This window comes from Elephas maximus, chromosome 22 (genome assembly GCF_024166365.1).
Source record: "Elephas maximus indicus isolate mEleMax1 chromosome 22, mEleMax1 primary haplotype, whole genome shotgun sequence".
Lineage (NCBI taxonomy): Eukaryota > Metazoa > Chordata > Mammalia > Proboscidea > Elephantidae > Elephas > Elephas maximus.
This window is the reverse complement of record NC_064840.1, coordinates 26,731,463-26,845,661: the sequence shown is the minus strand read 5'-3', so window position 1 is coordinate 26,845,661 and position 114,199 is coordinate 26,731,463. Positions and strand designations below refer to the sequence as shown.

The following is a 114,199-nucleotide window of genomic DNA, read 5'->3' as shown; positions in this document are numbered from 1 at the left end:
AACTCCCTCAGCTCCTTGCACTACCCCTATGACCCTGTAAAGGGCCAGGAGCCAGGACAGTGCCCAAAACTTTGCCTGCACTCCCCTGTCCTGCCCTCAGTCATTCCGGGAATGGCTTTCTTCAGAGCCAGGTGCACCCCCCACCACCCCGCCTGCTCTTGCCTCCTGGCTCCAAGCCTGCCCCTCGGCACTGCCCATCCATCTGCTGTCACTTCCTGGCAGGGTGAGTGAACCATACATCACCTGGTAGAGGCTGGAGGCAGCCAAGCCAGGCAAAGGGCAGGGGGTGCTGAGGAGCGCTGGGTCTGGGGTTGGGCCTCGGGCACACCCCCACCTCACTCGTTGATGGTGGGACTACAGGCTGTGACCCACCAGAGGACAGGTAGCTGGGCTGGCTAACGAGGGTCCCAAGCCTACCTCAAAAGGGACACTTCTTGTCGGAGCACAGAGGAGGCAGTGGGAAGCCATGGGGTGACCTGGCTGAAGTAGAGGGCTCAGAATGATGGCAGCACAGGTGGAGGAGACCGAGGTATGGAGGGTCCACAACATTTGGCAGAAGGACAGAGATTTTTATCTCCCCACCTGTCACCTTGCTGAGTAATTTGCTGGTGTAGGTCGCTGGGGTGCTGTCTCCTGACCAAGCTGCCTATTAAGGGGGAGTGTGGTTTGGGGTCAGCCAGAGGGAAGGGCACTTGGCCAGGGTGTCTCAGCTGCCGCCACCCCACATCAGCCTTCTGCTGCCCTCAGCCCACCACACGCCCCACAACCTGCTTCACTTTCTAAGGCTGGCTCTTTGGAGAGCTGCAGTTCCCCGTTCATTCGTTCATTCAATAGCTATGCATGAGCACCTGCTCTGTGCACAACAAGGGGTCAGCAGTGAACAAAATCCAACCCTGGGCAGGAAAGTAAAGTCTACAGTATGTTACAGAGAGGTCAGGGCAAGAAGGACACTGAGGTGGGGAGGGGAAGAGGAAGCTTTTGTTTTGGGGGCTTTTAAGCTTGTGGGGTCAGGGAAGGCCCACTGGGAAGGTGACTTCTGAGTAAAGACCTGAAGGAAGTGAAGGAATGATGAACAAACATCTGGGGAGAGCATTCCTGGCAGAGGGCACAGCTGGTGCAAACGCCCTGGGGTAGGTAAGCAAGCAGGGGCCAGGTGAGGCTGCTGGACTGGGTGAGAATGTGAGCGAGGGGAGGGGAGGGCAAAGAGAGGAGGTGGGGGCGTTGCAGGTTCTTCCTAGGAATAAGGTGGGGGCCCCTGAAGGGGTCGGAGGGGGGACCATGGGTGGAGTCAATGGGAGGGACTGGGAGGACCAGTGGGCTGGGCATGTGACAAGAGGCTTTCTGACCATGATCTGTCTTTCCTCCCTCCCTCCCATTCTCCTCTTTTCTTTTTCATTCATTAATAAATCCAGTAAATATTTCTTGTATGCCAGGCACAATTCTAGCCTTATGTGAACTCAATCCAAAGGACACTCCACTCTGCCTCCCCACCAAGGCACCTCCCAGTGTCTGCACCATCTCACCTGGGGCGGGGCCCCAATAGCCCTTCTTCTCTACCCTCACCTGAGTACAGAATGGCATGTGTGTGCATGTGAAGAACTCACTCAAATGTTGGCATCCAGGGCTGGTGAGTGTGTCACACATGCACATGTGGAATGTACAAGGTTGCCCCTCCCCTCCCTGGGCCTCAGTTTCCTCACCTAAGAGCAAAGTGAAAGGACCTAAGAACACTGAGTCCCAGGCCACGAGGGTGGCCAGTGGCTGTGGCTCCACCCATGTAGGCAGGGATGCTGGTGCACGTGGTGAGCCCACAGGCAAGGTGGGGACCTCCATGTGAGCCCCATGAGCACAGGGACACTGGGGAGGACGCAGGTGGGGCTGGTCCTGTGAGAGCCCGCCTATGTGGGAACTCTGAACCTCTGGTATCCCTTCAAAGGCACACTCTCCAAGGCGCAGGGGCCCCCTCCTTCTGACATTATTGGTCCTCAGTTCTGGGAGGATGGCACCTAGGCCCTGGAGGCGGGGGGGTCTCACTCTGCTGTCACAGGGTCCAGGCTTGGAAGGAACAGCAGAGAAGCAGGAGGTCCTCGTGGTGACCTAGCTCTGGCTCCAAGACTCCCTACCCGCTGCCCCCTCACGGTCCCCCAGCTCACCCCAGCCCCCCATGGCTTCTCTAATTACACAGCCATAAAGCACAAATCTCTAACGATCCAATTAGTTACGCCATTACTGCTCTGTCCAAATTAAAGTTACCAATTATACTGCCGTCGATTTTATCATCACTTAGGCTCGACATGACCGGGGCACTGTGGGCCACAGAGGTGGAGGCTCTGTGGGGGGACTCCAGAGGAGGGTGAAGGTGAGGCGTGTCCCTCTGCTCACCATGCCTGCTTTCTCACGCCCTGCCCAGGCTCTGCCCTGACACAGGACTCCAAAAGGTCATTGCCCAGTTCCAGTGGCAGTGTGGGGAAAGGGTCTTACATGGCCAGCCCCTCCCAGGCATCATCTCTAGTCTGAGCCTCTCCATGTCCCTGGTCCAAGCCTGCCTGCTCTATGGGCATCCTCTCAGTGCCAGGCTGATCGGGGCACTGAGCCCTGGGACATGGGCAGTGGGTGCCCATCTGAAAGCCTGGCCTACTTCCCCTGCCCTGACCAGCTGCCAGCCTCCCACCGCCCCCACCCTGGAGGGAGGGCACTACTCTGAGGAGGTTAGCAGAATCCTTCCCCCAGGTAGCATGCAAGTGCCCCCTCTTAGGGGCTCTTGGTGTCTTCTCTCAAGCCTGAGCCCAGGGAATAGGCAGGTGCTCAGTGCTGCCCCCAGGGGGTGAGGTCCTCCCTGTCCCTTGTTGTTAGGTGCCATCGAGTCGGTTCCGACTCAGCGACCCTATGTACAACATAATGAAAGACTGCCCAGTCCTGTGCCATCCTCACAATCATTGTTATGCTTGAGCCAATTTTTGCAGCCACTGTGTCAATCCGTCTCATTGAGGGTCTTCCTCTTTTTCCCTGTCCCTGTACTTAACCCTGTCCCTGGAGGTATACAAACACAGGTTGCTCCCGGGCTACAGGGTGGCAGCAGGCGGAGGCAGCAGTTCACACCCACGGAAGGGTAAATGTGTTGGACTAGATGGCTGAACCAAAAAACCAAACTCACTGCCATCGAGTCAATTCCGACTCATAGCGACCCTACAGGACAGGGTAGAACTGCCCCATAGAGTTTCCAAGGAGCGCCTGGCATATTCGAAGTGCTGACCTCTTGGTTAGCAGCCATAGCATTTAACCACTACACCACCAGGGTTTCCAGATGACTGAAGGCAGATAAATCATTTGGCTGTCCCAAGAAGGAAGTCGCAATGTCGGTCTGAGGACCACCTTGTAGGAGACACAGGGTTTAGTGCCCGCTCACCACCCCTTGGCCTGGAGGCACTTCCGCAAGACGAGAGGGACAGGGGCAGGGGAGGTGGAGAGGGATGCCTGCAGGGAGGTGGTGGGAGGGGGCTCAGCCAGGAGGGACGAAGAGGCAGGCACCAATCTGAAAACTCAGCTCAAGGGGAGGTACTAAAGATGTGTGTGCCTGATGTCATGAGGACCCCTCCCGACATGACCCTAATCATGCTGGCAAGCATTTGTCTCTGAAATCCATGCCTTCCTCAGTCATCCCCACCTGAGGCATAGGGGCCTTATATCCAGATGGGGCACCAAGGCATAGAAGTTAAATGACTTGCCTGAGGGCACACATAAAGGCCAGCTTCTGGGGTTGAATTCTGGAGGGCATGTTCCCTGAGTGGGGGAAGGGGGCAGGGTACACCTGGTGAGGGCTGCAGAGCCCACCTGCAGGGTCTCAGCACCTGGGCAGCCCCTCGTTGGAATGGAGGCTCACACACAAGCCCTTACGTCACACAGAGCCGTGCGGAGCAGAAGGGACAGGCCCCTGGGGCCCTGTAGGATCTCGACCCCACCCACCCCAAAGGTGGTGAGACCCAGCCAGGCAAGGAGAGGTGACTGCATCCCCCAGCCCAAGTGAAGTCTGGCCAGCCAGAGATGGAGCCTCTTCTGGGGGAGAGGCCACTCCAGGCAGGTCCAGAAGCATGTGGTCAGGGGCAATAGACTGAGGACAATTGGGAGCTGCCTTGTACCTTGTCTCCTGCCAGCTGTCACTCAGGAAGTGGGCCTACAGCAAGGGTCAGGTCCTCGACCCATCATCCTCCTTCCCATCTGTGCAGGTCCTGATCCCTGGGGAGCCTCCCAGCCTCCAACCTCACCATGCCCTGGGTACAGGCACCCACTTCCCAGAGGAGTAGATTGAGGGCCAAAGGGGACCAGGAGCAGGGATCTCTGGGATTTCCAGGCTCCCCTCACCCTGCCCCAGAGTTTCCCCCACTAGGTCTCCTTCCTCTGGAAGGGTGGCTCTCAACCCTGGCTGCACCTTGGAATCTCCAGGCCCCACCCCAGACCAGTGGGAGCCGAGTCTCTAGGGGCAGGGCCCTGTGATTGTAAACGTTCACACATCCTGGCCTGTGCGTCTCTCCTGGGCCCAAGTTTTGCAGTCATGGATATCAAACCCTGTCTTGAGGGCTAGAAGCTTTTCTGCTTCTGTGGCAGGCCTCTCCCTGCCTTCCAGCTCCATCTAGAACAGCCCAGGAGGAGCCCTGGGGAGTGGGGAGCGGCGGGGGGGGGGGGGGGGGCAGCTGCAGCCCAGGAGGAAGGGAAAGGAGGCTGGAGAAGGAGGCCCAAAAGGTCCAGCCTCAGCAATGCATCTCAAGCACTGTGCGTGGCAGGAGCAGTGGCACCAGGCACTGTCCCCTTCACCATCTCATCAGATCCCAGCAGCAACCCCCTTCTACAAGGTAAGAAACTGAGGCCAGGAGAGGCGCCACAGTCAGGCACTGAGCTGGGAACTGCAGAGTCAGGCTATGTGCCAGCCACACCAGACTCCAAGTCCAGTGCTCTTTGTCCATCCTCAAGTTGCTGATCCGGTTCCCTGCTCTGTCCTCTCTACCCTGTTACCTGTAGGAGCTGGGTGTCTGAGGACTCCAAGGGGGTGGCCAGAGCAGGGATCAGGACAGACAGGGACCCCTGGGCTCCAGCCCACATCCCCCACCCAGTCCGTCTGTGTTCTCGAGTCTATAAATTCTATTATTCATCAAGTGACTGCGTGAGCTTGCTTGGACAATGAATATTTTATTCACTTCTGACACTGTCTGCAGGGAATTTGGGAACAATATTATTGATCCCTAGCCAAGGAGCAGAGGCCAGAGCAGCTGTCCTACCTGAACACCTTCTCTCCACCCCCTCCTGGCTGCCTTGTACCTTCTCCCCCAAAGGGTGCCCCAGCTCAGGCAGGGCTGGCATGACCTTGTGCTCCGTACTCTCACTCCCTCCACCTTGATTTCCTTCTCCAAGCAATGGGTTTCCTTATTGCCATGCCAGGCTTTCCAGGCCCGGAGGAGCTCTCCCTGGTACTGAACATGGCAGAGAGAGGATGCTGGCTTTGGGAGGCAAGGCCTCCGGCTGGGAGAGGGCTTCTGTTTCAAGAAAGGATGGGTCCAGCCTCTGGACAGGGTGGTCCCCACTTTACCTCCTGTCCTCCTGCCACTTGATGGATCCTCTCAGAGTCGCACGTGTCAGCAGGTCACCTTTCCCAGTGTTTCAACCCCAGAGCCAAGGACTAGGGGCAAGGTCTGGGCAGACCCCCTTGGGCGGGGCCCTCAGGCCATGAGTTTCCCAGTGGGCACCCCGGGGAGTGCAGTGTGACGGCAGCAGCTCCTTCCCCAGATGGGGGAGCGACAGACATAATTCACACCCTGCAATCACGCCATCTGCTCCCCTGTGACGTGCAGAAGAGAGGACAGGGCCACAATGCCAGCGGGCAGACAGCGTTTGTTCATTCATTCCTTCATTCATTCATGTGGCAGGTGTTCATCCAGGCCCTGCTACCTTCCCAAGCCCTGCCCTGTGGCAGGCATCGGGAGTCTGGAGGGCACAGACCTAGACCCTGCCCTCCTGAGCTGAGAATGGTCCTCTCACACCTCAGAGCTTTTGCCAACCCTGGCTCCTCTCTTGGAGCCCCCAGCTCATTATAATTGCCACGGAGATCCGAGCCCTGACCTCCGAGCACTTCACGTGCAGGATCTTATAATGTGTTCCTGTTTAATAGGTGGGTAAACTGAGGCTTACAGAGACTAAGACATCCAAGGTCACACAGCAAGCTCTGGGTTCTTCATACAGAGTTATTCTACCCCATAGCCTCCTCTACCCCATGTCCAGAGACTTTTCAAGTCCTTCCTCCTCTGTAAAAACTGTCCTCCCCCTTCAGGCAGAATGAGCCACTGCCCAGCCCCGTGGCTCTTCCTCTGTGAGCAGCAGGCATGCGTAGTGCCCCCTGTCCTCTGACTCCCGGCCCGGCTTACAGCACCTGGTACCCAGGTGCTGCCCAGTGAACTGTGAAGCTCAGCGGTAGAAGGCAGAGGGGGAGGAGAAGGAGGGGGAGAAGGCAGAGGCCTCCACTCTGCTGGGGTCTAGGCAGCTCCCAGAGGAGGCAGCATTCGAGAGGAGCCTGGAAGGGCAGGGAGAGCTTGGCTCCCCTCCCTTCCATGGGCTCCAACCCCAGTTCTGCCTCCTGTGGTTGTGTGACCCAGCCTCGTCCCTTCTGCTCCGAGCTGGGTGTCCTCCTCTATGAAGGGGGATCCCCACGGCTGTCCCAGGTGCAGGGGAATCAGCAGGTTGCATGCACAGCCCAGGTGGCATGTGGAAATGTGGTGCGGATGGGCAGTCCCGCAGGCCATGGCTTTGCACCAGGGAGGAGGACAGGGACTGGCCTGAGTCCCCGGGGGATCAGGGTGACAGGGACAGACCAAGCAGTGGTGTGCACCATAACCTTGGTACTGTAACTCCCAGGTGGGCCCTGGCCCCAGAGATCCCTCTGGGCCGACAGAACCTGCCCCAGGGAGCACCCTGGTCTCTAGGTGGGCATTGTGTCCCTTGGCCACAGATGGAAGCCAAGGTCCTAGGGGAGCCTGAGGCCCATGTCTGCCCATGTCATGCTTCCCCTCGGATTCACAGGACCAGACCTGTAGGTTCCCCCCTTCATTTTTGCTTCATTTATCTCAGGAGCTGTTGTAGCTCATTCCTTTAAAAACTTCCTGCCTGGATAGCAAGGCCAGAGCCACAGGGGACACGGCAGGAGCTGCCCCTCTGCTGGGCAAGCGCCAACCTGATCCTCTGCAGCCTCCCAGGAAGTCGCTGGGAGCTGGGTTTCCCACCAGCCCCTCAGCAGGCTCCTGCCCTCCTCTTCAGCCCAGGGGTCTGATTTAGAGCCGGGCTGCCCTGGTCACCGAATCCCAGACACACAGTAAACACCAAAGGAATGAGCTGCCACTGCTTGGCTTTCAATCAATACACGGCAGCTGTAATTATTATTAATTCATATTCCCCAGGGGATTTCATGCTAATAAAAAACTTGCAAGAGGTGTGGGGAGGCACTGCCAGGCACCTCTCATACATCCCAACACCTCATCACCTCATCCTCACGGCTGCCAGCTGCCCCGGTTACAGAGGTGGAAATTAAGGCCCTGGAAGGCTAAGGGGCGTGACTAGGAGATGACAGACACAGGAGGCCCTGGTTGGGCCTGCCTCTGAGCCAGTTCCTTCTTCCTCTGCTCCACCACAAACCCCGAGGGAGTGCAAAGCGTTCGGCACCGATGGCAGAATGGCAGGCCGAGGAGCAGACGTTTGACATAGGAACTTTTCTGGGGCCTCTCACACTCCCAGCCCCAGGTCTTCATGGCACCCAGTGGGTGCATAGAGGCCTGGGAGACACAGAGAGAGGGCTGGAGTTCTTCCCAGCTCCCCTGCAGGTCATGGATCTGCTGGGAGCTCCCTCCAGGGCAGTGCCTGGGAAGTGCTGGGAGGTCTAGCCCAGCCTGGCCAGGCTGCCAACTCTCACTGAGCCCCTCTCCCCAGGCTCCGAGATAGGGCTGAGAGTAATCATCCACAAAAGCAGGAACAAGCAGAAAAATGTAATCAGCTCGGGAAGGGCAGGGCAGGGTAGGACGGTGGCAATCAGCTTTCCCCCTGGGGCCTTTGGCTGATTGGACCAAAGGGGGCAGGAAGGTGGTTCCAATAGGGGTTCCAGGGTGGGGCCATAGAATCACCCCTCCCCCGCAAATATACACACCTCTGCACACTTGTCCGTGACCCTACCAGCCCAAGGGTCTGCACACCATTCCTACCCCTCACAGGCTCAACCCTGGGCTTCTGTGCACCCCTCCCTACCAGCTCACAGCCTTGGCACACACAGGTGTCTGCACACACTCCCAGCACACAGCCATCTGCATGCGGACTTGAAAACACATGTCCACACAGCCGATGGCACGCACATTTCTGGTGGGTAACAGATAAAGCACACATGCTGCTCCCGCAAACGACCCCCTGCCCCGTGCGCACTCCTGCTCCCAGGTCTGGGGTGAGCCCTATGCACACACAGGAGGTCTAACCTGCAGCTGTGTGAACTGCAGCTGTGTGAATGGACAGGCCTCCAAACCAGCCCCACAAAGCAGAGAAAGCATTGGTGGCATCTGGATCCCTCACTGCCCCAGGCCCAGAGACAGATGCTGCCTTCTCCTCTGCAGGCTGAGTGATTGGGCTTTGGGGAGGATCCATGGCTGGGGTCCCCCATGCAAGGGGGCAGGGCAGCTGCTCGGCAGACCCAGAAGAGCAGGGTCGCAGTCATAGAGCAGAGGAGCTGGCCCCAGGCCGGTCCCCCTCCAGCTGCCGCCTCTACCTCATGACCTTGGTCAACGCCCTCTCTCTCAGCCTCAGTTTCCCCACCTTGGAGCCATTCCCGGCGCTGTGATTCTCCTCGAGGATCCGGGCGCCTGGGATCGTCCTCACCTCCCCCAACTCTTTGGGCCTCAGGTCTCCGCTCTCAGCTCGTGGCGGGGCAGGCCCGGGGGCCCGAAGGAAGGGCCCCACCCCCAACCTCCCCTACTCTGTCCTGGCGGCTGCAGACTTGGGGGCACGCCATCTGCGGTAGCCGCCCGGGGCAGGGGAGCCGGGTCGGGGGGAGCAGACGCCGGCGGGCTCGGGGCGGCCGCTCAGGGGCCGGCGGCGGGCGGGGCGGGGAGCGGAGGGGGCGGGCGCGGGAGGCGGGAGCGCAGCCGGCGCGCACAGCAGACCGGGCGGCGAGCTCGACCAGGCAGCTCAGGGCCGGAGCGGCGGGCGGGCCGGCAGCCGCGCCGGCGAGCGAACTAGCGGGCTGCGAGTGGCGGAGCGCGCGGGCCACCGAAGTGAGGGCGCGGCGCTGAGCGGGAGGCCCGAGCGGCGCCGCCCCCGCCGCCCTGCGGGGCCCGGCCGGGAGCCCGACTAGGAGGGCAGCCATGAACCCGCAGCCCGGGGCGCGGGGGCGCTAGGCCCCCGGGAGGACACCCCCCGCCTCCGCCGCCGCCGCCCGCCGCCGCCTCGCGCCCCGCCCGCTCCAGCTGCCCCCGGGGCCGCCGGCGGCCCATGAGCCCCGGCCTCAAAGTTTGCGGCGGGCGGGCGGGCGCCGAGCTCCAAGATGCCGTTCCACCCGGTGACGGCGGCGTTGATGTACCGGGGCATCTACACCGTGCCCAACCTGCTGTCGGAGCAGCGCCCCGTGGACATCCCCGAAGACGAGCTGGAGGGTGAGTTCGCCGCCGGGACCCCGCCGCCGCCGGCCCTCCTACCTGTATGCCCAGGTGGAGCTCGGCAGGGGCGCCGGGTCGGGGGGCTGGCCGCAGGTACCGGGTGCAGGTGCACGCTCCCGGTGCAGCTGCGCGCGAGGCAGGACCAGCTCGCACCCTGGGCGCCGCGTTGGGGGTCGCAGTGGCGGAGGGAGTGGCTCAGCCCCTGCCCGCGGGTTATCTTGCCCTGCGAAAACTTGCCCGCCCCGCAGCAGGGTCACGGGGCCGCGCGACCGCGGTGACAGTGCGGCAGCGCGGCGGGCCGGGCCGGGGTTCGAGCTGCGCCCCACGCGCCGAAGCACCCGCATCTCGATCCCCTACGCGGCGCCAGCCCGCGGTTCTGCGCTCGCATTGACATTCTGCTCGTGTCGCTTTAAAAATTCAATCTGCTCAGGCAGCGGGAGAAGCCGAGAAGGCGACTGCCCAGCTCTTGCCCGGGGCCACCCCCAGCCCCTCCTACAGCCGAAGCCCCTTCCCCGCAGCCCTGCGGGGACCCCCAGCCTAGAGCGCTGGGAAGGCGGCCCGGGAGGCGGTGGCGACAACAAGTGGCTGGATTGGGCGGCTGGGTCTCGATAACTAAGCCTGGAAGGGAAAGGCGACAGCCAAGCCTGGGAGGGAAAGGCGGAGGGCTGGGGCCCAGACACCTTCAGCTCCTCCATCTCCAAGACATGAGCGGGAGCCTCAGGTAGTGGGCTAGGAGATCAAAGCGGAGGACAAGGCTAGGGGTTCTTGGCCAGGGGTGTCCTGGGGCGGGGGCAGAAAGACCCCTGGGGCCTGCCTGGCTTGGCCTATGCTGGGTTGGAGGGAAGTGCTGTTTCCCCTCCCCCAAACCTCCTGGCCCCATGTGGAGAGGGGGCTCTGGGCTCATGGGAGCCTTGCCCCTTGGGATCTGGTTGTCTGCCGTTGGGGGAGGGGCCGAGACCGCCTGGGGGTTGGGCCTACCTAGGTACCTTGGCTCCAGGGGGTCCTCTGAGATCCAGGGTGTTCTTCAGGACCACTGTTGGGGGTATAGCTGAGATGTGAGCACAGTCAGGCATGATGATAAGTGTTGGAGGGCAGCATGAAGGGCTGAACACCCCCCCCCATCCTGGAGCTGTGGTGGGGGCAGATCTTGGGGGAGTCAGACTGCGTTGTGGGAAGATCCAGAAGGAGAAGACAGTGTTCCCCCACCCACCACCCACCCACACTGCACCACAGTCCACAAGCCACCTGCTCCTCACCAAGTCCCCCACAAGCCCCTGGATGTGGGGAGAGCCAAAGAAAGGGTCTGTGTTTGCTGTCGGCAGGTAGGTGGATGGGTGCTCATGGCCTGACTGGTTCATCACTGGTCCCCAAAGCCCAAGCCCCTGCCTGGCTGGGTGGAAGCCAGTTGTCCAGGGCCTGGGGAAAGGAGAGGGTGTGATGAAGGCGAGAGGGCAGGGGATGGGGCCCCAGCCATCTCTTCCCTACCTTTGTCACCTCCTGCCCTGGGCCACTCCCAAACCTCCCACCAGTTTCCCCCTCCATAGCCCCTCATCCAGCCCTTCCTCCTGGTCACTTGAGCAAGGGTTAGCATGTCACTGTGCCCCCCACTTCATTCCCTCCCTTTGCTCCAAGCTACCCCCACCATGGCCCTGGTACCCTCACTCTGGACCTCACTGGGTCCCTCTTCTTCTGATCCCTCAGCCCTGGGGTGCAGACCATGTGGAAGAGGGGAAGCTGCAAGGAGGCCAGGGTGCAGGGGTGAGTGGGGCATGGGACAGGTGGCGCAGGGGCAAGGAGGCTGCGGCTCCCTTTGGGCCTCGTGGTGGACATGCTGGCAGGAACCCAGCAGTGTTAGTCACCAGCCACACCAAACACACTCCCTGCTTCCCTCCCGTCCTCTTCTTCCGGCCCGTGGAGAGGAGAGGGGCCCTGGTGCAGGGGGCATCTGAAGGGCAGGCCCTCCTTAGGGCAGGCAGGCAGGGGCTGGGGGGCAGGCAGAGACCTGGACATTCCCCCACAACATCCCCCATCCATCTTCTGGACCCTGGGCTGCTACGGATGAGGGTGAGAAATTCTCCACAACCCAACCCCTTCTTGGCTGCAGATACCCCCAAAACCCTCCTCCCAAGAGACCAAGCCTCTACAGCCCCCAGGTCCCCTGTGGACCTTGATTGCCATGGCTGGGTGGAGAGGGTGGCCAGCCCTGGCACAAGTCCCCTATGAGGACCCTGCCTTCTCTGCCTCCCCGGTGCCCCATTAATGCTCCTGCCCCAGGGCAGTGTGGGTAAGACTCAGGCCCTTTGCTGGGAGGACGTCCATCAGTGGGGGAGCCATGCCACACGTGCCAAGAAGAGGGAGCCCAGCAGCTTGGGATGAAATGCTGCAGACAGCATATGCCGCAGAAATCCAGGGGGCAGTTCACTTGATCGAGTGGGAGGAGGTCTCGGGGGGTGGTGCAGGGTTAGGACAAGAGTGTCCCAGCCAGGCAGTGCTGAGTTCAAGGGTCTGCACCCTGGACTCATGGAGTGACCTTGGACCATTGCTTGCCTCATCGAGCCTCGGTTTCCCCATCTGTAAAAGGAGGCTGATTGCCCCTCTGTGGGGCTGGCTTCAGGGGATGTGGTGGAAGTACTGAGCACGGCGCCTGGCACACAGTGGGGGCTTGGGGCCACGGACATGGCAGCAGGGGGACAAGGAGGACTGAGCCTGGAGTGTGTAGGGACCAAGGAAGGCCCATGAGGCAGGGATGCAGGTGTGTGGGAGGCCGAGAGAGAAGTGCAAGCTGGTGTCAAGGGCCTTGAAGATTGGGGACCTGTGGCCCTGGGGAGCCTCGGGTGGACACGGCTGGGCAGAGCTGGCCCGAAGCCTGCCCGGCCCCCATGAGGGATCGACACAGGCTCTCCTAGACTCCCTCTTCACCACCCCCCTCTATAGCTGTGGAATATGCACACAGCAGAGATCACCAGGGCCTGTAGGAGTATGAGGCTGGCCCCAGCGCTACTAGTGGACTTGAGCACCCAAGGGTGGGAATGGGGTGGCTGCTAGCAAGAGGGGGAAAGAGGCAGACAACCACCAGGGCAGGGTCTTAGGGGTGGCACTTTGCCTGCTCAGTCGGACAGTGGAGCTTGGATTGAGAGTGGACAAATGAGGGCCTTCGGGCCAAGTGAAGCCCCTTTATTGCCCCTATTCCCTGCAAGTACAGCAGCTGCCTCTTTGCAGGCCAGAGGCTCTGGGAGGCCAGGTGTGGGGTGTGGCACCAGTGCCGTGGAGAGCACAGCACTCCAGGGGACAGACGCTGCCCCCTGACCCAGTAACCTGGAGTCCATGGGCACCCCCCCGACTCTGGCTCCCTAACAGAGGCTGCATCCTATGGGGCCTGCCGGGGGCTCATGCCTGACACAGCTCCACAGGTTGGGGAGGGACTTGGGGGGTGTCAAGCCAAATGCAGCCTATGGGGTACAGTGTCGTCCTGGAAGCCCAGCAGCCCTGCCAACCAGGCCTCCCCATGCCAAGAGGGAGCAGGACAGGCTTCCCCAAAGTGGGGACCAGAGCGAGGCTTTTGGGGAAATGCACTCAGGCCTTGGTGGCCATCAGGGATCACGTCCCCATTTCACAGACAAGGTGCCTGAGCCTCATCCGAGGTTACGCGGCAGCTTCGGCAGAGCCCGAATCCCAGCCCGGGCCTCCCGTCCCAGCACCTGCCCCGGTGCCAGCAAGAAGGATGCTAGCTTGCCCAGTCCTCCCTCTTCCTCCAGCTCTGCCGTCTGAGACTGGGCTGATATACAGCGTCCACCTCAGAGCCAGGCCAGCCAAGCACTTACACACCTTGTTTCCTTATTCAGTCCCCCCCAGCAGCCCCATTTTACAGGTCACCCAGCTAGCAGATAGGAGAGCTGGGATTTGAACCTGGCTGTGTGTGACTTAGAACCATCTCCCTCCTTGGCCTCCATGATGAGTGAGAGTCAGCTAGGGGTGGGGCAGCATGAGCATCGTGGAGGTGTGGCTGGATGAACACAAGGATGGAGAGGTGGATTTACCTGGCGGTCTTGGGGGAGCCCTGCTGAGAAACGGCCCGTCAGGGCCTGCCAGCTACCACACTCCCCAGTTTAGCCTACCCTCCGCTGCCTTCCCCTATGGTTAGATTGTTGTTGTTTGGTGCCTTCAAGAGGGTTCCTACTCATAGCGACCTTATATATAACAGAACAAAATTTTGCCTGGTCCTGCTCCATCCTTGCAATCATTACGTTTGCTCTCATTGTTGCAGCCACTGTGTCAGTCCATCTCATTGAGGGTTACCCTCTTTTTCGCTGACCCTCTACTTTACCAATCATGATGTTCTTTTCCAGGGACTGGTCCCTCCTGATAACATGTCCAAAGTACGTGAGACAGAGTCTCGCCATCCTCGCTTCTAAGGAGCACTCTGGCTGTACTTCCTCCAAGACAGATTTGTTTGGTCTCTAGCCATCCATGGTACATTCAGTATTCTTTGGCTTCCCCTTCCCCAATGGTGCATTTCCTCAGGGCCTCCAGGAAGGGGGTCAGGGGCTCCTTTTGAAACAGCTGTGGCCTCTGGAAGCCAAACCCGGCCCCTGTCAGGGTGGGAGAGACAGCCTGGACCCCAGCTTGTGGCAGGGGAGGGGGCCAGCTCCCACTGGAGCTCCTGCCATCGCTCCAAGGCTTGGCCACTCCACCCTGAGATGATGGTTCGCCAACACCCACCCTCAGCTTGATTTCTCTCTCCCGACAGTGGTGGTTTTAGGGATGGAATTCTCACCTTCCATGTAGGAGACCTGGCTTTGATTCTGGCCAACGTACCTCATGCGAACCACCACCTGTCAGGGGAGGCTTGCCTGTTGCTATGATGTTGAACAGGTTTCAGCAGAGCTTCCAGACTAAGATGTACTAGGAAGAAAGGCCTGGCAATCTCCTTCCAAAAATCAGCCAATGAAAACTCTGTGGATCACAATGGTCTGATCTGCAGCCGACTGTGGGAATGGTGCAGAACCAGGCAGTGTTTCGTTCTGTTGTGAATGGGGTCGCCATGAGTCGGGGGCTGACTCTATGGCCACTAACAAGTGGGTGGCCCATGGGGTGGGTGGAGGTAAGGTCCTGGGGGGCTGGACAAGGGGACAAGCAGCCCCCTCAGCCTCCCCTCGTGCTTCTTGCCTGCTTGGGGCTGGAGGGCAGATGTCTGCCCTTCCTGGAATGGTCTGCAAATGAAGAGTAAATGGGCTCTAGGCAAAGGGCTACATGAGCTTCTCAGCTCCATTTCCCATGTGCTTGAATGGGCCAGCTTCCCCAAGTCATTCATTCATTCATTCAGCAAGTGTTTCTGCTTGAATAACGGGCACTGTTGGAGGCAGTGGGGACACAGCTGTGAACAAGACCGACCGGCCTTGCCCTCATGGCACTTAGTTCGTGACCAAGGTGGTCAGTTTGAGGACAGGGAAAGGCAGGGGTCCTGGGAGCCCAGAGGAGGGTTGGGGTCAGCCCAGAGGCAGGGAGGGCCTCAGAGAGGTGGTGCTGCCCAGGTTGAGAACCGGGATGCCAAGTTTGCTGTGGTGGGGGCAGAGTGTTCCAGGCAGCTTTCTCAAAGGCCCATATGTGGGTATAGCCCTGGTGCCCACCAGCAATGAAGGGGCCCTGGGGCTGGAGTTCGGGGCACCCAAGGTGGGGCAACACCGCTGGCCAGAAAGCGGGGGTATGCCTGCTTATGTGGCCGGAGCCTCTATCTCTGCCCAGAGACTCTCAGTGCCTGGAACCCCTCAGCAGCCTCTGTGGATCCTAGGCCTCTATTCACACACCTCTGGTGATGGGAAGCTCACCACCTCCACGGCAACCAGTAAAGCTCCAGGTGGGAGTTGGCCTAAAGTTCATAGTTTTCCCAGCCCAGCTGCTCTCCTGGCCCCATAGCCACAGGCTAAAAGGCCAGATTCTCAGGTCCCACCTGGGATGAACAGGTTTAGGGTCAGAGGGCCTGGGGAACCCAGGCAACTCAGATGTAGTGCTCTGTCTTGACTTCTATGTCAGTCAGTCTGACCTTCAGGCCTTGTATGTGGATGCCAGGTGAGAACATGATGAGGGTTGGGGCCTTGGCCTCACTGTGTGGCCTGGGACACGTGACCACCTTCTCTGAGCTTGAGGAATGACCTCAATGTGCAGGATCCCACAGGCAGTTTCAGGGGTTCATGGGCCCCTAAGGACCCCTAAGGCCAGGCCTGGGCCAACTCCACATTGACTCTGAGCTAGCCACCAACCCTCTCTGGGCCTTAGTTTCCCCATCTGTGGTGTGGGGCATCTTGCCTACCTGTACTTCCATATATACACCCATGAGCTCCCTTCTGCCTGCTGAAGCCCCATCCAGGGGAACAGCCCAGGCAAAGGCCAGGAGGCTGGCCGGTGAATTAGGAGACTCCCAGGGAGATGCGGCAGAGGCGGCGGAAGAGGGTTGCCATCTGGGCAGGGGACCTCCCTGGGGCTCTGATTGGAGGCTGAGGCTGAGCACCTGGCTGGTGCCAGTCTCCTGAGGGAGGGGATGGCGGCCCCTGGGAAAGAAATGCTCTTCAGGACCCTGCCGGGCTGAGTAGTAATTAAGGCTTCACATGCAAAGAAACAGGTGAAGGTAAGAGGGGAAGGCTCCCCAACAGTTTCTGGGTGTCCTTGGTAAAAAGCCCTTGTCCTTTCAACATCGTTAAACCAGCTGCTGTCAAGTTGACTCTGACTCATGGTGACCCCACATGTGTCACAGTAGAACTGTGCTCCACAGAATTTCAAGGCTGATTTTTTGGAAGTAGATCCCCAGGCCTTCCTGCCACGGTGACTCTGAGTGGACTCGAGCCTCCAACCTTTTGGTTAACAGCTGAGTGCATCAACCATTTGCACCATCTAGGGACTCCCCCATACCATTACTGCCCATTTTACTGCGGCTAAGACCAAGGCTGGCCCAAGGTCACGGATTGAGTTACTTTCTTGATCCCAGGCTCCTGCCTACTTCACTCTCCCCACCCCTGAGTCCCCCAGGTCCTCAGTCTCCCCCTCTGTACAATGGGGGCAGAGGGAGACTCCCCACATCTGAGTCTGCCTGGGCCCTGCTGCCCCGCCTCTGTCTTCCCCCAGACCTTGGGCTCCAGGAGGCCGTCTCTGCCAAGCTGTCAGCCCATTAGTCGGAGCCGCTGCTGCCTCATGTGGCCACCATTGAGTGTTGGACAGTGTTAATGAGCTGAGCCTGGGGAGGAATTGCAGCCTGATGCAGAGGATGGGGCAGGGAAGCTTTTCGCAGCTCACAGAGCTCTGGCCTGGCAAGCTCAGCGGCCTTCTGCACCCCCCCGCCCCGGGGTCATCACGAGCATGCCAGAGAGGCTGTGGGTGCCTCCTCACTTTTGTTGCTGGGTTTGCTGTCTCGAGGCTCTGGAATGCAGCACCAAAGGTGGACTCTGGGCAGAGCTCTGCAGGCCCTGGAGTAGATTCTCAGTGCCGTGCTCAGGCTGCCGGTTCTGGATCCAGGGGTTCTGGGAAGGGGTTGTCAGGGCAGGACTGAGATCCCAGGCTGCTCTGCACCCCCCCACAGAGATCCGTGAGGCCTTCAAGGTGTTTGACCGAGACGGCAATGGCTTCATCTCCAAGCAGGAACTGGGCACGGCCATGCGCTCCCTAGGCTACATGCCCAACGAGGTGGAGCTCGAGGTGATCATCCAGCGGCTGGACATGGATGGTGAGCAAGGCCAGCACGCCCGCCCCCAGCCTGAGCGTCGTCATCTGGGCTGGGTGTGGCGTCTGGGGCCTGAACCCACCCTGGGGCTCTCACTGTCCCCCCATTCTGAGCCACCCCAAAGCCCATAGTGTGTTGTGGTCAGGCCTGGGCCCATTTCTCAGACTGGGGAACTGAGGCCAGAGAGCGCTAACCCAGCTCCACCCAGGGGCCAGAGTCTGCCTCTCTCACTCTCTATTCTGAAAAAATTTTTAAAATACATAAAAGTAGAAAGAAGAAAATACATACTCTAATTTCCACCACCCAGCATTAACAATTGCTAATTTAGTTGTATTTGCCCCGGGCATTTTATGAAGGAAAAATTACTAAGAATAATTGTGGTGCTTTATCCTTGCCCCTTCATCTCACATGGAGCCTCCCCCTCCTCCTCTCCAGTCCAGAGCCTGGGTGGTTCTCACCTCCCAAACATCACTTCCTTTGTCGGGGAGAGTCTCAGGCCCCACACCCACCCAGGACAAGCAGCAGGGGGCTGGGAGCCCATGGAGGATTCTGAGTGGAATGAGAGTCTCCCATGTTACTCCACCTCCGGTCCTTTGGGCCCCAGGCTGCCTGCCCAGGCCCAGACATGGCCCAGCCCACTGATTGGCCCTGTGCCTACTCTAGGTGATGGCCAAGTAGACTTTGAGGAGTTTGTGACCCTTCTGGGACCCAAGCTTTCCACCTCGGGGATCCCAGAGAAGTTCCATGGAACCGACTTTGACACTGTCTTCTGGAAGGTACATCCTGGCTGGCTGGACCCAGGGCTGGGTACACTGTGGAGGGCCACACTGAGGCCAGCAAATGGCCCGGCTCACACTGTAAAGGGGGCGACAACTCCAGGCCTGTCCATTGGATGTCTTGCCTCCCAGAGGGCTCCCTAGATGGGAGGTGAGGACTCAGGAATGGGGTGAGTGGGTCCCAGTCCCCCAGGATCTGGGTTTGTGTGGGGTGCTAGGTGAGGACGGTGTTTGTGGTGGTGGTCAGAGCACTGTCTCCCCGCCCAAGTGTGACATGCAGAAGCTGACAGTGGACGAGCTGAAGCGGCTGCTCTACGACACCTTCTGTGAACACCTGTCCATGAAAGATATTGAGAACATCATCATGACGGAGGAGGAGAGCCACCTGGGGACAGCTGAGGAGTGCCCCGTGGACGTGGAGAGTGAGTGACAGACCCCTGGGGCCCCATGGGGGGAGCGAGCCCAGGGGTTTGAAGAGGGGATGGGGGACCTCCTTGCTTGCCCAGAGCCTTGGTGTCCCCATGCACCCCATGAGGTAAGCCCCTCCTGGGTCTGTGTGCAAGCGCAGATGGCTCGAGTCCATTGGTTTGCTGTCTCATCTCTCCCACTCCCCGGCGGCCATAGCCTGTTCCAACCAGCAGATCCGCCAGACATGCGTGCGCAAGAGTCTCATCTGCGCCTTTGCCATCGCCTTCATCATCAGTGTCATGCTCATCGCAGCCAACCAGGTACTGCGCAGCGGCATGAAGTAGACCCCGCCAGGCGCCCGTCCACACCCGCCGCCGCCTGCAGCCCCTTCTCCGTCAGCTGGCTCCCTGGGCCACCGTCGTCGGTGTGTGCTCTCAGGGCCCGGACGCCGGCGACCCTACCATTTCCCCCTGCCACCCTGGGCCTTGCATGGAGCTGTGGCCTGGATGTGGAGGGCCTGGCGGTGTCTCTGAAGACAACTCCCAGCTCCACCTGCACCTCTGCCCTCCCCATGCCCCTACCCGGCCTGTATGTAGCACTAACTCTTCCCCGGTGTACACGCGCTCCTGGGAAGTTAGGGAAGAATTTGTACAGGAGACCCAGGGCTCGGTCACTGCTGTGGCCCCTCAGGTGCTGGGGGGGGGGGCATCCTGTGCTCAGAGATAGCAGTCGCCTGCCTGAGGCCACACAGCCAACCTGACCCTAGTTCCTGAGGTTGCCCAGGGCTGTAGGCAGGGTGGAGGTAGGGGCAGAAAGCCTCCCCTGGAGGAATGCATGAGACCGATGTCTCCCTGGCTCCTGCTCCCCGGCATGGCCTGAGGAGGCTCCTGGCCTTCTGCTGCATCCCTTCCTCTGACCCTCCTAAGCTTAGACCTAAACCCAGCCTCTGCTCCTCTCTGCACCTGCAGGGGCCAGAGAATTAGCCCATTTCACAGATAAGGAGCCTGAAGACTCAGAGGGCCCTGGGATATGGCCTCAGTTCTCCCTTCAGCAGGGATTTTTGGGGAGGGCAGAAGGTCAAAGGAGGATGGGGAATCAGAGGTGGCCCTGCAGCCCCCACCTCCAACCCAAGGGCCATGCCCCCTCCAACCACCTGAGTGCACCGAATCTAAAACTGTAGTACACTTGGGGATGGAGACAGAGTTGGGGAATGGAGGCAGAGCTGAGGAATGGAGGCAGAGTTGGGGGCTGGAGGCTCCAAGAACCTTGAGCCGCCTGTGAGACCTCTGCCGGCCAAAGGGCACCTCCAGGGCAGAAACCTCGGAAGGACCCCTGTGCCACCCCCAGGCCAAGGGCCTGCCCAGCCCAGTGCCATAGAGGCTAGGAAGCTCAGACAGGCCTCTCCCAAGTGCAAGGCCTGCCCTTGCGGGACCCCCACTTCTTTAGCCCTCAAGGTGGAGAGCCGGCTCACGCCCTGCCCCTAGTTGTGCCACCCTGCACATCTGGCACCGCTCAGCACGAGCGATGTGGGGGCTGCCAATCTGCCGGTGCTGGACCAGCAGGCGGAGCCACTTCTCAGAGGGTCCCATCACAGCTAGACTGCTGTATCCTGCCCAGCTAAGCCTCTGCCAGCCCCCAAGGGAGAAGCATTCGTCTCATTCCAGTCCTGCCCACCCCCGTCTAGGGCCAGAGACCGAAGCCAAGGGCAAGGGGAGTGCAGCCAGAGCCACGGTGGTGACGGGCTCTTTATACACATCTGGAAGTTCGTTTTCTCACATGTCCTGGGAGGGAGGGTGGGTGCAGCTGTCTGGCTCCATGCTGGGACCAGGGCTGCACCTGGAAGGGGTTCCTGGGTCTAAGTGAGGCCAAGCAATACTTTCAGAGGCTCTGTGAGGCCTCCCCAGTTCTTGTCTTTGTTGTGACTGATAGGAAAGCTGACCAGGTGGGAGCCAGGTAGGGCCAAGGGACTCAGATCAGCCCCACTGGACGCTGGGCTGCAGGGGCCACCCCCCAGGTGGGGGTGCCCGCAGGGATGGGGGCAGCTCCTGGATTGGTGGCCAGCCCATGGGGTACTGGAAGATGGTGGTTCTGGCGGGTTCAGCCCTAGGGAAAAGAACCAAGGCAGAGAATTAGATTGGGACATAGCCTGGGCTACCTCCTCCCACCTCAGCTGTGGGAAGGGTCAGCACCTGCATGGCTGTTCTAGAAGGCAGAGCCACTCCTTTGAGCCGGCAACCATACGTCTAGGGACTGAGCCCAAGGAAATAGCCAGGTCGTGGGCAGAGATTTAGTGACAAGAATGGCCACCCAAAAATAGAAATGACCTAAGTGTCCACCTGTGGGGGACTGATGAACTATGTTATGCACGTCCACAGCCTGTAAACATTATGGCAAACTTATATGCAATGACGAGGGAAGATGTCATGACGTACTATGTAAGCAGGGAGAAAAAACAGCTTATAAAATAATGTATATAGCATGATACTATTTTTGTTTAAAGATATATAACGTATATAAATGCATAAAAAAAAAAACCTGGAAGACACAGCAAAATGTTAATAGTGGTTCTATCTGAGTGGCGCAATTACGGGTGATTTTTTACTTCTTTATATTTTTCAAAAGTTTTCCAAGCACGTAAGTCACTGAAATCAGAAAAAAAATATTAAGTCTAAAATTTTTTAAAAGCCTCATTTCTCATGCTGCTCTCTTCCCCTGAGGCCCTTGGCCCCAAACCAGCTTCCTCAAAGCCCATCTGAAGCACCTGCCCTTGGTCAGGCGTCCTCTGTGCCCAGCTCGGGGCTGCTCATTCCTGGTGGCTGACCCAGCTCAGGGAGGTGCAGGGCAGGCTCCAGCCCTGTGAACCTGCCCAGCATTCCCATGGTAAGCAGGGTCCTCCTTGGGCCGGCTCTGCCACTGCAGCGCCCCTACTCTCAGACCATGGAGCACATTGAACCTTATGTTCCACTCTCTCTGTCTCCCTTTCTGGACTTGGAGTTCCCGAAGAGATGGGTCGGGGAGGTGGGGGGGCGGTCTGTCTGTACCCTCAGGGCCCAGGGAGGCCACCCAGTGAATGTTTGCTGAATACAAACGGCAATGCTGAGAGCTCTCTCTCATGACCAGGCCCTACTCTGGGTCAGAAACCATGGCTTAGGGGATCCTCAAGAATCTTTACACAAACCCCATTTTATACATGAGGCAACTTTTGGTGCTACAGTCAGGGAATGGAGGAGGGAGGCCTGGAATGCAACTCAGACGTCAACTCCACTTGTTTCCCTCCCCTCTCATTCCCTCTGCTCCCTATTCCCTCCCCGCCACCCCATCCCCCGGGTCCAGTGACCAAGGTCCTGGCAGCTCCTAGCAGGCTTAGGCCCCACTGGCCAACCCTCTGCAGAAAGGAAAGGGTCTCGAGGTGTGGAGAGGCCTCAGGCTTCCAAGGTAGTGGTGGGGGGACTGGGAGTTTGCCTGTCCTCAGGACCTGGCTGCTGTACCAAGTGTGGGCTTCAGGCAGGCTTCAGCCCTCAGTGCAGCCTCTAGGACCTCCTGCTGCCAGAGGACAGGGAAACCCCCTGCTCTGCTGCTGGTTGCCTGCTGGAAAGAGCAGAAAGCAGCTCTCAGCATGATTTATGGTGATGGGGAGATTTCCTAGACTCTGCCAGCCAGCCGCAGAAGGGTGAGAGTGGAGGAGGCTCCGCGGTTATGGGAAGGGAGTGCCCCAGCTGTCAGGCAGACCAGGCTCTTCGCTGGGTTGGGGCTGATAGCAGGGCTCCCCCAGGGAGCCTAGAAATGGGCAAGATTCCCTGACAGCTGGGTTCCCAGCTACTGGGTTCAGGGTTCAGCCACAGACATTCACACATGGCCCAGGCCCCAGACACAGGCAAACCGCCTGATTCCCAGAGCGCACCCTCCAATCCCACATGGTGCAGATGGGGACACTGAGGCATGTGTGCGGCATGACTCTGCACTCGTGGCCTCTCCTGTAGCCTCAGTTTCCCCCATGCAGAATGACAAACAAGAGCGACTCTCTTTTGCCTTTCTCCACCCATGTCCTAATCCTAAGGAAAAAAGAGTCTGGCAGGTGGCCGGGCCAGAACAACAGCACTGGCCCAGAGAGGGGTACACACGGGGAGATTAAGTGGGATACAGTCACAATCTGAAGAGCCAACAATGGGAAGCAGGGACAAGCTCTGGCCTCGCCGGAGGATTAGCCTGTGTGTCTGAGGCTGGCCTCTCCTTCCTGCCGCAGTCTGCTCTTGGCAGGTGCCTCAGGGTCAGTCTGCTGAAGGGGACAGGGCAACGCTGCCAGGCCGGAGCCCTACGGAGCTGCCATCTCCCGGGTTTACAAGGAGCATTGACCCAGCTGATCTCGAGGCTCTGCCCGGCGATGGGGGTTAGAGCCTGAAGGTCTGGGTGGCCCTAGGGTGTGCCAGGTAGCCATTGTGCCCTGTGCTCTGGGAGAGGAAACAGATACCCAGAGAGGGACAGGGGCTCCCTGAGGTCCCCTAGACTGGTCCCCACAAGGGGATCCCAGCACTAACACCTAGGGTGGCAGGCCTCCAGGTCGGGACCCTCCTCCCCTGAGTGCTCACTCATGCAGCCACCACACACTGGGCACACACCCGCCCGCCCAGGCCTGCCCTTCAGGAATGACAACGATGCGTGGTTAAGGGCCACCTCCGTGCAGGACTGGCTGGAGGCTGGAGGAGACTTGGGAAACAGAGCAAGGCAGCCGAGGGGTACAGTGAGGGGCAAGGGTGCAGAGACAGAGCCTAAAGCCCACGGGCTGCAGGGTATGGGCGTGATTTTTCACAAGATTGGCCCGCAGGAAGAGGGCTGCAGAAGACCAAGGTGGCGATGGGAAAAGTGATAATAAATGGTCACCTCCTTTCCAACAACCCCTTTTTTTCTCCAGGCTGGACAGGTCTGTCTGCCCAAAGAGTAATTACTTATGGCTCAGAGCCCTCAAGAAGCAGGTGGACAGGCAACAGGCACAGAGATCAAGTGGTTCCGGGAAAGCAGATCCCTGCAAGGGGCCAGGTTGGGCATCAGAGGGTTCAGACCCCCTAGAGCCTAGGGTGGTCCCCAGTTGTAAGCTCCATTCCAGATACAGCTACTGCCATCGTGGCATTCAGCTGCTGTCGCTGCAGGACTCCAGCTAGACAGGGCCTTTGGCCAGCCTGAACATGGCCCGTGTGACAGATGCGGCCTAGGGTCCAGACCTGGAGCAGGGGTTTTCTCTCAAGTGACAGCTAAGGACAGCAGGTATGTAACAACCTCCTGGAGAGGCTCAGATTTCTCAGCTGCAAAATGGGGTGCTAATCCCCCTAAATGCCCAGGCTGCTGGGCACACCGTAAGTACCAAACAAGCCTGTTATGTGGTCCTCACCTCTCCCTGTGACTCTGGGCCACCCATTTAGCCTGAGCTTTTCGATTTCACCCCCTGGGTCCTCCAAGTCTCATGATCACTGGCGCTCTGCATTCGAGAGCTCTGGGACACACCTGTCTGTGTCAAGGTGGGGACTTCAGGGCATCCTGTCTCTACAGCCCGTGAGGTCCCCAGGCCTGAGTTACTCCCAGGGCAGGGCCTGGGAGGTCCGAGCAGGGAGGTGAGCAGCCGGAGTAATATGATAAGTAAGTGGGAGAGCACAGATGGGACGCAGTGTGGGCCAGATGCAAGGAGCAGCGTGGAGGGCAGTGGAACTGAACTGGGCTTATGATAGCGGGGAAGCCCCCGAAGCCCCCCATCCCAGGGCAGCCTCCAGCCAGCCCAGCCTCTGATGCCTGGGCTGAAGCAGCCTGGGCACAGACAGGGATCCTTAACGAGGGCCAATTCCAAGAGGGTGCCCACATGACCAAAATCACAACCCTTCAGACAGGCCCAGCAGGAAGGCACATCACATCCAACATTTCAATCATGCCTATACTGTTTTTTTTTTTATATACTGTATTTTCATAAGGTGGGAGGGACAAAAACTGGGCACAGGTTTAAAATAAGGGTAAAAAACAGTTATGTTCAACATCCTAGTTTGGTGAGTACTGTCTGGGGTCTTAAAAGCTTTCAAATAGCCATCTAAGATACTACTATTGGTCTCTCTCCGTTTGGAGCAAAACAGAAAGAAGAAAACCAAAGACTCAAAGAAGAAACTAGACTACAGGACAAACAGTCTACATGAACTATGGACTCATCTACCCCGAGACCAGAAGAACTAGATGATGTCCAGCTACCACTACCAACCATTCTAATCAGGGCCACAATAGGTGGACCCTGATAGAATGAGAGAAAAATATAGAAGAGAACCTTAAATACGTTAAAAATAATAATAATACAGACCTACTGAAGTGGTCAAGATTGGTGGACTCCTCAAGACTACTGCCCTAAGATACTCTTCAAACCTTAAACTGACATTAACCTCTGCGGCACTTTGTAGCTAAACTACAGAATGGCTCAAAAAATAATTAACATCACCTATATAAAAAAAAAAAAAAAATTTTTTTATAAATGCTGTGCTCTTAAAAAAAAATCACCTGTATGAGACCAAACGGTCAACAATTACTTTAAAGCAAAGATTAGAATGTTAGGGAAAAGAGAAACTAGATTAATGGAAATGTAACCACTAGAATGGAAATAACGAGAATGTTCACGCATCGTGAAGAATGTAACCGATATCAATGAACAACTTGTGTAGAAATTGCTGCATGGGAACCTAAGCTGCTGTGTAAACCTTACCAGAAACACAATGTTATTAAAATATATATTTATTGTTTTATATTAAAGTTATTTAAAAAATATATTTCTTTTCACTAGGCACAGAGAAGGCAAGAAGCAAACCCTTCCCCTCCTGGCATGGCCCTGAAGGCAGGCCTCACCCACAGATGGTTTGACCAGGCTCCCTAGGCCCACAAGCCACCAGCCCATGAGGCCAAACCACAGCAATCTGGGGAGGACCTTGGACATAATAGGGTCTGATGCCCCGTTTCACGATGGGGAAAGTAAGGTAGCCCAGGGTGGGGCAACTTGTACAAAGTCACCACTCACAGACACATTCTTTTAAACCCCTTGTTCTCTCCTTCAATACCTGGGAGAATTGCCCAGGAGACCTGGCTTTGGCCTTGACTCTGATGTTGTGTGGCCTTCACAAGTCCCTGCCTCCCCTGTGTCTCGATCAGTGAGTGAAGTGTGGGCAGAGGCCCTCCCCTCGAGGAGGAGGGCACAGGATGGCACACAGCACACACTGAGGACCCCTTACCCAGCATGGTCCCCAGCACAAGAGCTGAAGTGGCTCCCGTCTACTTCTGAGCACTGAGGGCTGGGGCTGGCCCACCCTTGCCCACTTCCAGTGGGAAGTGGTCTTGTTGTCACACTCTGTACAATCTCAGCTCTGCCTCTTCCTAGCTGTGTACCCTTGTGCAAGTCATACCCTACTGTGAGCCTCAGTCTCCCCTTCTGCACAGTCAAGGTAACCATGCATACTGGCAGAGCCCCAGGGGGACAGCAGGTAAGGAAGCAAGTATGCAGTGACTGGCACCCAGGGGGGTGTCAGTGACCAAGGGCTCTGGCTCCTCCCTCCTAGAATAGAGCAGTGATGTGGAGTCAAATCTGCTTGGCCACTCCAATGTGGAGATGACCAACTGAGGGATAGGACAAGGCCAGGGAAACAGGCCTAGGGGACCAACAACTCCCAACATGGTCCTGCCCTCAGGGAACTCTGCTGGGGGAGTTATGTCTGGCCCCTGAGCCTGGACAGTTCACAGAGACTCAAGTCAGGGCAGGCTGGCTAGGGTCTTGCTTCCAGAGGGCATAGGAGGAGAATACTCATGGAACCTGTACCTGCTGCTTGGGGCTGAGCTCAGCCGCTTGGCTCTCTTCTCCAACCAGTCCTCCAGATGGACCTCGGGGAGCTCCACAGTATCAAGCGGCCACTCCTTGGCCCGCCTCTCCTCTGTGGTGATAGGGAGACAGAGGCAAGTGAGGGATACACTCATGCCAGCCTGAACCCCTCTCCCACCAAGAAGCAGGAATTAGCAGACCCTGGGGAAGTCCTAGGGATCTCATCGCTCCGTTCCTGGGAAGCAGGCTGAGCCTGCAAAGGCAGAGCCTCTGGCTTGTCCCCATTACGCTGACACCACCTCCCCAGGCCATCTATGGCCGAGGGCCACCCCCTGGCCTCACTCTGCTTCTCCATCCAATGAAGACCACATCGGTGGCTGCCTGAGCTTTTTGGGGATCAAAGCAGGAAGATGGATGTAAAGAATCCGACACTTGGGAGTGTCTAATTCCAGGGGTGCAGGGAAGCAGCACGGGCACAGAACCAGACAGGGCAGGGCCTGAATCTTGACTTGGCTACTTGCCGGGTCTCTGACCCTGAGCAGAGTAATGAGCCTCAGTTTCCCTGGCTTTCCTTCCTATAAAATGTCCTACATAAACGTTTGCTCACTGAATTAAAACCAAGCAACAAGTGGCTTTCATACACACTGGGCATGAGAGTGTGATGTGGCCCAAGTCTCTGTGCAGTCTTGGGATGCGGCCTGGGGTCAGAGGAAAACAGTCACACTCACTTGTGGCCGAGCACTCACTCTGTGCCAGGGCCTGGGCTAAACACACATGTGCGTCACCTTACTTCATCTTTACCAGCACCACACTGGGGAGGTCAGGACACTGCCCCCAAGAGGCTAAGCCTTGTGCCAAGGTCACAGCTGGACAAGGCAGAGCCAGCACTTGTCTTGAGCTGCCAGATGGGGGCATGCCTCTGCTCCCGGCCTCCACAGGCCCCTCAACATCCCTGTCTCCATCAGGCATGTCCCCAGCTCCAGCTGCATGGCCTGTGCCCTCCCCACCAAGGACCAACTGTTCCCTGAGAGCCCACGGCCATGGAGACCTGGAGATGCCACTGCTACCAGGGCTCGCTGGCTGTCCGCATGAGCCCTTGCTTCCACGCTGAGAAAGCTCCTAGAAACCCTGCAGCCACACTGCCACTGGCTCCCCAGGGCAAGGCACTTAGCCCGCAGGCCACCATGGGACAAGGGCAAAGGCCAGGCTGCCCTAGAACACTTGCTAGCTCCCTGAGGCCACCTGGACATAGAGAAGGGTAAAGGGCCGAACGCTGCCTCCTAACACTGAGGGGCTCAGGTCAGGCCTTCTGCCCCTGGCGCTGGTCTTGGTTTCCCCATCTGATCAATGAATGACTGCGAGAGAAGACTGATACGAAGGCCTCTAAGTCAGAGCTTCCTCGTTCTCTAATAGATGGGCATACCAGTTTCTTTCTTCCCTGGCAAGCTGAACTTACTCTTCCCTCAGAATCAGCAGGCTGTGAGAATCTAAAGGGCAAGGAGGGTACTTTCTTCATCTATATCCCCAGGGCACAGTGGGGCATCTGCCCGGTGCAGAGCAGGGTCTCTGTATATGTTGACAGATTGAAGGAGGAAGGGGCAGAGGGGGAGGGTGAGCATATATGAAGAGCGCCAGGCTTGCAGCCGCTGCACAGGGCTCAGGTGGGGCAGAGGCACACCTTCAGGGCTCCTGGGCGCAATACCACGCAGGTATCACGTTAAGCCCCATGGGGGCACAGATGGGAGCTCCTGCCAGCCCTGCTCCTTCTCCACAAATACTCACGCCTAGGGTGGTCTGGAGGCAGTTCCTGACACCCTGCCACACTGGTGCTCAGGGCTCCCCTATCTCCCTGGGCATCCCTTGGCCTCCCCTGCATGGAGGCCACAAAGAGAGGGGATGGTGGGGAGGCACAGGGCAGCTTCCCCAACTCAGGTCCCTCCCCACTTCCCCAACACTCCCAGCATCCCCCCCTGCCCCAGCCCAGGTCCCTCCTGAGACTCACCCTCCACTTGGAGGCTTAGCTTCTGCAGGTCTTGCCCCGACATGTGGGAAAATCTGCACTTGGAGCCAAAGTCACACTGGCCTGCGGAAGGAAGGAGCAGAGTTACCCACTGCTCAGGGAAAACCCCACAGTGGGCTCGTGGGAGTTTTAGGAGCAGGACTTGAGGGACTCCACCCCTGCACAAAAACTTGGAGTTTCTCCAGCCCCGCCCATACACAGCAGCCAGAACAATGTTCCTGATCCACTGCCCTGCTCAAGCCCCTTCCCTGGCTGCCCACTCCTCTGGGGGTCCAATCCAACTGCAGCCTTCCACGAAGGCTTGTCTTTTGTTACCACCTCCCCCAACCCCACCCCTGTTCCTCAATGACCCATGAGTGGGTCCCTGGAAGGGTCATTTTTCCCTCCCTCTAGGCCCCTGCATGTACTGTGACTCCGCATGGCACTCCACCACCTCCTCCCCTTTGCTTGAAGGGCAGGTTTGTTAAGGAAGTACCAAAGTCCAGGGTAGCTTTCTGAATCTCAACGGAGGAGACCAAAACGTGTCTCAAAATAACGGGACTGGGGGTGGCCTATAACAGTGTACCCTAACCAAGATCAAACCAAACCCAGTGCCGTCGAGTCGATTCTGACTCATGGTGACCCTATAGAACTGCCCCATAGAGTTTCCAAGGAGTGCCTGGTGGGTTCGAACAGCCGACCCTTTGGTTAGCAGCCATAGCTCTTAACCACTACGCCACCAGGGTTTCCTCCAGTGTACCCTACCGGTGGCATATTCATATCCAGGTCAAGTCTGTAGGGAATCCACTAATCTGCAAGCCTAGTGCCCGCTCTAGGGGCAGCACTGTCTCCTGAGTGGAGCATGGCCTCCCCTCAATGGTAAGCTCCCTTTAAACCTTGTTAATTATTGTGGCTTTCCTCTTTGTCTTAGCTGCTAGGAAGCTCAGGGTTAAACTCCTAGAGAGCACCCATGACCTCAAGGGCAAACATAAACAAAAAACCAAAACAAACTCGTTGCCGTCAAGTCAGACTCATAGCGACCCTATAGGTCAGAGTAGAACTGCCCCATAGAGTTTCCAAGGAGTATCTGGTGGATTTGAACTGCTGACCTTCTGGTTAGCAGCTGTAGCATTTAACCACTATGCCACCAGGGTTTCCCAAGGGCAGACATAGAGGATAGTAATCGTACTCCTAGATTTGTCGTATTTTTCCAACTCTTTTCACCTGCCTTTGGTTCCTTTACTTGCTTAAGTTTTTATCTGTTTGAACTGTACACATCTTTATTAGCTGAGTATTGATCTGCCAAATCAACACCTAGCATCCTTGGTTCTCATTCTGAACGTCCTCAGTGGCCTCTGGCCTGTGACGATCTCTGGCCCTGACTACTGGGAGGGAGGGCACAGGGAGGCCCAGCTCCCATGCCAGTTTAATCAGCTAAGCTATTACACCCAGCGTCTCTTGGATTTACTTTCAATCTCCGAGTGCTTGCTTGTTCTGGGCAAGTGGATAAAGTCACATTCTAGGCCTGAAGAGCTGAGGACCAGGCCCTGGAAAGGCTCTGAAAAGTCAGCCAAGGAAGCCAAGGTCACAAAGTAAGCTTGGGGTGGTAGCCAGGGGGCCAGCCTGGGTGTTGCTGGTCAATGGAGAGGACCTGAGTGGAGCAGAGCACTGTACCTATCAGCAGAAACTTCCAGCAGGGCCGCTTGTTCTGCTCATCCACCAAGATGGTGGCTGCATCTGCAAGAGAACAGAGGGGCAGATTTCAGACAGGATCCACCAGGAAACATGGGAGGTCAGGGTGGAAGCCACAGGCCTGGACTTTAGCTGGACACAAGCACTTCCTCACACTGACATCTGTTGGGAGGAAAGAGCTCCCATCCATGGAAGAGCACAAGCAGTGGACGACACAGGTGGGGATGCTGAGCAGTGGACCCCGGCTTCGGGAGACCCCAAGCCTACCCACCCCATCCAGAACTAGCCAAAGGCAAGAACTGGGTTTTAGGTCAGAGGCTGTTGATTTTGGCTGTGCAATGGAATCACCTGGGGAGCCTTGTAAAAATCCTGGAGCCACAGAACCTCTCTGTACTGTCTTTGCAACTTCCCATGAATCTATAATTATTTCAAAATAAAAGCTACATCTCTCCACAACCACGACTGAAACCGGCTGCTCTCCATATTCCCTCCAGACACTAGCTGTGGGCACTCAGAGTCACATCACACTGGCCGTGGCGGGCTTTGTGGCAATCATTCTGGATACCCGGATTTTTCCTTTCTTTTCATCATATATGTATTGTTTTAAGTTTTATATGCTTCTTTGTAGGCAAGGTATCAATGAGTCATATCCACAGGTAAGACATTTAACTAAGGACAGTACCCTGATTCAGAGACTCTTAGGTCTGCCCTGGAAGAGGGGAGAAGCCAGGCCTGTGCTGGAACCTTTCTGGTCTACCACCTCTTCTAGAGGCCACTTGGGGTAGAAGAAAAGCCAGGGATTAAGGAACCTGAGCTAAAGTCCCAGCTACACATGACCACGGGCAAGCTGCTTGATGTCTCCAAGTCTCAGTTTCCCCACACGTAAAATGGGAAAAAAAAAACTTCCACTTGGCAGGCTGCTGTGAGAGTGTGATAAGATAATGGACAAGAAGCACTTGGCAGAGTCAGGCAGTGGTTCCCGGCCCTGGCTGCACGTTAGAATCACCCGCAATGCAGGAACAATTCAGTCTCTGGGATTGGGCCCAGCCTCCAGCCTCCGCATCATGCTGCCCAAGTGGGGCGAATGTACAGCCAGGACTGAGAAGCTCTGCGGTAGGTGCTCAACAAATGGAGCGATTATTTCATTTCTCTTCACAAACCTGCTCTGTGGTGCTCACATCTCCATTTTGCAGAGTGGGAAACTGAGGTTTAGAAAGGGAAAATGATTTGCCTGTGGGCATGCAGTTAGGAAGTGGCAGCATCAGGTCTGACCCCCGATGTGAGTCTAAGGCCTGCTCTTTCCCGTGCTGCAGGGTGTACAGCAGACACTGATGGGGCCTCCTCCTTTCCCCAGGACAGCAGTGTATGGGAGGCAGGAGCTCCAGGGTCAGGAGTTACTCACCAGGGTGGCCTGGCAGAGCCATGGGTGGGACGAGCAGGGTGGGAAAGGGGTCCATTTGTTAGCACTGGGCTGATTAGACTCAGCCCACCCAGATGGTGCTGTCCTGCCTGCCCTTCCCGGGCTGATGTGGGGAGTGGACATTGAACATTGCCTAAGACCACCCCAGCCCGGCCGGAGCCAGCGCAGCTGAGCTGGAGGGCGGCTAAACCTGAGCCCTAGACAAGGGCTCTGGCTGGATGGCTGAGTGTGGGAGGAGAGTTCCTGGCTGCTCATTTTCTGACAGGTGGTTCTTATCCCTGGCCATACATTAGAATCACCAGGTGGGTTTTTTGTTTTTTTTTTTTTTAAAGTACATGGAGGCTGGGACCCACTCCTCCTAGGCTCTGCTTTAATCCTGAGGGGAATCAGAATTGTTAAAAGCTACTCAATGACTCTGAAGTGCACCCAGGGCTGAGAATCTCTGGCCCAAGCCCTGCATAAAGCAGCCTGCACTCCTCTGCTTGGTGTTCAAGGCCCCTCGTGATCTGACCCTGTTGGTCCTTCTCGCTTCATCTCCCAAAACTGACGGCTGCCCTGGGGCCCCATGTTTGTTCGTTCATTTAGATGTTCATTTAGCAAACATTTACCAAGTGCATCCTGTGTGCCAGGCACCACGCCAGGCCGAGGGCTTAGTGGACAATAAGTCAGATCAGGTCCTTTTCCTTCCAGTCTGATAGTCACAGTAATCCATGTGGAGATAAACAGGTAAGCATTTGGCAGGTAGCTGAATGGCCTGACCTGGCTCAGGGTCTGCCTGAATGAAGCTCTGAGGTGGTTCACGTCACCTGGCTTGGGGAGTGGGGAGAGCAGCAGGAAGGCAATGCCCGCAGAGGGAAGAGTAACACGCAAACAGTTCATGCAGTGGCCAGTGGGGCTGGAGCTCAGAGGGAGAGGCCAGCAAGGTATGGCGGCCTCAGCTGGACAGGGGCTCTGCCAAGAACACACTGTTGTAACTGGGCATGAGGCCTGTCTTCCCATGCCTGGGACAGTGGGCCCTGTTTTACTCATCTTGGTGCTGTCAGAGCCTATCTGGGAGTGAGGACACATTAGGTGCTCACCAAGTGTTGGCTGAAGGAGTGAGCCTACTACGTAAAGAGTCTTAGGCCCACCCTTTGGTGAACCAGTAGGCATCATTAGCGCTCATTAAACCCTTATGAGCCATACAGTCATTGTGAGATTACTGAGCTTTTGTCACAGCTTCGGGAGGTGGGTCCTGTCACTGTGGCTGTTTTACACATGACAAAATTAGGATCACCCTGTGAGTGAGCAACAGAGCCAGGACTGATGTATGCTGACTCTGGGCCTGGGCTTGCCCTGACTGTGGCGATGGAATGTCAGCCCCTCTGAGGGCTAAGGGACCGGGCCAAGGCCACGAGGCTGGGGGCAGAGGGGCTCAAGTTGAGTCCCAGCCTAGCTAGGGCACCATGGAGCCTCCTCAGAGTCTGTGCATTGCTCAGGGTAAGCTGGGGTCCAGGGAAAGCCTCTTGAGGGTGTGGAAAGAGCTTGGGCCCAGTGCAGGCACTGGCCACTGGGGCCCAGGGCAAGGCAATCCACCACTCTGGACCGCAAAGAAACTTGTATGTGGGGACACTGCGACATCTGCCCAGCTTCCCCACAGAAGCTGTTCTGAGCACTGAATGTGGAACTGATGCGGATGTGGGAGGACCCTGGGAATGTGGGAGCCCTGAGAAGGGGCAGATGGTCACGCTGTTTCATCTTTTCTACAAGTACCAATGGCCCTTCTGGGCTGAGATGGGGACTAGGAACAAACAACAAGGGGACCATTGAGGCCTAGCTCCATGCCAGACTCCAGGCCACAGCTCAAATGGACTTGGGGTACAGGGAGCCTTTCCCTGACACCAGCACCAGAGGCCTCTAGGCACACAGAAGACCTCCCACCACTGAACTCCCCCTTTGTCTCTACTCCCAGCCCCTTACATCCACAGCCAGACCTGGTCCACTGAGCGGCCAGACCACACTCCCTCATCTGAGCCTGAGCCTCAGCATCCTCATCTGAAATGGGGAGGGCCTAGGCGAGCTTTCCAAATGCCATGCCTAGGCCATACCCCAAACCCACCTCTGGAGATGGGGTCTGGGACTGGTGTTTTTTATTTCAAGGTCTGGGATGGGACTCAACTTGACACCTCTCTGCCCCAGCCCATTCTGCATCCAGGGTTGAGAACCACTACCTTAGAATTCTTGAGATAAGCAAAGGACAAATGACAAACCATGGAAGCCTGGCCTGCAGCACGTGCTCACGTCCTTCTGGCGAGTCCTGAGTCTTACCTCAAGGACCTCTCCCTTTTCCCACATCTTGGCTGCTGGGATTCAGTTCCTTCTTTCTGAGTTCAGGGCTCAAGTCTCTGCACCGTCCCAGAATCCTGCTCCTCAGTTTGAGGGTGTGAGCCCCACCCAACTCACTCCAGGGCTCCTGGCTTACCCCTGCCCCACAGCCAACTCCCTCTCCACTTGGTCTGGCTCTGGGCCTCCAGCTTCTGCCAGCTCCGTCGCTCTTCCCCAGGGTGCACGTCTAGTAATAACAGCAGTGCAGCCGCAGCAGCAGTCACAGTCTTACAAGCACCTCCGGGTGCCAGGCCCTGTGCTCGGGTCTTACACCCCTGAGTGCATTCACCCCAATTGCATCTGCTCTGCGAAGACTTTCCCGGAAAAGCCTCCCTCTGGCAGCTCGGTTATTCATCCATCTGTCCAGCCATCATTCAACAACCATTCCTGTACGCCCAGTGCTCACCATGCAGCCGTCAGTCATAGCTTTCAAATATAGCTCTGGTCATGTCAGCCCCTGCATCAAGCCCTTCAAGGGCTGCCTTCTGCCCCCAAGACATCCTGATGCCCTTATTGCTGCCTCCGTGGGTCTGTATGATCTGGTCCCTGCCCCGTCAGCCCTTACCATTCTCACCTACCAAGTGCCAGTCATACCCTCTCCTTTCTGCCCAGAAAACATCAGGTGCCTTCCTCATGGCTGCCTGCTTCTTTGCATGCCCCCTACCCAAAACATTCTGCTCCCAGCACTTGGTGTGGCTAGCTCTTCCCTTCCTTCAGCTGTTCGCTCAAGCATCACTTCCTTGGAGAGGGGCCTTCCTTCTGGCCCCTGTATGCCCATAGCCTGGCCCTGCACCTGGAGAACTGATGATCAAGATTGCTGGGGGACAGGTGTGCACACCCCACCTGCCCATTCAGAACACCCATCTGCCTCAGGGGCAGCAGCTCCCGACCTCCCACTGTTCAGCTTCTCAAAGAGTCCAGGCCAGGATTCTTGCTGACCCATGGTACTTTCTTAGCTGATGGTAAGAAAGGTGAGGGAGCAGGGTCCCATCCACCTGGCTGCTGAGCTGGTGGGCACCCACCTCGGAACATGTCGTACCAAACCTTCTTGGCCTTGAGGTGCTGCAGCCCATTCAGGTGCTTCTTGCGGTTGTGGAGGCTGTCCTGGAAGGAACGGTCGCAGTAGTCGCAGAAGTATCGCTTTCCCATGGCCACCTATGCCAGGTGCTGCCGCTGCCTGGGAAGCCACAAAGTGCTCATCAGACCCTTGGAAAAAACACCATAAACCATAGCTCACTGTCCACTGGCCCTGACTGAGCGCTCACGGTGGGCTGGCCTGGGTCATGGCTTTGCTTACAGGCACTTGCTCATTTAAACCTCACAACAGCCTGTGAGGAGCTACATGGCCCTACAATTACAGCCAACACAGACTCCTTCCAGAGTGATTTTTTTAAACAATATTCATGTCCAGCCTCCATCCCAGGCCAATTAAAGCAGAACCTCAGTGGGTGAGGTCTGAGTACCAGTACTTTTTAAAGCCCCCCAGGTAATTCCAATTCTGATATTAGAATTAGGGTGAGAGCCACTGCCTCGTACCATCTGGCCAATCTCCCCCCTGCACCACCCACCACCCTACTAGCCTCCCCTCTCTGGCAGTCTCTCCATGCCAACCCTGCCAGCCTCCTTGCTGCTCCTCCCAAGGCCAGGCACACTCCCATTGCAGGGCATCTGCACTGCTGTTCCCCCTGCCTGGGATACGCTTTCCCTGTATGTCTGCCATGCTTGCTCCCGCAACTCCTTCAATCTTTGCTCAAATACCACCTTCTCAGTAAGCCATCATGACCACTTTACTTAAAACTCCAGCTCGTTCCCCAGCTTTCCCCACTCCCTTTATCCTGTTTTATTTTTTCTCATAGCACTTATCACCTTTGAAGTTAAAAGGACTTATTATATTTCTTGTCTCTTTTCCCCAACAAGAATATAAATCCATGAGGGCAGGGATTTTTTTGTTTTATTTGTTGCAGAAGCCCCAGCACCCACAATGGTACTTGGCACAGAGTAGACAGTCAGATATTTGTTGAATGCATGAGTTAATCCCCATTTTCCATATGGGACAACTGAAATTCAAAGAGAGGACGTGATCTGCCTGAGGTCACACAGGTGGCAAGTCAGAATGCAAACCCAGGTCCCTAACGTTGTTGCTTCATCATCGTGCTGTCAGGGGTCCTCTTCCACAGCCCATTCAGAGCCTAGAGAGGCTGAAGAGGGTTCAGGCAGGCAATAAGAAACAGCTTCCCAAGTTGATGAGCTAAATGCTCAGATGACAGGTCTCTAGCCAATCATGGTGGGAAATGAGACTGTTGCAGGGTCTTAAGACCCCTTAGCCATGGAGACCCCACCTGGTCCAGGAGCTCTGCACCCCAAGGTAGGTGGCAATTTGATGACTCTCATGGCAAACTCTTGGGTCCCAGTTCAGTGCCACAAGACCAGAGGAGGAGTGGATCCACTCAGGCCCAACAAGGGGGACCTGCAGAGGTGGAGACCCTCACCCTGGAGCTGGAAGCGAGGTGGCCCTTCAGGTCTGTGGTCTGAGCCCTTACTTCACAGAGCAGATACCTGAGGCCCAGGGAAGAAATGACAGTGACTTTCTCAAGGTCACAAGGAAGCAGCTCCGGCTAGCAGTCAAAGTTCCAGACTCCCTGAACCTATTGCCGTCGAGTCAATTCTGACACACAGCAACCCTATAGGACAGTAGAACTGCCTCATAGGGTTTCCAAGGAGTGGCTGGTGGATTCAACCTGTTGACCTTTTGGTTAGCAGCCGACCTCTTAGCCACTACACCATCAGGGCTCCCTCCAGACTCCTAGGACCTGGTAAATAAGGTGAAGCTGTGACTTGATCAACAGGGTGGACTAAGGGGACTGCATCGTGGAAGGAAGAGACAGGGGAAGAACACAGAGAGAAACCAGCCTTCTGGACAGTACAGAAAGCCAAACAATTTGATGCAGAAAGCCATTCCTGCGGCAGACAGGGACAGCTAGCCATTAATTCAAGGGCTGTAATGGGATCAGGAACAGACAGCCATTCAAAATGAAAACGTATAAAACCTCTCTTCTCCCATTACTGCTGAGAAACCATGTACCAGACACATGGACTTGATATATTAAATTTGGCAACTCTAATACACCCCATCTTGCCAATAAGCTTATAGGAATTGGATTGAAATTGTAAAAGATGAACGTTTAACAGCCAAGTGCTTAACCAAGCCATTCACGAACCTTGATGCTTTGGGGAGCTGCTGGCTCTGGAGAGTAATGGGGCAGGAATGGGCAGGGAGGGGTGTCCTTCCAGAAGACCAAGATGGAACAGTGGCTCTGCAGCAGACTTAGCTGGACAAAACCACACAGGACACTGAAAAGATTGCTGTGTGACCTTGGGCAAGTCACTTCTCCTCTGTAGGCCTCTACTTTTGCTGTAGGAAAATGAGACAGTGGATCCGATTGGCTGATTGCTTGAGGAGTGATAAAGAAAAGTTAGTTTATTTGAATGGATTATTAATAAGAGTAATAGCAGCAAAAATAACAATAATAATGCCCAGCATTGAGCAAGTACTCAGTAAATGTTATCTATTACTAAACCAAAACCAAACCAACCCGTTGCCATCAAGTCAATTCCAACTCATAGTGACCCTATAGGACAGAGTAGAACTACCCCACAGGGTTTCCAAGGACTGGCTGGAGGATTCGAATTGCCAACCTTTTGGCTAGCAGCCAAATTCTTAACCACTGTGCCACCATGGCTCCTACCTATTACTAGAGCTAATAACTTATTGAGCACCTACTATGTGCCAGGCTCTAGGCTCAAAGCTTTAAATGTATCATCTCACTTAACCTTCAAGACAACCTGTGAGGTAGGGACTATTACGCTTTTTCAGATGAGGGAACTGAGGCTCTGAGAAGTGAAGTGACTTACCCAAGGCCACACCGTGAAAAAGGAGCTGAGATGGACTTAGAATCCTGGCAGTGTGACTCCAGAGCCCACACTCCTAATCACTTATGAAAGTCTCCTCCCAACAAATCATAATGATGACAGCTTTCCTTTGTTAACCTCGGACTGCACCCCTGGGACCATGCTGGCCACTTTAAACTGCAAGAGATACCTCCATTTTACAAATAAGACAATGGATGCTCAGAGAGGTCACCCTTCTAGAAGGGGCAGAGCAGCCTCGGGTTCAGGTCTGCTAGGAAAGCCTGAGTTCACTCTATCATGCTAATTGTCCCAAATACCAATCCACCAAGAAATCAAGACCATGGGGCCATCCCTCTCTGCCCCCTCCCTGCCCAGCAACACTGACCCAAATGATGGACACACAGCAGCTCTGCCTGCCCATCCTTCCTTTACCCACCCTGGCCACCCTCACCTGTAGTGCCTGGCACATGGGACACACTCAATAGTTGAGGACAGGTCAGTGGGACCCTGTGTTTTAGTCCCAGCTCTGCCAGGACCACAGGGAGCCTCTGGCTCAGGGCCTTGCCCTCTCTGGGCCTCAGTTTCCCTGTGTACAAAGCAGCAAGAGGGTGGCTGGACTAGGTGACCTCTAAGGTGATCAGATGAGAAGATGCCCACGACTGTGCCTTCCACCAAGCACATCCAGCACTCAGGTTAGGGAGAACGCCAGCACCGTGGTCCCTCCAGACCTGAACCCCACAGAGCATGGCCAGGGCAGGGCCCTATACTGATCATCTCCCCCTGCAGGGCAGGTCATACCACCCCCATCTCAGAGCAGGACACTTGGCCTGGGGAGGGACTGAGTACAGGGCCTGCCATCACTTCGTTCTCATGCCCTGGGAGCCGTGTGGAAAAAGTGCTGAGAGCTTGGCTCCAGAGTCAGACGGTCTGGGTTAAATCCAGGTGCCACCATTTTCTACCTCTGTGACCTTGGGCAGTTATTTAACTTCAGGTTCAGTTTCCTCCAATGAAAACTAGGGTAATAACAGTGTCCACATCATGGGGTTGCTGTGAGAGGCACTTAGCACAAGGTCAAGAGGCCCCAGTTAATGCTGCTGCCATCACCATCATTATTACTGGCCTCCAAAAGTCTGTGTCTCCAAAAACACAGGCTTATGACAAGGAGCAGAATGTCAGTATCAAAGTGACCTTTGGGGCCTGGTGATCAGTATTACAGATGAGGAAAATAAGTCCAGAAGAGGGGAAGTAAGCTGCCCAAAGGACACAGCACAAGAGGCAGAGTGGGACTGGACCCTCAGGCCCTCACCGGTGGCCCCAGCTCCCGCTCTGTCATGACAGCTGTGCTAAGCACCTGCCGCCCAGGCCTGCAGACTGGCTGCAGTGGGGCCAGTGTTTCCCGCCTACCTCCCAGGCCTGTCCCCATGGAAGCAGAGGCCTGGTTCTGGGCTAGGACACTGGCCTTCAGTAAGGTGATCTTGGCCAGGCATTACCTAGGCACGTACTTCTAGGACTGTTAACCCAACCCTCCCACTTCAGGGCCTTCGTGCACTTTCCAATCACACAAAACGGTCAGCAGCCTATGGGCTGGATTTCAGCTCTGACTCACCCCCTCTGCCAGGTGTCCTTGTACAAGACACAACCTGCACCATTGCACTTGGCAGCCCTGGGGTAGGGGTCAGGTAAGGGGGAAGCGGGGGACAGCTGGAGTGTCTCTAGACAGCGTCCAGACACCAGCATGGGTTGCTGACTAAGCTGGCCCTCTCTGCCTGTGATTCACCATCCTGAGGCTGGCTCACTCCACAGCATGTGAGTGAGGCCTTGTCCGGAACACAGAACAATCACCCTACTTGCTCGCTGGGAACACAGGTGGTGCCACCCACTACTCCTGGGGACCACGGTTACTGCAGCATCTGCTGGCTCCTTGGAGCTTCGCCAGGTGACAGGGCTGGTTCCTCGTGGCTGAGATGCAGTAGGCAAGGTCAGTGGGGCAACCCTCCTGGGACACACAGGATGGGATTCGAATCCCAGCTCTGCCACCTATAAGCTGGGTGATCTCAGGAAAACGATCATCCCCGAGACTGTCCTTCGCTATAGAACAGGGCTCCCGCCACTGCTGGGGACCTACCAAGGTGGTTTAAGTAAGGTGCCTAGCATACAGTTGGTGCTCCAAGAACGAAGGCTGTTTCCTTTTCTTACTATTATTATCCAGGTGGCTCCCTCCTGACACCCAATTTAAAATCTCAGCGGCAGGCACTCCTGCCCCTTACAACCTGCTGTTTTCCACAGCACAAGGCACCTTCTCACATGCTGACCTAATGCCATGCCCATCTGCTCCCCGCCCCTGCCCCCCAGGTTACATTCCCAGCAGCAAGGCCCCCAGCCAAGGCATCACATAGCCAGAAATTCACACTCAGGTCTGGCTGACCCCAGGCCCAGTTGTCTGCTTGTCCAACTGCTGTTGGACCAGGGCCTGGCACACACTAGTGCCACATAAGTGCTGGCAGAATGAGTGAGCGAGTGACCTGCAGAGTCCGAGGGCCCCTCCCCGGCTCACCGGCAGCACGATGCCTTCTGTTTCTCAGCTGTAATCTGGGGATGAGGAATGGGAATAGAAGAAACGGAAGGACCCAAAGGCAGCTCTCTCACCCCCAGCCCCCACCAGGACTTCTGACTCAGCAGTGCCCCCGGCCTGGCCAGCTAGGCGGCTCACCATTTAGCCCTGTTCTACAGGCTTAAACGAGGCCTGGCTGTCCTGTGGAACCCAACTTCAGTCTTTTGGGCTTAAAGAAAGGATCGCTAACTAGTTGAGACACCGTGGGATGGAAGAGGAAAGAAAAGGGAATGGTGAGATGGGGGGAGATAGGTTCAGATTTGATTCTTGCATGCTAGGCACCTGATTTTCATTTTATTTAATCCTCACAGAGACCCTCTGAGGTAGAGGTGAAGGGGTTCCATTTCGCAGATGAGGAAACAGACTCAGAAATACTCCTAATTTGCTCAAAGCCAAGGCTAGGAGGGGCAAGGATAACACCTCGCCCTGAGTGCAGAGGGCTCCGATGTCCCCTCAGACTGGTGGGGTGGGGGACCAAAGCTGTGAGGAGCAAGTCCCCCAGCCAAGGCATCACACAGCCAGGATTCACACACAGGTCTGGCTGACCCCAGGCCCCATTCTCTCCTCACTCACCAGTCCGCTGGGAGGCTGTCATAGGGCAGACATTCGTGCTTCATCAATATTCTTGGTTCCTCGCATTGCATGTGCCTTGGGTTCTGGGCGCCTTGGCACAGGGCTAAAATAAGCCAGCAGCTCAGCCCTGGCCAGGAGCTGGGATGCGTACTGTAATTATCCTGGACTTGTGCTCACCACATGCTGCCCTCAGGCTCACCTGTCATTTCTTCTAATTATGGCACCACCAGACCCCAGGAAAACAGTAAACTGCAGTCAGAGGATGGCTTTATAGCACCTACCAGGAGCGCAGCAATGTCCTGGCACCACACATGCCTGCCGTCTGGAGATGATGGCATCAGGATAGCCCCATGAGGGTGAGTGCAGACTGCCCTGTTTAGGACTCTGCTTCTACTGATGTGCCACGAGGACCCAAACACCTTCTCTGCCAGTATGTTTGGGTATCCCTCCAACACAGCCTCTCATCCTGACCTTGTTCATAGGTTCACCTTCCACCACCTCTTGGGGTGAGGTGCATCATCTTATTCCTGACAGTCGTGGGCAGTGGGAGCCCCACTCACGGCAATTTCTAACTTAGCAGATCTTGGGGTGGGGGGGCGGGCAAATCTATGGAAGTTCTGATGCAAAGTCCACAGACTACACTCAGAGAAATGCTCCTGAAGGAGATGAGACTGAAGAACAGAGAGGGCAAGAGTTTGCTCAAGTTACATAGACCATTCAAACCAATCTTCTGAAGTTGTTTTTCCTTAAACACAACTACCCTAATCACTCAACCCGTGTCTGAGTCCCATCCCTGGTACTTTCAGGCTGTGTAACCCTCAACGAGATAGACTAACGCAATAGCCACACCAATGGACACAAACATACCAATGACAGTGAAGATGGTACGGGAGCAGGCAATGTTTCATTCTGTTGTACGTAAGGTTGCCATGAGTTGGAGCTGGCTCAACAGCAACTAACAACAACAACCCTTTCAGCAAACTACTCACCCTCTGAGCCTCATCTGTGAAATGGGGGTAATAATACTATTTCATCGGTTACTGTTAAGACTGAATCGTGCATGTGAGGTGCTTAGCACAGTGTCTAGCACACGGACACTGCTCAGTATGCATTTGTGGGTGTGGTAACAGTCTCCGAAATGGCCTCCAATGATCTCCACCTCCTCGTATTCACACCCTTGTACAGACCTCTCCCATGTGTTTTCAAGAGGCCGCAGCAGAGGTGATGGTATGTCATTCCAAGATTAAGTTATAAAAGATACTGCGGCTTCCATTTTAGTCTCTCTCTTTCTCTGGTCACTGAGAAGCTGGCAGCTATATTGTGAGCAGCTGTATGGTGAGGCCCACATGACGAGGAGCCGAGGCTTCTGGCCCACAGCCACATGAGGAAGTCTGGAAGTGGATCCTCCAGTCCCAGTTAAGCCTTCAGATCAGAATGCAGCGCTGGCCAATAGCCTGACTGTGACCTTATAAGAGACCCTGAGCCAGAGCCACCCAGCTAAGCTACTCCCAAATTCCTGACACTCAGAAGCTGTAAGATAATAAATTTTAAGTCCGTAAGTTTTGGGGTAATTTGTTATGCAGCAATAGATAACTAATGCGGTGGAATAAATTAATGAAAAAACGAAATCACCTTACAATCTGTGATGGCCACAGGTACAAAGTATCCCATATTCCAAAGCACTCTTGAGCCAAGTCCAAGGGGGGCCCCTCCTTCCACTTATATGTACACAACCCTAAGGCTCCACAGTTCTCATTCATCCCTTCATCAGGCAAGCATTAGCTGAGCACTCCCTCTCTGCCAGACTGGAGTTCACATCTCACGGCATACAGTTCCTGTTCTCATAAGCAGGGACACTGAGTACACACTGGTGTGACTGAAACAGTATGTCCCCCAATAACAGTACTGGGTAATGAGCTCTGCAGCAGAATGACGCACAACGTGCTGGGGGCACTGACCAGAGGCACCTGCATTGACAGGGAATTCTTCCAAGGAAATGATCAGAGATGACCACACAGTTCTAGGTACCAAGATAGTCACTGCAATGTAGCTTATCCAAAGGTTCAACAGTAAGAACCAAACCACTTACCATTAAGCCGATCCCAACTCACGGCAACCCCTCGTGTGTCAGAGTAGAAGTGTGCGCCATAGAGTTTTCAATGGTTGTGATCTTTCAGAAGTAGATCACAAGGCCTTTCTTCCAAGGCACCTCCGAGTGGACTCAAACTTCCAACCTTTTGGTTAGCAGCCAGGCACATTAACCATTGGCACCCAGGGACTCCCAACAAGAACAGCTGACATTCTCCATTGCTCACTACCTGCCAGGATGCTGCTCAGTGCCCTGTGTGGGTCGTGGTGGGGGTCAGTGACATGATGCACACAGCCTGTGAGCTTAGTTCTACTGTTATCCTCATCTTACCCTGGAGAACACTGAGGGCAGAGAGAGCCCACAGCTGGCAAGGAGCAACAAGGCTCACAACCTACACGAGCCACGTCTGTTGAATGGAGTACCACATAGCCATTAAAAGTCAAGTCCAAGGAAACATTCCTTCTTGCGGGAAAATGTTCATTCTTGTATCACAATATGGACAACATGATATTGCTTTTTAAAGAAGAAAGAACCCCCTCCCCTTTTCTCTGTGAACACACACACGGAAAAAAACTAGAACAGACAAAAAACATTTACTGCGGTTATGTCTAGATAATAGGACTATGGGTGAGATTTTTTCCATTTGTTTTTCTATTTTCTAAGTTTCTACATTTAGCATGCATTGTTCCAAAAACACCTCAAAAAATTCCCTTCAAAAATGTAGAAAATTTGCCCTTCTTCTCCCTTAAAAGTTGCCATGGATGGCTGCTGTGACCTGTTTCACCTGGATGACCAAGTGGCAGTGGTGGCTGAAAGGGACAGAGGAAGACATTTCCCTTAGAACCTGGCTGAAGGCTGACAGGGCGACCGTAGTTCCAACCAAACCTGGTCAGCCTAGCACACCCTAAAACCCAGTGAAGGTCAGCCGCACCCAAATCTGGGCTCCAAGGAGCTGCAGGCTGGAGACACAGTTTCTCATCAGACAGTTACAGGTCCCAGGGGGCCAGAGTTTCCAAACAAGAAAGGTAAAAATAGTCTAAAGGAGGCTCCTGAACCAAATACCCAGACTCAGAACCACCGCTGCCTCCTCCTTCTCCCACCCCCAGTCTGGACTTCAAATATTAGCTGACCCTTGCCATCACTACTGTTACTGCGGCCCGAGTCCAGTCCTCGTATCTGGGCACAGCCTCCTCAGTCCACCCCACCCTGGGCAGTAGCTGATCAACCCTTCTAAAAGAACTGCTGCTGAAAAGCTTCCATGGCTCCCCACTAGGGAACTCGCTAAAAGTGAAGCCTCCCGGGTCAGATCCCCAGCAGTTCTGACTCGCTAGACCTGGAGTAAAGACCAGAAATCTGCGTTTTTAACCACTGATCCCAGTACTACTGTACTTAGCTGTTGTCAAGTCAGCTACCAATTCATGGCGGCCCCACGCACAATGGGACAGAATGCTGCCCAGCCCTGCTCCACCCCACGATCGGCTGCAGACGGGGCCCTAGATCCACAGTGTTTTCTTGGCTGATTTTTCAAAGTAGATCACCAGGACTTTCTTCCTGGTCTGTCTTAGTCTATCAGCTCCGCCGAAACCTGTTCAGCATCACAGTAACATACAAGCTACCAGTGACAAATGGGTGGTGGCTGCACAGAAGGGTCATTGGCCAGGAATGGAACCTGGGTCTCCCGCACAGAGTATGAGAATTCTACCTCTGAACTACCAACGACCTCAGTCCTCGTGTACGGAGCCCTAAGAAGCAAAGGCCTGGAGTATTAAGCATACCCCTGGTCATTCACCTCTTCATTCCCCACATTCTAAAGGCAGCCTCTGCTAGAAACAGCCACTCTGGGTGGACACACTGTTGTTGGTATTGTCAAGTTGTTCATAGTGACCCTGTGTACAACAGAACAAAATGTTACCCACTCCTGTGTCATCCTCACAATCATTGTTATCCTTAAGCCCGTTGTTGTTACAGCCATGTGTCAGTCTATCTCCCGGAAGGTCTTTCTCTTTTTTGCTGACCCTGTACTTAACCAAGCATGATGTCCTTCTCCAGGGACTGGTCCCTCCTGATAACATGTCCAAAGGACCTGAGATGGAGTCTTGTCATCCTCGCTGCTAAGGAGCATTCCAAGACAAATTTGTTCGTTCTTCTGGTAGTCCATGGTATATTCGATATTCTTCACCAACACCATAATTCAAAGGCATCAACTCTTCTTGGGTCTTCCTTATTCACTGTCCAGCTTTCCTGTGCATATGAAGTGAATGAAAATACCATGGCTTGGGTCAGGCTCACCTTAGTCCTCAAAGTGACGTCTTTGCTTTTAACACTTTAAAGAGGTCTTTTGCAGTCGATGTGCCCAATGGAATACATCATTTGATTTCTTGGCTGCTGCTTCCATGGGTTTTGACTGTGGATCCAAGTAGAATGGAATTCCTGACAACTTCAATATTTTCTCCATTCATCATGATGTTGCTTATTGGTCCAGTTGTGAGGTTTATTTTTTTAATGTTGAGGTGTAATCCATACTGAAGGCTATAGTCTTTGATTGTACTCTTCACTTTCAGGAAGCAAGACTGCATCATTTGCATATCGCAGGTTGTTAATGAGTCTTCCTCCAATCCTACATAGCCCAATTTCTCAGATAATTTGCTCAGCATACAGATTGAGTAAGTATGGTGAAAGGATACTACCCAAACACACACTTTTTTTATTTTAAACCCTGCAGTATCCCCTTGTTCTATTTGAATAATTGTACAGGTTCCACATGAACACAACTAAGAGTTCCAGATTCCCATTCTTCACAACCTTATCCAGAACTTGTTATAATCCTCACAGTTGAATGCCTTTACATAGTCAATTATAGAGGTAAACATCTTTCTGGTATTCTCTGCTTTCAGCCAAGATCCATCTGATATCAGCAATGATATCCCAATGATATCTGGATCCTTGCCCCAATCAGAAATCATTGTGATTATGAATAACCTCAGCTTGCTGTGATGGTAATCCCAACTTGCTTAGAATGCTAAGCATAACTCATCTGAGTAGATGGAACTATTTTTTTTACCGTGGAAATATCCTGTAATACTCCTGGAAAGCTTAGAACTGAAAATAGAAGCGGTAGGGTAAATCAAACTCCCTGTATTAATGTTCCTGCCCTAAAACTGGTAATAATCCATATATATTTCTTATTAAAAAAGTATCTGTAATATTTCAAAGAATCTGGCATCTTGAGTATCTGACAGATGAGCATTGTGATTCCAGTTTAAAATACAAAGTCAAAATATATAGTTAGGTAATTGGTAAAATATATCAGTAATTGATAAAGATTTGCAATTTTGAGAGGTCAACAGTGGTTGGAAACGGTGGCTGCAAAACAATCATCTAAAATCAAACCTGTTGCTACTGAGTCAATTCCGATTCATAACAACCCTACAGGACAGAACAGAACTTCTCCATAGCGTTTCCAAGGAGTGGCTGGTGGATTTGAACTGCCAACCTTTCGGTCAGCAGCCAAGCTCTTAACCACTATACCACCAGGGATCTAGGATGCTATAAAAACTACTGAAGGGGTGTCCCCATATTCTAATTCCATATCAGAGGTAGAACCTGTAATTTTTTTTTTTTTGCTCCCCAGACTGAGAACCACTGACTTGAAAGAATTTGACTGTCTGTGAAAAGTATTGAAATGTTTAAAAGAACACGAAATTCATTACGCTTGTAAGTTTAGTTTATTAGATTTTCTAAAACTAAGTATTCTAGGGAAATTCTGCTTGTTAGGTTATCCATCTGAAATGCTAAAAAAGGAAATAAAATATGTTAAATTTATAAATACACAAACCACTGACATAAAAGAATTTGACTGTGAAAAGTATTGAAATGTTTAAAAGAACACGGAATGCATTACGCTTATAAGTTTAGTTTATTAGATCTTCTAAAACTAAGTATTCTAGGGAAATTGTGCTTGTTAGGTTATCCATCTGAAGTGCTAAAAAAGGAAATAAAATATGTTAAATTTATAAATACAGTTAAATGTTTAAGGGAATTTAATTAAGCTGTAAATAGGACTGGCTGTTTAAAGGAATTTAGTTTGTTCAACTTGAGTCAAACATTAATCAAAGAAAAAGTTAAGGTCATTTCTCTCTATTTTGCTAGATTTATTTATAGAATAATAATCTCTAAGTTGAAACAAAAGGCTTAAAGACAGTTGGGTTTTTAAAATTGTTACTCTAAAATGAGAATTAATTTAAAAGGCAAAAAATAAAACATGCCACACCTTAACCTCCAGTGATCTCCCATACTCATCCCACCTAAGAATGATTCCTGTCTCTCTGAAATTCCCATCAGCCATATTTGATGCTGATGACTAGCAAGGCGTAAGTATTCTTTCCCTGCAGCCTCACTGCTTCATGACCCAAAGGACTACCAGGATGCTCTGCAAATAGTAAATAACCACAGTAAGGGTAACTCTTCATGTGTACAGTATTTCACATTTTTTCTTTCCAATCCCCTAACTGAGCATTACTGTTGCTTTTTCAACATGGAAAAAATATGGCCCAGAGAGTAACTTCCTCATCAAGGTCACATAGAGGCAGAAAGCAAATCCAGGCCTGGAGTCCAGCCCTGGGTTTTGAATGCCACCCCTGTCCTGATTACTTCTATCTCTGGTTTAGACCTCCCTCTGAACCCCAGACTCATATCCCATCTGCCTCCTGACATCTCCACTTGGATGCCTAACCTCTGCTCAAACTTACAGAACCAAACAGAACTTAAGATCGTCTACGATCTTGTTAGTGGCACTTCTGTCCATCCAGTTGCTGAGGTCAAACTTAGATGTCATCCTTGATTCCTCTTTTCTCGCACAACCTACACACATTTGTCACCTTGTTCTGCTAGTTATACCTCTCAAAATGCATCCCAAATTTAACTACTACTCTAATTTACACCCTAATCTAAATTACCATCTTTCCTCTACTGAGACACGACAGTATCTTCCCCTCTTCAGTCCACTCTCCAGAGGCACCAGAATGATGGTATTAAAATGCAAATTATATAATTTCACATTCTTGCTTAAAACTCTTCTACACCAGCTTCCGAATGCAATTGGAACAAAATAAAATACTCCTTACTATGGACTACAAGGCCAGATGTGAGGTGACCTGAGCCCACTCTCTACAGTTCACTGGGCTGCTTTCCCGCAAACACTTAAGGACTGCAGCTGCCTCAGGGTCTTTGCACCAGCTTTTCCCTAGGTTTGATAGCTCAAACGTCATCCTCGAGAAGCCTTCCCCATCACCCTGTCTAAAACAGCAGACCTCTCCTCCCTAATCCCATCAACTTCTCTGTTCTTCAAAGTACTACTTATTTGTCCTTCCTGTACCGCCCCATCCGCCCACACATGCACTAGAGCGAGGGCCCCATGAGTGAAGGGACTTATTCACCAGTGGGTCCCCAACGCATGGCCAAGAGGACGCGCTTAAAACACATTTGTTGAATGGATCTACTACTCCAAAGCCCATGCTCTTTTATTCCCAAGAAGGAATGAGTGAGTGGTCACAGGTCTCCCGCCTTCCAGGTCAGGAGACCCGGGAGGGAGGAGAACAAAAAAGCACAGGCCAGACCTAGATCCACGGCCCCTTCCCTTGAGGAATTCAGCCCCCAGGATCCGACTTTCACCACAAGCTCAATTTCTAGGCCTCGGAGACAGGGCGAGAAGACTAGCTAGCAGGGCTCGGACGCCAAAATTCGCTTGCCCCTCTACCAATCCCCCACCCCACGCCGTGAAGTAGTTCGCACCGCCCTGGGTACGCGAACTGAGAAGGACGAGATCCAGACCTCCGACGGGGAGGAAAGGAACTAAGACTCGCGCCCCTCAACGTCCCGCGGAAGAAGGTACCTGGCTCCGCTGGGCCGAGCGGCTCCGGGCTCCTCCTCCTGCGCCCTTGCGTCGCCGCACTGCTTGCTGGGATCCGCAGTCCTTCCTTGGTTAGTAAGTCCGCCTTTCCCAGAAACCTTTGGGAATCAAAACAGCGCCCTCGGGAGGGGGAAGCAGAGGAAGCGCAGGGACTTCTGGGAGTTGTAGTTTGAAATAAACCATCAGCAAAAAGATTGAGGAAAGAAATTCGGTAATAAATCTTAGCAAACTAAATTTCGGCTGCGCTAATTTAGAATTTATGGGACTTTTCTCTCTTGCAGGCTAGTAGTTGTCTCTGGATTACAACGACTAGCACTGAGAGTCAGAGGATTCAGAGGAACTACCAGTCCCATAAAGTGTTGCACGTAGAGGGCCTTTGAAGGCGAGATCGGTCGCGGCGCAGGCGTGGTGGCGCGAGTTCGGCAGTAGGAAACATGGCGGCTCGGACGTTTACTGCGAGGTTGTACTCCCTGTTGTTCCGCAGGACCTCCACTTTCGCCCTCACCATCGCCGTGGGCGCCGTTATCTTCGAGCGCGCCTTCGATCAAGGCGCGGACGCGGTCTACGAGCACATGAACGAGGGGGTGAGGGCCTGGGCCGTCCCTGACCTTGGGACCCACCTAAGGGGTGACAGTGGAGGTGGGGGTGGCGCGGCACTCAGTCAGCCTTTCTTAGGAATGGGGGTGAACCGTGGGCGTCTGCTCTTAAGACTGCTGCCTTCTCGGCCAGGTGTAAATCCTGACACGTAAAACGAGGTCAGTAGGTCCCACTTTGCATGGGTTGTAAGTACTGGAGTCTCCCACCCCACGTACCCACTTGTTCATTTGCAGAAGCAAAAACTAAAGCCTGATGAGAGCAAAGGGCTTACTAGGGTACACCACCAGCAAATTAGGGCTGGAACCCGGGTCCCTACCTCTGAGGATTTCAAGGGCAGATTTGAGCAGGCGATGAACATGGAAAAAGCATCTTAGATACTGTGGCTGGCTCTTTCAGATAGCACTTTCGGATTCCCAAGGCTTCCCACGCAGGCAGCTTTGTATTAATAATGGTTAAGAGTGGTGGCTGTGAAATCAGACCCCTGGGTGGGAATACCTGGCCTTGTCACCTAATATTTGTATTACTTTGAGCAACTTACTTAACATTTCTCAACTTTAGTTTTCTTATCGGTGAAATAGAGATAATACTAACTGCCTCAGGGAATTAAATTGTGAGGATTATATCAATGAGATATTGGCAAGGTGCCACAGTGCCTGGTAGGTGGTACAACTCAAAAATAACATTGGTTACATTCCTAGGGGAAGAGTGGAAACATGATTCAGGTAAATAACTACGCCTTTTGAAGTAATATGTGCTAGGTGCTGTGCATGCTTTATGTCATTAAACCACACAACAGCTGCACAGACAAGTATGGTTGTTCTTTCTCTTCAGTTAGAGAAATTTTGGTTCATACTGGGAAAGGCCTTGCCCAGATAGCCCCATTCAGCCCCACAGCCCAGGCAGGCTCTTTCCACTAGTGCTGTATTGCTGGTGTCCAAGACAATTTTCTTCCTGTATGAAAGTGCTGCTACTCTTTCATCTCCTATAAGGGGATCTGTGGGTCACTCCCACTGGTCTGGAAAAGCATCTAAGTTGATTGTTATCACAGCCCACCCATTTCCCTGTGCTTTCAGGAGTGACAATCCAGTCAGTTCCTATCCCAAGGATCATAGGCCTAAAGAAGTAAAAACTGGCACAATATGAAATATGTGGAAACTATGCACGTAGGGGATTACGTGATACACTTAGGAAGGAGCCCTTGTGGCGCAGTGGTTAAGTGTTCAGCTGCTCACCAAAAGGTTGGTGGTTCTAACCCATTAGCCTGTCTGTGGGAGAAAAGACCTGGCAGTCTGCTCCAGATTACAGCCTAAGAAACCCCATGGGGCAGTTCTACCGCGTTACATAGGGTCACTGTGAATCGGAATGGACTCAACGGCAGCAGAACAGCAACATGCACTTAGAAGGTTCCTGGATGGCGCAAACAGTTTCGTGCTAACCAAAAAGTTGGCAGTTCAGATCCACCCAGCAGCATCACAGAAGAAAGGCCTGGCGATCTGCTTCCATAAAGATTACACCCAAGAAAACCCTGTGAAGCGCAGTTCTACTCTGACACATGGGGTCACCATGAGTTGGAATCAACTCGACAGCAACAGGCTTGGTTGTTGTTTTTCATTATGCAGTTAGGACCTCTTGAATAACACATGGAAGTCCAAGAACTGAGATATTTTCCAGACTGTATTCCTTTATACTACCAGTTGCCGTCAAATCTATTCCAGCTCACGCAATGTTGTGTGCTTTTGGTCAGTTCCTTCAGTTTCCTATAAAAGTAAAATCATCCCTTCCCAACCAAAAAAAAAAAAAAAAAACCTGTTGCCATCGAGTTGATTCCGACTCATAGTGACCCTAAAGGACACAGTAGGACTGCCCCATAGGGTTTCCAAGGAGCACCTGATGGATTTGAACTGTTGACCTTTTGGTTAGCAGCCGTAGCTCTTAACCACTATACCACCAGGGTTTCCCATCCCTTCTCAGTTACTTTATATAGTGATTAAGAGCATGAAAGCATTTTATAAATGTTAGGAGCTGTGTATCAACCCTGGTGTTGCTTCCGTTTTACCTACCACAACTAAATGTTTTGAATTCTAGGCTGTCTGACTCCACAGCCCAGGCAGGCTCGTCCCACTGATGCTGTACTGCTGGTGGCCAGGGCAGTTTGTTCTTCCATATGAGAGCGCTGCCTCTCTTTTACGTTTCTCTCAAGTTTGTTTTAGAGACCAGGGCGATGGGGTTAGTCTTTGAAGGTGAGTGGCAAAGCTAAAGGTCTGTGGCTCTTGTCTTTAAAATGCAGAAGCTGTGGAAACACATCAAGCATAAGTACGAGCAAAAAGAATAGTTCCTCAGAAGCCCTCCGCCAGGCGAGAAGGACCCAGCCTGCCCAGTGGCGTTTGCCCAAAGAAAGGCCTCAGCTTGAAGGTGGTGCTCAAGTTACTCGCCAAGGACCACCTTTACCTGCTGGCAAGAAATGGCTTCACCTAACGGACTCGTAACTTCTGCTGGGGGTGAAGTATGTTTAGTCAGCCAGCGGCAAATAAACGTAAATTGTCCTTGATGTCTGCTTCTGAATCAGATGCTTTGTTAACTCACCTGACCTTCACTTGAGGGTTGAGGCCACTATTTTGGGTTTCTGGTTAGCTCCCCAGAATGCCGGTTTTCAAAACATGAGCCAGAGTTGGAGATGTTACCTTCAGCTTTGGCTTCTGAACCTATAATTCCATCCTTAAATTACACAGAGGAGAGCTAACTGGCTTGGCCATGGGGGAGGTTCTGTAACCTTATTGTTAGGTGCCTTCGAGTTGTTCCGACTCATAGCGACTCTGTGCACAACAGAACGAAACGCTGCCCGGTCCTACGCTGTCCTTAAAATTGTCACTATGCTTGAGCCCATTGTTGCAGCCACTGTGTCAGTCTATCTCGTTGAGGGTCTTCCTTTTTTTCACTCACCCTCTACTTTTCCAAACATGATGTCCTTCTCCAGGGACTGATCCCTCCTGACAACATGTCCAAAGTATGTGAGACGTAGTCTCACCATCCTTGTTTCTGAGGAGCATTCTGGCTGTACTTCTTCCGAGACAGATTCGTTCATTCTTTTGGCAGTCTGTGGTATATTCAGTGTTCTTCGCTAACACCACAATTCAGAGGCGTCAGTTCTTTGGTCTTCCTTATTCATTGTTCAGCTGTCACATATATATGAGGTAATTGAAAACACCATCCTTGGGTCAGGCGCACCTTAGTCTTCAAGGTGACATCTTTACTTCTTGACACTTTAAAGAAGTCTTCTGCAGCCGATTTGCCCAAAGGAATGCATCTTTTGATTTCTTAACTGCTGTTTCCGTGGGTGTTGATTATGGATTCAAGTAAAATGAAATCCTGGACAACCTCAATCTTTTCTCCGTTTATCATGATGTTGCTTATTGGTCCAGTTGTGATGGTTTTTATTTATCTTTTTATGTCGAGGTGTAATCCATACTGAAGGCTATGGTCTTTGGTCTTCAACAGTAAGTGCTTCAAGTCCTTGTCACTTTCAGCAAGGACAGTTGTGTCATCTGCATAATGCAGGTTGTTAATGAGTCTTCCTCCCATCCTGATGCCCCCATTCTTCATATAGTCCAGCTTCTCAGGATTTGCTCAGCATACAGACTAAATAGGTATGGTGAAAGGATACAACCCTGATGCACACCTTTCCTGACTTTAAACCATGTAGTGTCCCCTTGTTCTGTTCGAACAACTGCCTCTTGATCTATGTAAAGATTCCTAATGAGCACAATGAAGTGTTCTGGAATTCCCATTCTCCGCAATGTTATCCATAATTTGTCATGATCCACACAAGTCAAATGCTCTAGTGTAGTCAGTAATGCACAGGTAAACATCCTTCTGGTGTTTTCTGTTTCAGCCAGGATCCATCTGACATCAGCAATGATATCCCTGGTTCCACATCCTCTCCTGAATCCAGCTTGAATTTCTGGCAGTTCTCTGTTGATACACTGCTGCAGCTGCTTTTAAATGATCTTCAGCAAAATTTTGCTGGCGTATGACATTGTTCCATAATTTCTGCAGTTGGATCACCTTTCTTGGGAATAGGCATAAATATGGATCTCATCCAGTCGGCTGGCCAGGTAGTTGTCTTCCAAAGTTCTTGGCACAGATGAGTGAGCACTTCAGCGCTGCATCCGCTTGTTGAAGCATTTCAGTTCGTGTTCTGTCAACTCCTGAAGCCTTGTTTTTTGCCAGTGCCTCAGTGCAGCTTGGACTTCGTCCTTCACTGCTGTCGGTTCCTGATCATATGTTGTTACCTCCTTGGCCTGTGTATCTTGGGCCATGCCCCACCCTGTGTTCTAGTCTGCACTCTGCCTTTAACTTGTTGAGTGTCTTTGGGTAATGTGCACTACTTCTCTGGGCCACAGCCCATCTTAAAGTTAGACTGGAACTCAAACCTTCTAGAACTGTTCTCTGATGAGTTCAGTTTGTCATGGTACTTATTTGGTGGGTTTGAGATCTCACTAAACCTGTTCTAGCTGTGTGGATCAAGAGCGAAGCGCTTGACCTTGCTGAGCTTCAGTTCTCTGATCTGTAAAATGGGGATAGTAGAAGTACTTCCTGTGTGTGGTTTTTGTGAGTATTAAATGAGATGACACATGGAAAGAGGCTTAAGGACCCAGAGATCCAGATTATACCAGAAGCAGGGGCAGATTATTCAATAGACAAGGTAAGCATGGTGCATACCTTGCTTACCAGATCATCTGTGGTGAACAATTTCACATTTTTTCACCACATCAAAGATTCTGCTTCTAGGTAAGACGGGCATCTGTCTCTCTCCCAACCCCACAGCACCTTCCTACAGAATCAAAGCCTCTTTTTAAATTTACAATCCCTGACAGGCAGTGACCTAGTAAGCAAGGTAAGCACGACCTTACTAATCTGCAGTGAAAAATTTCTACAGATGATCTAGTAAGCAAGGTAAGCACTGTGCTTACCTTGCTTATTGGATAATCTGCCCCTGACCATAAGGCTGTTAATAGAAGTAATGTGAAAGAGAAGGGTTTAAAGAACATGGTCTGATCATTCAACACATTTCATTGGCCACTGTGTTTGCAGCACTGTGCTAGGTGCTGGGCACACGGTGATAAATGGAGCATACGCATACGAGGCTTGAACTCCCTTAGGCAGAGGCTGTAAATTGCATCCTGTATGATTACAGACTGGGCCAAAGGCTCTGGGGAAACAGTGCAAGGGGAAGGAGTAAGCAGGAGAGATGGTGGCCAGGGGAGGCCTTGGAGGAAGTAATGTTCAAGCTGAGACCTAAGGGTATAAAGGTGAGCACCAGTGTTGGGGGATGGAGGTAGAGCAGAGGGTGTAGCAGGTTTGAAGGCCCCAAAGTGGGGAAAGCACTTGTATCTGAGGGAGTAAAAGGCCCCTGCAGCTAAGGTCGGTTGAGGGTAGAGAGTAAATGGGTCAGATCTTTCAGACCCTAGTGAACCACAGTGAATAATCTGGATTTTGCCAAAACTATACTGAGAAACTACTGTAACGTTTTCAACGAAGCAACAAGTTGTTTTATAAAAATATCAGTCCTCAGTGTAAAGGACTAATGGACCACAGGAACCACAGCTTTCACTAGCCTGAGCCCAGAAGAACTAGATCATGTCTAACAACCACCACCGACCACTCTGACAGGGATCACAATAGAGGGTCTGGGACAGAGCAGGGAGAAAAATGTAGAACAAAATTCAAATTCCCAAAACAAGACCAAACTTGCTGGTCTGACAGACTGGAGGAACCCCTGAGACTATAGACCCCAGACAGCCTGCCAATTCAGAACTGAAGCTTTTCCCAAAGTCCACCTTTCAGCCAAAGATTAGAGAGGCCTATAAAACAAAAACACACATGAGGAACGTACTTCTTAATTCAAGTATATGAGACCAAATGGACAACACCTGCCCAAAAGCAAAGACAAGAAAGCAGTAAGGGACAGGAAAACTGGATGAATGGACACGGGGAACCCACAGCAGAAAGGGGGAGAATGCTGACACATTGTGGGGATTACAACCAATGTCACAAAATGATGTGTGTATAAATTTTTGAATGAGAAACTAATGTGCACTGTAAACTTTGATCTAAAGCACACACAAAACAAACAGTCTTGCAGCTGTGGGGTGATTAAATTTGAAAGGGAGACAGGAGCGGAAGCATAAACAAGCTAAGGTGATTCCGTTTTCCCAGTTAAAGATGGTGGCTGTTAGAGACCTTGAAAACAGTGCGACCTGGCTGGAAATGGTGAAGGAGGGCCCTGGGAAGTGCTGAGCCTGTGTAAAGCAGTCCTGCTTTGTAGCTGAGAAAACTGCGGGCCTTGGAAGGTAAATGACTCACCTGCCTGCAGTCCGTTCACCTGGAGCCTGGTCTTTGGCATGATCCAGCCAGAGCTAGACAGGGGAAGATTCAGGTCAGGACACCCACACGGTTTTTCTACCTAAAGCATATCTTTATGAAGATGAAGTTGAGGCCCGGATAAATTATGGTCTGTCAAAGGTAGTGGAGGCCTGGTGGTACGGTGGTTAAGAACTGGGCTGCTAACCAAAAGGTTGGCAGTTCTACTCTGTCCTATAGGGTCACTATGAGTCAGAATCGACTCGACAGCAGCGGGTTTGGTTGTGTGGTTTTGGTGGTACACCTGAGTGGCAAGAGCAAGAGTTGAACCAAAGTAGAATGATTCCAGCATCAAGTAGAGGATAGTCCTGGGGGTTGAAGATTGCAACTTACATTACGCTTTCCCCAGTGATTTAAAGGCAATGTTCTGGTAAATAATAATGATAATAAAATAGGCAACAGTCTCTGAGTTGAGTTCTGGCAGAGGCATTCTGTTATGGTGCCTGATGACAAGGTCCGGGCAACAGGATCGGAACATACTATTATTGTGGAACATTCTTATTTGATCGCTTGCCTTGGGTGGGGCACATTCCCAGACTCCGCCCAGCCAGCAAAGATATCCATGAGCCAGTCTTCAGTTAAGATGCACCATAATTTGTCATACGCATTTCTGGGCGGTTGCCTTTTTTTTTAAATAAGAGTTAAACATTGAAATAATAATATCCTTGCTTTACCTATTGTACTATATTGAAAAGTGTACCCCAAAATTCATGTCTACCCAGAACCTCAGAATGTGACCTTGTTTGGAAATAGGACCTGTGTAGACGTAATTAGTTAAGATTAGGTCGTACTGGATTAGGGTGGGCCCTAGAGCCAATGATTGGTACTCTTGGCACCTGGCCAGGTGAAGACGGAGAGATCGGAGTTAGGCTGCCACAAACCAGGAATACCAACATTGCCAGTAACCACCAGACACAAGGAAAGATGCGAGGAAGGATTCTTCTCTAGAGCTTTCAGAAGGAGTGTGGTCCTGCTGACATCGTCATTTTGAACTTCTAGCCTCCAGAACTGTGAAAGAATAAATTTGTTGTTTTCAGCCACTCAGTTTCTGGTAATTTGTTACAGTGCCCTGAGAAACCAATACACCTATCAAATTGGCCAAGGTAAAACGTGATGTCACCTAACCTTATCAAGTACATGAACAAATGTCATTCATATTCTGCTGACGGGAGTGTGTGAAGTGGTACCCTTTTTCCTGAGGATATTTTGTGCATGTGCATGAAGAACCTTAATGTGGCATATATTTGACCCCAAAAAAACCCTCTTCTGGCAAATTTCCCTAAAAAAAAAAAAAAGGAAGGACATGTCCACAGGAGATGTTCATCACGGTGTTGTTTATAATAAGGTGAAAAATGGAAACAAGTGAAGTGTCCAAAATTAAACTTAATAGTTGAGGTGGAATACTATGCAGTCATTTAAAACCATGTTTTAACTGGGAGAAAATACCCAACAGGTATGGCAAAGTGTCAGCCTCACTAATATGAAGCAGTCTTTCAAATCAATAAGAAAAAGATGGATAATTTAATAGAAGCTAGGGAAAATGACATGAATCAGTGATTAAGATAAGAAATATAAATGGCTACAAACCTGAAAAAATGCCCAGTTTCACTAATAAAGACATACGAATTAAAACACAATATGTTTTGCCCATCAAATCACCAAAAATGAAAAAGATGAGCAACACTAGGTTTCGATCAAGGAGCAGGCATGGCCCATGTGTGTAGGAACAATGGTTTTGGCCAGCACTTTGGCAATATCTACTTTAAATATTCGTTCCTTTTGACCCTGAAATTCTACCTCTAGAAAATTATCCCCAGAATCACATGAGTGGGGCGCACGCATGCGTACACATGCACACAAAGAATCATTGGAATATTGTTTGGAACTGGGAGAAAAGAAGGAAAAAAAAGTCCATCCTTAGGGAAGTAGCTAGCTAGATGAGTAGGTTCATACAATAAAAATCTATGTAGACATTAAAAAGACTGAGGTGATTAAGCGTGTTGAGTTGCTTCCAACTCAGGGCGACTTGTGTGCAGAATAGAACTAACTCCATTGGGTTTTCAAGGTGACCTTTCAGAAGTAGATGCCAGCCCTGTCTTCCGAGGTGCCTCTGGGCAGGTTGGAACAGCCAAACTTTTGGTCAGTAGTCGAGAGCTTAACTGTTTGTGCCACCCAGGGAATCCTAGTGATAAAGATAGATTATGTAAAAAAAAAAAAAAAAAAAAATCAACTGCAAAATGATATATTTAGTTGTTAGTTTGATCCATGTAGGTAAGTATATGCACACAGATAGGTACACGCACAAAATAACAAGTATGTGCACTAAACTGTTTGCATGGTTATCTTGGCGGGGGGGGTGGGATTTCAAAGGATGTTCACTTTGTTCAATAAATAATTTTTTTCTTACAACGAGCAAACTTTAATCATGTAATAAAAATATTTTATGAAAAAGGAAGCAGTTAATCCCACTTTGAACTGTGGCGTCTGGGGTCTTAAATGCTAACAAGCAGCCATCTAAGATGCATCAATTGGTCTCAACCCCCTGGATCAAAGGAGAATGAAGAACAACAAGGTCACACGATAACTATGAGCCCGAGACAAGAAGGGCCACATGAACTAGAGACTTACATCATCCTGAGACCAGAAGAACTAGATGGTGCCCGGCCACAGCTGATGACTACCCTGACAGGGAGCACAACAAAGAACTCCTGAGGGAGCAGGAGAACAGTGGGATGCAGACCCCAAATTCTCATAAAAAGCCCAGACTTAATAGTCTGACTGAGACTAGAAGAATTCCAGTGGTCATGGTCCCCAAACCTTCTGTTGGCCCAGGACAGGAACCATTCCAGAAGACAACGCATCAGACATGGAAGGGACTGGACAATGGATTGGAGAGAGATGCTGATGAAGAGTGAGCTACTTGTATCAGGTGGACACTTGAGACTGTCTGGAGGGGAGATGGGAGGGTAGAGAGGGTTAGAAACTGGCGAAACAGTCACGAAAGGAGAGACTGGAAGAAGGGAGCGGGCTGACTCATTAGGGGGAGAGTAAATGGGAGTATGTAGTAAGGTGTATATAAGCTTATATGTGACAGACTGACTTGATTTGTAAACTTTCACTTAAAGCACAATAAAAATTATTTTAAAAAAAGGAAAAAAAAGAGAAAGCAATTAAATAAAAATAGGTCAGAAGAATCCTCACGTGAGAATACAAAGTATACAGCTAAGTGAATAAAGGCCACAAAATTGTGTAGACTGTTTTTTTGTAACCATGTATAAGAAAAAGACCAAAATGCTCACACCAGACTGTTAAGAGTGATTAACTTTGGTATGTCGTTTTCTTTTCTGTTGTATTTTTTCCACCAATCTCCAAGTTTTCTGCACTGAGCATGTATTATTTTCATAATAGGGGAATAAATAAATAAAAACAGGGCTGCCCAGAAGAGAGAGTGAACACAGACTGCTGAGAAATGTGAGCGCCAACCTTGGCTCCAGACCCAGAAGCCAGCTGCCTGGCAGCACAGGGCTCCCCTTCCCAAGGTCTTGATGAGAATTTGCCCTTGGGTGGCATCGCCAAATGAGAGCTGGACTTCCCCCAGCTCCCTCAGTGGGCCTGCCATTCAGGTAGGGGAAGAGAGCATTAGCACCTTCTCAGATTGGCACTGAGAAAGTGATTATTACTAGAAAAGAGCTCTCTGTCTTAAGCTCAGCCTCAGGCATCTCCTGGAGTCTACAGCTGGGACAGTCTTTATAGTTAGAAAGCCTTAAGGACTCCCCCACCTGTTTCTCTAGCACAGGTGTCAGGCAAAGCTTGGATACCTCAAAAAGGAAGTTTTAGAAGGTCCCTGAAATCCTCTTCTGAGAAGTTGACATCTAGTATAGCACTCAGCAAGCAGGTCAGATCTCTTGGCTAAGTGTTTTTGCACCAATGCCCAATTCCCCTAGCTTCTCAATTGTGTTCACAAATATCTCTTCAAACTGGTAGAAACTGTTCTTTCCTTCATTTACCCAGTAAATCTTTATCAGCTGCCTACCTTGCCTGGCACTCTTCCAGACCCTGGACATATAGTGGAGAACAAGAAAGATCCTGCTCTCTTGGAGTTTATATTCCAGTAGGGGAGATCAATAATAAACAAGAAAATAGAATTTGCACTCACGTGAAGAGCTCTGAAGAAAATAAAACTCAATTATGTAGAGGAAGTGACTCAGGTTAGAAGAGCAATGTTAGATGAGATAGTCAGGCAAGACTTCTCCACAGAGACAACATTCAAGCTGAGACTTGAATAATACAGGAAGGCCAGTCAGTTGAGGAAGAAAAGTGAGAGCATCCCAAGAAATGAGAACAGCAAGTGCAAAGGCCCTTGGGTGGACATGAACTTGGAATGTTCATGGAACTGAAGGAAGTGGGGGTATTATCAAGAGCATCAGATACTGTGTTGTCTTGTAGGCCATGCTAAGGAATTTGGATTTCATTCCAAGAAAAAAAGAGAACTCCCTGGAGGGTTCTTGATTAATAAACCAAAAACCCAGTGGTGTCGAATCAATTCTGACTCACAGCGACCCCATAGGACAAAGTAGAACTGCCCCATAGAGTTTCGAAGGAGCTCCTGGCGGATTGGAACTGCCGATCCTTTGGTTAGCAGCTGTAGCACTTAACATTACACCACCTGGGTGTAATAGGTAACATTTATTAACCACTTACCGTGAGCGAGGCCTTGTACAAAGTACTTTGCAATTTTCATGTCATTTAATTTGAACGATAATTCATCACATTATATTATTATTATTATTATTTAATGAGTGAAGTGTAAAGGAGCCCTGGTGGTTCAGCGGTTAAAGTGCTTGGCTGCTAACCGAAAGGTCGATGGTTCAAACCCACCAGTTGCTCCACCTGAGAAAGATGTGGCAGTCTGCTTCTGTAAAGGTTTACAGCCTTGGAAACCCTGTGGGGCAGTTCTACTCTGTCCTATAGGATTGCTATGATTTGGAATCAACTTGATTGTAGTGGGTTTAGTGAAGTGTAAAGAGCACTCATTTTTTTTTTTAAGTTGTGCTTTAAGTGAAAGTTTACAAATCAAGTCAGTCTCTTATACACCTTGCTATATACTCGTAATTGCTCTCCCCCTAATGAGACAGCCTGCACCTTCCCTCCACTCTCTCTTTTCTGGCCATTCTGCCAGCTTCTAACCTCCTCTGCCCTCTCATCTCTTGATCCAAGAAGCTCATTCTTCAGCAGCATTTTTTTTCTATCCTATTGTCCAGTCCAATCCCTGTCTTAAGAGTTGGCTTTTGGAATGGCTCCTGTCTTGGCCTAACAGAAGGTCTGGGGACCGTGACCACTGGGGTCCTTCTAATCTCAGTCAGACCATTAAGTCTGGCCTTTTTACGAGAATTTGGGGTCTGCATCCCACTGTTCTCCTGCTCCCTAAGGGGTTCTCTGTTGTGTTCCCTGTCAGGGCAGTCATCGGTTGTAGCCAGGCACCATCTAGTTCTTCTGGTCTCAGGCTGATGTAGGCTCTGGTTTATGTGGCCCTGTCTGTCTCTTGGGCTTGTAATTACCTTGTGTCCTTGGTGTTCTTCATTCTCCTTTGGTCCAGGTGGGTTGAGACCTATTGATGCATCTTAGATGGCTGCTTGCTAGTGTTTAAGACCCCAAATGCTGAAGAGCACTGATTTTTATAATGAGGCAGTCCTGGGCTAGAATTTCAGCCCCACCATTCACAGTCTGTGTGACCTTGAGCAAGTTACATACCCTCTCTGAGTCAGTTTCCTCATCTGTAATATACCCTGGTGATATTGCACAATGGCAGCTATGATTCTTGGTATTTCTAAAGATGCCGTAACCTGGGAGGAGTGTCAAGGAGAGTAAACTCTGTACAGTAAACAGCCACCCAGCTTAACGAACCTGGCCAGGGGCTGCACTTGGTAGCCTCTGGCAATCCAGGGCCACCTGCCAAAGCTCAAACTTTTCACCTCTGGGTGGAGCCCAAGTTATCCTGGCAACTCAAAGAAAGAAAAAAGACCCAGCCCTCTGGGAACATTCTAGGTTTGAACACCCAGCATACCTTGCGCTGGTTCCAGGTAAACACAAGGATGTCCCTATTGCAGGCTGGGTTCTCAGGAAGCAGACTCAGCAAACTGAGCTGGAGGTTAGTGTGCGGGAGTTTATTAAGGAATGCCTTTGGGGTCAACACCATGCAAGGGAAGAGAAGGAAGCAGGACTGGGCAGAGTTCAAGCTGTGAGGCAGGCTCAACAAAGGAACCAGCTGACCCTCCAGGTGTTCTGAAGACAGGATGACCCTTCAGAGCAGTCCTGAACCAGGTGAAAGGTTCAGCCGTTCATAGTCCTTGTTGATCCTGAGAAGTCCCTGAGTGGTGCAATGGTTATGGCACTTGGCTGCTAACCAAAAGGTTGGAAGTTCGAGTTCACCCAGAGGCACCTCTGAAGAAAGGCCTAGCGATTTACTTCCAAAGAATCAGCCACTGAAAACTCTGTGGAGCACAGAGTAGTCTGACACACATAGGGTCACCATGAGTTGGAATCGACCAGATTGCTAGCAACTGGTCTCAAGTTAAACCCCTCACTGGATGCAGGTTCCTGCTAGGAAGGGGCGTGGCCTGGGCAGGGCAGCTCTCCTCTGCCTAGCCAATCCCTGCCAGCACCACTTCCAGCATCTGGATGGGAATCTGGGTGGCCCATCACAGGTTGACCACACTCCCCTCACCACTTCTACATCTTTCTCAGGCCCACTTATATCTGCATCTCCTCCTTAAGGCTCTGCAAGAACCGATTTGCAAAATGAAAATAACTAGATACACTTCTACCTATTCAACTCACAAAGACTTTCTTTTATCATAATAATACTGAATGTGAACCAAAACATGGTAAATGATCATTGTCAAATTCTGCTGATGGGAAAGCCCGTTTGACCACATCCGTCAAAAAACTTGAGCCAGCAACTCTACGTCTAAGAATTTATCCTAAGGAAATAATCATGGGAGTGGGTAAATACTTAACCATGAGGTTGTTTATTAGTTTAATAGCAAATAATTAGAAACAACCTCAATGTGCGACTGAAGGGAATTGGTTGAATAAATCATGGTACTATAGAATACTACTAAGCTATTAAAAATGATATGGGTGAGAAATGGAAAAATGTCCACAATGTCTTATTAACTAGAAAAAAAAAAGGGGTTATTCCTTTTTCCAAAAAATGCTGGAAGAATAAAAACTAAAATCCTAACAACAATTATTTCTGGGTTTTTCTTTCTTTTTGCTTATTTGTGTGAACTACACTGAGCTTGTTACTGCTTTTGGAATAAAGAAGAAAAAGTGGTGTAAGTTATTAAAAGAAATAGATTCCATCCGTGTGACTCAGCCAGCCCTTCCAATAACAAGGAACAAGGACTGTCCTACAAATGAGTTTGAAGTCGTCCGAGGAAAGGACAGAAATCAATGAATTTAAAATGTCTGTGCAAAGCGCAAAGTTGGAGGGAATACAAATTCCTTGGGCAAGATGGAGGTCACGGCAGCTGGTTGAGCTAACTCAAAGGACGAACACTCTGTCCTGGGGCAGGCAGCCGGTGCGTACAAGATCACACACACAAAAATAGCTGCCTTCTCTGGGCGGTCATCCAGGGCCAGGCCTGTGCTGGGTGCTGTAAATGCACCCTATGTCACTGGCTCCTCATTATGAGGTGACCACTGCTCTCCACCCCAGTTTACGGGTGGAAAATGAGGCTCAGAGAGGTTGAGTGGCTTGCTCAGGATAACACAGCTAGAGAGAGTGGAGCCGAGGTTCAAATGCAGACAAGAGCCTCCTGCACTCATCATCCACTGCTCCACATTGGATAAAAATCATTTCTCTTTTCATTGAGGCCTTGGCCTGATATGCTTGGATTTATATACAGACTGAATGCCAAGAGCAGACTTCAGCCGGCATCAAGGCCAACACAATGATGGAATGCAGGGGAAGTGTTGGCTGGGAGCTGCTCACCTGGCAGTCTGTGTTCACAGAGCCGCTGACCAGCTTCCTGCTGCACCTGGCTTATCCTCACTTTGAAACTCCTGCACAGAGTCTTCCTTGGCTGCTCTGGACCCTTCCTCTTCACTGAAGCCTCAGAATCCTGCCAGATCAACTCCTCTGCTCAAACACTTTCAGTGGCTACCCATTACCTACAAGATCAAGTTCAAATTTCTGAGTCTGACATTTAAGACCCAGGCTACCTCAAACCCCGCTTCTCTTCGCAAGCCCACCAAATACAGTTCCTTGCTGTGCAGCCTTTGCTTTCTCATCTGGTGCCCAGGCATGGGCTATGGAAACAACACATGCCTGCGTTTGAATCCCAGCTCCGCTACTCTCCTGCTGGGTGACCTTGGGCAGGTTGCTTCCCCTCTATGAGCCTCAGTTTCTTTGTCTGGAAAATGGGTTAATGATAATAATACCTCATAGGGTCGCTGGGAAGATACTTGAGCTAATGCTTGTTATCAGCTTAGCATAGGCCTATTCAGGATGGTTTCATTACGTTGCTACAGTGAGTAAGTCAAATGCGCTCCTTGTACAGTCTCCAGGGGCCAGTGCCTAATTAGCATATTCAATCCACCGCATGCAGGCTGAGACGACTTTACAGCTGAGTCAGCTAAGTGCCTTCCCTTGCCCCAGCAGCTTTAAAACCATGTTCCCGACATCCTTTCCATCCCTCTGGCCCAATCATGTTTTTATGTTCCCCTTTGTGTCCCCTGACAATCTCCTTTTCTGCATCTGTAGCACTGTTTTAAACCTCAGCAGCCTTGTGTCTTCTGCGGGCAACTCTTATCTTTTCCCCACACCTTCCACCATGTAACAGAGTTCTCTTCTGTTTCTTCCATCCCTGGTGTCTGAGCCTGCTCCTTTCTCCCTCCTGTATGGGCCTCCAACAGCAAGCAGCACTTTCTGCCCTGGGGCTGCCATTCCAGGTGATGCTGGATCCCCTCAGCTTGCTAAACTTTCGTAATGAAACACCTCCTTCATACCGGGCCCTCCAAGAGACATCCCTTTCCTCTGCTGGCAGACAGGGGAGAATGTGGCAAAGTGGAGATCAGGGAAATCAGTTCCCTGGGATTGCCCAGCTTCCTGATCTCTCATTTTCCCCTGCTTCTCTGTCAGTGGAATGACTTAAATCATAGGTTGTATCAACAGAAGTATGGTGTTTGAAATGAAGGAGATGATAGAGTTTTTTTCCATGCTGAACCAATCACATATGTATTGTGGCTTCTGCTTCACATGCCAAAGGAAGGCAGGAAAGCAAAGGGCTGAAAGCACGGACTTTAGAGCCTGGCAAACCTGAGTTTGGATACTGACTAGGCCACTCCTCAGCCAGGAGCAAGTGACTGAGCCTCTAAACAAGAATTATAATCATACCTACTTTGTTTCAAGGATTCAGTGAGGTCATTTCTACTCTGTGCTGTGCCCTGGCCTGGAGGCGTCAGATCCCCAAAAAGGCTGGGTGGGGCCCCTCTTCTGGGTTCCCAGGGCACCCATCGCACGCACACTTACCGGGCTGGCAGGTGACTGTTTTTTCCTCTGTCTGGCTCCTGTGGCCCCAGTGGGGATCTCACCTGAGCCTCACAATTACTCGTGAGGCAAGAGGGTGGAGGAGAATTGCGATCCCATTTCTCACAAGAAACTGAGGTCTAGAGAGATGAAGTAACTCATCCGTGGTCACAAGGCTTGTTGAAACCAAGGGCCCGGACCCCAGTCTCCTGGCCCTTGATTCAGTTCTCTTTTCACTGTCCCAGGCCACCCTTACGAACAAATGAATGATAAAAAGGACAGACATGTTGAGGCCCTGGTAGGTGTTCGTGAAAGAATGCTAAGTAGATCAGACCTTGAAATGGGAGATACGGTGGGAAAGCCCTTCATGAGAGCCCTGTATATACAATTCTTAAATTTACAGGAATGATTGGTGCTTGCCCCACTGGGGGCCCCTCTTCCGCCTGCCTCTTCTGGAAAAAGCACTTTAAGGAGGAGAAAACCCTAATTACCTGCCTTGGGATGGCAGAGCACTTAAGGGACATGTCAGAATGCTGAGGGCAGGCTCATGCAGCCGGAAAAAGCATACTCAATGTCATAGTTCCATATCTGGAAAACTAGAATTAAGCACCCATCATTTTTATAATTCAGACCACAGAAAGTAAAGCTTGACAAGCCCCTTGGCTGGGAGAGACCTAGAGAGGCCCATTGAATTCTTAAGCAGGATAAAGCTCCCCACCCCCAGGGGATGGGGGTAGGGGGTGCCTCTGAAATTCCAGGGCCTGAGACTGGGGGTTGAAGTAGTTTGAGAAACGCAGCATTAAACGCCCCTTAAGACTCTCTGAGTTGTGTAAGTCTGTGTAAAATTCTCTTGATGATTATTGATTGCTGGAAGAGAATTTTCTGTGTGATGCAAAGTTGGAATTTCATGCTAGTTTTCAGGATCGCCTAGACACACACACCCACACAGACAGAGCTGGAGATGGCAACCTCTAGACAGAATAAATTGTTTAACTTGGCCAAGGCCACAAAATTGCAACAGCAGTCTCTGGCCAGTCAAGGCCCCTCCTTGTTGCCTCAGTGCCCAGAGACCTAGGTCAGCTTCAGTGCCAGCATGCCATAATATGGATGAACCTTGAAAACATCCTGCTGAGCAAAATGAGTCAGTCCAAAAGGGTAAATATTATATGATCTCATGTATATGAAATGAGCAAATAGATAGAAACCAGAGATTATTAGTGGTTACCAGAGTTGGGAGGGAGAGGAGAAGGGGATGGGCTTGCTTAGAGGGCATTGAGTCTATGTTAATAGGGATGGAAAGATTTGGAATCTTTGAAGAATGGTGATACAGCTTGAAGGCTGTACTCAGTGATACCAAATCAGACATGTAGAAATTGCTGAGATGACATGTTTTGTTATGCATATTGTCACCACAATAAAATTTAAAAAATAAAATAAGAAGCACCCCCCCCCCCCAAAAAAAAAGATCTAATGCTAACCGGCCCTTTCCTGGTCTGGGAGCTTCTGCCTGGCCCTGGCCCCAGCCCGATCCCATTCCTCATTGGGTGCTGACCTTCCCCAGGTGGGTCTGCTGAAGCTCCAGCCTCACCAACTCTGTCCAGGCATTTCACAAATCAATGCTGAGTGCCGATACTTTCTCTTCACCTCCGAGCTCCATTGGCCTGTCTTCACTGCCAAGTTCCTTTCAAGAAGGCCCTACTCTCCTACCTCCTTCTCTTATCTCCCACTCCTCTCTCTGCTATCTCCCCACTGCTTCCTGGCAAAGCTGGTTAGAGGATCCAGTGAGCCCCATTGCCAAGTCCAGGGAGTGCCCAGCCTTTGCTTGGTTGACCTCTTGGCTGCCTCCTGATACTGCAACTACTCTGCTTCTGGAATGTCTCTTTGCTCTTGGCCTCTTTCTGGTGGCCTTGCCTGTTTTCTTCCCTACTCTATTTCTTTATTCAATTATTAGAACCTAGCACAACTCTTAATTTCTCCAACATGTCGTATTTAATATCTATCTTGCCCATTGGACTGTGAGCTCCATGAGGGAAGGGTCTGGGTCTTTCTTACACATGCCCAGCACAGTACCTAGCACCTGGTAGCGGTTTGATAAATGTGTGCTGAATGGTTGGATTGTCCTCTCTGTTCTTGACATTCCCTGCCAGGCTGACCCTCCAAGCCCTGATAGCCTCTTGATACTTGGTACTTGATAGCTGCTGCTCTGGACAACTGACTAGGCCATGGCCTAGCCTGCCATGTGACTCTAACTCTGGAGCTCACTCCCTCCCTGCCACCCCCCAACATCCACAGTCACCCCGGACATCTGGACTTTCTCAGCCTCTTCAACCCCTCCCAGGCCTTGCTGCTCCCCAGGTTTTGCTGTCACCGTCTCAGCTGAGAATGTTCTACCCCCAACCCTTTCCCTTTCCCTCCAGAGAGGGATTGGAGACAAAAGTAAAGAATTAGTCAAGGGGCTAAATGGCAGACTGGACCCAGTAAAGGAAAACAAAAAGTGGCGGGGGCGGGGGGACAGAGCATCTGAAATCTGTGAGACGGTATCAAATGGTCTAACATACATGTAACTGGAGTCCCATCAACCTGGCCTGATGAGATGTGACTTCCCATCCTCTTGTTCTGCAGTTATTTTACTCATGTCTTCTTTTTCATTGTAAAAACAGTAACAAGGATATCAGAGATAGCACAAGGGTTGGGGTAGGAGGAAGAGAGCTATGGCAGGTACGAATCTTAGGGGTTAAGACAACGAACTTTAGGAGACAATCTTGGACTGAATCCTTCCTTGGTCCTTTGCTAACTGTATGACCTTAGGCAGGTCATCTAATCTTTCTGCACCTCAATGTTCTCATCAGTACCTACCTTGTGAGGAGACAGGGTTTGGGGCCCTGTACCTCACTCGTGCTGATGCCCATTTGTCCACTTGAGATAATGCAAATAAAGAATCCAGCAAAGTTTGGCCACAGTAAGTGCTCAGTAAGAGCTTTTATTCTTATTATGACATACTGTTGTCTCACCACCACCATCACCCACACTGTCACCATCATTTTCATTTATGTACGTTCCTGTCCAGACTTGATCTGTATGCATTTTTTTTTTAACATTTTCACAATCATGGTGCATCACCTTGTATATCTGGTGTTTATTCTTCAGTATTTAGTTCCCTACGCTGCTACTAAATCTCTATTGATGTCATTTTAAAGGGTTACACAATACTTCCCTGTATTTTTGGTGTGTTTGTTTTTTGTCCATCCCCCCCTTCCACCTCAGCTGCATTATTCAACCCAAGCTCCTTGTGTGGTAGGGACAGGAAGGTTCTCGTCAATCATTTACTCATCAAGGTTACACTTGGCTGTTTAACAGGTAACTCAGTAAGGAGTTGCATCCAGACTCTGTGCTAATTTGCCACAGGCTTTGGGCAAGCCACTTACCCTCCCAGGGCTTCCGGGCTCCTTTCTATAAACAATGACAGGCTCTGTCCCGCCCACCTCACAGAGGCCCAGCAGCACTACATAAACACACCCACTATCATTGCAGTTTGTGAACTAGAAACAGACACTCAAACCTAAGTCCTCTCAGAGGCACAAAGCCTTAAAAGCTTCCTAGGGAATGTCTGTGATAGTCATGATCTCCTGCCAGGGCACAGAGCAGACACTTAAAAAATACCTGCTTAGGAGCAGCAGTGGAGATGGTGGGCTCCAGTGACTAAAGAGGCAGGGCTCAGGGCCCCCCACCCAGCTTCACCTATAGCAGTTCTGCATTTGTCCATCTTAAACCTTGGGCTCTCTTCAGACAATTTCATAGGTGTCAAATGGTAAGCATTCATCCGAGCATATTCACTTTACAGAAGGGAAAACTGAGGCCCCAAGAGGTAAAGAGGCGTGCCTATGAGCACCATTCTGGATGACCCCTGAGCTGTCTTTAGCCACCAACCCCCCCGGAAAGAGTACCTTCAAGGTCTGAAATGACAAGGCATGGGAGACTAAGTTTGACCTGGCACTCCTTTCTGAAAATTAAATTACTTCTGTCTTCTCAAGTGCTTTGAACCATGATGATGATATAAGGCCTGAACACCACCTCAGGTAGCTAGAAGGTACAGGTGACAAGGTGAAAGCTAGAGGGGATTTATGAACAGTAACAGGCAAGACATGTAACTAACACCCAAGAGCTCTCCATCCTGTCCTCCCTGCAGACGAACTGTGAGCAGCTCAGTGGGGGAGAAAAGAAGTGGCCCCTGCCACTGAGGTCAGTCCCTGGCAATGCTTCCTGGAGGAACAGTCTTGCTGCTCCCTGTCGGGATGGCTAATGCTGAGCCTGGTCTCAGTTAATTTAGCAGTGCGACGGGAGGACGCCACCCTGTACCTGCTCTGCATCTCAAATGCACCAAGAGAACCGGTGCAACACAGAGGAATTGCTATTGATTTTCACTTGTGCAGGCTGACCTAACAAAACCAATTCGTCAAATACCTGTCTACCTCTCTGCTTCAGATGCTCATCCTAACCACGTGCAAATAAATTGTACTAGCATTGAGGGTGATTTGTCAGGGTCCAGCTGGGCTTGGGCCCTGGCTTTCACTAATGGACTCCATGCCGGGCTGGGCAAGGATCAACCCAGCAAATCCCCCACTGTTGATCCCCCTCACTGACTGGCAATGTTCTGGAAGGAAGTGGAATGACAATAACTGGCAGCCGCTGCCATGCTAGGAGTTGGTTGGCCATGCCCAGGAGGGAGCTTTGAGAAGCCAAGGCCTTCAACAGGGCTTAGCAGTGACATCCTGACTTGTTTCTTGAGGTCTCTGATCCTTTGATTTTGGGGGGGGTCTATTTTTTTTTTATTTTACAAGTGTACATTTTTTTTTTTTAATACAAGTGTACGTACAGCTGGGAGGCAGAAGGCCTGAGTTCTTCATGGCACTGGCTCTACTGCTGGCAGTGTCCTTGGGCCAGCTGTGAGGTGGAGACGACACCAACTACGGGGGTCTAGGACTCCAGACCCTGGTCAGACTAAGTGCCCGATCCCCGTTCCACCACTCCCCTCTGTGGCCTGGGGCAGCCACCTTCAGCAATTGGTGCCTCACTTTCTTCATCTATACAGTGGGGTCAAAAACAGTGTCTACCTCCTCAGGTGGAGGTCATCAAGACTGACCGAGACAGTGGGAAGGACCACCTCCTCCAGGCCTTCGTTTCACAGTAGAGACTGGAGGTTAAGAGAAGGACTGATGTCCTCAGGGTCATGGAGCAAGGCAGGAGCAATGCCAGGAGGGGTTAAAATGAGAGCAAGCATGTAAGCATAAAAAAAATGCCATGATGACCTCTTGACAGCAACTTCACTGAAGAATGGGACGCAAGGGGAGTGGGTCATGGGTGCATCATGGGTCATTGCTCGAAAGGTTTAAAAACTTTATGCGTAGGCCTCTTTTTTGTTTTTGTTTTTTTAATATACAGGTTTCCTGCAGTCCAGGGAAAAAGCGAAGTGGTGTCTTGCTGCACGAGGTTTGGGGGTCTTGTCTTGGGGCTCCACCCCCACCCCTTTCCCACCAGCACATCTCGGGTAAGGCGCCTACTCGTTGGCCCATGGGTCCTTCACTGTGGGGTAAGGCACTGTGTGTTCGGCAAGAAGGTGCTCACAGCTGGCTGGTTGGCGGGCAGTGAGGTGGCCTTCGCAGGGGCTGCAATGCTGAGGCTGTTGAGGGGTCAAGCTGAACTTGGGGCCCTGGCATGGGACCAATGGTGGGAGGTCCAGGCTCTGGTACTGTAGCCTGGTGGGTCCGGTGCCACTGTTGCCCTGCTGGCAGTGGCTTCAGGATGGAATCATGCCTTTACTTCTCTTACGGTCAGCCATGGCCCTCCGGTTGTGGTTGGCTCTTGCTGCCTTGTTGGCTTCTTTCTTCCTGCGTTCCTGGGTTGTCTCACGATTCTGTCCATGGCCTCGGGGGCTGCCGACCACTGCTGTTGAACTGTCATGCCGGTACCTGAGTGAGAAACAACCAACCCCAGGAAAACCCGTCAGATGGAAGAGCCTCTGATGGGAGGCTCCCAGTGGGCATCAGAGGTCACAGGGAGAGGACACACAGGCTTCAGCCAGGACACCCATGTCCCCACTTCAGGGTAGGAAGAGAAATGGGGCCTGGCAGGGGCAGGGCTGTCAGGGCTCCAGCCAGCTCTGTGCCAGGTGTTTTCTCGTCTCTGGGCCTTGCCTCCACATGGGCTCATCACTAGGCTGTGCAGGGAGGAAAAGCTAATGGGCTGACCACACCCCACACAAGGAGAGGAGGAGGGCTTGGGAACAGGTCACCTCCCTTATCCCACCAGGCCCACCTGCTACAGATGAGACACTTACTTCAGCTCTACACCACAAGGCCTCATTTGGTGGCCTCCAAAGACCTAGCAGACTCACAGACATTACCCAGGACCCTTTCAGACCATCTCAACTGTCAGAATGTGCCCCCAGCTCCATGCTCAGGGGGTTGGGATGAATGAGGAGTCAGGGTTGCTCTGCTCCCTGCTCAGCAACCTTCTGTGGCTCCCTACTGCCTTCAGAATGTGATCCAAATGCCTTCCCTCCTTGGCGAGGCCCTCTGCACCCAGCAGGCAGTGCTGTGGGGGGTCCCAGAGCCAGGGAACCTGGTTTGGCCTTAAGTGGAAGAGTGACCTCAGGCAGGCTTTTGGCCCCTCTGGACCATTTCCTCATGGGAAGGCAAAGGGGCTGCTTAGAGGGATTTCTGGTTACCCTCTCCCAGCTGCGTCCAGTCACACCCGGAGACTTCCCTTCCTGGCCACACCCTGTATTTCAACCTTTCTGTCCAGCTTGGGCTGCTTCCCCATCTCACATGACAAATTCCTCCTTAAAAGCCCCTGCCCCTACTATGCCTCTCTCAGCGATAAGGGATGCATGTCTGTCAGTCTGCCTGTACTCTCTCACATCTCACACCAGTTAGCCGTGGACATGTCACTCTCCACACTGGGTGATAAACCCCTTGCAGCGTCTGTCAAGACATGGTTATAAGTGTAGACTCCAGAGCTGGGTCACCTGGCTCAAATCTCACTCTACCTACCACCTACTAGCTGTGTGACCGTTGGCAGGTTCTAAGCCTCAGTTTCCTCATCTGTAAAATGAGGATAACAACAGTAGCTACATCGTAAGGTTGTTGTGGGATCCAAATTTATACATACAAAGCACTTAGGGTTGGGTTTCCCAGTCATCAGCTGGGACTTCCCCAGCTGGGTCCCCTCCCACCAGAAACAGCCCCTTGAATGCTCACCCCCTCCTGGCGAGGAAGGCTATGCGCCTGGCTTCTGCCTTCTCCCTTAGCACTGCAGGGTCCTGCACGAAGTGGTCAGGCTGGGGAGGGAGAAAAGACAAAAACCAGAATTGTGAGGACCCCAATCCTAAGCAGTGGTGGGGTTGCACCAAACTGGATTCTGTGACTGTTCTTGGTTAGGGGTGGGAGGAAGTGCAGCATGGCAGGGCGATGTCCTGGCTGAGCTGGCTTGCTGTGGTCCAGGCTTTCATTAGAAGCCCCCAACCTTCCCACTGGCTGGGCTTGGTGGGACAGGCATGGTGGGGCGGGTTCGCCATTGGTGGAGTAGGACAAATTGGCGGCATCATGGGGGAGCAAGGGAAGGCCAGGATGGCCACCTGACAGGTCAAGGAGGCCACGTCAGGCCTTGCATGGTAGGAGAGATGACTCTTCCCTGGGAGCAGGTGGCCTCACTCTGGCTCCACCACCCACGAACTGGGGAAGGGCCCATCCTTGAGGACTATGCTTTTTTTTTTTTTTATTGTCACATTCTTTTTTTTTTTTTAATTTTTATTGAGCTTCAAGTGAACGTTTACAAATCAAGTCAGTCTGTCACATATAAGTTTATATACACCTTACTCCATAGTTCCACTTTCTCTCCCTCTAATGAGTCAGCCCTTCCAGTCTCTCCTTTCGTGACAATTTTGCCAGTTTCTAACCCTCTCTACTCTCCCATCCCCCCTACAGACAGGAGATGCCAACACAGTCTCAAGTGTCCACCTGATACAAGTAGCTCACTCTTCATCAGCATCTCTCTCCTACCCATTGTCCAGTCCCTTCCATGTCTGATAAGTTGTCTTCGGGAATGGTTCCTGTCCTGGGCCAACAGAAGGTTTGGGGACCATGACCGCTGGGATTCCTCTATTCTCAGTCAGACCATTAAGTCTGGTCTTTTTATGAGAATTTGGGGTCTGCATCCCACTGATCTCCTGCTCCCTCAGGGATTCTCTGTTGTGCTCCCTGTCAGGGTAGTCATCGGTTGTGGCCGGGCACCATCTAGTTCTTCTGGTCTCAGAATGATGTAAGTCTCTGGTTCATGTGGCCCTTTCTGTCTCTTGGGCTCATAGTTGTCATGTGACCTTGGTGTTCTTCATTCTCCTTTGATCGAGGTGGGTTGAGACCAATTGATGCATCTTAGGTGGCCGCTTGTTAGCATTTAAGACCCAGACGCCACGTTTCAAAGTGGGATGCGGAATGTTTTCATAATAGTATTATTTTGCCAATTGACTTAGAAGTCCCCTTAAGCCACAGTCCCCAAGCCCCTGCCCTTGCTCCGCTGACCTTTGAAGCATTCAATTTATCCCGGAAACTTCTTTGCTTTTGAGGACCATGCTTTTTGCCAAGAGTGAAAGGAGGCTGGACAAGAGCAGGGGGACAACTGTGACCTAAGGGCCATAACCAAGCAGCAGTGACCCACAGTGTTGAAGAAACAAAATGGAATTAACAACATTTGGAAACTGGAAGATTTCACATAAAAATTTGGGCTGTCTTTCTTCCCTGGAAAGAAGGGAAGCTTCTGAACTGGGGGGCCGACATTCTTGCTGAGGAGCTCCTCAGACAAGTCTGTTTCCCTCCCCTCCACCACATCCTGCACTCATTTACATGGTGGGCTTGCCCCGGAAACATATGATTTCTCACCCTGGTAACATAAAGGCCTGGGAGGGCACAGATGGTGGGGTTCTAGCCAGCCACTCTGTTCAAGGGGGGTAGTGCTGCTTTCACCTGTTTTATATATTGAGGTTCTAGTTAAGACAGATTTGATGCATTGAACACTATTGACTGAAGACCAGATGAGTTGTGGAATGGTATCAAGGACATCATACATGAAGAAAGCAAAAGCTCATTAAAAAGACAGGAAAGAAATGAACAAAATGGATGTCAGAAGAGACTCTGAAAGTTGCTCTTCAATGACGAATCGCTAAAGGGAAAGGAAGAAATGATGATGTAAGAGCTGAATAGAAGATTTCAAAGGGTGGCTTGAGAGTAAAGTATTATAATGATACATGCAAAGACCTAGAGTTAGAAAACCAAAAAGGGAAAATATGCTCAGCATTTCTCAAGCTTAAAGAACTGAAGAAAAAATTCAAGCCTTGCATTGCAATACCGAAGGATTCTATGGGTAAAATACTGAATGACACGAAGCATCCAGAGAAGATGAAGGGAATACAGAGTCACTGTACCAAAAAGAACTGGTTGACATCCAGTCATTTCGGAAGGCAGCATATGATCAAGAATCGACGGTTATTACGGAAGAAGTCCACACTGCACTGAAGACACTGATGAAAAACAAGGCTCCAGGAACTGACGGATTACCAAATGAGGTGTTACAACAAAGGGATGCAGGACTGCAAGTGTTCACTCATCTGTGCCAAGAAATTTGGAAGAGAGCTACCTGGCCAACTGACTGGAAGAGATCCATATTCATGCCTATTCCAAAGAAATGTGATCCAACCGAATGCAGAAATTACCAAAAAAATCACTAATATCATACTCAAGTAAAATTTTGCTGAAGAGCATTCAAAAGTGGTTGCAGCAGTACCCCGACAGGGAACTGCCAGAAATTCAAACTGGATTCAGAAGAAGACGTGGAACGAGGGATACTGCTGATGTCAGATGGATCCTGGCTGAAAGCAGAGAATACCAGGAAGATGTTTACCTGTGTTTTACAAACTATGCAAAGGCATTTGACTGTGCGGATCGTAACAACTTATGGGTAACATTGAGAAGAACGGGAATTCCAGGACACTTAATCGTGCTCATGAGGAAACTGCACATAGATCAAGAGGCAGTTGTTTGAACTGTGTGATTTGAAATCAGGAAAGGTGTGGGTCAGAATTGTAACCTTTTACTATATTTATTCAATCTGTATACTCAGCAAATAATCTGAGAAGCTGGACTATATGAAGAACACGACATCAGGATTGCAGGAAGACTCATTAACAATCTGAATTATGCGGATGACACAACCTTGCTTGCTAAAGTGAAGAGGACCTAAAGCACTTACTGATGAAGATCAAAGACTACCGCCTTCAGTGTGGATTACACCTCAACATAAAGGAAACAAAAATCCTCACAACTAGGCAAATAAGCAACATCATGATAAACAGAGAAAAGACTAAATCTGTCAAGGATTTCATTTTACTTGGATTGGTAACCAACACCCACGGAAGCAGCAGTCAAGGAATCAAACAATACATTGCATTGGGCAAATCTGCTGCAAAAGACCTCTTCAAAGGGTTAGAAAGCAAAGATGTCACTTTAAAGACTAAGGTGCGCCTGACCCAAGCCATGGAGTTTTCAGTCGCCTCATATGCATGGGAAAGCTGGACACTGAATAAGGAAGACCAGAGAAGAATTGATGTTTTTGAATTATGGTGTTGGCGAAGAATACTGACTATACCATGGGCTGCCAAAAGAATGAACAAATCTGTTTTGGAAGAAGTATAACCAGAACGCTCCTAAGAAGCAAGGATGGCAAGACTTTGTCCCATATACTTTGGACATGTTATCAGGAGGGATCAGTCCCTGGAGAAGGACATTATGCTTAGTAAAGCTGAAAAAGAGGAAGACCCTCAACAAGAAGGACTGACACAATGGCTGCAACAATGAGCTCCAGCATAACAACCATCATGAGGCTGGCAGAGGACAGGGCAGGGTTTGTACAGAGTCGCTGTGAGTTGGAAGAACTTGTCGGCACCTAACAAAAACAAGAAAGGATTTCCTTTGAAGAAAAAGTTCAGCTGCTAAAAAAGAGAATTTTCAAACCCCTGGCCCAGGTGACCTCCAAGGGCGCTAGGCTCTAACTCCTCTCTGATTTTCATAATTGTCATGCAGGGTGCAGCGGCTGACAGCTGCCCCTTACTTGGACTCCAGGCTACTGGGCCTAATGAACTCGATAGTTCAAAGGCTTGGCCTCTAATTCATCCACTGGGCCCTTGTAGGCAGCAGAGGTGAGATGTAAGCCAGCGGCTCTCCAAGCAGACATCCTGGGCCTGAAAGGACCCCTCCTGCCTCAGGCAGTGATGCTGGGGTGGCCTTGAGGCCAGATGCAGGGAAGAAGGGCCGTAATGCTCCCAATTCACCCTTCAGAACTGCACCCTCCCCCTTATCCACTACCCTTCTTCCTGCCCACCCTGCCACCGGCCAAGGAGGTACCTTGGGGGCGTCCTCTTCAGGCTCTTCCTCCTCGTCCTCCTCCTCCTCATCCTCTTGCCTTTCCCCGGGGACTCTGTTTCTCAACACCTGAGGGGTAGTGAAGGGCCTGAGGGTGGAGAGAGAAAGTGAGGTCAAAGAGTAGGGTTGGATCTGGAGAGAGTGCCTCAAGGTGGCGGGAATCCCGATGGGGGAGAGGAGACAGCTCAGGAGGCAGGCACAAGCCATGACAATGTGAGAGCTCTTCCTGCCAGCTCTCTTCAGGCCCAGGGTTCTTTGAGGGGACCAGGGTCAGATGTAGGAGCCTTATTTTTATCTGAGCTGGGGCTGTGGGGATCACTAGTTCTCCCTTTAGCCAGAAGAGCCTTATTTTTATCTGTATTGGGCGTCTCTGTAAGATTCCACTGGGAAAAGTTTACTGTAATTAAAAACTACTGCGTGAGACCAAATAAATGCTGCCCTGCACAGGTTGGGCTGGGACAACCAGCAAAGGAGGAGGAGGGAGAGGGGGTGGAGGGAGCACTCGAAGAGGAGTCAGGTGGCCCGAGTATGGGCCCTGGTTCTACCACTGTCTTGCTCACGTCATCAGGCCCTTGGTTTCCTTATCTGTACAAGTAAGAGGCTACAGGAAAGCCTCAGAGGCCTGAGAGCCACTGTCCACCTTGAATTCCACCCACCGCCTGGCCTCACCTGCGGCTGATGAGCTCATCATCTGAGTCAACATCGTTGGCGCCCACCTGGTTGCCATCGTATGTGTCATCGTACTCATCCTCATAGTCATCATCATGATAGGGCAGGCCTTCCCCAGGCTGCAGTGGCACCTGCAATGGCGGAAGCATGGAGTGGCTGGGGTGGCCCAGCACCTGGCTAGGTCTCCCTCCCCCAGCACGGGTCACATCCTGGGGACCGCCTACCTCCTCCACCACCACGCTGTACTGCTCGTAGCGCTGCCGCTGCGCTGCCACTGCTTGCTTGTCGTTCAGCAGGCTCCGCGTGTTCTCCTCCTTCCTGATGCCCAAGACACAAACAGGAGAGAGAGGAAGAAAAACCCTCAGGTCTGGAGGCTGTGGGACGCAGAGGATCCAGGGAGCTATGGGCTCAATCCTTCAGCCCTCAGACTGGCCCAAACTAAGACGACTAATGTTATCAAGTGCTGGTGAGGGTGAGGGACTCTCACTTGATGCTAAAACAAAAAAAAAAAACAAACCTGTTGCCATTGAGTCGATTCTAACTCATAGTGACCCTACAGGACAGAGTAGAACTGCCCCATAGGGTGTCCGAGGAGCAGCTGGTGGATTCGAACTGCTGACCTCTTGATTAGTAGCTGAGCTCTTTAACCACTGCAGCACCAGGGCTCCTCACTTGTGCACATGTAAATGGTTCCACCCATGTTGGAGGGCATCCCAAGAGTAGCTATTAAAATAGAAAACATACACACCCTTCAACCAGGCCACTGCCCTTCAGGCAACACTGCCCAGGTGCACAGAAGTCTGATCAGAGGTTTTCTTTCCAGCACTGTTTGTAGCAGTGGAAAATGAAAACCCAGCTAATGTCCATCTCGAGTGGAGTGGCCAGATGAACTATGCTACATCTGTGTTACAGAATATCACGAGGCAGTTCCCAAAAATGACAGCCATCTTCTGGAACTGCCAGGGAATGAGTTTTAAGGCTTATTACTGATGAAAAAAGCAAGTTACAGAAAAATGCCTATGGTGTGATCCCATCTGTATAAAAAACAAAAAGTAAAGCAAACCAGCTCTGTTTCCATGGCACATATGTAGTTGTTGTTAGCTGCTGTCAAGTCACCTCCAACTCACGGTGACCCCACGTACCACAGAATGAAACGTTGCCCGGCCCTGCGCCATCTTCACAGTCTTTGATAGGCTTATGTCCACTGTTGGGGCCACTGTGTATTTTGAGTGTCTTCCAACTTAGGGGCTCATTTCCTAATGCTACCTCCGACAACGTTCTGTTGTGATCCATAGGGTTTTCACTGGCTTATTTTTTGAAGTGCTTTCCAGGCCTTTCTTCCTAGTGTGTCTTAGTCTGGAAGCTCTGCTGAAACCTGTCCACCATGGGTGACCCGGCTGGTATTTGAAACACTGGTGGCATAGCTTCTACCATCACAGCAACATGCAAGCCACCACAGTACAAGAAACTGACAGATGAGTAGTGGGCATATATATATATATATATACACATATGAAAATGTACACAGATGGCTAGTGAGTCCCACACCAAGTGACAATGGTTACTCCACAGCAGAACCTGAGGTTGTTTGAATCTTTTAAAACAAACACAAATTTAAGAGGACTCTGGCCTCTTCCTCTCACCCCCACAGAAGCCTTTTATCTGTTTTATAGTTGGAGCTGCCATGTAAAATTTCACTGGAAGCAAAAGTTAGAAAGTCCAACTCCCACCATGTAACAGGTGAGGAAATTCCTGTGTGGTGGAGGGAAAAGAAGGGCGACGCCTGGGATTACAGGGACGGTGCAGCAGAGCTGTGGTGGGGACTACGGTCTCTTGACTCGTGGCTTTTCAAATCTGTAGAAAAATCTAGTTTGTCAGACACAACCACCGGCCTGTGGAATGTAGCTTCTAGCTCTGCAGAGGAAATCAGTGAGATGCCAGGTGACAAAGGCCAGCTGAGCTGTGAAATCAGGTCCCTGGAATGTATCAACAGCAGGCAGAGGAGAAGAAACACAAAGCCCACATGGTCCTGCACAGATTCCATAAAATCTTCTATTAACTGGCTTTTGGAGTTGGGAGGGGCAGGCGTCCGAGTCTGCTGGGCTGGCTGGGGCCTGCGGGCAGTCAGGACTGCAGCCCCCAGTGCAGCGTGGAAGACTGGCTCCCTTCAACAAGTCTTTATTAAGGGCTACTATGTGCCAGGCAAAGGACTCAGGCCAAGGTAGGGGGAGATTCAGAAAAGAATACGCTATGGGTTGGCCCTCATGGAACTCACAGTCTCATGGGAGTGACACACAGGCAAATGGCAGCCAACTGGAGGCCGGGATGCATGAAATGTACTGAACAGAGGCATGCATGCCTGGAGACATGGAGACACAGAGGAAGAGAAAGGAGCTCTGGGTCAGGGGGCCGGCAGGGGGCCTGGGGAAGGGATAATGGAAGCCTGTCCTTCAAGGCCCAACTCAAACTGGTCCTCAGGGGGACTCCTGCCTTTGAACTCCTAAAGGGCTTGCAAAGTCACAGAATCTCAGTCCCTCCTTTTCCAGCTGAGGACTCAGGAGATCCAGAGAGACAGAGCAACCTTTCCAAGGCCACAAAGCTGCTAACAGCGGAGCCGGGCCAGAGCACATGTCTCCTGACTCAAGGCTTTGCTCTGCCACTTCCTGAGCCACGTGATCATGGGCAAGTCCCTTATCCTCACCAGGTTCCTTCTCCCAGTGTTGACATGAGGATGAAATAAGATGACCTACAGAAGTGGATGTGGTACCTGTCGGGCTCAATAAAACAGATCTGGTTTCTTTCACTGAAGGACTTGCCAGAGTCTTTACTTTAGGAATGTGTTCTGACTCTTCAAGAGGCAGATAAGACTACGTGGACTTTTTCAGCCGTAAGGTATTTTTCTGGAAGGAACACTTGTTATCATCTTCTGGGGCCCAACTTTTCAGTCCAAAGTGGTTAGGGGAAATCCCACCTTATGCAATCTGCCTCCTTCATTTGGCCAAGATATCTTGCAGCTACACATGCTTGGTGTCTACCCCACAGCCACCCTCCATCCAACGTTCCCTCCTAATAGACCCTCATTTTTTCAGCTCTCTCTACTCATTCATCCCTCTTACCAGAGCCCTGGGCCTCAATCCTGTGACCCGGTTATCCCAACGGGATGTGAAGGGAGTCTGGGAACTTCTGGAAATGTTTCCTGGTTCTAAGAGGGCTACAGAAAGAGCTGTTTCAGACTTCTCTCGACACTGTTTCTGGAGGTGATACCCAGAACAGCTGCAGCTACTCTGTGGCCTGAGGCATTGAGACATGGAAAGATGCAGCATCCTTGATGATGTCTCTGTACCCCTAGGTTAACCAAGCCTAGACCTGCACTACCTTGCAACCCCATCATGTGAGGGAACAGATTTCCTTACTACTTAAGCCACTGAGCACACTTTTCAGTTACCTGAAGCTGAAAACATTCCATCTGATTCAACAAACACACATTTTAACTGAGGTATGATTGGCCTGTGCTATTTCATCTCATATGCTTCCTGACAGCGGGGAGCCCCTGTGATCTCCCCAAATTAGGACAGCTGCCCCCACCAGCCATCCCCCATCCCACCTCCCTTGGTTAATGATTCTGTCACATTTGTTCCATGTTCTAAGTCTTTCCCATAGTCTCTCGCCTTTTGAGGGCAAGGTCTGGGTGCCCTGTCCACCCTTGTCTCCCTGGTGTTCAGCACAGGATTAGTGCTAGTAAACTGTTAAATGAATATTTGCTGAATGAATAAATAATGAACACATGAACGAAAGCTTTGCCTCTTCACAATCCCTACCCTGCAGGCACCGAGCAGAGAGTTCAGTAAATATTGCTGCTTGGTCTCTCAGCCTGGCAGCCTGAAGCAGCCCAGGAGCAGGGTCACAGCCCCGCCCTGAGAGCTGGTCGACTCAGCACCAGCCCCTTTGCTGACCCTGACAACTGAGACCAGCCCCTGCAGATGCTCTTGGGTGACTTGAGACCGGGTAGGGTGAAGCGCAACCTCATGAGACTATGGGTCCCAGGCAAAACCAAAGACCAAGGTCAAGGTGAAAGGTCGCTGCTAGAGATGTCTGAGCTCAGGAGGACCCAGCAATCAGGTTCCCTGAGTCAGAGCTGGGGGCTAGCCTTCTACCAGCCTGGGGACCCCCTGTCTACCCCTTCCCATAGCAGGAGCCTCCCAGCAGTCATGCTAACTGGAGCAGTGGCCACTGATGCGGGATAACATCTCATGGGCTAGGAGCTAAGATGTAGCAATATGTGTGACTGAGCAGATTGTGACTGCTTCCTGTCCAGCCAAGCTGTCCTGGGCCTACTCCCCAAGCTCTCGGCCAGTCAAGCTTCCTACATCGGATGGCCCTGGGGAGGGGGCACAGCACAGGGTTCCCATTGAAGCAGCCTGTGTCTCTGCCACTGGGGAGCCTACCACAAAAACCACAAGAAGAGGGAAAATCCCCTCTCCTCTCTGAACCTTACTGTCCCCATTTATATGATGGGGGAAAGGGCAGGCTGCACTTGTGCAGTGGTTCCCAGATGTCTGGATTCCATGAACTAACACATTTCAGGAGAACCTGAGGGACTGGCATAGCGTTGCCAATTTCTTACTTTGTCATTCTCTTCTATACTGTGTGCTTTGTCATCATTACTGACACTGGGTCCCCTCCGGTCAGTTCTCCACGCCAGAGCCAGGTGATCATCTCAAAATATAAAAGGTTTCGGCTGCCTGGACCCTAGCCGGGCTTCCTATAGCCTCAAGGCCAGCACCCCTGCCGCTAACTCTGCCTGGAAAGCTTCTCCTTCCCCCTGGCAAAGTGATTTCTCCTCAACCCTCAGCACTCAGTCAAGTGTCCTCTCCTCAGAGGATCTTTCTGCCTGGTTGAAGCCCCTGCCAGAGGCTCTGAACTCCATGCACCTCCAGCTCGTAGTCCTTGTTGTATTTGCACTTTTATGTAGCTTGTTTGATGAGTTGATTAGTGTAAGCTCCACATGGGCAGGAGCTGTGTCTGTTTTGCTCCCCACTATATCCCCAGCACCTAATTCAGGCTGAATGTTGTATGCGCTGGGCAAATATTTGTTGAATGAATGAATAATAAATCATGAATGGACATTTCAATGCCAAAAAATTAGGAAGGGCATCAACCAAAAATAAATAGGAAGGCCTTCAAATGGAATAGCCACCTTCTGAAATGCTTCATCAGTAAAGATCCTTATTTTTCTCTTTTTGCCACAGACTGGGGAGAATCAGGTCAAGGACCAGCTTCTGGGAAGCATAGCCCAGATCTACCATCCAGTGATTTGACGGTCAGGATGTCAAATTTCAAAGGGGAGGAGGGCAGTTTTGGCTTCTCTGGCTTTTTGCTATGAACAAGTAGAAGTCATTGAAAACCTCCCTCAAGGAGCCCAAGCCAAAAGCGTAACCACTGAAGAATCCACCCCACCTGCTGGGAGCCACAGGCTCAGGACTACGAAGGGACCCCTGATTTCAGCCTCCATGGCTGGTCCCTTAACGCGATAGGCCCTTCTGTTTCTCCTGGTTTCTGTCTGTGCTCCCAGAGCTGGGGTACCTGTGACCCTGCAGCCTACTGCACTCACCTCTTGCCCTTGTGCACCCGGCTTAGGTCCACTGAGTCCCTGCTGAACACGTCAAACTCGTCGTTCTGGAAGACGTTGAGACGAGATGTCAACAGGGGCGTTGGGTCTGGCTTCATCTGCCTAGAGGCCACATGGAAATCAATTTAAGTGGGCCGGGCCAGCAGACACCCCCCTGCGCCCACTTCCCCCTGCCACTTGACATCCATTGGATCCTTCACTCCTTTTCAAATCTCAGTAACTTTCAGGGGAGGCAGACCTGCCCTATCTGGCCCCTGCCTGGATACGCAGCCACTCCTCAGCAAAGCTCCCCTCATCAGTCACACAGGTTTTCTTTCTGTGTCTTAAAAGCTCCTTCTCTTATTTAATGCTCAGGACAGCTCTATGAAATAGGTACCCAAAAGTCACTTAATCTCTTTGTACATCAGTGCCCTCATCTGTAAAATGTGGCGCAAAGTGGCTGAGAAGCTTGTCCAACGAGACATAGCTAGCTTCATTCATTCATTCATCCAATAAACACCATTTGTTCACAGAAGAAACACCTATCCATTCCCTCATTTCTGCTGCTCCACAGGGTCTTCAGGAAAGCAGTGGGCCAAACTCTGAAAGGGCCAGTATGAAGGAAGCGAGCAGCTCGGCCGTCCTCCCTCAGGAATCTACTGGGAAGGCGGTAGTGACAGGGGTTGGCCAAGAGTTTAGGAAATACAAGGCGCTCACCAACCCCTGTCACATGCCGTGTCCCTAATGGGTCTTCCCATAGGTATAGCAGGGATGTCTGCTGTGCACACTTTCTGCCCTGCAGGGACACGTGAGAACCTCCTGGGGGTCTAAGATCTGTATGTTTTCCAAAGAGAGTACCACGTAAACAGTTGGGAAAGGGAAGGGAAAGCAAGCTGAGTCCTTGAACATGAATGATGTAAGTGAGAAGTCGAGGTGCTGAGAAGGGGCGCCAGATGAGGGCCCTGAGGCAGCCTGGGCCTGCCACGCCTCCTCCCACCTGTCTGTCCCACCTGTCTAGGCTGCGGTCCAGCTGGCTGAGGGCCGGGGCCAGTCGCTCCTCCAGGATGTTGTTGATCACCTGCTCCAGGTTGTAGCTGTAGTGCGCCAGGCAGGCCAGAATGAAGCCCTCGCCAAGGTCCGGCAGCAGGTCCTTCACTTGGGAGATGAGCAAGTCCAGCTCCACGCCAGAAACGGGGGGCCCCAGGGCAGCAGCTACCCCCATGCACTGTGGGAAGAGGCAGAGTGAAGGAGGGGAAGGGGATGTTTTGCTTGGCCAAGCCAGGGGGTGACAGGATAATAGGCCATAGGTAGAAAGGAAACAGTGCTGGACTGGAGTCCGGGGCCCTGGTGTGAGTCTGGGCCCTGCTGTTCCAGGCTGCGGGACCTCAGCCATGTAACTCCAGTCTCTTTGAGTCTCCATTCCCTCCTCTGTGGAAAAAGGGGCTTTAGACCTTATCTCTGGGCTACTTGTGGCTGTGGGACTTTGAACAAGTCACTTCCCGTTTGAGTCTCAGTTTCCCCCTTTAGAGAATGGGCAGACCACCACCCACCCACCTACCTCAGGGGATTGTTTCAATGGTTTGAAGAGGCCCTGCACACAAAACACTGAACCTGTGTCGGCCTCGACCAGGCACTCAGTAAACAGCCATGGTTCCTACTGAAAGCAAAGGCTCCTACTGACAGTGAAAGGTCCTTTTCCAGACCTCACAAGTTTAGTACTGACGTCTGGGGAACACAGCAACCACCACACCTGGACTGCATGGAGATGCTCCCCCTTGCATTACAGTCTTTTCAATAAGGGTGATCCACTTTATATACTGCTCAGTGTGGCTTGACTTTGTTAGGCCTTTTAGTTAATGAAATTCACAAATCAAATAATAAAAACCCTCCACAACTCAGATAAGAAGTGGTGGAGAGAGGGTAGGAAAAGGCAGCAGGAGCTGTCATCTTTCTAACAAAGAAGACCACAGTGTCTGTGAACAGGGTCCCAAGGCCAGCCAGCTCCCAGAGCTCTCTACATGGCAGCTCTGGAAATCCTAACAACCCTATGGAGGTGGGGACTGCACTGTCCCCACCTTACAGATGAGAAACCAAGGCTCACAGTGAGTGATGTGCCCAGGGTCACAGAGCTGGTGAGTGACAGAGCCGAAATACACCCGAGCTGCCTGACCCCAGTGACTATGTGGCTTAACCTGCGTCACGCTGCCTCCCAACACACAGTAAGAGTCCTGGGCTTGATGGCCAGTTCTGGAGAAGCCTGAGAGAATGTACTAGACCAGAGGTTTCCAAACTTGTTTAGTGGAGCCCTACGGTTCCATGGAGGGTCTCCCCGGGAGGCCAAGCAATGGGACCAGGAACTGCTCCTTGCCGCAACCAAAGCAGCCCCGTTTGTGCGTAGAGGAGGCTCAGGAAAGATTTCATATGAAAGCTTCGCTTCTTCATTTTATAGAGGGAAAGCCGAAGCTTCAATGGCTTAAATGACCTGCTGTCTCCTTGTACCCAGTCTTACTCAGGGCTCTCCAAGGGCAGCAGAGAGCTGACCACCAGCTCAGGGCTGTCAATTCCAAAAGGAACCTTTTTCCCTGAGTGCAGAAACAAAGAAGGGATATTTCCCAGCTGCCCTGACCTCTCAGATGGGGACTGGAGGGCAGGGGGCAGGAGGGGACAGCCCTGGCCTAGACACACACCTCCTCACCCTCCTCCCAGTTCTCTGGGTGTGACGGTGTTTGACTGACTGGCTCCGCTGTCGCTGCGACCTCATGAGGATCCTCAGCCACCAGTGGGTCTTTAGCCTCAGTGGCTTTCTGTCTGTTTACCCCTTCCCACGCACTCTCGACTGCCTGGAGGATATACGCAGTGCGTGTCTCGTCGCTAGGAGGACGTTAAGGGTTTCTCTCTCTCTGGTCCCACAGCCTTCTCTGCCTCTCCAGCTCTGAGGCAGTGGAATTTCTCAACCCCGCCCCAGCATCTGATTATATGGTTCTGCTAGGGAGGTCTGGGCTGCACCCAGTAGACATCAGGGACACCTGGGTTACATGGATAAAAGGGCCAAACATGGCCACACTGGCCTTGTAACCCAGCACCTGCCACTCGGCAGAAAGTAGCTCTGGATCAGGCCAGGGTTGGGGGCTGGCATCAGAGCACCCTGGGACTTGTCAGCAGTTCTTCCCTCTGTACTGACCACCAGAAAGAGGGACCAACAGGCCTGCTGCACCTCCAGTTCGACCTGCTGCGGGCTTTCTCAAAGGCTGGGGGCCCACAAGATTTCCCTGAGGCAGGACTGAGCAACCTACCCCAGCCACCAAAATGGCCCACAGGCCTGCTCCTCCCTGTCCCTCCTCTTTCTCTGCCACTCTTGGCAACGCCAAGCCAGAAGCCAGAGAGTCACCTAGACTCCCTCACTCTATTTCCAGTCCAAACCCCCATCTTCCTGGCCTGGATGCCAGCAACAGCCTCCTCACCAGACCCTGGGCCTCCGTGGTGGCCCCAGGCCAGTTCACGTTCCTCCCTGTGGTCAGACAAAGCTTGTCACTCTCTGCTTCACATCCTTCCACAGTGCCCCAGAGATTGCAGGGCAGAGCCTGAATTTCTTAGTAAGGGTTACCACAGGGCTGTGCCGGCCCACCTCCCTCCAGCTCATCTGCCACACTCTGACGCCTTCCCCTCCACTCCCCCACAGCCCAACCCCATGCTCTACACACATATGTGGGCTCTTCCAATAAGCCTGCTCTCTGTCCTCTGAACCTTCTTCATACTGAGAACTCTGTCGTTGGCCTTAGCTCCTACTCCCTCCGCTGTTCTCAGCTTGGCCATCATTTGCACCTGACAGCCCACCCCAAGCTCCCCTGGGTTAGGTACCTCCTCTGTTCTCCACGTCCTCTGAATTCTCTCATCATGGTGCTATCTAACTGCCTGTTTACTTGTCTGTCTCCCCACTGGAGTGAGGCCCGTGAGGGTAAGGGCTGAGCCTATCTTGGTCACACAGGCACAGACACAACACCCAGTAAACACTAGAGAAAGCACGACTGGATCTCCCCTACCCCAAGAATCAGGGCAGTCATCTCCTCCAGAAAAACAGGGGCTGGGGCCTTGGCGTGCCTCCCAGGAAAGCTGGCTGACCTGTGTGTTCTTGGACTAAACCTCCCTCCACTCCTCTGGGACCCAGCAGTCCATCTCCAACCTGGCCAGGCCAGGCCAGACCCCTTTCCAGGGGCAGTGGTTGAAGGATACAAGACTGACGAGGCCTGCTGCAGCAAGCTGATGTCATCAGCCACAGGGAAGAGCATGTCATAGTCCCGGAGGAACCTGCCAGATAGAGCACACAAGGGAGGGAAAGGCTGGGGCCACAGGGGCACTGCTGCAGGCCACTCCCTGTGTGTGCCGCCCAACCACAAATTCCAGATGTCAGCGGGTGCCTACTTTAGAACCGTGGAGGGCATCTAGCAGGGGCTCAACTACATAAGGCCCCATGGGACCTGGTGGGGAGGGTCATAGGCTGTCCCACTGCTGGGCCTCAGCTCAGCCACACTCACCTCTTCTCCTGCAGCAAAGAGCTGAAGATCTGAAGGAACTCCTCGATGAAACTCTGAATGTTGTCACAGCTGGAACAGGACACCAGGAAAGAGCAGATCACCCAATGCAAGACAATGTGCACTGCCCCCCTGAGCTCACCCCTCCCCAGTTAAAGGAGAGAGGCCTTTCTCTCAGTCTCCCATCTCTGTTTAGCCAGCCCTAGAGAGGGGGGGGAGGAGGCAGAGCTGAAGTGGTGGGAACGCTCCTGGTGGGCTTGAGAAGAAGGTTCTCTCACCAGTGAGGCAGCGCCTCAGGGCTTACCTGCTTTCTAGGATGGGCAGAAGGCAGATGTGATTCATGAGGATGTGAAAGATCTCCACCAGCTTCTTCCTGGAATGGGAGAGCCTCTGCCACAGGTCACCGAGCAGCCTTTCAAGGTCAGAGAAAAACCAGAAATGGGGGTTTGGGAGACAAAAAGGCACCAAGAAAGCTTATCCCCAGCAGTTGCAGGTGCCCCTCCACGGGGATGAGAGGACCTCACAGTTCACCACTGAGAGCAGCTGGCAAAAGGCTGCAGGCCCTAAGTGGCCAGCTGGTTTCAGAGTCGCTTCTCAGATCCAACAGTGAGTTAGGAACCAGCAGGCCATTTAACAAAAGCCTGGAGCAATAGCTGACGGGGAAGGATCTGGTACAGGAGCCAGGAGGCTGCTAGGGAAGATGCACAAGGCCTGCAGCTACACGGTCCTCAGTCCAACCGCCTGTTTAGATGGCGATGCTACCTAAGGCAGGCAGGGGTCCCTGCCAAGGCCAGCTCAAGCCCAGGCCTCCTGACACTAGGCCTCTCTTTCCCACAATGTTCTTAGTTTGGCGCCACCTTACATGCTGTCTTCAAGCCTCCTCTTCTTAATTGCAGACTCCAGTTCAGGAATTGCTGTTTCATAAAAGGAAGCTAGTCTGTGGAGGCAAAAACAGGTAAAATGCTGGGTTTAGTTCATAAACACTACACTTCAATAGAAAATCAAGACCGCAAAAGCAAGTGGGAAGGCTCGTTTTTTTCTCCCATAACATATTTTCTCCTGGGACCACCCTGGCTCTCCCCCGAGCCCACCCTAGAATGGCTGGCTGTAGCTGGCTCTCAGGAGCAGTCTCAGGGAAACCTGGAACCGTTCTCCACACTCAGGTGGGAAACCACAGCCCAGCCCAGATAGGCTCATTCTAACAGATAAACCATGGGGCCTCCAGGACCCACTGCAGATTCAGAAACAGGCACAAGGTCACTTTTTTTCTTGCTCTAAAACTACCCATAGCTCCCCACCTCCTACTCATCAGACCATAACTCCTCCTCTGGCATAACCAGATCTGGCACAGGGTAGCCAACCTTGCTTCTTACCTCAGTGACCTCACTCCCACCCCTTCCCAGCTCAAGGTCAAGCATGCATTCCAGCCACACAGGCCCTCACTGTCCTCCCCACAATCGGTGCCCCACAGCCCTCCCAGTCTCTCAAAGGCTAACGTGCACCACAGCTGTCCTCCTCCTCTGGGTAGCATGCCAGGCCCCTCCTCCCTGGGTTCTTCCTCATCACGCAGACCCATGGGGCTTACTCCTTCCCGGAACTAGTTGCCAGCACTTCGAACATGTTGTCCTTATAATTTCAAATGCAGTTGTCCCGCTTTAGAAAACATTTTGGTGGGTCCTCAGAATGGTAAACACAAAATTACCATATGACCCAGCAATTCCACCTCTAGGTATATACCCAAAAGAATTAAAAGCTGGGACACAAGCAGAAAACTGAACAAAACAATGTTCATTGCAGCATTATTCACAATAGCCAAAAGGTGGAAACAACTCAAATGTCTATCAACAGATGAATGAATAAAGAAATTGTGGTATGTTCATAATGCTATATTATTCAGCTGTAAAATGGAATCAAGTCCTGATACATGCTACCACACGGATAAACCTTGAAAACATTATACCAGGTGAGGTAAGACAGACACAAACTATCCTATGATTCCACTTATAGGAAGTATCTAGAACAGGCAAATTCATAAAGACAGAAACCAAATTAGTGGTCACCACGGGCTGAGGGGAAGGGAGAAAGGAAGTTATTATTTAAGGGGCACAGAGTGTGTGGTAATGAAAAGGTTCTGGAAATGGAAAGTGGTGATACTTGCACAACATGATGAATGTAATTAATGGCACTGAAATGTACACTTAAAAATGGTTAAAATGGCAAATTTTATGTTATATTTTACCACAAAAATGTTTTAAAAAATTAAATGCAGCTGGTGCTTCTCTGTGGTACAATTCTTCCTCAGAATACCTGAAGCATCCCAAGGCACCAACTGCAGCTTAGGTGCCTAGGACAGTGCTAAATATGGAGCAGGTACTGTCAACACCTGTCTGTTGACTGACTGGCTTCTGGCAACTTCTATCCTAGGGTAGTGCCAGACCTAGCAGAAGATAACTAGGCCAAAAAGGGCGGGCCCTGCTGGGCCTACAGATAGCACCAGAAAAGGACAGGGAGGGCAGTCTGGCCCAACGACTCAGGTGTTGCCAGGATACATTGCTGGTGGGAGGGTAAATTGGTACAAACCCTATGGAGGGTGATTTGGCAAGATCTACCAACATTTAAAAAGCACATACCATCTGTCCCTGCAATCTTACTTGTAGAAATTCACTCCTCAGCTATACTCGCAAAAGTGGAAAATGATGAGTGTGCAAAGTTAATCTTTGTAACATTTTTTTGTAATAGCTGAAAACGACCTGAAGGTCCATCTGTGGGACCCGGCATCCCTGACAATGGAATCCTACACAGTCATACCAAAAATCACGGCTGCTCTATGCACTGATGTAGCACCACCAATAGGGAAAAAAGGAAAATGCAAACAGTATGTGTAGTACTTAGAATATGCCAGCCTTAAATTTAAAAAAAGAGGAAAAGAGATATATAATGTACACATTTGTTTGTACATTTTTATTTTTGGAAAATTTCTCCCAAAACTAATGCCAATGGTTGTGTAAGGAACAGAACTAGGGAAGGGGTAGGGAGGGCTGTTTACTGTATATTTTATACTTTTTCAGTTTTGAACCATGTGAAGGTATAAAAACATCTATAAAAGCAAAGGGCAGAAAAAGGCAGTAAGGAAGAAGGTTGCTGAGATGGATTAGGTAAAGAGCTGTTTGGATGACTTCAACGGAGCTCTCAAGGACTGGGGTTGTGTCATTTGCTGAGTGGGGTGTTCCTGGCAGGCCTCAAGCACAGTTTGAACAGGCTGGGCCAGCCCTGGGTTGTTTCTGGGTAAAGGCAGTGTCACTTTCGGTCAACAGTGTTTTCCTTTCTTCCTCCTCACCCTCAACCCCTCCCCTACCTTGACTTGCTCCTAGCAGGAAGTCAGTGTTTCCAAAACTTGGAGGAAGAAGCGTTAACAAAATGTGGGGTGGCCTGTGATTAGTGAAAGTAAGCAGGATACACAATTCTAAGAAGAGTATGATCTCAAATTTCAATAAAACCTGCGAAAGCCAGAACCTGTGTAAGGTGGAAATGTGTCAGAGAAGGAAAACCCACTGAGTGTTTATGAAGTAAGATTCTTAATAGAAAGCAATAGAAAAGTGGTAAGCCTGCACCGTCAAAGGCAGAAAACTTACAAGACCTGGAAAAACAAGGCAGTACCGCTGAATTTCAGCTCTCACAGGTTTCACTGTAGTAAGATCTCTCACCAGTGATTTTAATTTCATACCTGTTCCTATTTTCCAGATTTCCTACAAGCATGTGCCACTTTTCTCATCAGAAAGCACACCTTTTAAACCAAGTGGACAGCTACAATCCTATCCCAACCCCTTTCTTCTGGGGGAAATGCTGATTGGCACTTTATTAATACTCTCTGGTGGACTGATCAATCCTAAAGTCTGGTTTTCACAAACTGAGGAGACCAGGGAGGGGCCAGAGCACCAGATGCCATCCTGGCATGTGTCAAAAAAAAAAATGTCAGCGGTGGATATTTTGTTGAATGGACGAGTAAGTGACTGAATGGACAGACAGCTGGATGGATGGGTTGGAAAGCTCCCAGAAGCTCCTGCAAACAGTGGGCAGAAGGCTGGCAAGAGCGACAGCCCAGGCTACTGAGAATAGGCTAGTGCCCACCGTTGCCAGGCCACATGCAGGGTGCCAGCCTCTTCACGCTGGCAAGGAATGGCCATGCCCAAGCACCCCTCTCTTACTGCCCAAGTAACAGACACTCATGGGCTAACTGGGTCTCCCTTCCTGGTCCACATTCTCCTCCACTTCTTTCTTTGTCCCAGAGGGTACTTTCTATGACTTCTTTGGATAAAAGCCTCCAGTGGCTCCCCCTTGCCTGTAGAATGAAGGCTTCACTCCCTACCAAAACATTCAAGGATCCTCACAGTCTGGCTTCTACGGACTTACCCCCGGCCTCATGGAACACTCCACTACCTGGCTCTCCCCTGAACACTCTGGGCCCTTGCATGCTTCACTCTACCTGCCTGGAATGTTCTTCCTGCCACTGCATCCTCCACCTTTCTGTCCAGAAGATTCCTGTTCATTCTTCAGCACCTAATTTAAAGGTTGTCTCTGCCGTGAAACCTTGCCTTACCTCACCAGACAGAGTTTGCCTCCCTCCCGTGTGTGTCCAAAGTGCTTCATAATATGGCTATGGTAGGCGGCCACACATGTAAGCACATCTGTATTTTCTTGTGTGTATTCTCCCCTGGACTAGAGGCTAAGTCCTCAGGGAGGTAACCACAGCCTGCTGTCTATCACTCACTCCCTTGTGCCCACCCAAACAAGGGCTTTGGAACAAAGTAGGATTGAAGTGAAACTCCCCTGTTCTTGGTTATCTTTTTCTCTCCTGCCCTGTTCTCAGCCAAAAGTGGGCGTGCTTCTAACATGCAAGCTCCACATGCACAGGAGCCTTATCTATCTTCTTCCCTGCCTTATTCCCAAGTTGGAAGATGGTTCAGCACAGTCTAAGCACCCAGTAAATATGTGTTGAATGACTAGGTAAACCAGATCTCTATCTTCACAGCTAGGACTGCCACTGTACCTGTAACAGAAGTCGTGTTTCTGGAAGGTTTGGCAAGCCACAGGGAAGATGTCTAGAAAGGCCCAGAGTGTAGTACAGGTATCACAAAGGTAGAGAACAATGTCCTTCAATTCCTGTTGCCAAAAAAGAACATGGTATTATTCTCCCCCACCCCCATATACAGCTCTGCAGAGGGTCTGAGATAAAGGTGACAAAGTCCAGGGTCTCCCAACAGCAGGATGCTGCAGACAGGGCATGATAACATTGGACCAGGTGGCAGAGGTCTGACCAAAGCCTGATGTGTCCATCTCTAGGATCTCAATCTGAACAAGTCCCTCATTAACATCTCTAAGCCTCAGGTCTTGCTATAATAGCTCAAATGGGCTTCCACCCAGTGGTCTCTAGGTTACTTCTATCACTAATATAATGTGATTCTCTCTTCTAGGCCAAAGGGAAACCAACCCCTGAACCAGAAGATAATCCCAGTGAGGACAAGAATATCAAGCCCATACTTTTCTCACAGTTTGAAGAGGGTTTAGAACATTTCTTATACACTTAATTCTCACAACTCTGGAAAGTAGGCTGAGCAGCCCTTAATATTCCCATTTTACGGATAACGAAATTGAGGTTCAGGGGATGAAATGACTTGCTCCCACAGAACCTGGCATGTCCCCTTCTGAACCATTTAATAGCTGTTTTCCACACGAGACTGTAAGCTGCTTTATTTCAGCTGTATCTCCCTCAAGTGTTTTGCACAGGGCCCACCATGTCCAAGCTTCTTAGTATCTGCCTTCTGTCTGTCATCCCCATATGACTCTGAGTTCCATGAGAGCAGATGCTGCGCCTGCTTTTACTTACTGCTTTACCACCAAAGCCTAGCACAGTGCCTGACCTGCCCAGGGCTCCTCAGTATGAATTCAATGAATGATTGATTCAATGAGTAATGTATGAATGAACCTCTCAAGCTGAACCAAGTGACGACTAGAACCTTGCCCTCTGAATTCTAGTTCCCTGCTCTGTACCCTACCCCATAAATGAAGCTCTCAGAGAGGAACGAAAGCCTGCTGAAACCACATGAAACCTGTGTGATGGGACTAGCTGGTCACTAAGTTGGGCAAAGGGGCCGTGAGCAGAAAAACCTGCTGAATAAGTGAGTGGTTTTCATGTCAATTTTCCCAGCCAAGGGGTAGCCAGATTCTGGCTGAAGGGGACCCTGCCAAAAAGAGGCTAGGTTTTCAGGGCAATCTCACCTGGAGAGGCATGTCGCTGGGGGTCAATCGGTCCCTCTCCTCGAGCCTCTGGGGTGTGGCACAGGCCCCGTCCCCTTGCAAGCCACAGTGCTGCAGGATATTGCTGAAGACCTGTCAAATGCAAGAGGTGACTCTCCCCACAGTCTACCAAAGCATCTAGGACCTTGTCCCTACAGCCAGGGTTGCTCAGCCAGGTGTGAGACAGGTGATCCCAAAACTGTGTTCCATACCAGTGTATCAGCTGGGACAGTGACTTTTCCAGAAAACAGGGTCAAAGTGGAAAAAGTACAAGATGAGGATGATGGGAGCATCCTTCTTACAGGATTGTGGTGACACAATGGTGACAAAATGTATGTAAAGCCCCTAGAATCCCATGGATTTTATCTGACTGGACAGGCTGAGCAAGTACCTGGTAAAGAACATTTAAAAATATACATTCAGCAACATACAATACATTTTGCTTCTCCTGCAGATGCTTATTTGTGGGAAAAATATTAAAACAAAAGATAAATCAACAAAGAGGGGAAAACAAAGCCCATGGTAAAATCGTGTAAGTACTGATACTGCTGATAATGCTTACAAAAATTACCATGAGCAGTGGCTATCTCTTGGTGGCAGTATAGGGAAAAAAAAAAAAATTTTTTTTTTTTTTTTGCAGTATAGGGGGATATTAATCTTTTTCTAGGTTTTCCAAATTTTCTACAATGAACATTATTATTTTGTAAAATCTAAAGCTCCCATTAGAGAAGCAAAGGTCTCTTAGGGGTGTATCCTTAGAGGGATATGGCGGTTGGCAAACAACGCTGAACACAAGCCAAATTTTTTTTGCCTAAGAGCTGGAAAGGCCTTTAGATGTTAGTCCTATTCAAGAGGGAAAAAGGGCAAATATGAAGGTGTGTGGGGAGGTGTAGAACGGATACTGTCTGGAGATGGGTCTAGACAGAGAGACAGGGAAAACAAACATTTCTCCCTGGCTCTTCCAGGAATGATAAGGAACACCATCAGGTGGGGGAAAGGGGTCTGCTCGCCCTTCACCAGGGCAAGGCCAAGCGCTGGTACCTGAAGGATGGTGGGTATGGTTTCATCCAGGTCATTATAGTAATTTGGCTGCTGGGTAAAGATGTTTCCTAAAAAGAGAAGAGAGTGGTAGGAATTGGGGAAAGAGGGCAGGGTGGAAAAGACACATTATAAATAGCTGCCAGCATGTTCTGCAACCTTTCTTTCACCCTTTCCTAAGCCTGTCTGCTCTAGGAGGAGCCCTGGCCCCGGTCCCTGCTGGCACTGAGCTTTGGCCCAGCCTAGAAACTTCCTCCGGGTAGGGGTATGTAGAGGGAGGAGACCTTGCTCAGCACAATTTAACCTTTTAAGCACCCCTGCCTAGAGAATTATGTAACAGACCAACCTTGGTCAAGCAGCTGGCCCCACTGTGTCACAGAGCTATCATACTTGGGCACAGTGCCTCATGTAACAGCACTGGCTTTGGAAGTGAAGTCAGTCATCCAGGAAAATTAGGAGATAGGGTCTCTGTTCAAGAAATCTGGATGCTATAATCCAGGATTCCTGCCAGACCACACCTCCAAAACTGTGAGGACACTCCAGGGAGAAGTTTCCCTGGAAATTCCCTTGCTCTTCGCTTTTGAATATGCTAGCCATACTAATCTGTCCTACTCCAAGGTGAGAGGCCTGGAAGAGCCTGGAGATAGATTTACCAACACATCTGGGGTTGTTCCTATAAAATGAAGCTCCTCTCCAAGTGCTTACTATCCTCCAAGTGCTGCTGCTGTGAGCGTGTAGGTTGAGGACATATGGTAAATGGAACAGAAAGCAAGTGTTCTGGCCATCCAAATGGTGAGGGAGGGAGGGAAAATCACAGCTAGCTGGGAGCATGATGATATGAAATGCCAACGCCCTTAAGAAGAGGCCAGGGCTCTTCATCCCCCCTGTAATCCTAGTAATATAAGGCCCGCTAATTGTCAGGATGGTCTGAATTCTAGGTTTCCTCTGACTTTGGGCAGGCCTGTCCTTGGTTTCGTTATTGATTCCACTGTAGTCCTTACCCACACCCTGGAGGACTTGAAAATGAATGAGATCAAAGGCCAGATGCAGTTGGGTGAGGCAGCAGCAAGTCACTAGGTGGCTGGACTTTCCATAAAGTTTTACCTGCATGAGCTTACTCAGTACCTCTCACCTCCAGATGGGGGCTGATCCTACAACCTGGGAAAGTGTGCCCAGATCATCTGTGCTCACCTTCGACTCCTGGCAGGTAAGCTATCCCCCCAGCAACCTCTGCTGTTCCTTGAAAAAGCCTCCTATTGTTATCGTCATGGTCAAGTCCGTACTTCTGAGCATAGCACACTGGGCTGCCTCCAAGGTAAGACGGGCAGGGCCACACCATCTCCCCATTGTACCCTGAGCACCTAGCCCAGTGGGTGGATAGGCACTCTCACAATCCTTCCATCACTTGAGTAATAGGAATGTTTTACAAGCATTAGAACACATCAAATTTCATAATCCTTGAGGTCTTTGGAGTCCTCCCTTTACTCTCCCTTTCTGATTCTGACAACAGTGGAGATTTCTCTGACTTTTGATCTTTTAAAGCAATTAACAAGAAGGTATGGGACAGCAATGGCACCTTTGAAATGTCCATTCTTAGACTAAAGTGGATCAAATGCCTAGGGTAAATAGAAGGTATTTCCAAATAGATCAGGGTGGTCCACGGTAGGGACAAGGCCCCAATTTATTCCTGGTTTGCAAAATAGCTCCAAGAGAGTCTAACTGAAAGGTCCTGATTTCAAAATTACACCTGCTGATTCACCATACCAGCTTTGAGGTTAAAATTTTAAAAAGGGCAGGTTAAGGACCAGGCTTCTAACCAAAGGCCAAATGACCTGTTCCCTCTCTCCCTCCATCCCCTGCCAAGTTCCTTACAACTGATCTGCTTTGCCCAGGAGCTGCTGTGGCACAGAGAATGGAGGCTGCCCATCTCCTTGCTGTGCTTTCTCCTCAAGGGCTAGAAAGAGGGTTCCGAGGTGGGAGGAGATGCCTGCAGGCCTCTTCTCTGCTCCCCACGCAGTGAAGGGGCTCCTGATGTCCTGTCCCCACCTCTTTTCTGCAACCACCCTCTGAAAGCTAAAGAGGGTTCTCCCTAATGAGCCAGCTAGAGTTCTTGATATGAGGTCTGAGAACACCCTAAAACACCTCAAAATCTGTAAGGGGGGACATTTCTTTTTCTGGAAAGAAGCTTTCATCTCATTCTCAAAGGGGTCAGGGGCCCCATATTAGGAACTCTAGCAGCAGGCAGAGCTCTTGCTCCACCCTGGCCTACCTGGAACTGTAGCCAGATATAATCTTCTCCTGCAATCACACAGGCTCCTTACACTCAACACATTCACTGTGGACCTTGCCTTTACCCACAACCCTCTCTCTCCCGCATCTCCCGACAAGCCCTTTCTCTGCAACCGACACCAGTTTTCTCTAGAATCCTTAAGACTTCTCCCTCCAGCTCACCTCACCAAGCCCTGCTTTATTCTGCCTCTGTGATGCCCTGTCCCACTCCAGCAGCCCAACCAGGCTCTTGCCTTCAAACCCACATGAAATACTAGCCTCCTACACAGTCTCCCGTCTCCACCCCTCCCCACCTGCACGCTGCCAGATTAACCTTGTGCCCAGATGGCTCCTCGCCCTGCTCCTAGCTCGGAATAATAAGCTCACACTTACCAGCTGCTTATAACATGCTAGGCACTGTGCTAAGCACTTTACTTACACTACCTCATATTCAATCCCCACAGCCATCCCAGTTTTCCAGATGAGAAAACCGAGGCTTATAGTGGTTGCTATGGATTGAATTGTGTCTCCCCCACAAAATGTGTACTGTAAATGCTAACTTCTATACCTGTGGTTATAATCCCATTTGGGAATGGTTTTTCTTTATGATGTTAATGAGACAGTATTAGTGTAGGGCGTATCTCGAGTCAATCTCTTTTGAGATATAAAAGATATTAAACAAGCAAGCAAGCAACAAAGATGGAGGAAGAGAGATACCAAGCCACATAAAGATCACCCAGGAGCAGAAGCTCAAAAGAGACAAGGACCTTCCTCAAGAGCCGACAGAGAGAAAGACATCCCCTAGAGCTGGCACCCTGAATTCGGACTTCTAGCCTGGTAAATTGTGAGAAAATACATTATTGTTTGTGAAAGGAAACCCTGGCGGTGTAGTGGTTAAGAACTATAACTGCTAACCAAAAGGCCGGCAGTTTGAATCCACCAGGCACTCTTTGGAAACTCTATAGGGCAGTTCTAGTCTGTGCTATAAGGTTGCTACGAGTCGGAATTGACGTGATGGCAACGAGTTGGGTTTTTGGTTTTATTTGTGAAAGCGACCCATTTGTGGTATTTCTGTTATAGCAGCACTAGATAACTAACAGTGGTTAATTGACTTGGTGAAGGGGATATGGCCAGGAATAGAGCTCAAGTGCTAATCAGGCAGTTCAACTTCAGTGCCTGCCTCCTTAGCCACATGGGAATGCTGCCCCTCAAGCGCTGAAGCCTGGCATGGAGCCTTCCCCAGTCTGTCTCAGCTTCCTCTTCCTTCTGCCTCAGGCTACTGCCCTCCTGGAATGCTCTGCCCTAACCAAGCTTGCACAAAAATTGCTTCTCTAACTAATCCTACCTGTTTTTGCTCCCTTACCCCATTACTTTAGTCTACAATAAAATTATTAAGGGCCTTTCCGTGGGAAAATAAAAAACTAATTGATGATTAGGAAATAAGTAGATTTAAATAAGAAATCAAGAGATCGCTCAAATGAAAAGCTAGATGCAGGGAAAAGTCAGTCTTTTTTAACAGATGGTGCTGGCAAAACTGGATGTCCATCTGCAAAAAGAAACAGGACCCATACCTCACATCATACACAAAAATTAATTCAAAATGGATCAAAGACCTAAATATAAAACCCGGAACTGTAAAGATCATAGAAGAAAAAATAGCGTCAACGCTAGAGGCCCTAATACACAACATTAACAGGATAAAAACTGTAACAACACACAAACTCCAGAAAATAAGCTAGATAACTGGGATCTTATAAAAATTAAACATTTATGCTCATCAAAAGACTTCACCAAGAGTAAAAAGAGAATCTACGGACTGAGAAAAAATTTTTGGCTCCGACAAATCTGACAAAGGTCTAATCTCTAAAATGTACAGGAAAATCCAACACCTCTACAACAAAAAGACAATCCAATTAAAAAAATGGACAAAGAAAATGAACAGACACTTTGCCAAAGAGGACATTCAAGTGGCTAACAGACACATGAGGAAATGCTTGCAATCACTAGCCATTAAAATAAATAAATAAATAAATAAATAAATAAATAAAATTTTTTTTAATGCCATTAGAGAAATGCAAATCAAAGCCACAATGAAATACATTACTGGCACGAATCAAAAAAACAGAAAATAACAAATGTTGGAGAGGCTACAGGAAGACTGGAACTCTTATGCACTGCTGGTGAGAATGCAAAATGGTACAACCATTTTGGAAAACGATATGGCGCTTCCTTAGAAAGCTAGAAATAGAAATACCATATGATCAGCAATCCCACTCCTAAGAATATATCCTAGAGAAATAAGAGCCGTCACACAAATAGACATGCACACCCATGTTCACTGCAGCACTGTTCACAATAGCAAAAACATGGAAACAACCTAGATGCCCATCAACAGATGAATGAACAAACAAACTGTGGTACATACACACAATGGAGTGCTACGCAACAATAAGGAACAACAGTGAATCTGCAAAGCATCTCACCACATGGATGAATCTGGAGGGCATTATGCTGAGTGAAATAAGTCAATTGCAAAAGGACAAATATTGTATGAGATCACTACTATAAAAATTCATGAAAAGGTTTACACACACAAAAAAACAATCTTACGAGGGAGGGGAGGAGTGGGGATGGAAAAACACTAAATAGACAATAGGTAAGTGGTAACTTTGATAAAGGGTAAGATAGTACACAATACTGGGGAAGCCAGCACAACTTGTGCAAGGCAAGGTCACATAAGCTCCATAAACACGTTCAAACTCGCTGAGGGACTGAACTGCTGGCCCAAGGGCTGTGGAGACCATGGTCTTGGGGAACATCTAGCTCAACTGCATAACATAGTTCATAAAGAAAACGTTCTACGTTCTACTTTGGTGAGTAGCATCTGTGCTCTTAAAAGACTGTGAGTGGCCATTTAAGATACTCCACTGGTCTCACCCCTTTGGGAGCATGGGAGAGTGAAGAAAACTAGAGACACAAGGGAAAGATTAGTCCAAAGGATTAATGGACCACATAAACCACAGCCCCTCCCAGACTGAGTCCAGTACAACTGGATGGTGCCTGGCTACCACCACTGACTGCTCTGATAGGGATCCCAGTAGAGGGTCCCGGACAGAACTGGAGAAAAACACAGAACAAAATTCTAACTCACAAAAGAAGACCAGGCTTACTGGCCTGACGGAGACCGGAGAAACCCCGAGTATGGCTCCCAGACACCCTTTTAGCTCAGTAATGAAGTCACTCCCGAGGTTCACCCTTCATCCAAGGATTAGGCAGGCCCATAAAACAAAAGGTGACTAAAAGGGCACAACAGCCCAAGGGCAAGGACGTGAAGGCAGGAGGGGACAGGAAAACAGGTAATAGGGAACCCAAGGTCAAGAAGGGAGAGTGCTGACATGTCATGGGGTTGGTAACCAATGTCATAAAACAATATGTGTATGAACTGTTTAATGAGAAGGTAGTTTATTTTGTAAACCTTCATCTAAAGTACAATAATGAAAAATAAATAAATAAATGGATATTTAAAAAAGGCTAGATGTAAATTTAAATATATACTGTGATCTAAGGATTTTTTGAAACGCACATAAAAAATACTGGAAGGAAGTAATAGCTAAAGGTTAACAAGGGTTGTTTCTGGGTGAAAGATTTTGCTAACTGCTTTCCTGATTCTTTTTTTTTTTTTTAATAAACTTTTCTAACTTAACATACGTTACCTTTATTATCAGAAAAAGCAAGCAAGCAAGTAAGGCCATCTCGAGGGATAACTGGTATGTGGGTGATTGTGTCCTACAGTCTCAGAGTGAGGAGGACTGGCAGAGGTGTCCAGGTGAGCACATCTCCATAATGGTCTATGCCATGAGCAGGCAGCCAAAGGAGAATCTGCAGGGGCTGCAGCATCTCTACAGTGCTTCCATTTCTGATAGAACCTTCCAGCTCACTGCCTTCTGATGGGATCTGAAGTCCATTCCTTTCACAAGCCAAGAGCCCTCTTTGAACTCTGCCCTCATCTGCTCTCGCAACAGTGCAGATCGTGACATCTTTGATGCCAGCCCCCAACACCCCTGAAGCAGGTAGTGGAAAAGGGCAAGGGCTTGAGAGTCACGCCTACGTGGCATGGAATCCTGGAGCTTGGGCCAGGCTTCTGTGGACCTGAATCCTGGCTTGGCCACTTATTAGCCATGTACTCTCAGGCAAGTCTCTTCCTTAAGATAACCTGTTTCTTTATCTGTAAATGAGGATAAAGAGTGCACTTATCTCTGGGGCTATAGCAAGGATCCAATTGAGATAACTTACGTACAAGCTTAGCACAGTGCTGGCCCCTGTAAGCACCCAAATAAAGGCTATCACTGCTTTCTTACTCTTATCTCCAAAGTAAACTTCCCCATTCCTTCAACTGTTAATTAATGACATACTTGTTCAATTGCCTAAGACTTCAAGATCCTCAAGGACAGGAACTATGTGTTAACACATTTTTATTTCCTCTCTCCCACCTACATCCCTCACTTCTAAGCTGACACTCATGTATTTGTGAAGTGACTTGCAAGCACCATTCCACCTCCCATCCCACTGCTGCCGTGAATCCCCCTGCGCCCACCTAGGCGCCCACCTTTGGAACCTTTAATTTGGCATGTGAGGGCCGTCTGTGGGACACCCTCCAGGCCCTGCTTCCTACGAACCTATCATCTTTTGGAGCAGTGGCAAGTTGCCTTTTCCGAAGAGCACACAGAGGTCCAGGATCTTTGGGATGTCGAACAGGAAGTTATTGTAGAGAATTTCTCCAAACACAGATGGGGAAATGAAGTGATCCTAAGGAAAAGTACAGAGAGAAAGGATGAGAGACATGCGTGGGGGTTCATTATACTTTTGTGTATGTTTAAAGGCTTCTATACTAAAAAAAGTTTTTTTAAAAAAAGCAATCTCCTATATGGGAACTCTCGGTACTTTCTGCTCAATTTTTCTGTGAAACTAAAACTGGTCTAAAAAATAAAGTCTATTAAAAAAAAACAAGATTCTATTTTTGTCTATTTGTCTGCATCAACAGAGGAAGGAAAGTCAGGAATAGAAGGAGGGTATGGAAAGTGTGGCTCATTGCCTCAGTGAACAACTGCCTCCTTTGCCATGAAACAAGAAGAAATGGATGGTGTCCGACTACCATTACTGAACATTTTGATCAAAGATTCTATAGAAGAATCTTTGATCAAAAGGAGGAAAATGCAAAACAAAATTTCAAATTGTCATGGACTCCAAATTTTCTGGAGCCAAGAGGGCTGGATGAACCCCTGAAACTATTGGCCTGAGAATTCCTCTAAAGTCTTCTTAATACCAAACAATAGTTTAGCTTATGTAGTAAAAAATGCCTGCCTTGAGCATTATGCTTTTAAAAACCATCTATATGGGATCAAAGTGACAACAGCAACTCAAAAGATTAGACAGGAACCTTAGTGGGCAGTGAGTTTATGTTAACAGGGGAGAAACAATTCAGAAAAGATGGGTGAGAATGGTTGTACAACTCAAAGAATATAATCAATGTCACTGAATTGTACGTGTAGAAACGGTTGAGTTGGTGTACGTTTTGCTGTATATATTCTCAATAACAAATTTTTAAAAATCCTATTTTTGAAATAAATATACATACACAAACTCAAAAAAAAAAAAAATCCCCAAAGGAACATGCGTATTAACAGAGGGAGGGAATTTTGGGACTGACCTTCACTGTCGACATAACATATTTCTGTAAAGTTCAAACAGCTCAGAGACAGCATTATTATTTTAAAAATAGGAAGAAAGACAGTAAAAATTTTTGAAAAACGCATCAAGTTCCTTTAAAAACTCAGAATCAATGTTTCTACCCTCTGACGCACAAGTAAAGGTGCAGTCACGTGTCAACTGGCAAAGAGCCCTCGGCTCCCATTGAAGAAAACACTGGATGTAATGCAAACTGGCCAGGTAAATGAGAGGATAAGGGCAGTGGCACAGATTTCTTCCCCAAAGGTGGAAATAAAGGCTGAGGGGACACAAAGAGGAAACTAGATGCTTCCAGAGCCTTCATTCCCAGGGGTGGCAAATCTGGCACAGAAGTGTTAGGTGTCAAGTGGTGACGTGTCACGGGATCAGGAGCTTACTTTGGATTCCTTGTGAGTGGACATACGGAGGAAGGTGAGAAAAACACTGTGATGGAGGTGCTTCTGCATGTCAACAACCTCAGGGGTTGGGGCCACCCACTCATCAAATTTTCGGGGGACATAGCAGAGGTAGGAGTCCAGGCACTTCTGCAGGGTCTCGTCGAAGATAACCTAAACCAGGAGACAGGAAAGTGAGGGTTTATCTCTGAGGCCTGAGGGCTTACAAATGGCTTGGGCGGGGGGCTCCCGGCCCAACAGCCCTGGCCTAGTGCAAACACACCAACCCCCAGGGACCAAGGAGGTATGAATGAGCGGGCTAAACACAAAAAAAAAAAATTCTAAAAATAACACTTTGGAAGGCGTTGTGTAAATATCATCAATACTGTGACACAAGAAAGAGTAATCCAAATCATAATTTGCTGTTAAGGATCAGTGTAAGAAGTAGACAAAAAAGCACCTCCTGGGAGGAAAAATACAACAACAGCAACCAACCAATGGCATGTCACATGTTTTGTCTTAGTGTTAATTTTGATAGAATGTTACCTGGCACCAGAACTTATCGTGAGGCAAGGCCAGGAGCCAGTCGAGGTCATTGGCTACGAAGGTGGCGCGTTCCAGGTACTCCTCCACTAGGGCGGGAATGTTGTCTTTAGGGGGCGGTTTGTATAACACAAAATACCGGTCTGCCTTCTGTTCAGGGTGCTACGGATCCAAAAACCACGTGTTAACGTGGCAGAGGTTAGTCAGCGAGGGCCCATTTGCCAACCCACAGCAATGACAACACTTGGCTGTTCTAACCGGTGACCCTCCAAGGAGCTTTTAAGCATAAAGAACCAAGTGTACCTAACAAAAGGGGCATGGTTGCATCCTGGGAACACTACGCAGTCATTAGAAGCCATGTTTTTGAAGAATATTTAATGACATGGGGAAAGGTTAGGGGAAGAAAAAGCAGGATACAAAATTCTCTATTTAACATAATCAGTTTTTTTTTTGTTTTTTTTTAGTATATTTGTTTAACACATTCATACATTAGTGCAGATTTTTAAAAAAAGAAGTGGGGACTATACCAAAGAACTGTGCTTATCTCTGGGAGATGGGATTATGACTTAATATATTTTCCAATTTTTCTAAACTGAGCATGCATTACTTTTTAAATTAATTTCCAATTACACGAGTGAGCATCCTTTCTTTCAAAAACTTAAAACAGTACAGAGAAGGTGAGTCACATGGGACCTCGGCCTTCTGGAGGTAACCACTCATTACCTACCATGTGCTCAGAGAGCACTAGGTATTTACATTAAAATATACCCACATAAAACATTTGTTTGGGTCTACTGTTTTTTCTTTCTTAGACAAATAGTATCATACAGTATGTATCATGATGCTGTACCCTTTTTATAATTAGAAAAAAACTTCAGTAATTTTCTTAAAGAAAAGATTCTAATCAAGTTAACTGAAGGTCTCATCTTAGAATCATAAATTCTCTTCCAACCCTTACCTTACCATGAACAAACCCTACTTTGCTCACCATGAAGAGGAGTCGATGGGCTGTTTTCTCCTCTGACTATATAATGGGCTACCTTCGCCAGGAGAAGTAGTAAAAGGGGGAAGGCCTATTATCTCAGCTGTTATCAACCACAATCCATTCACTTCCAGGTCTGTCCATCCAAGGGGCATAGGAAAGACACATGTGATTGGTCAGCCTCCTCAAGAACTACCTATGCCTCTACTGCCTAATGCAAGTTCTCAAACTGGGGTTTTCTGGTTCCACAGGATTCCTTCTGTGCCACTTATCAGGTGGATTTTCGGGACTCCCTCCTGTTGAAGCCCGAATTTATATAGTGGGGTTCCAGGTACAAGTTTGTTTGAAAAAGGAATTGTGCTAACTACAACAAGTTGAAAACCACTGACTAGAACCTAAACGCATCTCCCTGGCATTCAAGTTCTTCCCTACTCCAATCTGTTGATACCTCACCTACCAGGTCACCTCTCAGGCCAGCTTCTCACCATCTTCTGTGCCTTAACACAGATGACACCCCCCCTCCCCCGAGATGCTACCTTCCCTGCAATCCTGCTGACAAAAAATGGGGCCCTGCTGCGCCAGGTGCAGTGGGACACGTAAAAAAAGCATCCAGATTCTCACAGAGCCTACACTCAGAGGGGAGATGCACGTCTAAGCCACCAAATGAGCAAAAAACAGGAACTGCCCATTCAAAGCCTGGCAGAGGGACATGGGGGTGCAGAAAAGAATTAAGAAATTAACTATACCTGCAGGATGAAGGACAGTTTCCCAGAGCAGCCAGCATCTGAGCTAGGCCTTGGAGGATGGGGATTTTTAGATGAAAGAAATAGCATTTTTAAGTAGGAATGAAAATGGGCCAGTGTAACTGCAACACAGATTGCACTAGGCAGTGGGAGATGGATTTGGAGGGAATGCTGGAATGATGATAACAAAAGCCACCACTCACCAAGGACTTGCCTTGTGCCAGCTGCTGAATAGGCATGTTCCACAGCCATTTTTTTTTTTTTTTTTCCTTAATCTCCAACAACTATTTAGAAAGGAGATAGACTTCTCCCCATTTTAGAGGAGGAAATGATAACTCAGTAAGGTTCAGGAGCCTTCCCAAGATCACAGGGCTAAGGAAGCAACTAAGCAGGATTTGAACCAAAGCTTATACTGCAGACCTACTAAATGACCTACAGTACCCACATGCCATCTTCATCTCTCTGTTTGTCCTTCTGACCCTAGCTCTCCTCCAGGAAGCCTCCTTAACTCCCATTCCGGACAGGTTTAGGGGTTCACTCTGTGCTCAACCTACTGTAGCACTCGTAGAACTGTATCAAAAGTCTGCTTTCAGATTAGTGGCTGCTGGGACAGGGCGAGCGGGGAGGATGGATCATAAACAGCCATGAGGGCACTTTGGGGGTGGTGGAAATGTTCGTTATCTTGATTATGGTGATGGCTTCACAGATGACTATATAGGTCAACGCTTTCAAATTGTATACTCTAAATATGTGCAGTTTAGTGTTCTTCAATTATAGCTCAATAAAGTTATATAAAAAAGAGGGCCTGCCTTCTCATCTCTCTCCACTAGCCTGCGGGTCTCAGGAGCGGTCTGCGCATTGTTCACCACAGCAGTCCCAATCTCTACAACAGTGCCTGACATTGAGCAGACTCTCCATATACATTTGCTAGCTATTCGAAGGGATGAACAGTGGTAATGGAGGACTAGATCCTGCCAAGGTCTTTGAAGGAACCTGAATGCCAAGCTCAAGAGTATTGGCTTTATTCTGTAGGAAATGGGGGGCGATGGAAGATTTCAGGGTGAAACTACAACAGGATCCAGCTGTGTCCTCTCTTCTACCCAAGTCCCATACCACCCTTCAAGCCTGGGTAAGGTCCTACCTGCTCGATGAAGCTTTCTGGACATTTTTGCTCACCAAACTTCTATACTATCAACGTGATATTGATAAGATGCTGTTTTGCACCGTTCTCCAAATGACCCACTTATATGAGTCTTGTCTTCTTCAAGAGTCCACTCATCCCTTCTGGCCAAAGACTTTACTTCCTTTGGACCTTCAACAGCACTAAATATGTGCTGTGCGCACAGTGGCTACTCAATAAACTTTAGCTCCATCTATCACTCTGCAAAGGCAGCATGGTGGCTGCCCCCTGCCTAGAGATCTTCTTCCCCAAAATCAAGACTAAAGGGATAAATGTAGCGTGGGCACCTCCTCATGACAACTTTCAGGAGCACCCCGTGGCCTGCACAGTAACATTGTTTAGTGACCAACAAGACCCCCTCCTCAGTCAGGCAGCTGTCTCCCTCTGCTTGTCCCCCTTCCTATTCCTCAGTCAACATTCCCTTCACTGTCACTGTTTTCATCACCATCATAACTACCATCTATTGAGTGCTTACTGTGCTCTGGGCACAGTGCCAATTCACAGATGTCTCATTTAATCCTCACAACCACTTCACAATGCTGGTTCTACTATTACCCTTTTCAGATCCTAGGGCTTAGAGAGGTTAAGAAACTTGTCCAAAGTCACACAGCTAAATCTGTATGAGATTTAACACAAAGCCTGTGCTCTTTAACTCAACTATCCTGCTTCTTCCCCAAGAGACTTGTGATTCCCATCCTGGCTTCCCAACTTACCTTGCTCCATGATCTTGAAAAAAATCTCTCTACTTTTTAGTTTCCTCATCTGTAAAATCAAAACACCTACTTATAGGGCTATGGTACAGCTTAAATGAGATAATCCATGTGAAGTGTTTAGAACACCTTGAGACAGAGCAAGTGCTCTACAAATGTGAGATACTATTATTAGAAAGTATTTAGGAAGTAATTAGAAGCCATCCAGAAGGCAGGAACTAAAACACCAAGCCCGTTTTCCATGACTTTACTCAAGCCCCCAGAAAATACTTCCTTCCACCTTGTTCCAGTAAGCTCATATTCTTGGGAAAACAAGTGGGTATGGGGCTCCAGTCCTCCTGAATGTCTCCTTCAGCACCCTGGCACCTCTCCACAGCTCTAATCTCTCTGCCACCAGTAATCGGCATGTTCATAGTCTCCTTGGTTTTCAATCTCACAAACTCTGCTGGAGTCTTCGTACCTGGGCTTCTCATACAGTTGAGATAAAAGATAGCCCCAAGCTCTGAAATCGGGGTTCCCATGGAAGTGTGGATAACAGCTTAAAGGTTCTGAAAATGCCCTGCCTGAAACCTGAACACCTCCCTCAGGGTCAAATCCCCATCCTGCTTTGGCCAGATCCATTTCCAGGCCAGCTCATACTGAATCAGAACTGCCATCAGCCTCTGAGTCAAAGTTAAATGCTTTGAGGGGAAAGTACAGTGTGGCAACATGGGAAATACTATTTAAACTCAAGTTGCTCCTCAGAAGGAAACTTCTACCTGGAAGGCCCCATGATGCCCTAACTATTGAATTACAACCACGGCCCTAGGGTTATTCTTGGAACAGATAAACGTGGAGTTTACTTTTTGCTTCTGAAATTGCAAGAATGGTACTATCAGGCTGAAGGGCCTCAAGGCACCGGCTCACCAGGGCTGGTGAAGTACTCAGCTTTCCTGTCTTCGGGTCCTTGTGGGTGATCTGGAGTTCGTCCAGGGGCAGAGCTGGCATTGTGCTGCGTGACCCTCCTGAAAAGAATATGGATGGGAAGAAGAGAAGAGGCACCCAGGCTCCCAGGGGCAGGGGCCTGCTTAAGGCTGCCTCTTGAGCCCAGACAGAAACTTCAACATCGGGCCTTTAGGGCTCCAGACTTGGGCCTTATTTATGCACCTTGCAATTCAGACTGAAATGATCTTTTTGGCCTGAAGCAGTACTTCCCAGCTGAGGAGGAAAACACTCCTCAGGTGATTTCTGACATACTCTCACCCCTTGAGAAGCACTGACTAAAAGTACCTAGATGTTCTTTATTCTGGCTCTGGCTCTGTACCCTCTGTGGCCTGTGAGCTCTGTGAAGGATGGGTCCAGGCCCTCCTCCCACTGCCTCTCCCATGATCGGCACGAGCTTGGCACGGAGGTGGCCTCATCAAATGTCTGATGATGAACAACTGAGAATTAGGGCATTGCTGTCCTAACCCTAACCAGATTTTCAGTCTTTTGAGGGTTGGAGATATGGGCCTTTTCTCACTTGTAGAGGGTGCTGAGATTTACAATCTCCTTAGGCTTCAGGAAAGGGATTACCATTCCCATTTGTCAACAAGGACATGGATGAACAGGAGGTTCATGAGCGCACCAGAGAGGATGACAGAATTCATAGAAACCTGCCGGTGCAAGCTTCTTTCTCCAGAGGCCCAAGTTGGCCTCAGAGCTCCTGACCGGCAGACCCCTGTCTCCTGTCTTCCTGTCCAACGTTCTTTTCATAATACCACGCACCCTGACCCATAGGAGGGACATGCAAGTTGGGAAATCATAGAACTGAAATGAATTAAGGCCCCTTAAAAGACATGCCACAAAAGGTTGGCACAGTCTCAGTGACAATATGAAGACAGAGCAAGGCTGGGCTGAGGAAACCATGACCTCCCAAGCACTCACAGGCGAGCTGAGGGACAGGGGCAGCCATGAGTTACCAGGCGTCCCACATCTCAGGTATGGAGCCAGGCCCTGGTGATATGAAGACAGGCTGATACGACAAGGGTCCAACAATTATAACAGTAGTAATAATAACGAAAATAGCAGCAGCAATAACATGCTAGGTGCTATTCTATGTGCTTTTCTCATAGTAACTTACTTTACACATTTTAACTCCCTTTACACATAGTAATGTTCACAACAACTCAAAGGTGAGGTCTGTTATCAACCTCCATTTTATCAATGAGAAAATAGAGGCTCCGAGAGAATAAGAAACTCGCCCAAGGTCTCAGAGTTAGTAGTGATGAAGCAGGCTGACTCTTAACCATTCACTATATTGCCTCTGGTTTAGTTTAGCTTATGGGGGGGTGTGGGGGGACGGTAGTTGTCAAGAAAAGATTTATAGAGGAGATGAGCCTGAGTCTCGATATTGAGGGCTGACCAGGTAAGAAATGGGAGGGAAAGGTACCCCAGGCAGAGGAAACAGCAAAAGCAAAGAAAGGCAAGGAGGTGGAAAGCAGGCTAGTACACAAGGAACCTTGGTTTATGGTTTGTTTTAAGGGCTGTAGAGATCCCCATCCTACAGGAATCTTAAGAGAGAATCATCCTGCTTAGTCTTTGAGGTCCGTTCCAGCTCTAAGATTCCAGCAGATCAGATACACGGTCCCTGTACACATGAAGCGGTCTAAAAAAACAATCACGAGGCAAAGCAATGAAAGGGGTCCAGGGTGAGTTTTCATCGTTCAGCTTTGTGAAGCAGATAATGCCCTCTGCTGTGCGTACCTTGCTTCTAAACACGTTACTATCTTATTAGCTTCTCACAAAATCCTGTTAAAGACAAGGATTATTATGCTCAGAGGTCCAAAGGGGGGCCTGACTTGCTCAAGGCAAATACATCAGTGGCCCAGTTGAAACTGAGGCCCAGTTATTCTGCCTTGGCACCTGGGGTTCTTGTGTTGAATGTGCTAAAAATACTTCTTCCTTAACCCCCCAGCAATGCTGGAAACATCAGTGGTCTGCACACCAGTGCGGAGAAGTCTAAACAATTCACAGGCCAGTTCTTTCCATTCTTACCTGCTGTGGTGATATGAGTACTTTTATGCGGCCTTCTGCCCTGTTCCTTTGGAAAAACAGCTTGAGAGATTTTTCCTCTAAGCCCTGAGGAGTTAACTTTGCCCTAGTGTTCTATTCCAGAGGGCTTGTTACTTTTGTCCAGGTTGATTGACATTTCCTGAGTAACCTGTAAACAAGGGTTGTTTGATATTTTCTGCCTGCCCCTGGGCTGCAGCCTGCCCTATGACTGGCATGCACCTTGCAGGGATTGGTCAATAAACTATGCAAATGAGGTGAGTTGCCTACTGTGCAAAGGAAGTATCTGTGGCCTGCTGAGTGGAGGCTGGTTAGTTTGTGCCTCCCCCACTGGGAGGGGCCATGCCTTCAAATTGACAAGGAGTTGTGTATGTAAGCAGCCAACCCCACAGAGGTCTGAGAGACAGAAAGAAGCAGGAAGAGACACAGCAGGAAGAAACTGAAAGAAGAATGAAGAAAGAGAGGTAAAGAGAGAGAGAGAAAGGAGGCAAGGAGTCTTTTAAAAGAGCTGTAACACAGGTCGGGGGCTATAACACTGAAGACAGAGACAAGTCCAGAAGGGGCCCAGCAGCAGAGCGACAGCGATAGATGGCAGGGCCAAGAAAAGCCTGTCCTGAGGGGGCCAAGAGTGTTATACTAAAAACAGCCTCAAGTGTTACGCTAACAATTGTAGCCATTCATGTGAAGACAGTGAGCGGTTTTTCAAGCAGAGGAAGAATACAATCAGAAAGAGATGATAACCTGGTGGCAGGAAATGATAACTGAGATGACGTCTGCATGGCCAAGAGGAGCTGAGAGAGTTGTCCTGCACTGAAGAAAGGAAACTTTGCCTACATGCTTCCTGATCCTGATCCTGAGTTGTAGTCTGTTGATCCTGATCCCAAGTTATACCCTGTTCCTTAATAAACCAGTTAAGTGTAAGCATACACTGTGAGTTCTGTATGGCCATTGCAATGGATTGTCGAACCCAGGAGAGAAGGAGAGTGTCATGGGGAGGAGAGTTGGTGTCAGAATTGGTAAAAAGATTGGAAAGTGGACATATGTCTGACCTCCATTAATGGGAATCAGCTTCGGGTTGATCCTGGTCATTATCCCCCCTGAAGTTAGACAGGTTCTGACGCTATTACTACTACCATTTTATACCTGCTATTTTTTTTTTTTTTAATGGATGGAACTGAGAGTCCAGCGTGGGGGCCTAGGGTGGGAAAAGTAGGAAGGAGGACACACTGTGTTTCCACTCTTTAAACACAGCTGAAGTCCAGGCCCAGACAAATAGAGACAGCACCTGCCTTCAAAGAAATCTACTTCTACAAGCCAGTGCTTGCAAAGGCAATGAAGGGCAGGCTGATGCAGTGGTTGAATGCGCAGACTCCACAGTCCTGCAGCCTAAGTTCAAATTCCAGCTCTGCTTTTTCCTATTTATGTTTTGAACTGAGATAGTTCCTTAACTCTCTGAACCTTGGTTTCTTCATCTGTAAAACTGGGATGATAACAGTATATAGTCTTTTTGGGTTACTATGAAAGGTAATCAATGCTAAGTGTTCAACACAGTACCTGGCATATAATAATCACTCAGTAAAGTTTAGTTGTTGTTACTGTTCAAGTTTCTAACCATAGGCAGAGCACTTTGGGCTTCCTCATTTATTCAGCAAATGCTGACTGAATACATTTTGGGACCTGGATATTTGGTGTGGTTAAGAGATAAATAGAGGAAATTTCCAAAACTGGAGCATAGCAGAGAAAAGAAGTTCTACGTGGAAGGGCACCACAAAGCAACCTATAACCTGGGTGTTGAAGGATAAAAAGGAAAGATGGAGAAGAAGGGCATTCCAATGAAAGAGCAAGCGTGAGCAAAGGCTCAGAGTCTTAAAATGTTTGGCTTTCACAGAACAGGGAGACATTTGATGTTATTAGAAACACAAGGCCAGGGAAGGGATGACAGAAGTGAGAAGAGGCTGAATAGGGAAGAGGGAGCCAGTTTAAAAGGAGCCTCGAGTGTTATACTAACAATTACTGCCACTCACCTGAAGGCAGTGAGCAGTCTTCCAAGCACGGGAGGAACACAATCAGAAAGAGATGGTAACCTGGTGGCAGGAGAAACTTTCTATGAACTACTCAAGCTCAAAGACTGTGTGTTAACCTTTCACTCATACATTCAATTTTTTTTTTTTGAACATCTACTATGTGCCAGGCACTGAACCCCAGAGAACACTACGGTGGTCCAATAACAGACCTGGACCTGCTATTCATAGAGCTTACAATCTAAATGGGAAAGACAGATACTAATCAAATCGTCACACTAACAAGTAAAAAAAAAAAAGATTATGTATGTCACGTAGGTGAGTCCCATGGGGTTATGACAGCATTTAACAGAGGAACCTGACTTGAGAGAGAATGTCAAGGAAAATTTGAGTTTTCATCTAAAGTGTGAGTAGAAATGGACTAAGAAAACATTAGAGAATATGCTCTAAAAGCAGAAAGACAATGATCATGACTATGGCTGTGCCCCCACTGTAACCCCAGTGCTGGGCAGGACAGCAGAAGACAAATGTTAGGAAAGGGCTTTCTTTAGAAGGGAAGGTCAGTCTATGCATCAATTACAATAAGGGCTGGAAACTGAGCATTCCCAGGGCTACCGCTGCCTCAGTTTCTCTGTCTGTCATCATCCTTCTGGTCTCGGCCCAATATAATCCTACTCAGGTACCTTCCCAGACAGCCCTACCTAAAGTATTCACACCCCTAATTACTGACATAACTTTAATTATCTCGTGCATTTACTTTGTTTTACTGTCTCCTCCCACTAAACTGAAAGCTCCATAACGGCAGGAACCTCGTCGGTATTGCTCTATTTGTATCCCCAGTGTCTACACCTGTGCCTGGCATGTAGCAGAGGCTCGACAAATACTTGCTGAACGAATGAATAAACCCTGGGGAAACTGAAGCCTGGGGTGGGGGAGAATAGAACCGTGACTTATGCAAGGTCAATCTGGAGTCGTGCTTCGAACCCGGGGTTGCCGACTCCCGCAGCTTGGCCTCTGGGGGCCTAGGGCCGGGTAAGCCTCGGCCTGGGGCGAGGAGGTCCGAGGCCGCCTGAAGAACCGCCACAGCTCCTCCCGGGCCCCAGGCCCCGCAGGCAGCAGGGCCTCGCCGCACACTCACCTCGGCGGCTCTACCACCTCCGTTGTACCGCCGCCGCCGTCGCCGCCGCTCACGGTGACAGCTCCAGAGAGCCGGCACTTCCGGGGTCAAACGGCGATTCCGCAGGCGCAGACAGGAAGCCTCTCCGTGGCCCGGCCCCGCCCCTCCCGGGCGCTGCAAGGCCCCGCCCCAAGCCCGAACCGCGGTCTCGTCACTCCTCCCGGAAGCTAGACCCAGCCCTGGACCACGCCTCCAGCCTTAATACTCCGCCCCCAGGAGAGCCGTCAGGCCGTGGCCTCGCCCCCCCTTCTCGCTCCCTTTTGGCCTTCGTAGAGAAGGTGGAGGGCCGGCAGTGGGCGGGTTATGGTTCCACCATTTGGA

General features: G+C 50.5%; 4 protein-coding genes across 7 annotated transcripts; 2 read left to right on the top strand and 2 right to left on the bottom strand.

The window, feature by feature from the left end:
• The first annotated feature begins 9,454 nt into the window (after positions 1-9,454).
• On the top strand, positions 9,455-20,347 carry CABP7 (calcium binding protein 7). The gene is made up of 5 exons (XM_049866356.1): positions 9,455-9,665; positions 17,236-17,379; positions 18,040-18,152; positions 18,421-18,574; positions 18,777-20,347. The coding sequence occupies exons 1-5, from the start codon at positions 9,557-9,559 to the stop codon at positions 18,902-18,904; spliced, it is 648 nt and encodes a 215-aa protein (XP_049722313.1). The 5' UTR covers positions 9,455-9,556; the 3' UTR covers positions 18,905-20,347.
• ZMAT5 (zinc finger matrin-type 5) lies at positions 20,306-49,011 on the bottom strand. Of its 2 annotated transcripts, XM_049866357.1 has the most exons (7): positions 48,933-48,964; positions 37,079-37,272; positions 34,883-35,037; positions 30,059-30,121; positions 28,388-28,468; positions 26,386-26,497; positions 20,306-20,663 (listed from the first exon to the last, which is right to left on the bottom strand). In XM_049866357.1, exons 3-7 carry the CDS (start codon positions 35,007-35,009, stop codon positions 20,534-20,536), a joined length of 513 nt encoding a protein of 170 aa, XP_049722314.1. In that variant the 5' UTR covers positions 35,010-35,037; positions 37,079-37,272; positions 48,933-48,964; the 3' UTR covers positions 20,306-20,533. The 2 variants fall into 2 exon arrangements, with proteins under 2 accessions (XP_049722314.1, XP_049722315.1); XM_049866358.1 differs by lacking the exon at positions 37,079-37,272 and having other exon boundaries at positions 48,933-49,011.
• Positions 49,012-49,358: 347 nt separating this feature from the next.
• LOC126065955 (cytochrome b-c1 complex subunit 9) lies at positions 49,359-52,095 on the top strand. The gene is made up of 2 exons (XM_049866606.1): positions 49,359-49,534; positions 51,835-52,095. Exons 1-2 carry the CDS (start codon positions 49,385-49,387, stop codon positions 51,877-51,879), a joined length of 195 nt encoding a protein of 64 aa, XP_049722563.1. The 5' UTR covers positions 49,359-49,384; the 3' UTR covers positions 51,880-52,095.
• An 18,283-nt stretch (positions 52,096-70,378) lies between these two features.
• On the bottom strand, positions 70,379-113,925 carry ASCC2 (activating signal cointegrator 1 complex subunit 2). Of its 3 annotated transcripts, none has more exons than XM_049865845.1 (21): positions 113,840-113,925; positions 112,705-112,764; positions 110,666-110,831; positions 108,557-108,654; positions 104,039-104,197; positions 103,496-103,666; positions 102,050-102,179; positions 95,109-95,176; positions 94,050-94,160; positions 92,821-92,933; positions 88,636-88,710; positions 88,078-88,185; positions 87,777-87,845; positions 87,285-87,549; positions 84,255-84,469; positions 83,248-83,367; positions 77,861-77,954; positions 77,637-77,767; positions 76,950-77,055; positions 72,756-72,835; positions 70,379-71,465 (listed from the first exon to the last, which is right to left on the bottom strand). In XM_049865845.1, exons 4-21 carry the CDS (start codon positions 108,635-108,637, stop codon positions 71,294-71,296), a joined length of 2,268 nt encoding a protein of 755 aa, XP_049721802.1. In that variant the 5' UTR covers positions 108,638-108,654; positions 110,666-110,831; positions 112,705-112,764; positions 113,840-113,925; the 3' UTR covers positions 70,379-71,293. The 3 variants fall into 3 exon arrangements, with proteins under 3 accessions (XP_049721802.1, XP_049721801.1, XP_049721803.1); XM_049865846.1 differs by lacking the exon at positions 110,666-110,831 and adding an exon at positions 85,932-86,115 and having other exon boundaries at positions 70,697-71,465; positions 87,475-87,549; XM_049865844.1 differs by lacking the exon at positions 110,666-110,831 and having other exon boundaries at positions 70,380-71,465.
• Between the last annotated feature and the right edge of the window lie 274 nt (positions 113,926-114,199).

Bases quoted from the DNA above. Each gene is read 5' to 3' on its own strand.
- CABP7 (XM_049866356.1), top strand. From the start codon at position 9,557: ATGCCGTTCCACCCGGTGACGGCGGCGTTGATGTACCGGGGCATCTAC. The intron at 9,666-17,235 runs GTGAGTTCGCCG...ACCCCCCCACAG, and splicing joins CCCCGAAGACGAGCTGGAGG to AGATCCGTGAGGCCTTCAAG. The intron at 17,380-18,039 runs GTGAGCAAGGCC...TGCCTACTCTAG, and splicing joins CCAGCGGCTGGACATGGATG to GTGATGGCCAAGTAGACTTT.
- ZMAT5 (XM_049866358.1), bottom strand. From the start codon at position 35,009: ATGGGAAAGCGATACTTCTGCGACTACTGCGACCGTTCCTTCCAGGAC. The intron at 30,122-34,882 runs GTGGGTGCCCAC...GTTCTCTTGCAG, and splicing joins TTGGTACGACATGTTCCGAG to ATGCAGCCACCATCTTGGTG. The intron at 28,469-30,058 runs GTACAGTGCTCT...TTCCTTCCGCAG, and splicing joins CTGGAAGTTTCTGCTGATAG to GCCAGTGTGACTTTGGCTCC.
- LOC126065955 (XM_049866606.1), top strand. From the start codon at position 49,385: ATGGCGGCTCGGACGTTTACTGCGAGGTTGTACTCCCTGTTGTTCCGC. The intron at 49,535-51,834 runs GTGAGGGCCTGG...TTTAAAATGCAG, and splicing joins ACGAGCACATGAACGAGGGG to AAGCTGTGGAAACACATCAA.
- ASCC2 (XM_049865845.1), bottom strand. From the start codon at position 108,637: ATGCCAGCTCTGCCCCTGGACGAACTCCAGATCACCCACAAGGACCCG. The intron at 83,368-84,254 runs GTGGGACAGACA...TGTGGCCTCTAG, and splicing joins CTGGACCGCAGCCTAGACAG to GCAGATGAAGCCAGACCCAA. The intron at 77,768-77,860 runs GTAGGCGGTCCC...CCGCCATTGCAG, and splicing joins ACAGCGTGGTGGTGGAGGAG to GTGCCACTGCAGCCTGGGGA.